This window comes from Peromyscus eremicus, chromosome 2 (genome assembly GCF_949786415.1).
Source record: "Peromyscus eremicus chromosome 2, PerEre_H2_v1, whole genome shotgun sequence".
In the NCBI taxonomy this organism is placed as follows: Eukaryota; Metazoa; Chordata; class Mammalia; order Rodentia; family Cricetidae; genus Peromyscus; species Peromyscus eremicus.
Genome location: NC_081417.1, coordinates 156,020,267 through 156,160,230, shown reverse-complemented (window position 1 = coordinate 156,160,230; position 139,964 = coordinate 156,020,267). Strand labels below are relative to the sequence as shown.

The 139,964-nt window shown below is 49.5% G+C and overlaps 4 protein-coding genes and 1 long non-coding RNA gene across 12 annotated transcripts; 3 read left to right on the top strand and 2 right to left on the bottom strand.

Moving 5' to 3' along the window:
• Positions 1-28,590: 28,590 nt before the first annotated feature.
• Kiaa2013 (KIAA2013 ortholog) lies at positions 28,591-34,917 on the bottom strand. Of its 2 annotated transcripts, XM_059255357.1 has the most exons (4): positions 33,716-34,917; positions 30,488-31,341; positions 29,825-29,951; positions 28,591-29,306 (listed from the first exon to the last, which is right to left on the bottom strand). In XM_059255357.1, exons 1-4 carry the CDS (start codon positions 34,746-34,748, stop codon positions 29,101-29,103), a joined length of 2,220 nt encoding a protein of 739 aa, XP_059111340.1. In that variant the 5' UTR covers positions 34,749-34,917; the 3' UTR covers positions 28,591-29,100. The 2 variants fall into 2 exon arrangements, with proteins under 2 accessions (XP_059111340.1, XP_059111341.1); XM_059255358.1 differs by lacking the exon at positions 29,825-29,951 and having other exon boundaries at positions 29,181-29,306.
• Positions 34,918-39,865: 4,948 nt separating this feature from the next.
• Positions 39,866-69,824, top strand: Plod1 (procollagen-lysine,2-oxoglutarate 5-dioxygenase 1). The gene is made up of 19 exons (XM_059255356.1): positions 39,866-40,011; positions 45,837-45,928; positions 46,936-47,069; positions 47,499-47,662; positions 49,126-49,238; positions 50,334-50,397; positions 51,663-51,760; positions 52,713-52,814; positions 53,361-53,492; positions 56,725-56,846; positions 58,913-59,017; positions 59,292-59,417; positions 60,154-60,295; positions 61,548-61,661; positions 62,454-62,519; positions 63,079-63,183; positions 64,353-64,499; positions 66,415-66,540; positions 68,992-69,824. Exons 1-19 carry the CDS (start codon positions 39,936-39,938, stop codon positions 69,145-69,147), a joined length of 2,184 nt encoding a protein of 727 aa, XP_059111339.1. The 5' UTR covers positions 39,866-39,935; the 3' UTR covers positions 69,148-69,824.
• Positions 44,739-75,319, bottom strand: LOC131904283 (uncharacterized). Of its 2 annotated transcripts, none has more exons than XR_009377719.1 (3): positions 74,942-75,319; positions 47,703-47,895; positions 44,739-45,070 (listed from the first exon to the last, which is right to left on the bottom strand). It is a non-coding gene; the product is annotated as an uncharacterized LOC131904283 (long non-coding RNA). The 2 variants fall into 2 exon arrangements; XR_009377720.1 differs by lacking the exon at positions 74,942-75,319 and adding an exon at positions 61,200-61,322.
• Positions 74,922-125,507, top strand: Mfn2 (mitofusin 2). Of its 6 annotated transcripts, none has more exons than XM_059255355.1 (19): positions 74,922-75,157; positions 76,289-76,428; positions 81,465-81,643; positions 96,868-97,003; positions 100,878-101,040; positions 102,330-102,454; positions 104,148-104,256; positions 104,359-104,466; positions 105,323-105,476; positions 106,174-106,241; positions 106,362-106,483; positions 108,635-108,761; positions 109,099-109,203; positions 109,607-109,709; positions 110,280-110,500; positions 111,609-111,764; positions 112,706-112,902; positions 114,312-114,446; positions 125,398-125,507. In XM_059255355.1, the coding sequence occupies exons 3-19, from the start codon at positions 81,469-81,471 to the stop codon at positions 125,399-125,401; spliced, it is 2,208 nt and encodes a 735-aa protein (XP_059111338.1). In that variant the 5' UTR covers positions 74,922-75,157; positions 76,289-76,428; positions 81,465-81,468; the 3' UTR covers positions 125,402-125,507. The 6 variants fall into 6 exon arrangements, with proteins under 6 accessions (XP_059111338.1, XP_059111332.1, XP_059111333.1 ...); XM_059255349.1 differs by lacking the exon at positions 125,398-125,507 and adding an exon at positions 115,897-117,767 and having other exon boundaries at positions 74,923-75,157; XM_059255350.1 differs by lacking the exons at positions 74,922-75,157; positions 125,398-125,507 and adding exons at positions 75,166-75,364; positions 115,897-117,767.
• Positions 125,482-131,110, top strand: Miip (migration and invasion inhibitory protein). Its single transcript, XM_059255921.1, has 9 exons — positions 125,482-125,598; positions 125,792-126,136; positions 126,517-126,601; positions 128,493-128,601; positions 128,686-128,738; positions 129,531-129,660; positions 129,762-129,858; positions 130,604-130,738; positions 131,012-131,110. The coding sequence occupies exons 1-9, from the start codon at positions 125,485-125,487 to the stop codon at positions 131,108-131,110; spliced, it is 1,167 nt and encodes a 388-aa protein (XP_059111904.1). The 5' UTR covers positions 125,482-125,484.
• Positions 131,111-139,964: the final 8,854 nt, after the last annotated feature.

Genomic DNA, 139,964 nt, shown 5'->3' with positions numbered 1-139,964 from the left:
CTGTGTCCCCCTCTTCTGGTGGCCAGCTTGAGCTCTTTAATGGTGGTGGTAAGTGAGGATTCTGGTTCAGTTTCTTTTTTTTCTGAGACAGGGTTTCTCTGTATAACAGAGCCCTGGCTGTCCTGGAACTCGCTGTGTAAACCAGGCTGGCCTCGAATTCACAGAAATCCACCTGCCTCTGCCTCCCAAGTGCTGGAATTACAGGTGCATGCCACCATGCCCGGCTCCCAGGTTGAGTTTCTAAAATCGCCATGGTGGCTTACAACTGCTCGTAACTCCTGGTATGGTCTGGGTCTGGAACCAACATGGAGTCTGCAGTGTTGGGGACCCGATATAACCATCTATAATTCCAGTTCCAGGGCATCTGATGCCCTCTCTGACCTCTGAGGTCACTGGGTAAACATGTGCACACACATACCTGCAAGCAAAACACTGACACACACCTAAAAACAAACAAACAAAACTCAGTGGGAAGGCCGGGAGCAGCTCCCTGGCAGTGTGATTGTGTAGCTGGTGAGACCCTGGGTTTGACACTCGGCTGGGGCTATAGTTCAGTTGGTAGAGTGCCTGCCCAGCATGTAAACATCTTGGGTTCCATCCCCAGGACTTTACGTACGCTAAGCAAGCACTCTGCCGACTGAGCCGCATCCTTGAGCCACACTGTCCACTTTTGAGCTTCCATGTCCCCACTTGTTACAGCTGCCTTGCCTACCCCTGAGACGGCTCTCTCACTGCCCCCAAGACAGAGTAGCTGAGCTGGCCCTCCACACGGAGAAGATGAGAGGGCTTCAGAGAATGGGAGTGGAGCCAGAAGGAGCCAAAGCAGTCACATGATCCCACTAGGACTTATCTCAGGGTGTCCATTTGGCTTGTCGCACACCCTCAGCTGCTATCTCTGTGCAGGGTCCTTGGACATACCAGCCCGGAGCTAAGGGATGACTCACATGTGACTGTCTTCAGCTCTTGCTCCTGGTCTGAAGAGTCTCAGTGTGGCACTGAGTCAGGCTATGAGGAGCCCACAACCCCTTCCCACTGGAGAGCTCAGAGGGCACTTGCAGGCTCTAAAAAGAACCTGGTTCAGGAAGTGACTGGTTGGCCTCCAGGTCCTTCCAATTCAAAACTCTAGCAGCTTGTCTCCCTACAGGGACAGGGAAATCAGACATGGTCACTCAGACATGAGCACCCCACAGAATGTCTCTGTAGTAAGTATACTTATACTAGAAAGTCTCTCATGTATTCATTCAATAAACACATATCAACACGCTCTGTTGTTGGGGCTATGGACACAGCAGTGAACAAAAGAGATGAAATCCCTGTCTTTTTTTTTAAAGGTTTTTATTTATTTTTATGTGCATTGGTATTTTGCCCAGATGTTAGTGTAAAGGTGCCAGATTCACTGGAATTGGAGCTGCAGATAACCATGAGCTGCCATGTGGGTGCTAGGAATTGAACCTGGGTCCTCTGGAAGAGCAGCCAATGCTCTTAACTGCTGAGCCCCAAATCCCTGTTTTAAGGGTGGCTTACATTTCAGGATCAAGGAGACAGGGATTAGCCAAATGCTGAAATTGGTTCATGTATTAGAAATAATGCCTCGAAGGAAAAAGACGAAGTTGCTGGGGATCATGGTGATGTGAACAGGAAGACCAGGCCACAGCTGACTAGGGCGGTGGGGACCCGACACTTGGTGGAAAGGAGGAAAGAGTGTTGTAGGCAAAGGGAGCAGCCAGTGCAAAGGCTCTGCCCTGTGCCAGAAACCCAAAGCCAAGGGTGAGCTGCCTGTCACCGCCAGCTCCGGAGAACGCTTCCATGCCTCTTCCGGGGTCTGGTGGCTCCAGGTGGTCCTTGGCTTGTAGACACCTCATCCCCATCTCTCTGTGTCCCAAAACTCTCTTTGTTTCTTTCATAAGCATACTTGTCATCGAGCTAGGTATGGAGGCACATGCCTACAGTCTCAGCGCTCAGGAGGCTGAGGCAGGGAGATTGCCGCAGGTCTGAGGCAGCTAGGGCCACCAAGCAAGTTCAAGGTCCGCCTGGTCTACTCAGTAAGACTGTCTCAACTCCCTTTCCCCTTTAAGTGCTGGTGCTGCAGCTTAGTTGGTACTGTACTTGCTGAGTGCCTGAGGCTCTGGATTTGGTCCCCAGTGAGCAAACTGGGATGGTAGCAAGCACCTGTTATCCCAGTACTTGGGATGCAGAGACAGGGCAATCAGGAGTTCAGTCCTGTCTCGGCGGGGAGGAAAAAAACACTCTCCATTAGATTTAGGGTCTACCTTATATCCAGGGGACCTTACTTTGTGATGTTTTGTTTCATTGTACATGCAAGAACATTTCTTTCAAATACAGTCCCATGTTCAAGTTCTATCGGTTAAGACACGACTGTATCTCTGGAGGCTACCCCTCAATGTGAGTGTGAGCCCATGACGGCAAGCCAACCGTGGGTGTTGAGGGTGGGGGAAGAAAAGCAGAGAGGTGGTACGGGAGAAAAGGAGAGTGCCAGCCACGCTGGGAGAGGCCACATTCATGAATCGCTTGGCCTGGGGGCACATGTGAGGACAGAGATGGTAAGTGGCTTACACATGAGGGATATTAATAGAGTCCTTGGAGGGAGGACACACTGTGCTGGAGAGGGATGCCATGGGAATGGGGCTGGGTGTACCGGAAGGAACCCTGTGACAGCCCCATCATGGGAAGGGGAGGTGCTGGCAGGGCTCCGCGGGCCTTTGAGCTGGCTCTTCTCCCACAACCTTACCCCCCTGTGAAGGTAGAACTCATGGCTCAGACCCAGACTTCTAGTCTCTCTTTCCAAGCTGGCTGAATCTTCCTGGGCAGTTGATACCTGGACCAGCCCTCTCCCCATCTGAAGAGTCATGTGGGACAATGTCTTAAGAGGCTGGGAAAGCAAGGGGTGACACAAGACCAGAAGGGCTGATGAGATGGCTGAGTGGGTAAAGGAGCTGGCCGCCAAGCCTAATAACCAGAGTTTCATTCCCCAGGACTCACATGGAGGAAGGAGAGAACTGACTGCCACCCTTGTCCTCTGAGTTCCACATGTGACATGTACACACTCAAGATAAATGAATGTAATTAGAAGAAAAGAAAGGGGTGCCATACTAAGAAAAGTGATGACTCCCATTCATGTCCACCCAGAATCTCAGAATATCTCTTTGCTCAGAAATTGGATCTCTGCCATTAGTCAAGGTGAAGTCCCACTGATGTGAGTGACCACCACCCGGCCACCACCACCTAGCCCCTGACTGTTGTTCTTTCTTGGTTTTCCTTCTAACTGCTGTGCTATACCCACAGAGCCTGGAGATCCCTGGGACTGGAGTTACACAGTTGTATCTGCCCCTGGGGGCTGCTGGGAATCGAACTCAGGTCCTCTGGAAGAGCAGCCAGTGCTCTTAACTATTTACACATTTTTTTTTTTTATAAAAGGAAAAATAAAAGGCAAAAGCAAATGAACAAAAAAGCAAAGGGGGTTTTAAAACTCACTCAGAAAAAGAGTTCTTTACAGCCGAGGGAGGTGAACATCGGCCCCACATTGTGTAGCCTGATTGACCGTCTTCCTCTCCACTTCCTTCTCATCCTTTCCTGCTGCAGACCCACACCAAGATCTTTTGAAAAGCTCTAGAAACAAGCTAATGCCCCTGATAGCTGGTGGGCACTCACATCCTATGAGTGTGGAAGGGCCAGTGCCTAGAAATTGTTCTTAATTTTTATTATATTGGGACAGAGTAAAACATGTCCTTCCCCAAGACCTCTAACAGGTGGCTTGGCACTCTGGTCAAGTATCTATCTTCAGTGGTGCTGGGACATGTCAAGGAGATGGTCCTGACCTGGTAGGCTCTGCTAGTGTGTGTTTGGGGCAGGGGAGCTTTGATAATATTTCCTATCCAGGCATTCAGTGAAGCCTGGACACATGGTTTGAATGAGAATTACCCCTATAGGCTCTTATATTTGAACGCTTGACCCAAAGTGGATGGAATTGTTTAGGAAGGATTAGGAGGCATGGACCTGTTGGAGGAGGGATATCACTGAGAGTGGGCTTTGAGGTTTCAAAAGCCCACACCAGCCCCCGTTAGTTTTCTTTCTGCCTCATGGTTGTTGTCTCAACATGGAAGCTCTCAGCTACTGCTCCAGCACCTTGCCTGCCTGCCTGCTGCCGTGCTTTCTACCACGATGGTCATAGACTAACTCTCTGAAACTGTAAACAAGCCCTCAACAAACACTTTCTTTTATAAGTTGCCTTGGTCATGGTGTCTCTTCACAGCAATAGAGCAGTGACTAGGAGGTTAGTACCAGGAGTGGGGTATTGCTGTTTTTTGAAGAAATGTGGAACTTTGGGACTCTGGACTAGGAAAACCATTGATTGCTTTAAGTGAGGATTAGTGGGCCATCTTAGTAGGAGCTTGAAAGACAGTGGTGCTGAGAACAATGTATGCCATGGGGGCCCAGCTTAAGATGTTTCAGAGGGGAACAGCATTAGCATCTGGGTTAGAGGTCATTCTTGTGACATTTTGGAAAAGAATTTGGCTGGTTTTTGTCCTTGTCTCAAGAATCTGCCTAGAGCTAAATTGCAGTTTGGGACGAATTTCATTGACAGAGGAGATTTCAAAAACATCTCAGCGTTGACTGTCTCGTGGCTGTTAGTCATCATTCTTATGCTGGTCTACAATGAAAAAAGAGCAAGTAGAGAAAAAAGAAATATAAAATGTACAATTTGAGGAGAAAAAAGCACCAGGAAATTTAGTGTTGGAGACAAGTCTTATGCTCAAAGAGATGAGAAATCTGAAGGAAGGCCTGATGTGAAATGAAGTAAGGGAGTGGAACACAAGATCTCAAGTTTCCAACCTGGAAAAAGGAAGTGCTTGAGGAAGCTTTTGCTCCTAAATCACAAGAAAACTTATTCAACAAAGGAAAAGTGTCAACAAATCAAAGTTTAAGCAAATATAAGTCAAGGCAGGGGTCAGGTTCCACCCCAACAGGCAAAGGCCTTGGCTGCATTATCCCTGTGGTTTTGATTTTAGAGTCACAAAGATACAAGAGGAAAAGTGTTTCAGTTAAAGAAAGGTGCTGAGGCCAGGTGTGTGTGTGGCAGGGGAGTCCTTGCATCAGGGTCCCCAAAAGACTATTGCATGAAGCTGTGAAGGTGAAGCCTGGATTGTGTTGGCCACCTCAGGATGTTGGAGGTACCAGAAATGTGGTTTACCTGCCATGGAGAGCTACAGACAGTGGAGCCAGTCCAAGAGAGAGAAGTGTGTTGCAGCCAGCAAAGTTAGAAAGGAAGAGCCAACTAAGCCTTTGGACATTAGACATAGAACTGGAAGTTTGGAGTTTGTCCTGTTGGATTTTCATCTTGCTTTAAATCTAGTATTTATTTCCTCACTATTCCCTTTCTTCCCTTTTGGAGTGGTGATGTATATTTTGTGCCACTGTATGTTAGAAGTATGTGATTTGCTTTTTGATTTTACAGGGGATCGCAATAAAGAGATTGCCTTGAGTCAGGCATGATGGCTCATGTCTTTAATTCCAGTACTCAGGAGGAAAAGGTAGGTGGATCTCTGTTGAGTTCAAGACCAGCCTGGTCTATGCAGTGAGTTCCAAGAAAGATTGTGTAGAGAGACCCCCATCTCAGAAAAAAAAGGGGGGGTGGTGTGAGATTGTTTTGAGTCTCAGAAGAGACTTTTGACTGGCTTTTAAACAGTCTTGAAAGATCATGGGGACTTTTAAAGTTGGACCAAATACATTTTGCATTATGATACAGTTACAAGCCTGTGGGAGTCAGGGAGTGGAATATGGTGGTTTGAATGAGAAAGGCCCCCAAAGGCCCAAATGTTTGAATGCTTGCTTTGAAGTTAGTGGAACTATTCAGGGAGGATTAGGAGGTGTGGCCCTGTTGGAGGAGGGACGTCACTGAGAGTGGGCTTGGAGGTTTCAAAAGCCCACACCATTCCCAGCTAGCTCTCTCTTTCTCTCTGCCTTATGGTTTTTGTCTCAACATGTAAACTCTCAGCTACTGCTCTGGCACCATGTCTGCCTGCCTGCTGCCATGCTCCCCACCACGAAGGTCATGGACAAACCCCCTGAAACTATAAGCAAGTCCCCAATAATTTCTTTCTTTCATAAGTTGCCTTGTGTCATGGTGTCTCTTTCCAGCAATAGAAAAGTAACTAAGACACACGTGGCTCTGACTGATCTTTCACCTCTCTGTCCAGACACCCAGCCTCTGGTTTTAGTGGAGAAAAGGTCAATTCCTCTCCCTGGAGAGACACTAAGGCAGATGTATACCTTGGCCTCTGCTCACATAAACAGTGTGTCATTGGTGTCTTGAAGGCTGGAGGCCATCTGTCCAGACGTGGAAGATTAAAATCAGAAAAGGACTTTGAGCATGCTGTCTCCCCTCAAGCCTGGCAGGGACTCAGAAGGGTCTTACTCACCTTCCTAAGCCCTGTTGGGTAGACTCATTAAAGACAGCCACGGAGGCACCAAAATGCATCAGTGTCACCCAACAAAAAACCCACAGGCTTGCCCAAGTTTGAATTCTCCACTTCTCTTCTGTTTGTTTGGATCATATGGCTTCTGGCTCATCTGTAGTGTGTTGTATGAGTCTGAAACTGCGCCCGCCTGAATGCCACCTCGTCTGAATGCTGTCTATCCCTAACAAAGGGCTTTGCTCTCTATTTTTATTGAACAGCACCGAAAGTGTCACTTGGGGGAAGGAATGGGGATGCTTTATAGAAATCTTTGACAGTATTAGGAGGGCTGAAACTTACTGACTCCAACTGACTCAGATGACAAACAGTTCTGCAAACACACCATCTCCCTGCTGCTTTCAGCGTTCGGGGTGGATATTTTTTGTACAGGGCTGCTCTCAACTTGTTTGATGTCTTCAGGGAATTATTGGCATAACACACGCATACACACACACACACACACACACACACACACACACACACACACGCCTTACTCTGGGTCAGGGCATAGAAGAGTGCACAACTCAAGGTTAAAGCTATGCATTGGCTTAGGTTGTAAGAGCTGATTGACCGGGCTAACCAAGGCAAGTAAGGTTGGTCGCTACATTGTGTTAAAGGCAGGTTGAACAAACAGGCTAAATACACAACACCGTATGCAGGGGCCTCCAGGTATGTTACTAACTTGGCTGTGAGGTCCATCTCCTAGCCTGTAAGAGAGGTCTTCATGATGATGGATAGCCATGTTGAGACAGGATAGGGACAGGGAAGATTGAAGAACCACGAGAAGGAAAAGGAGCCCTTCTCACTGGGTAACTGGGAGCAAAAAACATATTCCTATGACCCCAGCACTCAGGATGCTGAGACAAGAAAGTAGCTGCAAGTTCAAGGCCAGCCTAGACTACATAACAGGTTCAAGGCCAACCAGGCTATAGAGTGAGGTACTGTGTCTAAATAAAGAGATAAACACACAAAATAAATAAAAAATTGTGATGCTTCTAACCACTACATTTTGGGCACAGCTACAAGACACTAATTATTCCAGACAGAGGGTAGACAAGACAAGACAGAGATGGAGAGGGCAGTGAGGAGTGTGTGTGTGTGTGTGTGTGTGCGCGCGCGCGCGCGAGAGAGAGAGAGAGAGAGAGAGAGAGAGAGAGAGAGAGAGAGAGAGTTTTATTCCTTCACCTATCTAGACACACCTCTTTTCTCTGCTCCCCAGCTGCTAGCAAGCATTCCTCACTGGTTTTTTATTTGTTTGCTTGCTTATGAGAAGGGGTCTCATGTAGCCCAGGCTGGCCTTGAACTCCCTATGTAGTCCAGGATAACCTCCTGATTCCACCTCCTGAGTGCTGGGATCAGTGAAGTGCGCTACTATGTCTGGGTTTAAATTCTGCAGCTTTGTGAAACTGTGAATGTATTATAAAATCTTTGAAAGGCCGGGCGGTGGTGGCGCACGCCTTTAATCCCAGCACTCGGGAGGCAGAGCCAGGCGGATTTCTGTGAGTTCGAGGCCAGCCTGGTCTCCAAAGCGAGTTCCAGGAAAGGCGCAAAGCTACACAGAGAGACCCTGTCTCGAAAAACCAAAAAAAAAAAAAAAAAAAAAAAAAAAAATCTTTGAAAGGAAAAAGAAAAGAAAAATCAGTCCCTCCGCTCAGGATCACAGCCTCTGTCCCACTCCTACTTCGTGAACACCAGCTCCTCTCCTCCAGTGTCCCTGGGGTATGCCCCTCCTGCTTGGGCCTGGCTCAGCTTGCCTCCCTGGTGGCTGGGAGCTGGTGGTGTGGAGAAGTTGCCTTCCCGGAGCTCCTGGCTGTCAGCACCTGTGGTAGCCACAGCATGGCTGTGAACTCTGTCACCCTGGCAGCTGATAAAGCCCCACAGTCTGCAGGTCTGGAGCCTGGGCCTCCCACCCTGATAAGTCTCGGTTGTCAGCAAGTGTCAGTTAATGTCCAAGCCGCTGTGTTCCTGCAGCCTCTGCTGCCACCCACTCTGGACTCCACGCTGCCTGTTTATGGCCACCGCTAGACACCTTGAGGTGACCCCAGGGAGCCAGGATGTAGCAACAGAAGCAGGAAGGAGAGGAGGAGGGTTTCTTCAGCCCTTCAGCAAGGGGTGCAGGATGGTGGGGAGCCAGGCATCCAGAGCCCCTGCCTCCTCTCATTTCCTCTGTTCTCAGCAGGCGCTTTGCTGACTGTTGGGGGAGACTCAGCAGCCTCAGGGCAGCATGTCCACACACCATTCCTATCACTACCAAGGAGGGGGTGCTACCTACATCTAGTAGGTAGAGGCCAAGAAAATTACTCAACACCTACTATGTACAGAGCAATCTTTCACTATAAAATAACTACCCAGCCCCAACTCTCCACTACGCTCAAATAGAAAACCCCCTGAGCTGGATCACTCTCGAGGGGGGTGAGGGGGGCTGGCATGGACCGGGGACAGGCCCTTTCCCCACCTTTAGTAGCAAATGCAGGGACTGCCTAACCCTGCAGCTTCAAGGCCATGATTATTATAGGAAGGATGCCAATCACAGATGTTCCTATTTAGCATTCTGGGAGGAGAGGAGGGGTCCTCACCAACTCCATCTTAAAGGAAAGGAAAGGAAAGGAAAGGAAAGTGTTTCTCAAGCTGTTGCCTGGCTCCCCCAATCCCTATTACAGGCTGAACCATGTCCCTGAGAAAAAAGCTTGTTCCAGTCCCGTAGGATTTGCCCTCATTTGGAGGCAGGGTGGGTTTTGTTTGTTTGTTTGTTTTTGTTTTTGTTTTTGTTTTTGGAGACAGGGTTTCTCTGTGTAGTTTTGGTGCCTGTCCTGGATCTCACTCTGTAGACCAGGCTGGCCTCGAACTCACAGAGACCCGCCTGGCTTTGCCTCTTGAGTGCTGGAATTAAAGGCCTGTGCTGCGCCACCGCCGCCACCCAGCTTTAGAGAGGTCTTTAGAGAGTCAAGGTAAAGTGAAGTCATTAGAGGTGACCCTAATCCAATGTAACTGGCATTCTATAAGAGGGACATTTGGGCTCTGGGTATTGGGACAGACACCTGTAGTCAAAAACCACTCCTCAGCCTTCCAGGGGTCAGAAAAGGCCAGCCAGCCCCTGTGGGACTTCAGTGTGCCAAGAACTGTGCCAAGCAATTTGCAGTTTTCGTCTTATTTAACTTTCATTTAAAAAAAAAAAGCAAAAAACAAAAAACCATGACTTCAGGGCTAGGGAGATGGCTCAGTGGGAAAAGGGCTTCCTGCACGAGGACCTGAGTTTGAATCCCCAGAATGACTATAAAAAGCCAGGCATGGTGGTATGTGCCTATAACCCCAGTGCTGGGGAAGCTGGGACAGGTGGATCCCCAGCCTTTAAACCCAGCACTCGGGAGGCAGAGGCAGGCAGATCTCTGTGAGTTCGAGGCCAGCCTGGTCTATAGAGCAGAGTTCCAGGACAGCCAGGGCTACACAGAGAACCCCTGTCTGGAAAAAAAACAAAACAAAACAAAAAAAAAAAACCAACCAACAAACAAACCAAATAACCCACAAACCAAATCAAACCCCAAAGAACAAGACTGTTCTGACTGCTTAGCAGTTACAAGCACATACTGGTTTTTTTTGGTTTGGTTTTTTGAGATAGGGTTTCTTTCTGTAGTCCTGGATGTCCTGGAACTCACTCTGTAGACAGAGGTTGGCCTGAAACTCACAGAGATCCACCTGCCTCTGTCTCCTAAGTGCTGGGATTAAAGGCATGTACTACTGTAGTAGGACAGGCACGTAGGGTTGAGGAAATTGGCTCAGACCAGTTGCTAAGGCATGTACATAACGTACTCCTTATGAGCCAACCTAGAGTCTGCCTGAGGGCCTAGAAACAGGTGCTGTCAGAGTTTCTGGTCACTGTCAGAGTTCCTGATTGATGTCAGAGTTCTCGATCACGCCCAGACAAAGAGGGACCACCACACAATGCCACCAGATTGCGACACAGACTGGGTGCTGGGAGGAGGGTATATAAGGCCTTCCCTGTTAGTAAATAAACAAGTTTGTTGTTTGCCTTCAAGTGACTCCCAGTGTCTGCGCTGATGACGCCGTACCTTCTCACCCCCTCCCCAGAGGGAGCCATTAGGGTCCAGCAACATGCTACCACTGCCAGGCTTACATACTGTTTTTGAAGAGGACCCCAGTTTGGTTCCCAGCACCCAGGTCAGGTGACTCACAACCACCTGTAACTCCAGCTCCAGGGGATCTGTTGACCCCCCTTCTGGACCCCAAGAGCACCTGCATTCACACATGAGCAGAACTGCCTCCCCCACCCCACCCCCGACATCTAATTAAAAAAAAAAATTAAACAATAATGGACACTTATAAAAGACAAAAATAAAATAATTTAAAGCGGACGTTTGGACATGAGGAAATCCAAGTAGACAAGGGGCAGCCTGTGGCAGTGACAGCACAGGTATCAGAGCCACTGAAATGGTCCTCCCTGATGTCACTGGACAAACAGACTTCAGCCAGGCCCTGGGACTTCATCACAACACTGCTACCAACAACACAACTGGACAGCTAGCTACCAGGCTGGTCCAAGGCACAACCAGATTGGCCTGATTCAGAGTCTCAGGCTCCCCAGGCATCTCTCATACCTCTGGGCAGGAGTCCCCAAATTTGGCAGGTCCCTTCAGGCAAGGCTGTGGCTTCCTGCTAAGGTGGTTGTGCATTCGTGAGGCCTTCCTCTGTACCCACACAAATGTGTTCAATCACAAGCCAGGCCAGGGAAGCAAGCACCTGTTGAGGCTGGGGCAGGGGGCAACTCATGTGGCCCTGCAGCAGAAGCTGGCAAGCACATGGTCAGGCATAGGATTCATATTTTAAGTCCAGATTCAGATCCTGTTTCTAACAGTCACCAGCTGTGTGATTTGGGGTAAATCACTCGGGGATTTCTTGTCTCAAGCATCCCAATTAGTAAAATGGGAACAAAAGCTATGAGTTTTTTAGGCTTTATTTTGAGACAAGATTTTATGTAGTCTAGGCAGGCCTCAAACTTGATATGTAGCTGAGGATGACCTTGAACTTCTGACCCTACTGTCCCAACACCTTCCAAGTATTGGGGTTACAGGTGTATACCATCACATCCAGTTTTACATTGAGTTGCTGAGGATGGAACCCACAACTTTGGGCATGACAGATGAGGTACACTCCTAGATCAAAGTCTTGGTTAAATGAGATGAAACTTGTGAACGTCTCAGATCAATTCCTGACATACTGCAGTTCTGTGTGCGTTGCTATGTTGATGCCTTTACTGGTCACTGGAAGACTGAGGGGGTTGGTTATCGATAGCCATCTGTGACCACTGGATTTCATCTGTGCCCCCCCCCACCCCCACACACACCATGTTGCTTCTCAGGACCACAGCTGGAGCCCAGAAGTCTTTAGATATTGAGTCAGGGTGCTGCTGCCCACCCACAACACTCCTCTTCATATAGTTCTGGAGGAAGTCACATGGACAGGTCACAGGCAGAGAGAGTGAAGTGTTGTCAGCAGCTGTGGCCCGTTCCTGGAATTCTTCAGCCCACCGCCCACGTGGGACCCAGAGGGGCCTGCAAGTACTTGGACCAAAGCCAGAGTTGCGGCCACAGGCAGGCAGGAAGGAAAGAACAGGCAAACTGCCCAGTGCAGGTGACAGGTACGAGTCCACACAGGCACCACCGCTCTCCCATGCCCAGGCAGGCACCACGCATCAAGCTTGGCGCTTTCCTCTACCCACTGCAGACCCCAGTGGGTAGTGGGTGTGAGAAGTGGGAAGTGGGATAGTCAGAAGTGAGTGTGTTTCCCAGCCCTGCTAGGGAAAAAGTGTCCCTGGGGACGAGGGTCCCTGGGAGATGCTAGGGAAGGGCTCATTCCTGCTCCCAGGGCTGAGCTCAGCAAAAACCTACTGACACTCACCTGAGTTCTGTACCCTTCTGAAAGAAGGGGACCTAAAAGGTCCCTGCCCTCCAGGAGTCTCTACGTCTCTAAAGACCACCAGGTGCCTCAAGTCCGTGACGCCTGCACTCAGGAGTGTGAGGAGCGGTGGTTGGCCAGCTGGAGATACAGAGCGAGTTCAAGCATGGCTTGCAGACCCTGTCTCCCCACCCCCACCCCCACACAGAAAAGACTAATAGTTTTTGTTGGTGGTGTTTTGTTACTATATTGATGATGAAGGTTGGCTCTCACAGTTAACCACCCAAACCCAGAAACCAGTGGTAAGAAAATAAAAAACAGTAAAGTAAAAAGCCCTGAGGCATGTAGCAAAGAAAACCTGAAGTTATGTCTAGATGGGTGACAGCCAGCCACAGGGAACTGGCTTCTCTTTATTGTTATTAAAAAAAGGAACTTGAACTTTAAAAAAATAAACTTATTTTTGTTTTATGTGCATGAAGTGTTTTGCCTGCATGTATGGACGTCTATACCATATGTATTCAGCGGCCATAGAGGCAGCAGGGGATATCAGATCCCTGGAACTGGATGAAACTAGAGCTACAGATAGTTACCAACTGCCTTCTGGGTACCGGGAACCGAACCCACGTCCTCAGCAAGAGCAGCCTCTCCTGGCCTTGAGGAGGAGGTAATACAGTTGGGTGAGACAACTTAGGAGGGCAGAGGGAGAGCTCTGGGGACGCCTGGTCACAGGTGGGCTGGTAATCAGAACTGCCGATGGTTCTGGACCTGGGGCGGCTAAGAGCTGCTTCAGGCAGCTGTTGGTGTCTCCCCCTGGAAAGTGGCTTCATCACGGTCCCTGAGGTGGCAGAGTGCCCCGGGCCTGAATGGAGAGGAGATGAACAAAGGACCCTTGTGTGACAGAGGTGAAAACCAAGGCCAGTCAGGCTGGGGATCCCAGGCCCCTCTTGGTCATCTCTCAGGCCAAAACACCAGGTTCCAACATGGCTGCCTCTTCCAAGCACGCGTCCCTCCTGCTCCTGTACCCAGAATGGAGCAGAAAGCGCAAAGGACAGTCAAAAAAGGAAAAGCACAGCCCAGAAGGTCAGTCCTGCTCCGGCAGCTCTGCCCCCTCGCCTTTGCTGGCTTGGTGCACAGGGGAAGTGGTTGGAAACAGCCCCGGGACTGGCCACAGGAGAGGTCCCCCGTGACTACCACGTGACCACAGGGCTGTGGATGGTCCCATTGGTCCGGCAGGCTGACCTCATTGCCCAGGATCGCCAGAGCGCTTCCTGGGGTCACATTCCGCACTGAAGAGCCCCCTTCTCAGACCTTGGTTGGCGCCAATGTCTTTTTAGGAACCAAGACTCTAATTTTAGTGTTCCGGCCTTTGACACCTTCTCGAAATAGCTCCCTGGTTTCACTCCTAAACCTGCCCCTTCCTCGGAGGAGATGAACCCCCTGCATCCCCGTGATCCGAGCTGGTGCGCAGTCCCCAGGCCTTGTATGGGTTTTGGTGTAGCAGGCTCTGTCCCTGCTGTGTTTACCTAGCTGGATGAAGAGGGCCTGTCTTTGGCCAAGGGCAGCAACCGGCACCATCAGAAGATCTGCTTCGGCCATCTTGGCCCAGCCTCAGTGAGTGCTCCCTTCCTCCTCCCCTCCCTCCTCCTCCTCCCAGCCAATCTGCCACGGTCAGGCAAGACACAAATCCAGGTCCCCAGACCCTGGACATCAGCGCTGCCTAAACAAACCCGTATCTACCTATAGGAGTTGGGGTGGCGGGACCACTTGAGCTAAGAGAAAGGCACCGCCCCCCCTTTTTTTCCTGTGCTTTTTTCTATCACTCACACGGTGACTTACTGGCCTGAGCCCTTGCTTGAGTGTCAATTGCTTCCTGTACATGATTTAGTTCTCACAACCACCTAGATTTGTCCCCAAGGGCACACAGCACCCAGGGATGAAGCAGGAATCTGAATTCAGGAAATACGGCTGTCAGCCATTTTGGGGAACTGATTTTTTTTTTTTAATCCTTGCAATTTTCGTCCAACTGTCTTTGTCTCAGCCCCCTGACCCACCCACACACACATACAAAGCACCTGACAGCCCAGAAGGGTGGCCTGAGGTCACAGCCCAGACACTCCACTGCACAGTTCTAAGTTCTAGTGGTATTCCCAGAAGAAGGCTGTGGCTTAGCTAGGAAGAGGTGGGTCTGAGAGACTGTCATGTGCCAGACCAGCCACATCCAGGCAAAGGAGGTGCTTCCAGGAGATGGCTGGTGGGGTGCTTCCCAGCCAGCAGCCCCATTCCCTAGGTATTCAACATCAAGAACCCCCACCTCCCCACCCCTCTTTGGTAGTTCTGGGGATAGAAACAGACACCTTGAGCAGGCCAGGCAAATGCTCCACCACTGAGCTACATATATAGCCCAGGAGAAGCTCCCTAAAGGGTGTCCAGCTAATGGAGTGATTGGTGGTAAGGACACATGGTTCAGCAGCTCCCAGGAGCAAGCCCATTAGGACCCAAGTTCTTCTGGGCAATGGATACATCACAAAGAAGAAAAGCTGGACTGGATCTTCCAGGTTCTTTCTCCTGCAATCAGAGCCCAAACCCCACTTAGAAGAGCTCCCAAGACACAATGAGCAGTGGAGCACCCTCCCAGTGCCCCTCCAGTAGGGCTCCTGCCCTGCCACCCAGGAGACAGGGTCCTGATAGGCAGGGTAGGGAAAAACAGCGTGGAAAGGGGTGAGAGGAAAGGGCTAGGAAGGGTCAGTATCCTGTCCCTGCTAGCTAGCTTTACTCAGCTAGAGAAGAGAATGACCCGGGGCTTTGGGAAGCCTCGTCAAACCACGGGCCTAGTGGCATTTGCTTCCCAGGACAGACCATGCAGCTTATTGTGAGAGTGGATAACGGCTCTTCTGCAAGAAGTCAGGGCCTAGCAGCTCCCCAAGTGCTCCAGTCTCCTGAGCTGGCTCTCAGCGCCAGGAGGGTTGGAGCAAGCAAGCAAACAGAAGCACAGAAAGAACAGAACAGGATGGCCCGGGAACCATGGCTGGCGGCAGAGCACACTCCTAACTCTGTGGGATTGCAGCTCAAACATACCTACAGGGCTCCTGCAGTGAGTAATGCCAGCCAGTGACACATAGCGCCTGGCAGTCAGCTGGGGGTATGGCAGGCACAGCAGGACAATGGGGACCTGACATGAGTAGCTCAGAGTGCTGGAGGAGTGTCTCTTAGGGGAATGGTCCCATTTTGCCAGATACAGAAGTAGAACAAAGACATTATGGAACACTTAAGACAGTTTTATGGAAAAATCTGATTTTGAAATGTTACTAAAAAGGTTGCGGTCTGGGCGTGGTTCCATGGGAGAGCACTTACCTAGCACACACAAGGCCCTAGATTCCATCTCCATCACTAGAAAGATGGAAACAACAATAAGAATTTCAATGTTGAGTTTTCCAAACAAATCGTGTCTACACCCATGGCGAGAGATGGGAAGCAGCCTAAATGAAAGTTAGGCTTTTCTTGTTTAAAAAGTACATTGTCAGCTCTGCAGTGGTGGCGCACACCTTTAATCCCAGCACTCGGGAGGCAGAGGCAGGTGGATCTCTGTGGAGTTCGAGGCCAGCCTGGTCTACAGAGTGAGTTCAAGACAGCAGGGTTACACAGAGAAACCCTGTCTCCAAAAAAAACAAAACAAACAAACAAAAGTACATTATCTTAGGCTTGGGATTTGGTTGGTAGAGTGCTTGCCTGGCACTCATGAAGCCCTTGAAGTCCCAACACCACATAAACCAGGTATGGTGGTGCACACCTGTAATCCATGACTTGGTAAGTGGAAACAGGAGAATCAGAAGTTCAAGGTTATTCTCAGCTACACAGTGAGTTTGAGACCAGCCTGGTATGCAGGAGACCTCTCCCTCCCAAAAAAGAAAGCATATTTTCTTATCTGTCACCATGACCTTGTGAACCCATCTGGGCAGGTCAGCTGCACCCACCTAATAAGCTGGGGAAACTGAGGCCCAGCTAAGTGAGGCCCTTTGAAAGTGTCAGGCAGCATCAGCAGAGCTCAGATCTAAGCTAGGGTGTCTTTTATTCCAAAGGGGATGCTCTCTCCAGTCTACCACCAAAGCCAGGGACTGAGGAGAGGAGCCGGTTGGCCCACAGCACCAAACCTGCTTTTCCCAGGAGTGCTGAGCTACTGCATTATCCTTCCTCCCTCTCCCAGCATCCTCAGAAAAGCTCAGAGTGGAGATCAAGTGGAGATCAGCACTGAGGTGCTGACGAGGCACATGACAGACATCTCTGGTGCTTTACAGATGCCCCCACCCTTCAGGGCCACTGTGGAATGCAGAAAGGAATGGCCAGCAGGTGTCAATGATGGGTAGATTCCAGTGTCCAGGCTGAGACTGCCCCTCCGAGACCACACCCCATTCACAAGCTTCCTGTGGCCCCTTGTCCCATCTATGAGTTTCCTAACCCCCCAAACCATAATCTCACCACTGGAGCTTGCCTGCCCTTGGAGTCCTGACACATGGGACCTCCCCCAAAGGAAGGGGAGTTCAGAGGCCTCCCATTGGATCCCTCCCTTCCTGCACAGTAAGCTGGCTTGCTGCAGACCCTATCTATGAGCCAAATGGACCTCTTTTTTTTGTTGTTGTTGTTTTTTTTTTGTTTTTTGTTTTTTGTTTTTTTCGAGACAAGGTTTCTCTGTGTAGCTTTGCGCCTTTCCTGGAACTCACTTGGTAGCACAGGCTGGCCTCGAACTCACAGACATCCGCCTGGCTCTGCCTCCCGAGTGCTGGGATTAAAGGCGTGCGCCACCACCGCCCGGCCAAATGGACCTCTTAATGTAGGTCCCAAAAGAAACTCAGTGAACTAAAGACAGCCTTTGCCCACTTTGCCATGGCCTGGGGCGGGATCTCACGCCTGTATAGCCAGGAAACTGTGGAACATCTGTTTAGTTTTATTCGGCCAGGAACAGCCCGGGTCACCCAGGTAAGGAAAAGGCCTTCAGCGCCACCTGCTGGAGATACAGTAGCAACATTTTATAGGGGATGTTCCAAGGATGTCTTATGAGACTGAGGAGAGATGCGAGTAGGGATATGGTGGAGGCATACACAAAATTAGATCACGTGACTTGTTTTGAATATGTTGGGAAATTTATCGGGCTTAGACTCTGCAGGGGGGTGTGGGAGGCAGCTGCTACAATCATCTGTACCCATAGAATTTTTTTGTTTGTTTGTTTTGTTTTTCAAGACAGGGTTTCTCTGTGTAATTTTTTTGCCTGTCCTGGATCTTGCTCTGTAGACCAGGTCGGCCTCGAACTCATAGAGATCCACCTAGCTCTGCCTCCTGAGTGCTGGTACTAAAGGCATGTTCCACTGCTGCCCGGCACCCATAAAAATTTTTAATTATAAAAAGTATTAGGGGCTGAGGATCTAGCTCAGGTGGTAGTGTTTGCCCAGCATGCTGGAGGCCCTGGGTCCTAGTTCCATTTCCTGTTGCTGTGATAATTGGGGGAGAAGGGCTTATCCTAGCTGACAATTCCAGTTTGCAGTCCACTGTTACAGGGAAGTCAAGGAAGGAAAACCAAGAGCAGAGAGAAATGGAGGCATGCATGCTTAGTGCTCAGCTCCCTTTCTCTCTGCGTATAAAATCCAGTGCCTCACACCAGGGAAGGGTGCTGCCTACTTTCAAGCTCCGTTCTACCACATCGGTTAAGGTGGTCAAGAGTGTCCCCTTCAGCTGGGCGGTGGTGGCACACACTTTTAATTCCAGCACTTGGAGGCAGAGGTAGGCAGATCTCTTTGAGTTCGAGGCCAGCCTGGTCTACAGAACAAGTTCCAGCACAGCCAGGGCTACACAAAGAAACCCTATCTTGGGGGGATAAAAAGACTGTCCCTTACAGACATGCCACAACCAACCTGATCTAGACAGTTCCTCAGCGAGACTCTTTTCCCAAATGGTTGGAGGTTGTGTCAAGTTAGCTAGTTTAGTTGACTAAACTAAACTAACAAACATACCCTAGGACTGGAGACCACCAAGTACAGCCCCCTCACTTTATATGACAGAAGGCCCTCTACTTCCTACAGAAGACTGGGGTTTGATTCCCTGCACCCATATTATGGCTCACAACCATCCATAACCCAGTTCCAGGGTCTGAAACCCTTTTCTGGACTCTGCAGGCACCAGACATGCACATGGTACATAGATATACACGCAGGCAAAACACTCATACACATAAAATACAAATAAATCATTAAGAAAGAAAACTACACTTTGCTTTTCCTCCAAGCCCCCCCCCCCTTCCAGCTCCTGTCTCTGTGGTTTAAGTGTGTGGCCTCACCCACACCACAGCAGTAGATGTTCTCTGGCTTCCTCTGGAATATGTGGGATCCAAGACTCTCTGGAAGCCATTTTCTTCTGTTGTAGAGCGACTTGTAAAGTGAAAGTATATCTCTGAGATGGAGAGAGACACATGCACTCCCACTGACAGCATTTGGGACCCTGGATCCTCTGGATCCAGCCACGCCTGGTGTTGCACAGCATTTTTCAGGGCAGAGGCTAAATTACCCACATTGATCTGGGGTCCTCTTACTAGAACTGTGGTGTCTATAAAAGGCATCACCCCTTCCTGCCCACAGCTCGGGGTTGGAATGTGTCTTACATTAATGTGGGCATTTCATTAATGCTTGCTTCTTTTTCTCAATGTCAAAGGCAGCTCCTACACCTCTCCACCTTCAGCCCATTCCATGGTGGTAGTTTCTAGCCTTCCCTCCAGGGCTTCCCTGATCACCTATCCTGATTTGCTGACCAAACACTGGATGCCCTGGAAGGGATAGAGTCTGGGCTTGGACTGGTCACCTGCAGCATACCAGGGTGTCCTTTGGACACCAGAGTGCCTATTCTCAAGGAGCTGGAATGTTTCTCTAGTCCCTTCACCACTGAAGAAGGGGGAGTCCGTGCTACCCAGTCCTGAGAGTGTAGATCCCTCAGGGGTCAGAATGGAGGGTTGTATTTCTGGAATCAACAAATGAGCCTTATCAGGCAGTTAGTGATCCCCATCCTACATAGAAACAGAAATCAGGATAATCCAGGGCCACAGAGAACCCCAGAGCCTTTGAGATGCTTCTCTCTGGGAGCTACACTGGCTGGTGTGTAGCCAGTGACCCCATCTCAACAGTTCCCCATTTGGGCTTATGAGCCTGACATGGTTCATGTACATGTCTGAGGCTAAGCATATGGCTCACTGGTAGAACGTGTCTAGCAAGTTCCAGATGAGGACAGTTTGGAGGATGCCTTGGGTGGGAGATCAGGTTCTGTCCGAGGTGCTGAAGACCATTGTTCATGACATGCTCAGCTCCAAGATCTGGGATACCCACGCCTTAGGGGAAGCTTCCTCTTGGCAGGATTTGTTTCAGTGGCTCAGTGAGCACAGCATCTCCACCTTGGTACTTGCATGTTCAAATACTGCCTTCTGCCCATAAAATTGTCTCTAGTGCATTCTGGGTGCTTCTTTGAGTACACATCGGAGGAAGTTTTTGTTTTGTTTTGTTTGTTTTGTTTTGTTTTGCTAGACTTCAAATTCACAGATCTTCCTGCTACTAGCTCCCAAGTACTGGATTAAAGGCACATGCCACCATACTCAGCCTACAGGATGGCACATTTGGTCACCATGTGTCTCCATGTCTTGTGCCCAGCCTCTGACTCTCGCTGCATTATTTTTAAAGAGATTGGTCTCTCCCCACCCTCAGCCACATTTCAGAATTCCTGACTTTTTCTCTCCAATGTTCCTGGAAAATTGTTCCTTCCCTCCCTCCCACCCTTTTCCTTCCAATCACAAACTGGCTACTAAGGCTGTGAAGAGTCACTGCAATGGTCCACATCTGGCAGAAACTCAGGAGGAAAAAGAGCTAACCAACAGCCATGGAAAAGAGAACTGGAAGAGATGCCCTGGGATCGAGGCATCTCCTTTCTCTCCAGTAACTACAAGACCACTGTCCCCAAGTTCCCAGGAGTGTCACACTCTCCATCTGCTCCTCCACCATCGCCAATGGCCCAGGGGGTGTCATGCTCTCCATCGGTCCTCTACCTTCTCCTCTAAGCTCTCAGCCCTCTGATGTGAGTTCTCCATGTCTCCTTTCCTCCCTCTTTCTCTCCATTGTCAGTGTGAATATTCTCTTTCTTCTATAAAAATAACTGTTCAGGTGGGTGTGATGGCTCATGCCTGAATGTACTTGAGAGGTTGAGGCAGGAGGATCACTATAACTTTGAGGATAGCCTGGATTTCAATGTAAAACTTTGTCTCAAATAAATAAATAAAACAAAAACGGTTGAGCCAGGAGTTGTAGCTGGAAGTTTTCCTGTGTCCCACCCTGTCCTGCAGCCACTCATACCCAAGTAAACACACGGAGGCTTATATCAATTACGAATTGCATGGCCATGGCCTATGGCTCAATTTTCTTGCTAGCTAGCTCTTATAACTAAACTCAGTCCATTTCTATTCATCTCTATGTTGCCACATGTTCTGTGGCTTTACCTGTGTGCCATTACATGCTGCTTTCTGGATGGCAGGATGGCATCTCCTCCGCCTCTGCCTTTCTTCTTCCTCTATCTCTCTTGGATTTTCCTGCCTGGCTCCACCCTGCTCTGCCATAGGGCAATGCAGCTTTATTTATTTATTTTTAAAGATTTGTTTACTTATTATGTATACAGTGTTCTGTTTGCATGTATCCCTGTAGGCCAGAAGAAGGAGCCAGATTTCATTACAGATGGTTGTGAGCCACCGTGTGGGTGCTGGGAATTGAACTCAGGACCTCTGGAAGAACAGCCAATGTTCTTAACCTCTGAGCCATCTCTCCAGCCCACAGCTTTATTTATAATGTTGTATTGACTGGACATGCAGGACCCATGGAAAAATGACCACTGAATTTGCTAAAACAAGGCGAAATGGTCCTTTAGGTTCCTGTTTCACAGAGGAGACTGCCAGATATTCTGCAGGACACAGAGAGAAGTGACTGAGATACTCCAGGCCTATAGGCTGAAGATGGATGCCCCAACATTACAGAGGAACTTTGGATGACTGTCCAGGCAGGCAGCTGTCTCTGTCATTTCCAGAATTTTGGAAGTTGCTTACAATGCATTTCCTGTTTACTTAGGTAATATTATATCCTTCTGGGGTCTTTGATGTAATTGAAGACTAGATAGTTATAATTTTCCTTGGTTATGATAAAAGATAAATTAGATATGAAACCTTAGACTCACAAATATAGGATAGAAAGAATATTTTCTTTAAATTCACCAAATACAAATAGACTAGATGTTGTAACTGTAATTCTTGCTTGATAACTGTTTTGTTATATGTAATTTTACTATGTTAAAGTTAAAACCTTCCTTTTTGATTAGACAGAAAAGGGGAAGTGCTGTGGGATGTCTTTCTGTACACTGTGAATATGTGTTGCTCTGATTGGTTGATAAATAAAGCCATTTGGCCTATGGCAAGGCAGCTTAGAGGCAGGCAGGAAATACAAGCAGATAGACAGGAAAGGACAAAGGAGAGACAGGGGAGACACCATCCCGCCATCCAGCAAGCAAGGCACACAGGTAAAGCCATGGAACACGTGGCAACATATAGATGACTAGAAATGGGCTGAGTTCAGTTATAAGAGCTAGCTAGCAAGAAACTTGAGCCATAGGCCATGGCCATAATTAATATAAGCCTCTGTATGTTTATTTGTGTCTGAGTGGCTACAGGACCAGGCAGGACACAGGAAAACTTCCAGCTACAAGGTGTGGTGGCTAATGCTTATAATCCCAGCACTCAGGAGGTGAAGCAGGAGCACTGCCTGAAGTTTGAGACCAGCATAGGCTATAAGAGACTGTCTCAAAACCAAACCCCCAAACCCTTAACATCCCAACAGTAACAAGGACCAGTAAGGTGGTGCTTATCACTGAGCCCAGTGACCTGAGTTTGATCCCCAGGGACACATGGTAGAACCAAGCCCTGCCACTTGGCCTCCACGTGTATATTATGGCATCTGTGGGCCGACATACACACATACAACAAATAGACACAATTTTAAAGAATTCCATTTCAGAGTTGTCCAAGAGAAAGTAGAAGTCCCAAGCTCTTGGGGAATAATTCTTTGGGGCTGGAGAAATAGCTTAGTGGTTGAGCCCTTTCAGAGGGTTGGAATTTGGTTCCCAGTACCCATGTCAGGTGGCTTTCAGCTGCCTGAAACTTCAGATCCAGGGCATCCAATACCCTCTTCTGGTCTCCATGCTCACCTACACACACACACACACACACACACACACACACACACCACATAAAAATAAAGTATTTTTTTAAAACTCAAGAGAAAAACGGACAACAGCAAAAAGAAAAAAAAAGGAATGAGCTTCTTATAGATATCATTGGCTATTTATAAGATCACAGAGTTTAGTCCTGTGATCACAGAACTGCATGGAGAGCTGGAAAGGTGTGTTTTCTTCAGGGAAGCCATAAGCCCCACTGTCAACAGGAAATCCTGTCAGGGAGAAGTTCAATACTGGGGAAGGAGTCAGCCTTGTCTGGTTGTATAGTTACTTTTCTATTGGGATAAAAATCTGTCATGGCAGCTAGACCTGGTGGCTGAGGCAGTAGCTGGGGAAGAGACATTGGACAACAGAAAAAACTCCCGAGCTAAACCAACCGGTTTACTTCAAAGATGTGTTGACCTTGGAATGGAAACCAGGATACACCTCACATTGGGCACTATTTGCAGGCAGAAGTTTCTGTTCTGCCAACAACTCCCAAATACCCAGCAGCCATTTCCCAAATTACCACACAGCTTATATTAATTATATTAATTATAACTGCTCAGCCGTTATCTCAGGCTTATTACTGACTAGCTCTTACAGTTAAATTAACCCATAATTCTTATCTATGTTTAGCCACATGGCTTGGTAGCTTTTCTCAGTACAACATTCCCATCTTGCTTCCTCTGCATCTGGCTGGTGACTCCTGACTCCGCCCTTCCTCTTCCCAGCATCCTTAGTCTGCTTGCCCCGCCTATACTTCCTGCTTGGCTACTGGCCAATCAGCATTTCATTAAACCATTCAAGTGAGGAATCTTTACAGTGTACAAGAGCATTATCCCACAGCACATGGCAGCTAGACCTGGTGGCTGAAGCTGGGGGCTCACATCTCAAACTGCAAGCAGGAAGCAAAGATTGAATGGGGAGCAGAGTAAGGTCTTAAATTCTCGAAGACCACCCCCAGTGACATACTTCCTCCTAAACTTAACCAAACAATGTCACCAACCAGAGACCCAGTATTCAAACATCTGAGCCTATGGGGAACATTCTCATTCAAACCACCGCAGAAGGAGAGAGAGAAAAATCAAACAAAAGAAAAAACATTACCATTTACAGGGCTGGGGGTGCAGCTCAGTAGGCAGAGTGCTTGCCGAACATGCAAGAAGCCCTGGGGACTTCTTCAGCCCCTTTGGACTGAACCCTGAGTTGGCTGTAACTGCGTGATAACTCCAGTGCCAGGGGACCCAATGCCCTCCTCTGGCTTCTGCAGGTACCTGCATGCATGTGGTGCTCAAACATACACTCAGCTCCACGCAATATACATAAAATAAAAATAATAAAGTAATTGTTTACTTCAAGGTCACCTTTTGCTACATAGTGAGTTTGTAGCCAATCTAGGAGACGTGGGATCCTGTCTCAAAAAATAAAATAAAATAAAGAACAGGAGGGCTGGAGAGGTGGCTCAGAGGTTAAGAGCACTGGCTGTTCTTCCAGAGGTTCCGAGTTCAATCCCCAGCAACTACATGGTGGTTCACAACCATCTATAGTGAGATCTGGTGCCTCTTCTGGCATGTAGACAGAACACTGTATGTATAATAAATAAATCTTAAAAAAATAAATAAATAAAGAACAGGAGGAAATGTTAAATTTCAGTTTGAAGTTAATAAATGAAACAAAAGATGGTTTTCAGACCTGAGTTCACAGAACTCCTGAATTCTGTCCTTGGGCTTTGGGTAAAGGAATGCTAGCCCTCATGGTATGTAAGACGATCACCCCAAGTGGGAGATACTCACAGAGCACACACATTCCTCCACAGTCATTTTTTTAGCAGCACTGCCAGCCATTCTGTGAAGTAGGGAGATGCTATTAGGCCCATTTTCCAGGTGGAGATGTACAGCGTGAAAACTTAACTCACCTGTGTTAGGCCACAGGCATGAGGTCACCTAATGACAGAGCTGAAATGGGACCCAGGCCCCACTCTCCCAGCTTACTACCCTCCTACACACATTTGTTGGTGGGAGTTTCTGTCCTGCCAATAGCTCCCAAATAAACACACCAAAGCTTATATTAATTACAAATATTCAGCCAATAGCTCAGGCTTATTACTAACTAGCTCTTACAACTTAAGTGAACACATTTCTATTACTCTATGTATTGCCACGTGGCTCATGGCTTTTCCTGTCCTCCAGCATGTCTTGCTCTCTGTGTCTCCTGGTGACTCCACTAACTCCTCCCCTGACTGCCCTTCTTCCTCCCAGCATTCTTAGTTTAGCTGTCTTGCCTGTGCTTCCTGCCTGGCTATAGGCCAGTCAGTTCTTTACTAACCAATGAGAGTAATATATATTCACAGTGCAGAAGGATTATTTCCCTGGGAATGCAGCCTGGTGCCCTCAGGTTTCATTCTGAGAAGCCACAGCCTCCTCTCCCAGCTGCTTGCCAGTCCTGTTTGCTATCCTGTTACCCCAGTGGTCAAGTTGATTCCTGCAGTTCCTGGGGGCGTCCGAGAGTCAGGGTTTATAGTGTTTCTCGGAAGAGCAAGACAATCATTAACATGAGCCTGCTAGGGAGCACCTGCCTCCCAGCCCAGGCTCTCTTAGCCACCTCTCTGTGACCTTTGGCAAGTCACTCTCTTTTTCCTTTGGTCTCGGTCTTTTGCAGGTGGGATTAGGGGTGGGGGCTGTCCTCCTTTGGTTTTGGAAGACACTGAAGACTGGCTAAAAGTATGATGGTGATCAAGACAGAGGTGATTAGCATCTCTCCTATCACAGCCCTGGACTAGGACCAGAGCCAACTCTCACCCTCTGAGGTGGATGGTGATGTAGGCAAACCCCAGCTTCTGTCTGTCAACTCCAGCATAGCAGGCTATTTCTGTTCCCTTGTACCTAAACCATCCCTGGATCTGTTGGTGTACTCACACCATTTCTACCCTGGATGGACACGTTCAGGTGCCAACTCAAGGTCTTATCCTCCTCTGGTGAGCTACCCTGGCCCTCTAAGGAGGTTAGAGACCTACATAGTGGGAGGAGGGAACCAAGGGTACTGCAAGCTGTTCTGACTTCCACACATGTGCTGTGGGATGCATACTAACACATACACACAAATAAATGGAGGGGGGAGAGACTGTGCACCCCGGAAAGAGAAGAGACAACACTTGAAATGTCACCCCCAAGTAGTGTTACCCTCACAGGGCTTCCAAGTTACATCTGAAGACAAGAGTTCCCAAAACAGGTACTGTGGGGTTACTCACACCTGTGCCACAGTAACGTCAAGGATCAAAGGTGGCTGCAGGGTGAGGGATGGGGTACAAGAAGCCATGCAGTGGGCCAAACATTTTAGTTTTCCAGCTGTTGGGAAGAACTGGGTTGTGTGAAGGAGCCAGCAAGGCCGAAACAGAAACAGAAAGCAAACAGTCAGAGGTCACATCATGGGAATGGCAGAGGCCAGAGCCCGCCTTAGACACCTGGGTATGGGCTGTGCATTTTATAATTAATGCTGAGGAAGACTCCTGAGAAACTCAAGCATAGTGGCTCATGTTTACAATCAGCACTTAGGAGGCTGAGGCAGGTTAGCCTGAGCTACATAGAAAGACCATCTCAAGAAACAAAACTCAGGGCTGGAGAGATGGCTCAGTGGTTAAGAGCAGTGACTATTCCCAGCACCCACATGGCAGCTCACAACTGTCTATAATTCCAGTTCCAGGGGACCCGACATTCACGGAAAAACACAAAATGCACATAAAATAAAAATAGAATTTAAAGAAAAGAAGAAAGGAAAAACCAAACTCACAGGCTGGAGACATGGCTCAGCAGTTGCAAGCATACACTGCTTTTGAGAAGACCCAGGTTTGATTCCCAGCACCTACATAAGCTGAGTAACAATTGCAGGAACTCAGCTCCAGGGACTCGGATGCCTCTAGTCTCTGAGGGCACCTGTACTTACAGGCACATATCCACACAGGTACATACACATAATTAAAAATAATGAAAAAATATTTAAAGTCACAAGCCACGCTAGGCATAGTGGCACATGCCTACTGTCTTAGCAGCTGGGAGGTAGAAGCAGGATTATGAGTCCAAAGCCATCCCTAGCTACATACCAAATCCAAGGCCAGGCTGGGTTACATGAAACCTGTCTCAAAAACAAAAGACAAACAACAAACAAACAAAAAGGCCAAGGAGAGGGCTCAGTGGGTAAAGTACTGGCCATGCAAGTGTGAGGTCTTGAGTTCAAATCCCCCACACCAATGTAACAAGCTGGGTGTTTCCTATGAAGCCACAGGTAACCCCAGCTCTGAGGGTGGCAGAGACAGGGGCTTGCCGGCTTCTAGCCTCCCTGAGATGCAAGCCCCAGGTTTGGGAAGAAAGACTGCCTGAGAGGAACAGGCAAAGAGTGGAGAGGGTATCCAACGCCCTCTTCTGGCCTTTGTATGCACCTGCACATATTAAGTACATTGAGCCCTCCCCGCATCTGTCTGTCTGAGCGGTTTTTGTTGTTTGAAACAGGGTCTTTCTTTGTAGTCCTGGCTGTCCTTGAACTCGCTATATACACCAGACTGCAACTGAGTTTAAAGACCATCCTGCTGTGTAGCCCATGCTGGTCATGAACTACTGTCCATATTGAGTGCCAGATTACAGATGTACACTACTATACCTGGTTTGCATCTGAGATCTTAACCCCCTAGCAACCTCCCTCCCACATGAAGCCACGCTGATATAAAATACCTAACACAGGTAGTGGAGGGCTTTGGGTGTGGGGACACTGAGACAGTGTCTTGCTCTGTAGCCCTGGCTGACTTGGTACCTCCTGGTACTTGTTCTGTAGCAGAGGCTGGCTTCAAACTTGCTTCAATCCTCCTGCCTCTGCATCCTCAGTGCTGCAGGTACAGGCGTATGTCACCATACCTGGTGTAAGCTTGTAAATGAGAGCTGTAATTCACAGGGCCTCGTTTAATTTGAAGCCAATTTAACATTTTTATTGTGTATTATGTGTGTACGATGGTTCACATGGGCCACAGTACATATGTGGGGATTAGAGGATAACTTTTGAGAGTTGGTTCTCTCTGTCCATTGTGGGATTGAACTCATCATGAGGTTTGCAGGGCTGGCCTCAAACTATGTAGTCAGGAATGACCTTGAACTCCTGGGTTTCCTGCCACTGCTTTCTTTTTTTTGGAGCTGAGGATCGAATCCAGCGCCTTGTGCTTGCTAGGCAAGTGCTCTACCACTGAGCTAAATCCCCAACCCCTCTGCCACTGCTTTCTAAAGGATTCCAGGCCTGCAAACGGCTCCTAGCTACCAGCAGCCTCCAGTTTGATACAACTGCAGGGTTTTTCACACTGTAAATGACACCCTTACGGTGCAGTTCCTACTCTCTGGAAGAGGCAACCTGGCCTGTATCTGTGTCTCCGCACCTCCCAGCGCTGTGGACTGAAGCAATGAAAACCAGGGCTGCCCACAACACAGCCCTATTCCCTTGTTTACTCTTGAACAGCTGTTGTGGTGAACACACAGATCCTTGGCAAACAGGCCAGGCTTTCTGGTGAGTCACAAACACAGGGAGCCCAGGGAACCCACTAAACCCCAAGGATGACAGCCCCCAGCAGAGGGCTGCTATCCCTCATTCAGTCCCTTTCTCATCCCTGGAACTCTCTCTCTCTCTACAATGAGCAGAAGGCCTATCACTGTCTGCCACTCTCTTCGCTCCAGCTAGAAAAGCCCAGGGTTGGAGGGTCCAGACCCTTAGGATGGGTAAGGGAGGAGGAGCCTGCAGCACAGCAGGGAAGATGCTCTGGCCTTGCAGCAGCAGCAGCCACATGAGAAAACAGCTTGTTGAGGTGGCGTGTACCACTGAAGACCACCACCCTAAAAATTTAGTAATGGGGGAGGGTGTGATGAATGTGTCCAAGGGTTCAACCACACACAAATCACTCATGGAAGTTTGAAAGATATTTATTTAAAAAAGAACAAAAAAGCTTTGGTATTTCAAAAGCCCACAACCATCCATCACTAGAAAGTTAAACACCTTTCCCAGGGACCCAAAGTACAAAAGGACAGATCCCACTGGCTCAAGGTGAGAAGGAGGCAATGTGCAAACCGGCTGTAGGCCAGGGGAACCACACCTGCCCAGGCAGGGTGGCCGCCTGGGGCTCAGGCCCAGCCTCCAGACTGGGGGCCCCGGGTGCCAAGGAGGTGGCAGGGATCGGTTGTTGCCACCAACAGTCCTGATCTAAGGTGGATGAAAAGCCACCCAGCAAAACTTCAACAAAAATAAATTAGAAATCCATTCAAGAAAGAACACATTAAATTAGGAGAAGAACACAATTTTTCCTCAACAAGTCTTTTAAAGAGGATCTCTTTCCTGGGATAGAAGTCGGGGGGAAGTGGAAGGAGTGCGCTCAACTTCAAGTATTCTCCCTACGGGTTTGATTTATTGACTGGGAAACTTACACGAGTCCTCGGCCCTCTTTCCCTCCAGTGCAAACTCTTGTACCCACAAGCGCTTCTGAGTCACTGTCCCCCACAAGGCACAAAGGGTTGGTGCTTCCAAAGGCTCCCTGTTCATGCAGCAGCAGGATGCTCAGTGCTGGGTGTCTTGTGCAAACGGTGGCTGAGAGCGGGACTCGAGGTTCACTCAGACACTGGGATCTTCCTGCTCAATGAAACAAGAGGTCACTATTTAGCACCAACCCACAGCCCAGCTACAGAAACATCTGGGGAAAAGCCAGGTATGGTGGTGCACACCCGTGATCCCAGCACTTGGGAAGTAGAGGCAGGAGGAAAGTGCGAGCCAGCTTCTACTACATAGCAAGTTCAAGGCCAGCCTTGGCTACACGAGGCCATCTCAAAACAGACAAATACACACATTGGCAGGGGAGCAGACCACAGGGACAATGTCTCAGATCCAGCCAAATAGACAGCTCCCGGCCCATGGCCAGGCTAGAATTACTATGTAGTAGCCCATGAACCTCCTTGGGTTGATGTGGCATGTTGGCTGGGGCTCTCTTTGGCATGGCAGTGAGGGGCATGGGCAGTTCCTCAGGGAGGCAGTTTTTCTTCCCAACTGAATGGTGAACATTTAAGAACATACATGTCAAGCAAGAGTAAGGGTAGGGGGCCAGTGGCCAGTAGGGGAAAGAGCCTACTGGCTCCAGAGGCTGCAGAACTCACCTTTTCTATCAGAGCTGGCCAAAAGCTGGCTACTGGGAAGGCCTTCTCCACACCGCTTTTCCACCCAAGTCTCCACTGGTTCCCTCATCATGAGGAACTCAGACCTGCCTCCATCTGCTGCCTGCTCCTGAGGGCCAAGCATTGCTTTCCTGCAAGCCTGGCCTTAAACCACAAACCAGATGCCACAGTTTCTTGGTGGCGGGGACTGGCCCATCGCCTGCATGGGCTCAGGGCTTCCTAAATGCCGGGACACAGATCCACTACCTGGTCTACCTTTCTGTGGCAGTATTGGGGAGAGGAGAGGCAGGAAGGGCCTGGCTGGCCTGCTGCCGTGGGCTGACTAAATAATTGCATCAGCCGACCCACACTGAGAGCCTGACCACTGAGGGCATGTTTTTGTTTGTTTGTTTTGTTTTGCTATGTAGTTCAAGTTGGTCTCAAACTCACAACCTTCCTGCTTTAGCATCTTCAATGCTGGGATAACAGGAGTACACTACCATAACTAGCTTGCCGTCAAAATGGACTCCTCTCTTGGACACGAGAGCTGTGGGCACTGGCTTGAAGGAGATCCCATTACTGCCTAGGCTGTCCCCTGGCCAGGCTGCCCTTTTTGGACACAACAGAGAATGGCAGGAGCTTGGGGCTTTAGTAGAGGTAGCCTACCTTGCTCCTGAAGAGGGGCTTGGCTCCAGGCCCACAGTATTCATTATAGATGAGTTTAAAGAGGAAGAGGTGGAAGAGGGTGATGAGGGAGGTCACACTGAACCAGAAGAGGAAGGGCAGACCGGGATCCTGCTGGGCCATGTGCTCATCGTGGGCCAGGATGGCCTTGAGGTGCAGCGTGTGCCGTAGATCCTGCAAGTGTGTGAGGTCGGTGGAGATGTACAGCAGTGGTGTGATGGGCTGTGTCACCATGACAGAGAAGGTGTGGCCCCCAGGCTCTGAGGTCAGTTCCACAGGGTCCTGGAGGCAGCCTGCCTCACAGGCATAGATCTTGACAGGCTGGCCTCGGGACTCTACGGACACGTGCAGGTAGGGTTTGCCCTCTGCATCCACCAGCACAGCCAGGTTGATGTGGTCGTTCTTGTAGCGTATTCCATGCAGCGCATAGCTGTTGTGGAGCACCTCAGGGTCGGCCTGGAACTGCAGGTGGTTTTCTGTGAACTGTAGCCCGCCGAAGCTGAGCACCATGCCTTGCAAGATACCTGGAGCGCCAACCTTCACCAGCCCCTTGCAGCCTCGCTTCTGGAGGGTCAGCTTCCACAGGTCAGCCAGCTGCAGGATCTGCTGCACCGAGGAGAGCTGGCCTGGCCACAGGTTCTCGGCATGCATGGTGGCATGGCCACTGAAACAGTGGTCTTCATAGTTGAGTGTTGCTTCCATTTGGTCTCGCTCCCTGTGGCTCAGAGAAGGGCTGAGCAGCGGGGCTGGAGAGCAGGAGAGCATGTAGTACAGCGTCAGGTTTACGGTCAGGCCAGACGGCGTGTGGGCATCTGTAATCTTCTTCATCTCCACACCTGTAACACCACAAAGGCTGCACATTAGGGAAAGGCCTGGCTGGAGGCAAAGGAAATGGAAGACCAGGACGAAAAAAGGTGGAGCTTTGGGTCCAGTAATAAAGGACAGCCATTTGGTGCCCTGGGTATGGTAGAGCCATCCTGACTTCCTGAGATGAAAATCTTCACTTATCTTGGTGGGATTTAGAATTATCACAGAAACAAACCTCTGGGCATGTCTATGGAAGAGTTTCTACATTAGATTGAGGTGGGAAGATCCACCTTAAATGTTGGGGGTCCTACACCACGGGCTGGGGTCCAGGACTGAGTACAAGGAAACAGCGAGCTGAGTCCCAGCATCCAGCTCTCCCACTACGATGGGCTGTGCCTCTGAAGTACAAGCCAAAATAAACCTTCTTCAGTCAGTTGCTTTTGTCACAGCGATGCAAAGAGTTAAGTAATAGGACATCTAACATGACCAGCTAGGGTCTGTGGGACCTCCTGCCAGAGCCGAGCACAACACACAAGGCTCAGGTCTTATCACCCAACCAGGTGTCATTTGTGTCCTAGCCAATACTGGCTGGGTCTTCTATCACTCTCTCCAATAACTATAGCTTAAAAAATTATTGTAAGTATGTATGTATGTAAGTGTGTACGTATGTATGTAAGTGTGTCTGTGCATAATTTATGCACCGAGCCCTGGGAGGCCAGAAGACGACCTTGATGCCTTAAAACTGGAGTTACTGCCCATTGTGAGCTGCCACGTGGATGCTAGCAGCAGGTCCTCTGAAAGAGCAGCCAGTGCTTGTACCACTGAGCCTTTCTCCAGTCCCTCCTATAGCTATTTTAATATGTGATCTTATTCAAATTTGGAGACGGGGTCTATGTAGCACAGGCTGGCCTTGAACTCACATTGTCCTTCTGCCTCACTCCTGAGCGCTGAGGTTATAGATGGAAGTACCTTAATCTGGTTTAGTGCTGTAGCTTTAAATGACATAGCCTCTAGAGTCACAGGGCTAACCACCCCCTCAGCGTCTGCACCTGGATATCTGACAGGCATAACTGACCTCTGTGAACTTTCACCCCCAACCAAGGCTCCCCCTAGTTATTTCCAAGCAACCGTTCACACCCCCAAATCAGGGAGCTGTCCACAGGTCTCACTTCCCACAGCCAAACCATGGCCCAACAGTCCTACCTCCCAAAATATCAAAGTGCACCACTCCTATCTCCATGTCACAACCCGGTGTCCCCTCCTTCCTTCCCCTGGGCTCCCCAGGAACCGCTTACCTGTGTCCATGCCCCCTCAGTCTATACGCTGAGGACTCCCACCTTCCCGTCTCAATAAAACTCCTTGTTCTTCCTCAAGGCTTCAAGCTCACACACCACCCTGTTCCTGCTCATCACCAGGCTTAACCTGCTCCTGTTTAGGGCAGTCTCCAGGCTGAATGCCCACTTCCCTGTCACATGACTCAGGCCTAAGTGGTGCTACATCCAGGGAGCAGACAGCAGCCCTCCCAGCCCTCCCACTCACCAGCACTCCACTGCTCACTTTTCTCCACAGCACTTTCCATTCTAAGAGCTGTCTCACTTAAAATGTTCATGCTCCTGTCTTCCTCCCCACCAGACTAAGGCAAACACTGCTTGAACAAGAACTCCTTTTGCTCACTTGTCCAACAGCCTCCGGCAAAAGCACTTGATGAATAGATACCTGTTGAATGAACTAAACTCCCTCTGCACAACCATACAGGTGCCGATAACTGTAACCCTGGAAACCGAAACTCAGTACTACGATTGCATTTTCTGTAACAGTTGACAGGAAAGGTTTTCACTTGCAAAGAACAAATAAAGAGTATTAAAACAACAACAAAGTAAAGTTTTCATTTAGCATGCACATTCCAACCTACTGGAAGAAGCCTCCAGTAGTCTGGTAAAAACAGCTGCAGCCACAACGGCAATCTCAAACATTAAAAGCTGAGGCCAGGACAGGTAGGTTGTGGTGGGCAAAGCAAAGTGTAGGGAGTGAGGGGTGGGGTGGGGTGTGGGGTATCCTCCCTGAAGGTTTATTCTTTACGAACTGACCCCCTCCCACACAAAACAAAACCCTCCATCTGCTCAGGTCAGGCCTCAAGGCCAAGAACAAAGAATAAAACTGAACCTTTACACCCAGATTTTCATTAAAACCCCATAAAACTTACTGTTAAGGCTCAGAAAGCTAAGACCATAGAGCCTAGATCATACAGATTCAAAGGTTAGGAAGAGATTCAACCCTTTACACAAGCCCCAGTTTTAACCCTCGGTGTGACCACTGCAGAACATGGAGAACATTTCTAAAGTGGACTGTATGCACACTGGTGCAGAGTGGAGACTGTGTACCAAGCCCCCATCAAGGCCTCACCTGGGCTGAACAGCTGGGCCCAGAGGTGCTGGTGATCCTGAAGCAGCTCCGAGGCGGGCATCTCCAACAGCTCCAGCATTTCCTTCCTTGCCAAGTCCTGCAGCGCCTTGAGCTCCTTGGCTCCTTTGCTTTTGAGCACCTGGGGGTGGATGGGACCAGAGACATGCACCACCCACAGCACCGTCTCATCCAGCTGTGTCTTGGGAGCCACCTGGAGCCGGTTCACTAACTTCTTAGAGGCCACCACTACCAGGTGCACCAGCCCCGATGGAAGGGGTGTGGACCGGCCCGAGTACAGGAGAAACTGATGATCTCCGACCTTCTCCAGAGTGCTGGTGAAGGACTTGGGGATTGGGCCCGCGGTGGGCCCCACAGTCTGCAACGCGGCCACACGCTCCGTGGGATTGTTGAGCTGGATGCGCTGCAGATAGACATGGGGTCGGCCTCGGTGCGCTAGAAAGTCCTCCTGCAGTAGCACGCAGTCACGGCCCGACCCCGCGGAGAGCCCGGAGGCCGAAGCAGGCCCGGCGACACCAGAGGCAGGGCCCGAGCCCGGGGTCCCCAGCTGCAGGCAGCGCACTCGGCGCAGCAGGCCCTCCCGCAGCAGCAGCACCGCCTCTCCAGCCTCAGCCAGCACATTCAGCGGGCGCAGCTGCACGAAGGGCACGAAGTCCAGCGCCACCGCAGGCTCCCGCTCCCCGGGCGTCACCCACAGCCGGTTGTAGGCGGCGTCCAGAGCCAGAAAGCCGTTGGCCACCAGGGCTGGCACCCCGGGGCCCAGGGGCACCGCCTCGCCGCGATCACGCAGGCCGCGCCACGCACGGGTGGCCGCCTCCAGGCAGGCGGACGGCTCGGCGGCGCCCGGCTCGCTGTGGGCCCAGGACGGCAAGCGCAGGCCGCCCGCCGCCCGCCGCGCTCCGGAGCTCCCGAACCAGAGGAGCAGCAGCAGGAGGCCGAGCAGGCAGAGGAGGCGGCGGGCCCAGCTGCTCGACAGCAGCCCTGGCAGCCCCTTCAGGCGCTGCTGCAGCCACATCGGGCCCGCCGCCCAGCCCGCCCGCCCGGCCGCCGCCACTCACTCCCTGGCCCGCGTCGCCGCGATCACCTCGACGCCAGCCGCAGCCGTCCCGGCAGCTACCGCCACCGCTTCCTCCTTCTTCTCGGTTGCCTCCCAGCCGTCAAACGCCGCCAGCCGTAAAGCGTCGCCGAGTCCTTTGCGACAGACAGAAAAGCGGCCGGGGGCGGGATTTGGAGGAGAGGTGGAGTCTCTCTGGGGGCGTGGCCGGGACGCGGGGCGGGGCGGGGCGGGGCGGGGCGGGGCGGGGCGGGGCGGGGCGGGGCGGGGCGGGGCGGGGCGGGGGAGAGGGAAGGTATTAGGAGAGCAGAGGGGTGGGCCGGAGTCCCAATCTCCCGTTTAAAAAAAAAAAAAAGAAAGAAAGAAAAGAAAATCACAGAGCAAGCCAAATCCAACATGTGTTGCGCCTCGTTTACTGCTTGATGGTTTCAACAGCCCTAAAATTAAAACGTACTGTTTCTGTAAAACTATTCCTGAGTAAAGACAAGACAGCAAGCCCCAGTGATCCTCATGTCTCTACCCTCCAGTGCTGGAATTTCAGTACACACCACTAAGCCTAGCAGTACACACCACTAAGCCTAGCTTTTCAGTGAGTACGGGTAAATGGAAGGAAGGAGGAAGGAAGGAAAGAAGGAAGGAAGGAAGGAAGGAAGGAAGGAAGGAAGGAAGGGGAAAAGAAGTGGAGGGAGGAGGGAAGGCAGGGGAGGAAGAAAAGAGTACTTAGTGAAAAATGATTTCCTAGGAAATACTTTGTTGACGTGCCCAAATCTGCCTGACTGCGTGTACACCAGAGTGGGACATCATAAATCCAGCCCAGGACTGTCTGTTTCCTGAGCGCATCAAGTCGTTTTCTTGATGTGAATACTGAGCTTTAACTCATTAAATAACATGAGACATTAAGATTTCATACTTTGACAAGGCCTGCAGCATCCATCTAGGGGGAAAAAAATCAGCTGGGGCACTCCAGCACACAATAGGCGATTGTTTCCACTTTGGATTGGGGCAGACAATGGGCAACTGTTCCCACTTTGGATACTGGGCAATCCAGAGCCAGACAGACAGTTGCAAATTTGCAGTCGACAATTAAATGGTCGTTTGAGGTGGCTTGTAGTGGACCGTAAGCGGACGGAAAACTGTTTGCTGAAGTTGTGAGCCAGTGTCCCATTGGAAGAGTGCTCATCCTGTTTTGATTGTATTTTACTATTTTTGTTTGTTTATCTTTGAGACAGGATCTCTCTTGTGTTGTCCAGGCTGGACTTCAAACAACTCCTGGGCCCAAGGGATCATCCTCTTTTCTTATCATCCCTAGTCGCTAGGATTAAAATCGTGCAAGATGGCCACCAAGCGTGATAACCTGAGTTCTGTATCCAGGACCTACATGACGGAAGGAGAGAACTAACTCCTACAAGTTGTCCTTTGACCTCCAAATGCACAGGGTGGTATGTCCAAGTCAGAAGATGGTGTGGGATCCCTGGAGTTGGAGCTACAGGCACTTGTGAGCTGCTTGATGTGGGGTGCAGGCCTCTTAACCCCCAAGCAGTCCCACTAGCCCCTCTTTTTAATTTTCAAAAATGTATAATTATTGTGTGTGCATGTGAGCATGATTTATGTGTGTTTGGATATTTGTACTACACAAGGTCTGAGGACAATTCTGGGAGGCCAGTTCCTTCCTTGCCCTTTAGATGAGTTCCAGGGGTTGCATTTAGGTTGCCAGGCTTTTGCAGCAAGCCCCCTTACCTACTGAGCCATCTTACCTGCCCTCCATCCTATTCTTTAAACTGAACCCAGAGCTTGTTGATTCTGCTAGAACGACTGACTGGCCAGCAAGCCCCAGAGATCCTCCTGTCCCTACCCCCGGGTGCTGGAATTTCAGTGCACACCACTGAGCCTAGCTTTTTTAAATGAGTACTGGAGACCAAACTCAGGTCCTCCACTGAGCCACCACCCCAGCTCCTGTGAGTATTTTTGCTACAAATACTGGTGTAATGGAAGTATATCTTGACCTACTTCTGTGCATGTTTCTTGGGAAGCAGTTCAAGACAGATTTCTAGATCAAAGCCTTATTTATTACGTGTGCTCCTAACTCCTTGTCATCCTCAAATACCCCAAGGCATGGGTATGGGAGTGCTCAGAGGCAGGAGTCGGCACATAGCCACACAGCAAGTAACCCCATGGGCCTCAGTTTCTCTACCTATAAAATGGGTATCATACAATAAAGTAGGCTTGCTCTGAGACTTAAATTGGACAAGTGCTTGAAGTTTAACACACTGTATGGCTCGAATGAAGTGTTCACTATTTAGCTTAGCGCCAAAGAGTCATCTTCCCTCCTGAGGCCCCAGCCCTGGGGCAACCAATGTACTTGTTTCTAGAACATTTTTCCAGTCTATTTGCTTTGCAGATAAATATATGCATTTTATTTTCCTAGCCAGAAACTGTAGTGTAAGATGTATATTTGCTTATTATTTGTTTTATTTAAAGAAAAAGCTGAGAGAATTCTAGTATTCTATTGAGGCTAATGCCAGTGGGAAATGACAGCCCATCAGACAACTCAGTGTGGTCATCCCACTGAAGCTGTGGCTCCTTCACAGGCCGACAAAGGAAATGGGATACATACATACACACACACACACACACACACACACACACACCTTTCCCCATCCTGCAGTTGTCCAACACCTTCCTAATAAAGTGGAGTCCTGTGCCTTTAACAGTCCATAGCACGCGTAGCACGTACTAGAAATACCAGAAGCAACATCTGGACAGCAGCCACCACCTCTGCTTAAAGAGACAGGCCATCCTAGATGGTGCTTGGACCAGGTTCAAGTTCAAGCACTTTGGTGAAACAAACAGGAAACAGACACCAAAAGAGTAAAGCAAAGCTTTGCCAGCGTGAATTTTTCCTCCTGAAGAGGCAAGCAGTCTCTAAAACCGATCCCTCTTAATTTAGACTCTGGAGAGTGCCTGGGAATGTCCAGGGCATTATCACTATTGAGAGTCTCCCTAGACTCTGGGAACTATCTGATGCTTCCTTACTGTGGTCCCACATCAATTGTGTAATGCCAAGCTGATGCTTCTTCTCTGAACCTCAGTTTCTCACTTTGCAAACGGAAGCAAACTGCCTGACTAGAAAGTCAATTATGAGCATGGAATGAGATCATTAAAAATGAGCCAACTGAGCTGGGTGGTGGTGGTGCACGCCTTAATCCCAGCACTCAGGAGGCAGAGGCAGGCAGATCTCTGTGAGTTTGGGGCCAGCCTGGTCTACAGAGTGGGTTCCAGGACAGCCAGGGCTACACAGAGAAACCCTGTCTTGAAAAACTAAAACACCCCCCTCAAAAGAGCCAGGCTGGCTGACTCTCCCTCCCTTCATCCTTGCATTTCCTCTTCTAAGGGTCTGGAATCTCAGTCTGCAGCCTTCTGAGCCCAAAACGGCGGGGGGTGGGGGGTGGGGGGTGGGTGGGGGTGGGGGTGGGGGTGCTTGGCACCAAGTCCTGACCCCAGCTGCAGCAGCTCCCAACCCTGGGTCCCAGCTAAGGAAGCAAATGTTCTAGGTTCTGTTCCAGGCCTCTTCCTCTGGCTTGTCTTGTGACCTTGAACTTGCTGCTGGGTAGTCCTGGGCCTCAATTCTACTGTGTGAGTAAGTAAACCTCTGTACAATAAACTTCTGCAGTTTTCCAGGCTGTTCCCATTTTCCCCAAAGGGCACATGGTCCTCAATTGTACAAATATTGTACATCTTTCTCAAGAAAGAAAGAAGGGAAAGGAAAAAAGAGACAAGAAAAGAACCATCCAGAAATAATATGACATAGAAACACTGTGTAAATTATGTACATTTTTATACCACAACCTGGAAATGATCTTTGCAAACATTTGACTGTAATTTTATTTATTTTTGGTGGGGGGGGGGCTGTTTTGAGATAGGGTCTCATGCAGTCCATGCTGGCCTCAACTAGCTGTATGGCTGAGCATGTCTTGAACTCCTGATCCTGCTTCCACCTCCTGAGTGCTGGGATTCCAGCTTGGCTGAGATGCCTGGAGTTTCCCTTTCCTTCACTCTCTTTTTCCCTGACAGAGTGGCTGTGCAGCTGAGGCTGGCTTTGGACAACGGATCTCCTATCTCCACCTCCTGGGTGCTGGGATTTAGGCACATCTCACCCTACCCGACCCAGCATTGTTTTTACCTGGCCACAAGGCTGAAAATCTGTTTTTAATGAGTGAGTCTTACTGAAGAGACAGCCTTTCCCACTTAGCATTCTGTAGATACATGTTTCCTGGCTGACACAGTAGCGCCCATGAAAGACCACTTCTCTTGAACTCTCTGACTCCTTTAAGCTCCTTTCCCCACAATCCTGCCCTAGAGTCCAATCCAGGGTCCCTGTTTGAGCTCTGTTCCACAGCTGGGCAGGATTTCCGTCCAGATGTGGATGTGCACAGCTGACATCTGGACCAGGAGCCTTTGCTCCGGAAACCTTTGGTCCGTTTTTACATTGGGTGTCTGTGAAAATGCCTTGAAAATTTTCACTCCATCCACCCATCCATCCACCCACCCACACATCCATACCACAATTAACCTCTGCAGCAAGAATTTCTTTGACTCTTTTCAGACTTCCCTCCCAGGGGCAGAAAAGACGAATTAAGGGATTTCCTTTTGGGAGCCTGGGCTAGACTTCCTATAGATCCAGCATCCTCAGAGATGTCAACACCCGCGTCCACCCTAGGCTCAAACCCTTACCTCTGGAGTTTGGGGAAGACATAAAGAAAATGAAATCTCTAAGAGGCAACTCTGAGGTGCCCTACAGATCCCACCATCTCTGTGCAGATCCCAGTGAATGTTAAGCCCCACTCTTCTAGACATCAAGGCCTCGCCCTCCTAGCCCACTTTTTCCTCTGGATAGCGTTGCAACCCTTGGAGAGAGAGAGGGGAAGAGCATGGGCCGGCTGGCCACAGGACCCAGGGACCATAATGACCTGCCCTAGGTCTGGAGGACCTGCGCGCCTAAGCAAGAAAACCCTTCCCCGGGGCGGGCGGAGGAGTGCGCGGCACCGCCCCCGGGGCGGGCCCAGTGCGTGGCAGCGCCCGCCCGCCGGGTCGCGAAGTTTCCAGTTCAGCTCGAGTCTCAGTGCCCGCGGATCGTACCCAGACCTGGCTATGCGGCCCCTGCTGCTCCTGGCCCCGGTGGCCTGGCTTCTTCTGGCCCAGGCGAAGGACGACGCCAAACTGGAGGGTGAGGGCGCGGTGGGGGAGCGGTGACCGGCTTCCTTGCCGAGGACCGGGGTGTCCAGGCGAACTGGGCTGGGAGGGCGGGGGAGCTGGGTTGCGGTCATCTGTCCACTTGCCCGCGAGTGACTCCGACAGATCACTTCCTCTCATGGGGCCACGATTCCCACGTTTGTGCAGCGGGCAGGAGAGGAGATAGCCAAAGCCCCCCACCCCCTCCACCACCATTCAACGCTCAGAGGAGCTCGTGATAATTCCCATAATAAGTAGCAAGGCTCCTGTTGATCTTACACGAGCTGCTGCAGCCCGGCCTCACCAGTTAAGAACGTTTGCTACTTTGGGAGTGTTTGCTTATATCATCCCCATTTTCCAGCTTCACAAACTGAGGCTCCAGAGTTGATTGTTTTCCCCCACAGCTTGTGGGCATTGGAAATGGCTTCGTCCCCATCTCTGGGTGTGTCTTGTTCCAGAGCCCAGCTCCGAGCTCTTGTTATCTTTAGGGTGAGGGAGGGGCTTTGGAGTGAAGGAGGTAAGCGAGGCATGCAGCTCAGAGTGGTTGGTCCCAGGTCGGCCGGACTCCTGGCCAAGTGCTCATTCTGCTTCTCCAAGGGCTACTGGGTTTCTAACTGTGTCCCACTATCCTGAGTGAGTGCTCCTGTCCTCCCAACCCTTGCTGGACTGTACCACCCCAGCACTGTTCTCTGAGTCCCTGAGACAACCCCCACCTAGGTCAGACTGTGAACCACCCCAGACAGGCAAAGCCAAACTGACCACATTCTCCAGAGCATCCTGTTCCCCTCTGCCCATCCTGCTGGAGGACCTGGGAGCTGGCCTGGACATGGTGGATGATAGGATAGTTAAAGGAATCTGGATGGGTTGGAGAAGCTGCCCAGTTGGTAAGAGCACATACCTGACATGCATGCAGCCCAGGATTTGATCCCCAGCACTGCAGAGACTGAGCATGGTTATGCATGCCTATAACCCCAGTACTCAGGGAGGTTGAGGCAGGATTGTCAGACCTTCAAGGTCATCCTCAGCAACATAAAGAGTTGAAGTCAGTCTAGGTTACTGGAGACCCTGACCAAAAAAAAAAAAGAATGAAAAGGAAGGAACCTGGCTTTGAAACTCATGTGCGGGGAACCATGGACTTTTGCATGCCTGACGATTCTGTGCTAAATTATACATACACAGGGTCACACACCTCCCACTAGTAACTTTGATGATGCACAGTCTTTGAGAATATTGGTGTTCATGACCTCAATGCCGGGTGGCGATACCTCATTCCTAGAGATCACGAGAGATGCCTCAGATGAGGCCAGTCCCCGAATCCCCTTAAAGCCAAGGCACTGGGCATTTTCTCTCTGTCTTAGATTAACTAGTTTTCCTGGAGGGTCTAATCCAGGAGGGCAGGAAGCTAGATGAGAGAATATCTGATAGGGAAGTCTGACCACAGGGCTCAGCTGGTAATGTGTGCAAAGGGCCTGGGTCCACTCCCTGGCAGGAGCCTGGAGTTCTGTAGTTGGCCACCCCCCTCCATCCGCTCCATCTCACCTTCTCCTGCTGATGATGCATGCCCTTCTACTCCAGACCATCCCAGTTAGAGCCTCAGGTGCTCTCTAGGAAGTCAGAGACAGGCCCCTGCTGATGACAGGGCTTCAGGTGTCCTGACCCAGCAGTGCCAGGGGAAGGGCTGTGCCTGAGGGTGCACAGCTCCCTCTCTTGGCAGGGTACCCCTCTGTGTCAAGAATTGAGGCATCACCTGACGGACACTGAGCTCAGCTCTTCAGATTTCAGATACTTCACTAGAGTCTCTGAAAGAGGGCTCGTTTATCCATGATTTCTGTAGTGCAGATGAAGAAACTGAGGCACAGGGAGGCTAAATTACTGGCTGAGCCATCTGTCCCTGCCACCCTGCTCTGCCTTCTCTCTTTCTTCTCCGAAGACCTGGGTCACAGTTTGTCCATCTGGGGAAATGATTGCTGGACTTTGGGCAGCAGGTTGGGGAGGGCTAAGCTTACAGGGTGCCAGGCCCATGTGGCCCTGGTGGCTGTTGAGCATACAAAACAGGCATCAGGGAAGTGGGGGTGGTATCCTGGTGTAACCTAAGCCTCCTGTTGACACGATGTGGGTGGCCCAGAGCTCTTGTACGCCTGAGAGCGAACTGGAGAGGATACCTGCACTGGAGGAGCCTGAGAAGCCCTAGGAATTCTGGAGTATGTATTTAGTCTGATGCTCTACCCTGCTGGGTACTGTGGCAGGTTAAAAGTGTGGACGTGGGGCCGGGTGGTGGTGGCACGTGCTTTTAATCCCAGCACTCAGGAGGCAGAGCCAGAAGGATCTCTGTGAGTTCATGCCAAGAGGATGTGGCTGGGCATGGTGGCGCACACCTTCAATCCCAGCACTCCGGAAGCAGAGGCTGGTGGATCTCTGTGAGTTCATGCCAGCCTGGTCTATATAGTGAATTCCTAGACAGCCAAGTCTATGTAGAGAGACCCTGTCTCAAAACAACAACAAAAACAATGTGGCTGTGATCTATTCATGGTGGTACAGTGCTGTAATCAATCACAGCCCTTGGGAGGCTGAGGCTGGAAGATTGTGAGTTTGAGGACAGGCTAGGCCACTTAGTAAGACCCTGTATTCAAAACAAAAAACATCCAGGCATGATGGGAAATGCTTTTAATCCTGGCACTTTGGAGCCAGAGGCAGGCAGATCTCTATGAGTTCAAGGCTAGCCTAGTCTATACAGTAAGTTCCGGACCATCCAGGGCTACATAGTGAGACCATGTCTCAAACAAAACAAAACAAAAATGCTAGCCAGTTCACTTGTTTCACTTCCAGGTCTGTGACCTTAGGCACATCCTTATCTTCTCTGTGCCTCAGTTTCCACTTCTGTAAAAAGAAGGTAAAAGTAGTACTGCCCTTAGAGGGTGCGTTTGTTTCTTTGTTTTTGATAGAATCTCATTTAGGCCCTGCTGGTCTTGAACTGGGATATAGTGACGAGTGACCCTGAACTCGGGATCCCCCTGCCTCCATCTCCTTCATGCTGGAATTACAAGTGTGTGCTACCATGCCTAGCTCCTCATGGAGTGAGGAATTCAGTGATGAACATAGCTCGCTTCTTGCAGCATGTGGCGTCTTAGAAGGACTCAATTGAAGGCCACTCTTACTAAAATTCAGCTTCTCCTGTTGCTCCTTAAACAGCAGAGTGTATTATCCCTTGGTGTGAGAGAGGGAGGCCTAGGGAAGAGCTGTAGCCCTAGGGAAAAGGGTCAGTTTTGTATGGGTACATCAACTACTGGTCCGACCAAGTGGGCAGATCAGGAGTGAAATGAAGGAGGGCTTCCTGGAGGAGGTAGGCAGGGGAAGGAGTGAGTGTTGAGGACAGGTCAGTGGAATGGAGAGGAGGCAGGAGTCTGGGTTCCTGGGGGGCATGAGGAAGGTCTGGGAAGCCAGGGGCCTCTGCTTCAGCCCCATCAGCCAGTTTCCTGAGGCAGATGAAGAAATGGGCATTTTCTTCTTTCTCTCTCTCTTTCCTTCTTTCTCTTCTGCATTTACTCACATCTGTTGAGGTCAGAAGACAGCTGGCAGGAGTCCAAGTCAGTTCTCTCCTTCCACCATGTGGCTTCTAGGGATCAAAATCAGGTCTTTAGATAGGCGCCAAGCACCTTTACCTGCTGAGCCATCTTGCTGTCTTAAGGTTAGCCATTCTTGCTTAGGGGTGTTTGAAAGCAGGGCCTTGACAATGGAAGACTTGTTGCCTAGTCCCTCTTCTGCTCTCGTCTCTGGCCTCCTCCCTTGGAGAACCCAGAAAATCAATCAATCAATCAATCTTTCTCTCTCTCTCTCTCTCTCTCTCTCTCTCTCTCTCTCTCTCTCTCTCTCGCTCTCTCTCGCTCTCTCGCTCTCTCGCTCTCTCTCGCTCTCTCTCGCTCTCTCTCGCACATGCACTTGTACACATGCTAGCCTTTGACACTCTTTTGCCCCCCTTTTGGCAAGAGGGCCTCAAAGAGCTAGTGACTGGTTCTTCTCACCTGCAGGGAGACTTAACCATTCAGGCCAGAGCTGGAGGCAGCCCTTCCCCTCATGTAAACATGAGCTTTCTTCTCTGGGCCCCCAAATGGGTCAAGTGGGGAGGTTACTCCTCCATAGCTGTTTATGGCATTGTCTGCTCCTCCCCAGGCCCACCCTGCTGGGTCCTGCCAATCCCTGCTTGCCCCCCTGGCATTGACCCCTTGCTACAGGGACAGCCTCCTGCCTATGCAGCCTCAGCCAGCTTGGAAGAGCTGGGCCCTTTTGTTCTCCCAGCTCTTCCTCCTTACATCCAGTGGTAGGCGAAGGCCTTACCTGCCTGCCGCTGGCCTGGCTGCGTTTGGGGGTTTGTTTTGTTTTGTTTTCTGTGTGCGTGTGTGCAGTGTGTGTGTGTGTGTGTGTGTGTGTGTGTGTGTGTGTGTGTGTTTTCTGTTCACCTAGGTAAATGGGAGTCCTGGGTGCAAAGGAGCCATAACAACCACTGAGTAGTATTAAGATCAAGCCACGTGAGTCTATCAAATGGGTAACAGAATTTATTAACATATAACACTCACAATTACAGAAGGGAGTAGACAGTAGAAGTCGTCCTCTGATCTGACCAGGAGCAAATCTACTTCTCAGCCAGGAGCCCGGGTGGGGGGGTGGGGGTGGGGGAACCGGACCTGTGTCCCTTCTCCAGCTTCTTATCTGAGGTCATGTGCAACTGCAGCAAGCACCGCCTCCTTTGGGCCGTACAGCCCAGGGTCATGGGCGAAGCAAATACCACTACAGAGTAGTGGGCCTGCCCCCCACCCTCCAAGGACAGGAGTCGGAGTGGGATTCACAGGACTTGATAGTAGGGAAGGGAGAGGTGCCGTTATGACTGGCCCTGGGATTCACAGAGTTTGCAAGGATCTAGCCAGGCAGGCCAGCTCCCAACCCCCAACTCCTCAGGCACCACAGCCTCACAGTGGGGTCGAGAGGGCCTTCTGGGGCCTCCCACAGATGATGTCTTGGGGGCTGCTTCTAGCACGTTCTGTTGCAGGGGTGAAGTCACACTGCAGAGCGGGGAGAGGTCCCTTGTTAAGAGGGTATTGACAAAGCCAGGCTCATGGAGTGTGGTTGAGTGTGGTAGCCCGTGCCTGCAACCTCAGCATTTGGGAGTGGAGGCGGGAAGATCAATAGAGAAATTCACGGGCAGCTTTGTTACCATTTAGCTGGATATGGGGCTGGGTTACATGAGACCCCTTTTCAAAATGAGAGGAAGGGAGAGGGAGGAAAGAGTACCAGCTGCTCAGACCACAGACATGGACTGGTGAGGGGATTTCAAGTCAGTTTCCATCCCAGGCGGCCTGAACTGGAAGCATGGCATTGGGAGAGTCAGCCTCGTAGGCTTGGGGGAGACCAGAGTGGATGAGTATGTCCACCCTCAATGTATGCGTAGAGAGCAACTTGTGAACTCTGCATTTGCTATTTCCGCTCTAATGCCCAGCGCTGGCCAGAGAGATCCTCCCATGGTCAGCACTCAGGGCATCTTCCCCGCCACCCCCATGATGCTTGCACCCTCTAAAGCCAGAGACTTGGTTTCATAAGGCAGGGTGCAGACGCCCTCCCCTGGGTGCTGCCTGTCCTGTTTGTCAGTTTCCATATACAGGGAGCCCAGGGAATAGGGAAACAAGGGTTATGCCCCAGCTCTCTCCTTAACCCACTGGGTGGCCCTTGGCACAGCCTGAGCCCTTGTTTGTAGAGGTGTGATGAAGAAGGCCGCTCTTCAAGACTCTCCTCTGTCCCCATTCAGCCCCTCATGTCCTTCTCTGTCTGCAGACAACCTTCTGGTCCTCACTGTGGCTACAAAAGAGACCGAGGGCTTCCGCCGCTTCAAGCGTTCAGCCCAGTTCTTCAACTACAAGGTTCAGGTGAGGGCTTCGTGGGTAAGGCAGAGACAGTGTGTGTGTGTGTGTGTGTGTGTGTGTGTGTGTGTGTGTGTGTGTGTGTGTGATGGTGGGGGATCCAGGGGCTAGGGCTTCCCACAGTTAGGGCTCTTGGGCAGACTCAGGTGCCAAGAAGGGCAGGAATTAGGATGAAGGTCAGAGTGTGAACGGAGTCTAGGAGGCGAGAGGGAGATGTGGAGTAGCATGGATGGTAGCATGCAGAGGCCTCTCTTGGAAGGCTAGTGTGGATGGCAGGACCCGGGAACCATCATTCCCACAATCCCCTGGGGCATCTTGGAATGGATGTGGTCTGAAGACCTCTGGAATGTGTACACTGTCACAAAGAAACATGCTTGTCTACCAGGCATGGGCTTCATGTCCTCTGTGGGCAGTTCATGGGGCCCAGCCTTGCAGGGAGTCAGCCCTCCTCTCGGAGGACCATTCTGTGTTCTTCTCTGTCAGGCACAGTGTTGGGCACTGGGAAAACAGATGTACTCACACCGGCCTCATCGTGGCCTACACAGAGCTAGGTACGAAGCCAGGAATAAAGTGTATCATCACGAAATCATGGACCCGTGATAAAGCAGGGTATTACTTCAGACATAGCTGGATCCAGGGTCCCAAGCAGCAAAGAGCTTTATTTTTCTGTCTCCAGAGGCAGGCTCTCTCCATTGTGATAAGGTGACTCTAGGCCTAGACTTTTGCACCCGAACTTTTCAACCTTAGCCAATCATAACAGCCTTGCCTTAATTTTTAACACAACAGTCCCAGGGGAGACTCTGATAGGCCGTGTTTGGGTGTCATGCTCAAAGCTCTAGCTATGGGAGGGGCAGAGGAGTGGGGGGTAGTGATTGGTTGTCCCTGGTCACATGACCACCACTGGCATCACCTGGAATTGTTTCCCTACACTGGATGAAAGGAAGCAAAGGTGTCCACTCCCCAAACTGGTGGAAGAATATTTCTCTACCAAAGCTGGGGGCCTCTCTCTGCAGGCACTGGGCTTGGGGGAGGACTGGAGCGCGGACCGCAGACCGTCAGCAGGTGGAGGGCAGAAGGTTCGGCTGCTGAAGAAGGCGCTGGAAAAGCATGCAGACAGGGAGGACCTGGTTATTCTCTTCACTGACAGGTGGGTGTGCTGGGAATTCCTGCTTGCGTCCCTGGAGTGCAGGGTGGTATTGGGGTCAGGGGGTCCAAAATAAGACCTGGACATCACGTGTAAGGGGGGCTCCCTCTAGCTAAGCTTATCTAAGAGACCCCAGGATAAGTCTCTTTGATGTAGGCCAGTACTCCTCTTGGTGAAAAGATGGGAGGTGTGAGCTGCCAAAGATGACAGATGAGCCGTGTTCGAATATGACAAGGACATGGATTATGGGGACTGTGTCCTGCCCAGCTGGGCATGGAAAGGTGGCAGACTGAGGGAGGTAGGGCTTGTAGATCTATCTCCCGGATGGTGGCTGGTGTAGGATGTGAGGGGCTCCTGATCCCTCACCTGATCCCTGTGTCCTTCTGTGGGTGCCTTCTCTGGACCTGCTTCAACTTCTCGCTTTGGCCACAGTTACGATGTGGTGTTTGCCTCGGGGCCTCGGGAACTCTTGAAGAAGTTCCAGCAGGCCAAGAGCCAGGTGGTCTTCTCAGCTGAGGAGCTCATCTACCCCGACCGGAGACTGGAGGCCAAGTATCCAACAGTCTCTGACGGCAAGAGGTTCCTGGGCTCTGGAGGTAAGAGGCCATGTGCAGGGTGTGGGGTCTGGTATCTGACCTCACTGCGGGTCATGGGTTCCAAATGCATACAGTCTCAAAGAGAGCCTCTGAGGGATGTCTTCCTCACTTTGTTGAAGGGCCGTCCAGCTGTGCTGGAGAAACGAGTCACCCCTGACTCCTTCACCTTCCACATCACTTCTGCTTCCCAAAGATGTATAGAGTCCCGTAGCTCAGCCAGGGCTGCATGAGACCTTGTATCCAAAAAAAAAAAAAAAAAAAAAAAAAAAGGCAGGACTAATGAAATTGCTCAGTGGGCATAGCTTCCATCAAACCTGACAATCTGTGTTTGATCCTTAGAACCCATATGATGGAAGGAGAGAAACAACTCCTGAAAGTTGTCCTCTGACCTACACACACACACACACACACACACACATACACATACACGCACACATGTGCACACTCACACAACTCTAACATATACACATACACTACACATACTCTCACACACTCACAACTCACTCACACACACATACTCTCTCACACACAACACACATGAATAAAAATGTGTAAAAAAAATTAAACACAAAATGTGGCTGAGGCTGTAGCTCAGTTGGTAGAACGCTTGTCTAGCATGCACACAGCCCTGGGTCCCACGGCCAGCACTGTGTAGGGGATATGGTGCCACTTGCAATCCCAGAATTGGAGAGATGGCGGCAGGCGGATCATTAGGTCATCCGTGGTTAGCTAATGAGGGCAAAGCTGTCCAGAGTTGTGAGAGACGCTTTCTCAAAAACAGTTTAAAAGCCCCTGTATCTATTCAGACCCACACCCACCACCCTCTGTGCCTCCTCGTTTCCTGATGCTGAGCCCGGCCCTCCGTCACTGTCTGGAACTGTTCTGGCACTCCAGCCCTCAGCCCTTTCTAGTCCTTTCGGAGAGTAGAACCCACAGGCCCCACCCACTAGTCTCACTGACCCAGAGAGCTAACACAGTTGCCATGGTTGGCGGCTGGGGGCGGGGAGGGGGGCTGTCTCGGGGGTGTGTGTGTGTGTGACTAGCCCAGGGGTCACGTGCCCTGTTTCTTCCCTCCTTGCTTGTGCAACCCTCACTTTATCCAGCAGCTCCTCTGGGCTCTCCCTGCTTGTCAGGGCTCGGACCCTGGAGTGCTGTGTGACATTTTTCCAGCCTCCCCTCTTCTCCGATCCAAGCTGCTCAGATGACTCTATAAAAGGGATCCAAGCCGGGGTCCTTGTGGATCTGCTCTCTCGGGGCCTAGCACTAAGTGGGTTCAGTTCAGTGGGTTCCATCATCTTGGGAATGTTCATCCAGTGACATTAGCTAGCTTGTACCACACCTCCCCTCAGTCAGAAGTGAAGAGGTAAGGTTTATGAGTGAAGTGGGGGAGGTGGCGGGGAATGGAGGGAGCTAGCCCAGAGGCTGGAAGCTAAGTGTGTCTCTGTCTCTTCTACCACTCTCAGGCTTCATTGGTTATGCCCCCAACCTCAGCAAACTGGTGGCCGAGTGGGAGGGCCAGGACAGTGACAGTGACCAGCTCTTTTACACCAAGATCTTCTTGGACCCGGAGAAGAGGGTAAGAGGTGGTAGGTGGGCTGGGGAGAGGGGTCTGTGGAATCCTGACCCTGGATCTCACTGGCCAGGCTGCACTGGGGACAGTCCTGGGGTCTGAGCCACTGGGTTGGTGTGTCCGTCTATTCGGGCTGTTGTGACAAACTGCCTTAGACTTGGGGGCTTTAAAATAAGACGGTCATTGCTTACTGTTCTGGAGTAATGGGTGCAGTGTGGTTGGGTTAAAGCAAAGCCAAGGGCCTGTGTTGTGGCTCAGTGGGTAGAGGTGCTTGCTGCCAAGCGTGATGACAGTTCAGTCTCCTGGACCCGCACGGTAGAAGGAGGGAACAGACGTCTACAAATTGTCCTCTGACCTCCATACGTGACTGTGGCACACACATTCACACAAACATAAGCGCATACAAGATAAATAAACGTATGCCGCTGGAGAGATGCTTAGGGGGTAAAAGCACCTGCTGCTACCACAGAGGACCAGGTTGTGTTCCCAGAACCCACAGGATGGCTCACAATTTCTGTAATTCTAGTTCCAGGGGATCTGTTGCCCTCCTTTGGTCTCTGTGGGTACATGCACATGGCACACTTACATACATGCAGGTAGAACACTCATAGACATAAAAACTAACGAACAACGCTACACCTGATGGTGTGTCGTAACTCCAGCATGTGGGACACTGGAGGATCATGGATTTGAGGCCAGCCTGGGTTACATAGCTCAGAACCAGCCTGCACATTCTAAGATTTTGTCTCAGAAACCAAAAGTTCATGGATTAAGGAGTGAAAAACCATACTGTTAGCATTTCTCACAGGAGTAGTGTGAAGCTCAGATTCATACATGTTCATAGGAACCCGGGACTGGAGCCTGACATATAGTAACATCACACCTCAGCATGTGCTGTCATGTGGCTGTCATCCATATGGCTGGACCAGCTGTTTCCTTAGCTTCCTTCCAGTCTTGAGATTTCCTGCTTCTCTGAATAGAGCCAGGATATGGCAGGCTGAGCCAGTGTGGGGACAGGCTCCCCATGCTGGGTGTGCTGGGGACCTGGTCTCGGCTGGCTGGGGCCTGTCCCTGCTACAGCCCAGGCCCTCCTTCCTGCAGGAGCAAATCAACATCAGCCTGGACCACCGCTGCCGAATCTTCCAGAACCTGGATGGAGCCCTGGGTGAGCCATAGCACCGGGAGGGGGTGGGGCCAGAGGGAAGAGGAGCTGAGGTCTGAGAGGGGAGGAGGGGTGGGGCCTGAGGAGGAAGAGGGGCTAAGGTGGGAAGCATGAGGAATGAGTTGGAAGGAGTTGAGGATTCCTGTCAGGGTTAGACCGAAGAAGGAAAACCAAGTGGCTCCTCCTTGGTCATTGTGCTGGGCTGATGTCAGCCTCCCGCCCGGATCCCAGAGACCCTCCAGATGTTGTGGGGGCAAAGTTGTGTCTCTCAGAAAGTGGGAGAAGCACAGATGTTCCGCTTAGGGGGAGGCAGTGATAACCAGGGCAGGCACCTGGCCCCAACCGCACCATGCATGCCACGCCAGTACAAGTGACCCCTTCTCCTCGGGCCCAAGGCTGGTGATGACTGCTTTGCCACGGGTCTTCCTGACCGACCAAGTGTCGTACACACCCCTCTCGGTGGCACCTTGTGTCTGAAGCTGGGATGTTCTAGTCTTTGCTGCCCCTCCCCCACCCCACTCTGGCTCCAGTGAGTCACCACACGAAGGAGAGGGGTCACTGTGGCCTCTGTGCTCCTGCCATGCTGCTGTGCCAGATGCTTACTAGCCACACATTTACCCCATGAAGAAGGGACGGCTCAGTGGGTAAAGGCGCTTGCTGCCAAGCCTGAAGACCGGAGTTTGAGCCCCAGAACCCGCATGGTTGAAAGAGAGAACCGACTTTGGCAAGTTGTTCTCTGACCTCCACATATATACCCCAGACACTAAACAAATCAATGTCACTTTTATTTTATTCATTTTTATTTTGAGACAGGGTTTCTCTGTATAGCCCTTGTTGTCTTAGAACTCATTCTGTAGGCCAAACAGGCCTTGAACTCAGAGATCTGTCTGCCTGCTAGGATTAAAGACGTGAGCCACCATGCCTGGCTCAATGTAATTTTCAAAATGGTTAGGAAATCTTCCAGGAGATGGGAGTTTGGTTCCCAGTACCCATGTTAGGCAGCTCACAACCGTCTGTAACTCCAGCTCCAGGGGATCTGATGCCTCTGGCCTCCGTGGGCACCTGCACTCATGTGCGCACACACACACACACACACACACACACACACACACACACACAAGAATACATCTTTAAAAACAAAAAGAAGGAATTTAAGATGGGGAAACTGAGGCTTAGAGGGGTGAAATGAATTTCGCGGAGCCACAGCCCGTGAGGCCCCAGCCTTGGCCCCTCTGCCGCTAGATGGGTCTGTGTTTTCTGGTCCCCAGATGAAGTCGTACTCAAGTTTGAAATGGGCCATGTGAGAGCGCGGAACCTGGCCTATGACACCCTTCCAGTGGTCATCCATGGCAATGGGCCCACCAAGGTAAGGGGGGGCCCAAGTGTGGGAGGAAGCTAGAGTCCCACTTCTGCTTCTGTGGTGACTGCATTCTGGAGTTAGTGCCACTGCTTGGGGTCCTCTGACACAAGCTTGGCCTGGTGCCTGTTTCTCCACTGTAGTGGGCAGTGGTACCCTGTCCATCCCTGCTGGATCACAGGACCCATTAGAGGCCACTGTCCCCATCTAGGCTTTGAGGAAGGTTCCAGAACTATCTTGCTGTTGTGATATGGCATTTATTCACTGAATGAACGTGTATTGGATACCTGCACCAGGGACCAATCCATCATAAATAAAGTGGCTGTCTGTACTCATGGTGTGGGAGGGGCTGGGGCAGATGGTGGCTGGGGACAGCAAACCTAAGTGGTCCTGAAGGACTGGTTTTTGGCTCATAGAAAATTTGTCAGTCACCAGCCTTAGAATCCTGTGGGCAGGAGAAGAAAGAGACCCTAGGGGGAAATGCCGATCTGTGCTGGAGGCGTAACTCAGCTGGCAGAGTGCTTGCCCAAGCATGCCCGAGGACCTGGGTTTGATCACCAGGGACCACATAAACCAGGCATGGTAGTGCATACCTGTAATCTCTGAACTCGGGAGGTAGAAGCAGGAGGATCAGGAATTTAAAGTCATTCTTGGCTACATGGTGAGTTCAAGGCCAGCCTGGACTACTTGAGACTCTTCCCCCCCCCAAAAAAAAAAACCCAGAAGCAAAAGAAAAATGCAGATCTTGGTTCCACCCAGCTCTGCTGCCTAGAATCCTGTGAGGCCCAGTCCCTAGGAATCTGGGTTTTTATAAGGCCCCAACTCCAGGGGTGCTTGCTCTTCTGGGTGAGGGAGCATTCCCCCCAAGACCGTGAAAGATGGCAGGCAGGAGGGAGATGGAATTTGCTAGTTTGGGGGTGTGGCTGGCTTGGCCTTTTCAACTGCATTTGACTCCCAACAGCTGCAGCTGAACTACCTGGGCAACTACATTCCTCGATTCTGGACCTTCGAGACCGGCTGCACTGTGTGTGATGAGGGCCTCCGCAGCCTCAGGGGCATTGGGGTAAGGCCAGGCCTGAGCTGAGGGAGACGGTTGAGGACAGTGCCGTGAGATGGGGCAAAGGGGAAGTGATTCCAAATAGAATGGTGCACTGGTGAGAGGTAAAGAGGCTATTTCTCTGTCTGGGGGAACCACCCAAGTGCCTCTTCCGGGAAGCTCCTCCGGACTGCACAGGCTCCAGCTTCCTTCCTGATGTCCGAGTCCGTTTCTTCTCCCTAGCCCCTTACTCTCCCCTAGCCTCTTCCTATGCTGTGAGCCCTTGTCAGCCTTTATGGCCCAGCTTGAACACCACACCAGCCAGGATCTGGTGTCATGCTATCCACTGGCCCTTGTTAGAGCCTGGGAACTGGTTGTACCTTTCTCAGACAGGCCTCGCCATGTGTCCTGCCAGCCCCACACCTGCATGGCCTGCTTTGATGCTCCGCGACCTGGGCATCTGGCTGCCCACGGCCGTGTGCCTCCACCTGAGGTTTCCTTGGGCTGTGGTAGGGGCTCAGTGGCAGGCAGTGACTAGGCCCTGCATGACTCCTTCTATCCTTCCCTCTGCAGGATGAAGCTCTGCCCACCGTCCTGGTCGGTGTGTTCATTGAGCAGCCCACGCCATTCCTATCCCTGTTTTTCTTGCGGCTGCTGCGCCTACGATACCCCCGGAAACAGATGCGTCTCTTCATTCACAACCATGTGAGTAGAAGCTGCCATGTGGGGCTTGACTCAAGAGCTCAGCCTTAGAGATCCTAAGACCTCTGAGGATCCCATTGAATCTGGGCCAAATGGAAGTGGATAGTGGGCTGTGTCCCCAAATCACTAGGCTGACCAGGTCAGGCGGACTGTGCTTGAATCCCAGCATTGTGACTTTTCTTGGTGGTGTGACCTGGGACACCAACCTTAAGCTCTCTGCTCCTGTTTTCTCACTTATTAAATCAAGATTGGAATTGAGGTAATTGTGGGGGACCCATCCCCACCTTTTCCCTCAGGGTGCTCTTGAGGAGTGAGGGATAAGAGATTTAGATAGAAATATAGAGGGGAGAGACAGATAGAAACACAGGATATCCTCGGGAGGTCCTGGATCCTCATCCACCGGCCCCTTCTGTCTCTTCTAAAGGGCTTTTTAAAGGAATGCCAAGAGTTAGCGCAAAAGACCTCCCCCAGCACAGCCACGCACAGACCCTTCCAAACACCTGGTAACCACGCACATGGTCAGTCCATCCCCTTATGCAGCCCTGCTGGGTAATGCAAGCTCAGATCTCAGTAGGAAACCTCTGTGGGATCCCACAGGTAATCAAACTAAATTGCTGCAGGGGTTAAACAAGTTGACATTGACCTGTGAAGTTCATAGAAGAGTATGGGGGTGGGGAGGATCTGTCTAGCTACTGAGGAGGCCTAGGTGTGAGGGTTGTAAGTTCAATGCCAGCCTAGGCTACATAGTGAGCCTGCCCCTCTCCCATAAAAAAAAACATTTTATAGAGAACTATGGATGTAGCTTAGCTGTAGTATACCTGCCTAGTGTGTGTGGGGACCTTGGGTTCTAAATATTTTAATTTTTAGAATTATGTGTATGTATGTGTGCATGGGCACGTGAGTGCAGGTACCCGTGGAGGCCAGATGAGGGTGTTGGATTCCCTGAAGCTGGAGTGGCAGGTTGTTGTGAGCTGTCTGACATGGGAGCTGGGAACCAAGCTCAGGTCCTCTGGAGGAGCAGCAAGCACCCACTGTTTATCTGTTCGTTCAGTTTTTTTGAGGTGGGGGTTCTCTGTGTAGGCACGGCTGTCATGGAACTTACTATGTAGACCAGGCTAGCCTCAAACTCAGAGATTTGCCTGCTTCTGTCTTCCCAGTGCCAGAGTTTAAGGTGTGAACCACCATGCCTGTCTAGCTCAGCAAGCACCCTTAGTGGCTGAACAATCAGTCTCTTCAATCCCAAATCCTTAGGTTTTATCTATAACAGTAAGGAACGAAAGGGCTGCCCCATTTACAGGCAGCACACAGTGGGTAGGTACCCTTGCACCTTAGTTACCTATCTGTTGCTGTGACAACACACCATGATCAAGGCAACTTATAAAAATAATAGTAAATTGGTTCTAGAAGGTTAGCATGCACGATGGTGGAACATAGGCGTGGTGCCAGGAACTGCTGAGAACTCACATCTAGAATGAATCACAAGCAGCAGGCAGAGAGAGAGCACTAGGGATGGCAGGAGTCTTTTGAAACCTCAAAGCCCACCCCCAGCGACACCTCTGCCGACAAAGCCACACCTCCTAATCCTTCTCAAACAGTTCCACCATCTAGGGACCAAGTGCTCAAACGTATGAGCCTGTGGGGGCCATTCTCTTTCAAACCTCCACACCTTGACTGCTGCCATTTTTGTTTCCTGTCTCCTTAATGCTTGTGGCCTTGAGCTGCTCAAAGTCAAGTTGGTTTCCATTGCTTTAGCACCTTCAGGGAAAATGGGTCCAAGTCCTGAGCCCTGAGCTCTGTGGGGAGCAGGCTTGGTGGTTCAGTACTCTGCTGGCTAGGTGAAGCCTGGGTTCCTCTGCTCTGCTGTGTCTTTGACTGGCCAGATCTTTCCCAGACTATGGGGCCCTTTGTCTTCTCTGAGTCCTGCTCAGCTGTCTTGTCTGTGTCTCCCCTGTATACCTTCCAGCTGCAACAAGATGTCCTGTCCCAGGGACCCACAGTCTCCCACTCAGCTCGGCTCCCTGCCTGGCTTCCTCACACTCACCTCTGATGTACAGCAGGCACCACAGACGGAAAGGCAATGGGACCTGCCCTCACATGCTCCCCTGCATGAACTTCTGCTTTGTATAGAAAGAGAACAGTCACAGACATGAGGACCTACTATGTGCTGGCTCTGACTCACTGCCTGCTCCCAGTGACCTGAGGGAGGAGATATCTTTCCCCAAAGTAGAGACGGGTGAAGGGCCCTGTCCAGGGTCATGAGCTCTTTGTAGCAGGGCAGGTGTTGGTCTACCTCGTGGACCTAACCTGTGATCCTTAGGCCACGTGCATCCCAGGATAGCATTTGTAGATGATGCTGACGTGGTACCACAATGTCAGTAGGTTGGACATCCCTGCTGAGGTTTGGAAATAAAAAGCCTGTTCACTCCATGTCCTGGGAGGCGGGGGCAGGTGGAGACTGTCCATGTATGCATCTAGATCCCCTGGTACATTGGTTGACACCATACCCCAAAGATCATCAGAGCTTCTGGATGTGGGGTTCTTGGGAGGAGGAGCTGTCCTGACAACAGAGCTGTGAAGAGGCCTATGGGGCCTGGCCGGGGAAGATGGGTGTGAAAGGATCACCAGAGAAGGACACCTGACAGATTGAGGGGAACAGAACCGGCTCAGGACACCCCGAGAGCAAGTTCTCGGCGTGAAGGAGATTTCTTTCCCCGGAAGGACAGAGGGCAGGGATAAGGGACAAAGACAGGAGACAGAGGATGAGGGAGAAGGGGAAGGGAACAAGGAATGGGGTATTTGTCTCGGAGGGGACAAAGGACTGCCTCTGGATAGAGAGGAGACAGACGTGGCTCATAGGCAAATGGCGGTTTATAAAGGTACAAGGGGAAACCTGTGTTAGGATGAGATGTTTCATTTTAATCGGGCATGTTAATTAGGTGAGCCAAGGGGGCTTCTGATGGCTGGACTTCAGTACTTTGATAGCTGGACCTTGGTAGTCAGCCTCAGGAGGAGGAAATGGCCAAATAAGAGACTAGCATTAGGAATGTAATCTAATGGGAATGGGGGAGGGGGCGAGGCCTGCCAGAGCCGTGTTTGCGGTGCTCTGGCTGGCTAGGGTCCCTTCAGAGATGCAGGTGGCGCGAGTGTGCCAGAGACAGAGCATCCCCTGGCAAGTGACGGCGGTGCTGTTTCCTGGAACCTCACCCTCATCTGCACCTTGCCGTCCCACCTCCAGGAACAACACCACAAGCCTGAGGTAGAGCAGTTCTTGGCAGAGCACGGCAGTGAGTACCAGTCCGTGAAGCTAGTGGGTCCTGAGGTGCGCATGGCCAACGCGGACGCCAGGAACATGGGCGCGTGAGTCAGGCTTGGGGGTTCTCTTCGTGGATGGTGGTGGGCAGATGGGCCGTGGCATTGGGAGCAGCTCTGTGGTCTCCAGCATATTCCTGTCCCTGTCTGGGTTTCAGGGCTCCCCTGTGAAATGAGGAAGTAGTCTCTGTCAGGACAACTTGGGGACACCCAGATAGTATCATGTGGATTTAGGAAGCAAATTAGGGAAAGGGGAGAGACTGGAGGGCTAGAAGTAGACCAAGGCTGACAGAGACAACCTCTGATTAAAAATACCATGACTCTAGCATTCGGGAAGCAGAGGCAGGTGGAGCTCTTGAGTTCAAGGCCAGCCTGGTCTACAGAACAGTTGCAGGGCTACACAGAGAGAAACCCTGACTCAAAAAACAAACAAACAAACAAACTAAAAATACGATGTCTCCCTAAAGGGGCTTACCTCCCGAGGCCAACCACCTGACTGTGGGAGGATAGAACCGACTCACAGAGTTGTCCTCTGACACCCTGCATGCTGTGGTGTGCTCATACACTAATAATAATAATAATAATAATAATAATAATAATAATAATAATAAATAAACCAGAACAAAATCAAAGACACAAGAAGCCACTGACGCAGGGCTGGGGATGCTGGTAGAGTGATTGCCTAGCATGCATGGTGAAACTCTTGTGTTTGATCCTCAGTACCACATAAACTGGCCCTGGTAGTAAACACCTGAAATTAGGCAGGAGGGTCAGGAGTTCAAGGTCATCCTCAGGTACATAGCTAACTTAAGGCCAGCTTGGGCTACATGCCGTTTCAAAAAAATTAAATTCCTCTGTCTCGCCAGGTGGTGGTGGTACAGGCCTTTAATCCCAGCACTGGCAAGGCAGAGGCAGGTAGATCTCTGAATTTTGGGCTACAGAGCGAGTTCCAGGACAGGCTCCAAAGCTACACAGAGAAAAAAAAAAAAAAAAGAAATCCTCTGTCTTAGTCTGGGGCTGGCAAACGTCCCTGAGAGGGCTGGATAGTTACCGGCTCTGCCAGTCTGCAAGGCGGGCTCTGTCGCCCTTGCCGAGCTCTCCGCCCTTGTCCCATGAAGATGGCCACTGGTGTATAATGAATGAGTGGGATTGGGTTCCAGAAAGATTTTATTTCGGGATACTGAAATTTGACTTCCTCGAAGGAAAGCATAATTTGCTTTTGATCCCCACCGCGCACACACACTTTCCTAGTCATTTAAGAACAGAGAACCATTCTTAGCTTCGGGGCAGAACAAAGCTGGCAGTGGGGAGCTTCAGGGCAGGGACTGTCATTTTCTGAACCCTGGACTAGTTGAACAAAAGGGACATTTTTAGGAGGTTTTGGCATTTTGATGCAGGGTTTCATACAGCTCAGTCTGGCCTCAAACTCCCCGTGTATCCAAAGCTGGCCTTAAAGTTAAGATTCTTCTGTCCCTAGTGCTGTGATTACAGGTGTGCACCATCGTACCCAGCAGCATACTTCAAAAAAATTATTATTATTATTAATTATATTATTTAGGAGAAAAGTTCAAGACAGGGTTTCTCTGTGTAACAGTCCTGGCTGTCCTGGAACTCACTCTGTAGAGCAGGCTGGCCTCGAACTCAGTTAACCTGCCTCTGTCTCCCGAGTGCTGGGACTGAAGGTGTGCACCACCATCACCCAGCCTGGTCTTATTATTTTTTTAATGTGGGGTACTAGAAATAAACCCAGGGCCTCATACATGCCAGGCAAGTGCTCTGCCCCGATGGATACCCCAGCTTCCGCTGGTGCTAGCTGCCCAGTTGCTCTCAAGACATGCAGCACGGAGCCCCATCCGGTGGGCTGTGCTTCCCCCAGATCAAACCTTTGCCATTGCCGAGTCCTTGACCTGAGAGCTAAGAAGCCTGGGGTCTGGGTATTGGGGTTGGAGGAGGACCTTTGAGGTCCCAGCCTGCACCTGAGTTCACAGGAGTTCTAAGGCCCTTTGCCAAACTGTAATGACAGATATGGTGTCTCTGGGGAAGTTCTGGGACCAGCCTGAGATGCGGTGATGACCTCCTTCTTCCTCTGCCCTTCACCCTTTTTCCTGTCACAGAGACCTGTGCCGCCAGGACCAGACTTGCACCTACTACTTCAGCGTGGATGCTGATGTGGCTCTGACGGAGCCAGACAGCCTACGGCTCCTGATTGAGCAAAACAAGTGAGAGTGTGGGTGGTCCCCAGCAAAGCCTGGTCAAATAGAAGCCCCTTGACTTTCTCCCCCTCTTCTTGGGCCTCCCAGCCTGAAAACTCCAAGGGCTGACAGACCGGCACCTTCCTGAGTCTGTCCCTAGCGTAGGAGGGGTGAGGTTTCTGATGAGCCAGGCCTGTCCTGCCCCAATGACAAGGGTAGAGATCCCAGTGTGCAAATCACAGGTTGCTCGGCCCCTCCCCTTCCCCATCCTCAGTATTGTCCACCCCTACCCCCTACTCAGGAATGTCATCGCCCCACTCATGACCCGCCATGGGAGGCTTTGGTCCAACTTCTGGGGAGCACTGAGTGCAGATGGGTACTACGCCCGCTCCGAGGACTACGTGGACATTGTGCAGGGTCGGCGTGTGTGAGTACCCATCACCTTCATCGCTTCTCCTGGGTTTGTGGTACCTCCCTCCCTGCATTCCTGTTCTGGTTGCCCTCAAGCAAAGAGGACTAGAGTCAGACATGCAGAAGAAATCCTAAAAGTTGTCTTGGGCTCCCAGGCCCAGGGTGGGAGAGGAGATTAGCACTGTCGAATTTAGGATTTAACTCAGCAGTAGAATGTTTGCAAGGCCCTGGGTCTGGGCCCAGCACTGAAACAAGATAAAAGACGGATTTGTAAAGACAGCTTAGATCTGGCAAGATGACTCGGTGAGTAAGGGCACCTGTCGCCAAGCTTGACAACTGGAGTTTGATCCCTGAGACACACATGATAGAAGGAGAGAAACAGCTCCGAGAAAGTTGTTCTCTGATCTCCACACATGTCCTATGGCGTGTTCTCTCTCTCTCTCTCTCTCTCTCTCTCTCTCTCTCTCTCTCTCTCTCTCTCACATGCATGTATACAAAATAAAATAAAAACATAAAAAAAATGCAGATTAGCACCCTCAGATGAATGCCCCCCTCAAACACCGGCTATGACCTCAAGTTCAATAGACTTGAACTCCTGATTCTCCTGCCTCCCTCTCCCAAGTTCTGGGATTATAGATGTGTGCCACCACACCCAGCTTGTTCATATTTTTGATACAACCTTTTCTTTCTGGCTCCAGGCTGTGAGTCCTCCTGCTAGACTGTGACCCTCTTATTTCCTCTCTCTCCTGCAGCGGCGTCTGGAACGTGCCTTACATCTCAAACATCTACCTGATTAAGGGCAGTGCCCTGCGGGCTGAGCTGCGGCACGTAGACCTGTTCCACTACAGCAAGCTGGATGCCGACATGAGTTTCTGTGCCAATGTCCGGCAGCAGGTCAGTGTGGCTTTTGGGAGGTCCTTGTGCCAGGAGTGTGGTCCTCCAGCCTTGACCAGCACACTGGGCTATCTTGTCACGTAGGCCCAGGAGCTCTGAGGGGCCAACATGGACTTCTGGGCACTGGGTGTGAGGCTGGTCCTCAGGTCTGCAGGGACCTGGTGTTGCACTGTCTGTGTATTTTTTGTGTGTTTTGTTGATGTATCAAGATAGAACCTTTAGCCTACAATAGACACGAACTCCTGATCCTCCTACCTCAGTCTCCCAAATTCTGGGAATAGAGATGTGTACCACCACATCCAACTTATTTATAAATTTGATATAGCCTAAAGGTGCCTCAGTGTATCCTGAGAAGTATGTCTGTCCAAGAGACCTTCACATCATCTTCATCTTTTTGATGTGTGTAATTTTTTTTTGTTTTGTTTTGTTTTGTTTTCTTTCTTTCTTTTTTTTTCAAGACAGGGCTGTCCTGGAACTCGATCTGTAGACCAGGCTGGCCTCGAACTCAGAGATCTGCCTGCCTCTGCCTCCCTAGTGCTAGGATTAAAGGTGTGGGCCACCACTGCCTGGCTTTGTATATTGTTTTGAAACAGGATCATACTGGCTTTGAACTCATGATCCTCCTGCTTCTGCTCCCTGAGTGCTAGGATAGGAGAAGCATGTGCCGTGACACCTGGTTCCACTGTATATTTGTTTGTGATTTTTTTTTTCTAGTGTTGGGATCAAACTGAGTGTCTCACTCGGTAATGTGAATTTTTCCTCTCTCTCCCTCTCTCTCTCTCTCTCTCTCTCTCTCTCTCTCTCTCTCTCTCTGTGTCATGGAGTCAATTTTCTCTCTCCACCTTTACATGGGTCCCACGGATTGCACTCGGGGTGTCAAGCTTTATCCACTGAGCCTTCTCACCTGCCCTGATGAATTTGTTTCAATCAACAGTATGGTTCGGTTTTTCCCTGTGACCAACATGTCAGGATCGTAGCCCTTGGGAGTGCTCTTGCCCTACAGGCTTGAGGCTCTGGGTTCAATCCCCAGTGCTGCAAACAAGAAATGGGGGAGAGAGTCCTTTTCTCTTATATTCAGTCCTCCGGGAAGCCTTCCCTGATTGCATCCCCAGGGGTGTGCCGGGTGCTGGGACACACACTGTTCTCATATGTCTTTAATCTTGTCAGCTTGAATCTGGTGGTGGAACCCTGCACTGCTCCTCCCCGGGGTCTGCAGGGTGAGGAGGCTTGTCTAACCATCTACTCTCCGCAGGAGGTGTTCATGTTCCTGACCAACCGACACACCTTTGGCCATCTGCTGTCCCTGGATAACTACCAGACCACCCACCTCCATAATGATCTCTGGGAGGTGTTCAGCAACCCTGAGGTGAGACCTGGGTGGGTGGACCTGGACTGGGAGTCACAGAGACTCCAGTTCAGTGGTCTTGTGGCCAGAGACGCCTGCGTGACCTGTTCTCCACATGTCCAAGTTCACCTCCAGAGCGCTCTTCTCTGCTAGTACAGAGGGAGCCTTAGACACATCGCCCTCTAGTGGTGCAGGGAGCTCTGACTTATTTGAGCCTTTTTAACCTTTGGGCCACACTTACTTAGATTCTAAAATTGTTCTTGCGTGGCTTGGCTTACCTCTGAGGATGTCTCAGTGATCAAGTGTCACAAGCAGCAGTTGTGACAGTATATGACAGTATACCTAAATGATGGGGTATGTGGCTGACGTGGGCATTTGTACATGCCTATACACAGCCACATCCAGACCCACAAATGTACATGAAGGTGCAGATGTGAGATCCTGTATATCCAGATAACACTCTCACACCCAGCAGGCACATATGATAACCTGTTGGCTTCTTATTTTTGTTGTTTTTTTCAAGACAGGGTTCCTCTGTGTAGTTTTGGTGCCTGTCCTGGATCTCACTGTATAGACCAGGCTGGCCTTGAACTCACAGAGATCCTCCTGGCTCTGCCTCTTGAGTGCTGTGATTAAAGGCATGCGCCACCACCGCCCGGCCTGCCAGCCTCTCTTGAGTTCATACCTACTCATGTTTTGAGGGACCTGAAGGCTGGAGGCTCCCTGGGAGCATCCCAGGCTATTAAGCTTAAGGTGACCACAGCTGACTCAGGCCAGGCCTGGGAACCCCATTCCATGTTGCATTCTCTACAGGACTGGAAAGAGAAGTACATCCATGAGAATTACACCAAGGCTCTGGCGGGAAAGCTGGTGGAGACGGTAAGGGGTTCATATCCCACTGTTGCTGCCCTGGGATCCATGGGAGTGGAGCTTGAATGTGAGGGAAGATGGAAGAGGAACCATTCAGTCTGTCTGCTCTGGCAGTGCTTGGGGTGGATTGGCCTCTCCCTCAGCAGCCCTTTCCAGCTGAGGTCTGTAGACACTTTTGACAAGAAGGATGGAACTGCTGGGCATGGTGGTGTAGGCCTGTAATATCAGAATTCAGGAGATGGAGGCAGAAGGATGGGGAATTCAAGGAAGAGTTCGAGGGACCATCCCCACATGCTGCCTCCGAGCCAAGAACGAGGGGTGGGGGCTCTGTCCTGTCACTCACATCTGCAGTCCCTGCCCTAGGTGTACACTCTCCCGTGGCTGATGGGAGCTGTGGCTGTAACCTTGGCTGGAAAGTCCATCCGAGCTCTGTCCCTCTTCCGCCCCTCACTCAGTCTAACCAGCATCCACTGAGCCCTCCCTTCTCGGGGACACTCAGTGAGTTCCCCTGAGGCTTGGTGAGGGGCTGGGGGAGACTCACCAGGATCTCCGTCTTCCCTCTTCCCAGCCTTGTCCGGATGTCTACTGGTTCCCCATCTTCACGGAGACGGCCTGTGATGAGCTGGTGGAGGAGATGGAGCACTATGGCCAGTGGTCTCTGGGTGATAACAAGGTAGTGCCATAGACGCCTGGGAGGCGGGGGAGACTGCCTTCATCCCGGATGCCCTGCTAGGCTCTTCTGGTCACCTAGCCAGCCTGCCCAGGACTCTTTACTTTCGGGTGCAAGCAGGCAAGAACACAAGATTTAGAAACTGGGAGTGTTGGTCCCCAAGCAGACATTGCCAGTTGTGTGGCTTTGAGCTGCCTTACAGCGAGGCTCAGAGTTTTCCCTTCCGGCTTGGTGTTTGAATGCTTCAGCTCCCTGCCCCAGGCAAGCATGTGAAATGGGGAGACGTGGACCAATGGGAGACAAAGGGCATTGGGTACCAGGTCCAAGTTCTTTAGACATCTGATGCAAGTGGCATGGCGAACATTTGTTCTCAGAAGGAGGAGTCCCTTGCCTACACACAACTTGGGAACCTTCGGCATTGCCTTTAAAGATGCACAAGTTCCTAGATCTGTGTGCCCCCAGTCGGCTGATCTCTGACCCTGCTGTGCTCCTGGTTACCTGCCTAACCTAGGTATTTCGGTGTCTGGGCAGACAGGGACAGTCCATGGACCCTGAGCCTCAGTGAATAGTGGCCCTTCCCTCCCCACTCCCCCGTTTCTATGCCATTTCTAAGAGGCTTCAAACACTGTGTAACTCAGTGGCAGAGCACCTGCTTAGTGTTGCAAGATTCTGGGTTCGGTTCTCAGCACCAAGACAACCCCCAAAGTACCCGTTCATTGTCTCCTAGTTCCTGAGGGCCAGAATCCAGGCATGCCTTACCCGGGTCCTCTGCTGGGGCCTCACAAAGCTGCAGAATCGGGGTCTGCTGGAGTTGTTCTTTATCTATGGATTGAAGTCTCATTATCAGCTCATGATGTTGTTGGAGCAAGTCAGTTCCCTAAAGCTGGAGAACTTGGGACAGCTAGGTTCTCCAAGGCCAGCAGGCACCATGACCTGTCTACCCAAGATTCTCCTTTAAAAGGTTCTCGGGATAGATCTGACTACCCAGGATAACCTTTCTGTTGATTAACCCCTGGGACTAGGACTTCAGTGACACCTGCAACCCCTTTCCTCTTTGTCATATAATGTCCCGTCCTGTGCCAAGGTCAAGGGGAAGGAATGAGTCAGAGGCTGGGTATCTAGGCATGGGAGTCCGGTGTCATCTTGGATTCTCTCTCCGTGGTTGCTTCCAGGACAACCGTATCCAGGGCGGCTATGAAAACGTCCCCACTATTGACATCCACATGAACCAGATCACCTTTGAGCGGGAGTGGCACAAGTTCCTGGTGGAGTACATCGCCCCCATGACAGAGAAGCTCTACCCTGGCTACTACACCAGGGTGGGTCTGCCTGGACGCAGCGGGATGGGGGATGGTGGGCACAGTTCCAGCTTTAGGGAGACGCTAGACATTTTGGTCCCCACACTAGAGTAATATCTCCACACTGTCAGGTGAGGTACGGAGGGGAATGGTGCGTGTGTGTGTGTGTGTGTGTGTGTGTGTGTGTGTATGTGTGTGTGTGTGTGTACACTAAGCCTCTGGGTGGGGCATTGAGAGGCACTTATGGGTCCAGTATGCTGCCCTAGGCTCTGACTGTGCCTCTTGTGAATCATTCCTATGTTAGTTATTTATTGGGACTGGGGATCAAGTTAGATCCCCAGCTCTTTATTTTTGTTGCTTTTTTTTTTTTTTTTTTTTTTAATTTTTCAAGACAGGGTTTCTCTGTGTAGCCTGGAACTCACACTGTAGCTCAGGATGGCCTCTAACTCAAAGAGATCCACCTGCCTCTGCCTCCCGAGTGCTGGGATTAAAGGTGTGTGCCGGGACACCACCTCCTGGCTTCAGAAATCGGTCTTTTGAGACAGGGTCTCTCTATGTAGAGCAGGCTGGCCTTGAAACTTGAGATGCTCCTCCTTGCAGAGCTGGGACTACAGGTGTGAACCACCAGGCCTAAATCCTGGTTCTCCTTTTTCCTTTTTGTTTTGAGACAAGGTCCCACTGACTTGCTCAAGCTGACCTAGAACTCACTTTGTAGTGCAGGCAGGCCTAGGACTTTGGACCCTCTTGCCTCAGCTTCACGAGTAACTTGGACTCTGAATGTGCACCTCCTGGTTCAGCATTCTGTGCCTTTATCTTTGTTTGTGAATTTATTCTTTTTAAAATGTATTTTTAAGTATATGTAGCTGTGTATACTTGCGTATGGGTGCTTGAGGGATCAAGAGAGGTGCTGGATCCTCTGGAACTGGAGTTACAGATAGCTGTGAGCCACCATGTGGCACTGGGAACCAAATCTAGGTCCTCTGCAAGAGCATGAAGCGCTCTTGACCACTGAGCCGTCTCTCCAGCCCTGTGCTCTGTGTATTTAAACCTCGTCTTCCTTCTCCCACTAGTCCACCAGGGAAACCGTTCAGCTGGCCGCAAGCCCTTTCCATTCCCTACTGTCTCTCTGTGTATTTAAACCTCGTCTTCCTTCTCCCACTAGTCCACCAGGGAAACCGTTCAGCTGGCCGCAAGCCCTTTCCATTCCCTACTGTCTCTCTGGTGGCGTCATTGACAAGTCTGTCCTCATGCATGCCAAGCAAGCGCTCCACCAGTGAGCTCTACCTCCTCGCCCCCCTTTTCCTGGCCTTTTGAGGCAGGGTCTTTCTGTATAGCCTAGGTTTGGCTAGAACTTGCTATGTAGACCCAGGCTGGCCTTGAATTTGAAGCAGTTCCCTTGCCTCACAGGCATGCCTGACTTTTTAACTTCATGTGTGTGAGTGTTTCGCCTGCATGGGTGTCTGTGGACCACAGTGTACAGTGCTTGAGGAGGACAGAAGAGGTTGTCAGGTTCCCTGGCACTGGACTGGCGTTACTGATGGTTGTGAGTCACCATGTGGGTGCTGGGAATCTAACCTGGGTCCTCTGGAAGAGCACACCTTCTCTAGTGTAGCTGGGCTCATTCCCAGGGAAGCATTAGTCTATATAATGGCCAGAAAGGGCAAACAGAGTTGGAGTCATTGCTATCTCAATCTGACTCCTTTCCTTCCTCTCCCTTCCCATCTCCCTCCCTCCCTCCCTCCCTCTTTTCCTTACATTCTTCCTGGGACTCTTCCGTGCCAGCTGCTGCCCCAGGCACTGGTATTAAGTAGCCCCACGCTCTGAGAGTGAACAGCACAGCAGAGTAGATGGGAGCTCACTGTACGCTCTGCCTCTCCTTGGCCCTCCCAGCCTCTCTTGACAGATGTCGGCTTTCCTGTCCCCTGCCCTGTCACAGGCCCAGTTTGATCTCGCCTTTGTTGTGCGCTATAAGCCTGACGAGCAGCCTTCATTAATGCCTCACCACGATGCCTCCACCTTCACCGTCAACATCGCCCTCAACAGGGTCGGGGAAGATTATGAGGTGAGCACAGGGCCTCGGGGCTCCGAGGCTGGCGGAGGGAGGAGCCAGGCTCCGGTGAGCAAAGGGCCCAGGGGCTTGGAGGAAAATGGTGCCAGGTGTGTGGGGAGAGCTTCCTGGGAAAGTGTGATCAAGGCACAGTTCGGCAGCGTAAGCATCTTCACAGGAGCTGGAGCACAAACTCCAGGAGGTCTGGGCAGTGGTTCTGCACCCTGACTTCTTCCTCAGTAGCCCTGTGCCCTCTAACAGGTTTCTTGGCTTCTCTGTTTCCTTCTGTTTTCATATGAGTTGTGAGAACAAGTGAGGGGACCCAGGTCATGGCTTATAAGAAACCCCAGTACATACTCAATGAGTGACAGGTACTGGTGAAGGAGTCTGGGGTTCTCCTTATGAGAAGGAAGAAGGCTTTTTGGGGGGGAGTGTGGGGACTGTTAGCCTTGGCGTAGGGCACAAACTTGTGGCTGCAAGAAAGAGCTATGGAAACCAAGAAGACATCGAGGTCAAGAAAAGCCATTCTGAGGGCCTCAGCGAGGCCTCTGCGTAGGGCCAGTTAGTGAGCTAGCTTGGCCTCCATCCATTCCTTATGCAGTTAAAAAAAAAAATTGACTTGAGAGAGAGCCTTACACTGTAGCTTTGGCTGGACTCGAACTCACAGAGATCTGCCTGACTCTCCCTCCTCAGTGCTGGGATTAAGGGCGTGCACCATCAAGCCCAGCTACAACTATTTTTTTTTTTTTTTTTTTTTTTTTAGTTCTTTTGGACTTACTTGGCCCTGGTCTAGGCACTGTGAAGGACACCCATAAAAACAACTGTGTTGGGACTGGAGATGTGTGTGGCTCTGTGGGTAGCGTGATGGATTGCCTGTCGTGTACAAACCTCTGGGTTCATTCCCAAACTCCATAAAACCAGGCATGCTGGTGCACACCTGAACTTAGGAATGAGAGGCAAGAAGATCAGAATTCAAGGCTGTCCTCAGCTACCTAGCAAGTTTGAGGCCAGCCTGGACTACATGAGAACTCCATCTTCCAAACCAAAACCAAAACAGCTATTGTTACAGGGAGCTCACCAGAGATGGCCAGTCAGACACAGTTTGTAGTTAATTGGGAGTCTTTATTCCAGCTGGTTCTGATTACACAAGTGTTCAGGGACTTGAGTGGTACCCCAAGTGTCCAGAACATGGTTGTGTTTTGTTTTGTTTTGTTGTGAGACAGGGTTTCCCTGTGTAGCCCTGGCTGTCCTGGAACTCGCTCTGTAGACCAGGCTGGCCTTGAACCTGTCTCTGCCCAGCATGAGAACTTGGGGTTTTTTAAAGGCAGAAGCCACATCCTGCCAGCTCACGTGGCAGCTGTGACAGGGAGCTTCACAACGTAAGCAGTTTGAGAGTTGGGTAATTTTCCATGGGATTCTCCATCAAGGAGATCGCATTCTAGTTATACCTGGAATGGCCTCAGCAAGAATATAAGCTGGAGGAGCCTCTGCACTGTTTTGCTCTGTCAAACTGTGATTTTCAAGAACTTAACAGTGGGAAGTTATGTGTGGTGTAGCGGCACTTGGGAGGCAGTGGCAGGAGCCTGGTCTATACAGCCTGGTCTATACAGCCTGGTCTGTCTATACAGCCTGGTCTATACAGTGAGCTTCAGGACGGCCAGGGCTATGCAGATACCCATCTTTTACAAAGCCAAACGAAACAAGTTAACAGTGAAGCAGGATAGCCCTGAGCCATGAGTTCTCAACCTGCAGCAGTTTTGACCCCTGGGGAACATTAGCGATGCTTGAAGACATTCCGAAGTGTCAGACCGTGGTTGTTTCTGACATCTAGTATGACTAGAGGCCAGGATTACCCAGGATAGTCCCTGGCAACCAGGTGTCTGTACTTCTAGGAATGAGTAATTTGGTCATGAGCTAAAGGAACCCTGGGATTCTTGCTTCCTAGGCAAGTGCTTTCCTGCTGAGCCATACCCCCAAGCAGTACTAAGCTATATGTATGAATGTATGTATGTATGTGTTTGCTTTTCAGACAAGGTCTCATATATCTCTGGTTGGCCTCAAACTTGCTATGAAGCTGAGGCTGGCACTGAACTCCTAATTCTTCTGCCTCCACCTTTTGAGTGCTGGGATTACAGGCCCTGCCACACCCGGCTAAACTAAACTCTGTATATACTCTTATTTATTTCTGTCAGGTGTCTCTAGATGCAGAACCTGAGGCTTGGGGGAATCATAAACTTGGTAAAGGGTGAAGGATGAAGGTGACCTTTGCTCGGGGCTGCCTGACTCCAAGGTCAGCCTCTGCTTCTCTTAGTGCCGTTCTCAGGCAGCTGATGACTGTCACTCCACAAGGCATCCCCAGACCTCAGTGCCAGTAGGCTCCTTGGCTGTGATAGAACAGAGGACAGGGAGCTATGGAGAAAGGGGTGTGAATGGGGAAAGAACTCACTGATGTTTCCTCTCTCCCAGGGCGGAGGCTGCCGATTTCTACGCTACAACTGCTCCGTGAGAGCCCCAAGGAAGGGCTGGGCCCTCCTGCACCCTGGGCGGCTCACACACTACCACGAAGGGCTTCCCACCACCAAGGGCACCCGCTATATTGCTGTGTCCTTCGTCGATCCCTAACTGGCCAGTGCCTGCTTCTGTTAGATTTTTCTCTTCATTGACAACTACTGCCCAGCAGCCCCCGGGACCTCTGGGTCCCAAGGAACCCAGTCCAACCTCCGATTCCTGAATTCCTGTTGCTCTTGAAGCTGCCAGTTGGAAAGATCAGGCGTAGACCAGAGATGGAGCGCCCCTCCAAGACTGGGGCTTCCTATGGTGCTCCCACCAGTCCCAGGAGACGGTGGTAATGTTCATCTGCCTGGAGTTCCCGGCCCTCCTCCTTCCTCTGACTTTCTCTGGGGTCAGACTTCTGCTGGAGCTGCCTGGGAGACTGTAGAGTCAGAAGCTATGCCCAGAATACCTGTGGAAGATCTAGCCCCTAGGATTCTGTTTCAGGTTTTAGTGCCACCAAGATCTGGGCATACCTACCCCCAGCTCCAGCCCTGGACTTAGGACTGTTGAAGCCCTCCCTCCCCAGTCTGTGTCGCCGGAACAAACAGTTGTCTCTATTGATATTGTGACTCAGAAATCCTCCCAGAGGGGCAGGAAAGACATCTGTGCCACAGCTTGGTTCTCTCCTGACCCTGCTTGGGGGTGGGGCATGACATGTCCACACTGTACTGGGTCACCCTGTCCCAATGCCTCGGGAGACAGGGGCAGAGATGAGAGTTCTATTAAACGTTGTTCAAACCACTGTATGACGAAGCATGGGGTGGGCCAGTATGCACGTGACTGGCAGACATCCGCAGGGAGGGTTGTAAGAGCCTCTGGCTGGTAGGTCAGGCTGTTAGCAGACTCTAGGACTCCCATTTCCCAAACCCAGTGCCGTGTGGCCTCCAGGGTGCATTAATGTATTCTGAAAGTCTCTAGTAGGAACTGGATACTGGTTGGGCCATACTCTTTCAGTTGCCCAGACCTGCATTAGCTGTCATTGCCTCTATAGCCTTTGGTAACCCTTCTGAAGCAGCTGCGACTATGACATCAAGAACAGAACTTTGGGTGGCCCCCACCATCCCCTGGGCACAATGGTTTGGTTTTAGGGCATTTGCTAATAAGATCTAACACCTAGCCAGGTGATGGTGGTGCACGCCTTTAATCCCAGCATGAGAGGCAGAGGCAGGTGGATCTCTGTGAGTTTGAGGCCAGCCTGGTCTCCAGAGTGAGTTCCAGGACAGCCAGGACTGTTACAAAGAGAAACCCTGTCTTGAAAAAAAACCAAACCAAACTAAACAAAAAAAAAACAAAAAAACAAAACAAAACAAAAAAATCTAACATCTATGTAGCCCAGGCAGGACTCTAATTCAGGATCCTCCTGTTTGAACCCCAAGATCTGGGATTACAGGCATGCTACCACCACTCCCTGCTAAGAACTACCATCTGTCCATCTCTTACAGTAAGCTGGTGCAAGTCAGGCCCTCCTGGGTGAGGGCTATTTCTTCTTCACGGGTGGAGAAAGAGTCGTTGGCTCAGGGACATAGCAAGTGAGTGGTAGGAACAGGCCTTTGAGAATGGTCTCAGAGATTGAAGCAATCAAAACCTTGCCTGAGGGATTGGCATCAGTATTTGCAAGGCAGAAAAAGAACCACATGTGCTTCCTTCTGGACTCTGAGAAACGTCAAACGCCACAATGACCATAAGAACAAAGCTGTGTAGAGCAGTAGGGAATGGCTAGCTAATATAAGCTGTTGCTTTAATTTATATGATTTTTGCCTCCTGGGAGACTTTAGCCATGTCTGAGACAATTTGGTTGTTACAACTGGGGAAGGGGGGGTGCTACTGGCTTCTAGTAGACAGAGACTAGGGGTGCACCGGGCAGCCCCTAACCACTATGGACAAAAAAGATTTATCCTAAAATGTCAGTAGTTCTGGAGAAGGCTTGTCAGCAGATGCCACTGAAGCTGGGCATTCGTGTGAGGGTGAGGGAGGGACACAGTGTGGGGTCCCGGTGAGCCAAGTCCCCTGAGGCCTGGAGGATGCAGGTGGCTGGAGGAGGTGGGGGTGGGTTATTGTGGTTTGAGATGGCGTCTCTATGTAGCCCAGGCTATCCTCCTACCTTTGCCTCCCAAATGCTAAGGTTACAGGCTTGACTTTTTGTCTCTTTTCTGTTGCTATACTGTAACAGAGTACTAACTGGTCTGGGTAATTTGTAAACATGCAGGGATATCCAAACTTTTGACATGACGCTGTCATCTACAAATGTGTTGAGCTGAATTCATAGCTATCTTGGGACACATGTAACCCCTAGGCCACAGGTTGGCTGTAACTGGATTAGAAGTTTATATCTTTGGGTATGGTGGTGCACATGTATAATCCCAGCACTGGGAGGCAGAGGTGGAAGGATGGGAAGTTTCAGGCTAGCCTGGGCTACATAGAGACCACCCCATCTTAAAAAAAAAAAAACAATAACCAACTAAATCAAAGCATAGAAGTCTATGAGTTCTGCACCTCTGGGAGCTGTACCATGGCGGCGAACATCACATGGGCAGGCAGAGGGGACATGCTACCTCAGATTTCTCTTCCACTAAGGCCATCATGAGGGCCCACCCTCATGATCTCATCTAATTCTGATTACTCCCCAGAAGCCCTCTCTTCAAATGCCATTAATGGGACCTTCTCAGAATTAGGTTTGCAACAAGTGAACATGGGTGGTGTCTTAGGTTTCTGTTGCTGTGATAAAACACCTTTACCAAAAACAACTTGGAGAGGAAAGGGTTTGTTTCAGGTTATAATTTTCAAGTCACACTTGGTCACTGAGGGATGTCAGGGCAGGAACCTGGAGGCAAGGATTAAGGCAGAGGCTGTGGAGGAGTGCTGCTTCCTGGCCCTGCAGACCAATCTTAGGGAGGTGCTTTCTCAACTGAGATTTCCTCTGCTCAGGTGATTCTAGCTTGTGTCAAGTTAACAAACAAAAATCTGACCAGCACAGAGAGCACATTCAAACTATAAGGAAGCTAAAAGGGGTTGGAACTCCACTTGGAAACAAGCAGTCATTTGTGAATTGTGTGTATTGGAGCTGTGAGTCGGCTCATCCTCTAGTCACTCGGACAAGCCCAACGGCTTGACTTTGATTCCCAGAACCTACCATGTCAAGGGAAGAGGAAAGAACTAACTCCACACATGTACCGCCTACATACATGGAGCTCTCACGCGTGCACACGCACCTACACACACACACACACACACACACACACACACACACACACACACACACACACCTCACCTACACAATAAACATTTAAAAAGAAAAGATTCTTTAGTTTTGTTCAAAGACTCCCCGTGTGATCACAGGCTGGCCTCTCACTTGTGATCTTCCCACCCCAGCATCTTGAGTGCTGGGATAATAGACATGTGTTCAATCTTAGATGGTCTTTTAATAAGAAACCCAGAGCCAGATATCAGGGTGAAAGCTGAAAGATCAGAGAAGCAGAACAGCCAGCCACTAGTTCTTAACCTCTATGAAATCCTCAGCCTAAAGAGAATGAGTTCCTGTTTCCTCATGCCTTATATACCTTTCTCTGCCCAGACATCACTTCCTGGGATTAAAGGCATGTGCCACCACTGCCTGTCTCTGTTTCCAGTGTGGCCTTGAACTCACAGAGATCCAGATGGATCTCTGCCTTCCAACTGATAGGATTAAGGGTGTGTGCCACCACTGCCTGACCTCTATGTCTAATCTAGTGGCTGGCTCTGTCCTCTGATCCTCAGGCAAGTGTATCAGGGTACACAATATATCACCACAGACATGAATCACCATGACCTGTCTAGGGTTGTTTTTAACTAATAGTGATTATTTTTCTAGTTACAAATGTAATTCACATCCACCATGGTAAAGTCAATCAGAATAGGAAAGAATGACATAAGGAAGGCCTCCTGCAGGTGGACCCCAGCTCTCCCTGGACCCGTTGCTAGTGGCAGTCAGCAGTACTGGAGGAACTTAGTCATTGAGGGGTTAAAGGAAGGCCTCATGGTTTGGAGTTCTGGTTCAGAGAAGCCCAGATGAAGGGTAAAATTAGAAGCGTGGGAACGGGCTAATAAATTCCTTCTGCTGTCTAGGATGGGATTAGGGCCTAGGCCAAAGCTTGCAGGGAGGTTACAGGACAGGAGGAATGGACAGGAGATATTTTAGGTGAGGTCTTCTTGGCCTCTGTCTTGGGTTAAGATTCTGCTAAAGGGAAAGGAAACGGAGTCCACAATTCTGTGCTCAAGAGAATTCCCTAGGGAGGCTGGGGACGATGGAGGAGGAGACACTCCACTCGAGTGCGCACCAGATGCTAAGGCAAGGGCTGGGTTTGACTGGTCCAGAGTCAGACATTACAAACAGGAGCTGCCCTGGGAGCAGTGACTACAGAGCAGCTTCCCCTGACTCACCTCCCTGGAGACTCACAACTGGAGTGCTGACTTACCTCTAAAGCTGTTTGAGGCATGACTCTACCCTGGCTGTAGGGCAGAGCCAGTCAGTAGAAAACATAACATGAGAACTAGGTGTGGTGGTGATTGACTACAATCTTAGCCCTAGGGAAGTGGGGCAGGAAGTTCAAGGCTGGTTTGGACCACCTAGTGGCAGCCCTGCCTCAAAAAAAGAAAAACAAAAAAGCAATGTAGTACGCACCACAAACGCAGGCCACTTGGGTAATTTAAAATATTCAACGAGCCATATTATATGCTTATAAGGATTTTGTTTGTTATTTTTAGTTAATGTGTATGAGTTCCTGCCTGCACGTATGAAAGTGCACCACACATGTGCCTGGTGCCCATGGAGGAGAGAAGAGGAAGTCGGATCCCCTGAATTGTAGTTACAGATGGTTGTGAGCTGACATGGGGGTGTCTGGTCCTCTGTAAAAGCCATCTCTCTAGGCTCCAGCCGAATTTCCTTATTGTGTGTGAGTGGATGCACCAAGCCATGGTGCTTATGTGGAGGTCAGAGGACAACTTTTCAGGAGTGGATTTTTTTCCTTCCACCACGTGGGTTCCTGGTGATGGAACTGGAGTTGGCAGGCTTGGTAGCAGCCATCTTTACCCACTGAGCCATTTTAGGACCTCCACTATTAGCTATACTTTTAGAAGTAAAAAGAGATGTGAATTTAATTAAGATAATGTATTTCATTTACTCCAGTTTATCCAAAGCCTTAACAACATGCTATCAGTATAAAAATATTAATGAGGTAGTTTGCATTTTTTCATATTTAGCATTGGGCATCTCTCAATTTGCAGTAGCTGCATTTCAGGGCCTCGGTAGCCACAAGTGGCTGGTTGGTGATGTTACAGAACCCAGGCTTGGAGCCCTCCCACTTTGGGGTCGTCGGCTGTATTCTAGTTCCTGGCACAAAATTAGGGGTCAGTGAGTGACATGTGAGGTCGGATAATCATGCCCTGAGTGTCCTGGAACTACTGTGAAAATTTAAAAAATTGTATGTTAGATACCCAGCTCAGTGACTGGCACCTAGTAGGTGTCTGATGCATTGTGGCTGCTGTTTTGACTGCCTCAGAGGCAACTGAAAGACAATTACTTCACTCTAACGGTCTGTTCCCTTTGAAGACGCTTCTCTCAGATTATGAAATGCAAGTCTGGGTTTCAAACTTGGCAAGTGTTACAGGGTCAAGTTCTGGAGCAACAAATGAAAACGCACGCAGACCTCTAATCCGCACCCTTGTCGTTGTCCCGCCTCTCTCCCCACCCCCAGCCCCCATGCTTGACAGCTCGAGGCTCCGCCCTACCCCGCCCTGCCTGGCGCCGATCTAAACTACAACTCCCATGATGCATTGGGAACCCCCACCCAAAAGATCACGTCATCTGCATAGGACGCGGGACGGTTACCAGGCACGCGGAGACTTCCTTTAGAGCGCGGAGCCTCTGGACGCTGTCGCATAGGAGTGGTAGGGTTGAAGTAACTGAGCTCCTAAGCCATCAGCTCATCTGGGTTGCGGCGGGGCGAGTGACGAGCGCAGCCCCCTCCCCTCCCTCTTCTCTCGGTGTGGCGCCAGCTAGTGACGTCGTGGGTGTGATGGCCGCCTCGAGGCCGGGACGGTGAAGGTGAGAGGGCGAGCGCGCCGGGGTGGTGGAACCGGCAGGCCCCCGCCGGGAGAGTCCTGAGCCGTCCAGCTTGGGACGCTGGGACGCTGGGGCCCCTGGGGCTCGGGCTCAGGCTCGGGTCACACGGACGTTCCCCTGCTCCGGCCTCGCCGCCGTGCCCTCCTCGACTCTGAGCAGGGGGCGGGCCGCAGGACCCAGGGCTGGGAGGTGGGCTCCTCGAAGCTCCCGCACCCTGGTCTTCCCAGCCCTGTGGTCACATTCCTGACCCCTGACCCTTTCCCAGTTTTCATCCAATACTTTTCTGTTTTCTTTTTGCCAGCATGTTTTCAGGACCCAGTTCACTGCCTACCCCATTTATGGCGGAGGTCCTTTTACCTGTATGACTTCTCATTGCACCGTTAAGACCCTCGAGGGTTGGAGTTATCATGATCCGTCACTGACCCTAGCACCTAGCACATTGAAGGCCTCAGAAAGTACTGAAAAAGATAGCTGTTTGGATGCAGAAAGGCAAAAGTGCCATCCTTCATCTCTTGTAATACTCCCCACCCTGTTTGTTTACTTTGTCAATCATCTCTCCCTCCTTTCAGAATTGTCCCTTTTTGTCTCTTATGTTGGAAAACACAAGTGAGCTTTGGAGTCACAGCTAGTGTATCTTGGTTTTAGCTTGGCCACATGACTGCATACATCTAAGTATCCTAAGCCCAAGTTTATTCCATAGACCTGAGAATGGAAGGGGTTCCTTTTCAGCAGCTGGGATACTGGCTTCCAGTCAGGTCTCCTCCTCTTTCTTTCCACACCCCTGCTAGTTGACCGTTTCCCTGTCCTCACGGCCAGGCCTTGTCCTGGTTCAGCTCCCTTCTCTCTCCGCTGGATGTGCCTTTTCGGGAACCTCATTGACACTTGCGCTAGCACGTGGCTAAGAATGTGTTTGTGCATGCCTGTGTTTGTGTCCCTTGTCATCGTTTTCCCCTCCCCCTCCACACTTCCTCACCTGCTCCTGAAGTACCTCAGTGAGTAACTTCCCTCAGGGATGAGTTAGTTTGGCTTTAACACCTAATTAGACATGCTTTGCACATGTTTAGGTTCTTCTTCCTAGTTGCCTATTGACTGCTCCCTTTTGCTTTCCAAAAGTTGGGACAGGTGGAGTCAACACCGTGAGTAGCCAACCTGGACCTGAGTCAGCACAGAAGAGACCTCAAGTTCTTTTCATCTTTTTGACTCCAACCATGTCCACGATGCCCACCCTGTGAAGGTCTCTTACCAGCTAAAAAGTAAGTGGAAGCTGTGGTTTGGGGCACCATGGATCTGCATTGAGAGCAAAAGAGTGTGTTCTGGGGGCTCCTCGGGTGGCAAGTCTCTTGGATGGGATCCTGGAACACAGAGCTGGTGGCTTCCAACTTCTGTTGGAAAAAGCTGTTTCTCCTTTCTGCTTCCATGGGATTTCACTAATTGACAGTTCAAAACATGGCCAGGATCTATCTCCTAAGGTCTCTTTCCCTTGTTGTTCCTCCCTGTGCTGGCTCTTCTCCGCCTCTGCTTGGCAGAGGTTGGCTCCTGATCATGGCTCTAAGAGTCTGCTCTGTCTGTTACCCTGTAGACTCTTTGTTTCAATTTCTCAGCTTCTCCTCTGTTGCAGTTGTACCAGCAGACCATCTCTGGACCCATTTTCTTTTCTCTGCTAGGAGGTGCTGTACATAAAACTGGGTAAGGAGGTGATGTGGATTCAGGGCCACACCTGGATCCAAATACCTTGCACTGAATTTCGTGCTGCTGTGCAAACACCTAATGCACCTCCACTAATAGCCTGGGTCGAGGCAAAGCTTCTGATGGCCTTCAAGTGCTAATACTGGTTTCTGTTCCTAACTGGGTTTGTTTCTGATCTTAAGTTAATATGCTGTTATTGTGCTCTTGCAGCTTCTAGGGGTGGGAGAAGACTGTCAGATGAATGAACCTTTCCCTAAAGTGTGATCTAAGGAATTTTAAAGCCTGTTAGAAGTTTCTTCTCACCTTACCCCTCCTTTCTTTTGAGAAAAGCAGGATCACATGAACAGGCTGGCCGTGATTAACTGAGGACCTTAAGCTCTCTTTTCTTGTTCTTTTGTCCAGATTTATTTATTTTGCGTGCATGTGGGTCCCAGTGCCCATGTGGAGGTCAGAGGACAACTTGTGGGGATTTGTTCCCTGCACCACGTGGGTTGAGGATTGGATTAGGTTGTTAGGTGTGGCAGCAAGAACTTTTATCGAAGGCTGAACCACCTCTCCTTCCCAGCCTCAATCTGTGATTCTCATGCCTCCACCTCCCAAGTGCTAGGAATGCACTGTGCACCACCAGGCTGTTAAGAGGTGTCTTCCTGCTGGCCGGTGGTGGCGCACGCCTTTAATCCCAGCACTCAGGAGGCAGAGGCAGGCGGATCTCTGAGTTCAAGACCAGCCTGGTCTACAGAGAGAGTTCTAGGACAGCCAGGGCTACACAGAGAAACCCTGTCTTGAAAAACAAAAAACTAGGGCTGGAGAGATAGCTCAGGGGTTAAGAGCACAGGCTGCTCTTCCAGAGGTCCTGAGTTCGATTCCCAGCACCCACATGGTGGCTTACAACCATCTATAACTGTAGTCTCAAGAGATCCAATGCCCCCTTTCTAGTGTGCAGATATACATGCAGACAAAGCATCTCTATACATAGAATATATAAATAAATAAATCTTGAAAAAAAAAGCCATTAAAAAAAAAGTATCATCATTGAATAAATTGCTCAGTGCCAATCAGTTGCAGTGACACTGTGTTTAAGTCTGCCTTCCTTCCCAGGTCTCTGCCACATTCATGTGCACAGAAATGATTTGGCTGTACTAGTGTTTTACCCATTGATGTCCATGTGGAACTTTTTTTGCATGGACCATTGGGTACTAGAGTTCTGGAGATCAGTCTTTGGGAAATACTGCTGTTAGTGCTCCAAAATCCGAAGCACTTTGAGGATGTCACAGAAACTCAGGGTGTGCCATTTAGCATAGCTAAGTTCGTATAACTGATGTTGAACCAGACCTCTGGCCCAGTTGTTCGTAGGGGAGAGGCCCCACATGCCTGCAGTGAGCCCTGTGGTAAGGTGAGGCCTATCAGGGCTTTCCAGAAGAGGGACAGGAACTCAATATCGTCCCACTACCTCACTGACAGGAAAAGCCCCAGATAGCAGGGGTTCTTTGGGGGCTTTTGTGTATATATTTACAAATTTAGTCCTTTTTTGCACATGGATATGTGCAGTTTGCTCTTTGGATTAGATTTCAGAATGTGAAAAATTTGTTCATCTCTCTTGACTGGCTGAGCTTCAAATACTTAGCTAGAAACTGCTTTTCAGGAAAAAGTGGATTTGGGTATTTAGGGGTGGAAGGTTTTAGGCTGTTTCCCTCAGTGGTATTCACTGACACAGCCTGTACCGCTCACAGTTGTGGATGAGGAAGGTGGGATGGGGACCATGCCATGCTGTCAAAGCCTGGCTTTCTAGAGGCTCAGTACCTAGGTAGAGAAAGTGATTTTAAAAGCAGTTCAAAGGAAAAATCTGGTAAGGTTATGTCCCGTGCATGTGGGTGACTTTGAGCTATGTCTAGGAGGAAAGTAAGAGTATGCAAAATGAATGGAAAAGGACAATGGTTTCTAGATAGAAAGCAAGGTCAAATGCAGACACTGTGCCTGGGAATTAGCAGAGCCAGAGAAATTCAAGCTTGGAGCCAGCTGTGGTAGGTTTCTGCAGGGCTAGCACGCATAGCTGCAGGTGTGAGATCAGGGCAGCTCCTGACCAGCTGAACACCCAGCACGCCCTTAACCTCCAGCCACTTGGCTTTACTAATGTGCATGCCCTTGAGTCTTGCATTTACTGAACACTAACAGCTCTTGGTTTATGTGGTTTGGGCTTGAAGACAATGGCCTGCGCCTTGGAAGCACCCACTTCTAAAAGCCCAGCGGCTATCAAGGAACGTTCTTCCTACAATCAAGTCACTTGTGGGCTGGGCACTGCTTATCTTTTCCAGCTGACCTGTTTACTCCATTTCCATGGCAGCGGGTGGGGGAGTACAGGATGTGTTGGTAGGGTTACTCACCAACAGCATCCTAGGCTGGATTGCTGGGTGGCCATGGGGAGAGTCTTGTGATCTGGCTGTAGTTTATTACTGTTGGAGACCATGAGGTGTGTATGTACCTTTGAGCCCTGACTGTGCTGAGCCTGCTGCCCGTGTCATTATCTGTAGTCATCTTACAATTCACACCATATCTTATTGTTGAATATGAGAAACCAGGGTTCCAACGTGAAATGACTGGTGTGCATTTATGCAGGAAGAACCCAGGACTCTGCTGTTGATTTCAAAATCTCTGTCTTGTGCAACCTTACCCCATCCTACACTCTTTTTTCCTCCCCTTTCCCTTTCTTGTTCTCATGTTCCCGCCCACCCCATGACTTCAAGGCACTCTTCCTTTGCTTTGTTGCGTTGTTTGATTTCTAGTGCCCATTCTCCGAGCTCTGTTGTCTTTCCTAGTTGAGAAAGCCTGTCTGTCTCAGAAGCTGGGTGTGGTGGTGCACTCCCATAATTGTAGCACTTGAGAGATAGAGCAGGAGAATGAGAAGTTCACGACCTCCATGAGAACCTGTCTCACCACCACCACCACCATCACAATGACTATCACTACCACCAACACCAGGACCACCACCACAACCCCCACCACCATCACCACCACCACCATCACCACCACCACAACCCCCACCACCACTACCACCATCACCACCACCACCACCACCATCACAATGACTACCACTACCACCACCACCAGGACCACCACCACAACCCCCACCACCACTACCACCATCACCACCACCACCACCATCACCACCACCATCACCACCACCACCACCATCACCACCACCACACACCCTGAAGAAAGAAGGGGGAAGGTGGAAACGGCAGTGTGCTCCCTTCCTTCCCCTGGGCCCTATAGAATCTGTCACATGCAAACAGGTTTGTTGATTTGAGCTACACGGGTTCGTCCCCATCTCTGGACCTGTCTTTTTGCCCACCTTGAAGATGGCCTTTCTCAAAGACCCGGTTGTAGCACTCAGGCTTCTTGTGCCTTTTTCTGGCTGTTCTTCCTGCTAAGGACCTTGTGTTGCAGCTGTTGACACCATTGTTGGGTTATCTTGTGTGCACACTCATGAACAAAGGCTGTTGGGGTGGAGGCTTGATGGCAGGCACCATGGGTAGGGTGACCATGCACAGAGTGACAGGACGAGACCCACACAGCTGCACACAGCTGCACGTTTCCCTCATCCTGGGAGGGCCTTTTCCTTCCATGTCCCAGGATCTGCGGGCTTTGCTGGTGAAATAGCTCTCTCCATGGTTGGAACTCTAAGTAGGACCTTCCAGGGCTCCACTTGGGAGCCAACAACACCTGGGAGACACTGGTGTATGTTTTGACATTTGACCAAGGATCTCTAGGACTCTGGAGTTAAGTGTCGTGGCTTCTGTGGAGATGTGTGAAACTGAAAAAAAGACGAACAAGATAGACTAGCGGAGAGCAAAGTGCCCAGGGTTTTACCTTTCATTTCCAAGTAGGCTTCTGTCATATGCTCTCATAGGAGTAACTGGCAGTCTGTCGTTGTCATTCATTTGTTTATTTGAAACAGGGTCTCTGTAGCCCAGACTGACCTTAAACTCACTGTGCAGTCATAGCCGGCCTTGAACTCCTGATCTTGGCTCCAGCTCCCAAGTTTTAGAAGTAGATCTCTGTCACTTGAAGATCACTTGTCCTTGTCTCTACTCTGTAAGTAAGCACACTAACAAGCCCCATTAGGAATGAGGACTACTGTGTTCCTGGACCGTAAAGTAGCTCTGGAAGGGTGTGGGTAACCCTGACCTTGAATGTACTTTGCTTTCACTGTCTGATGCTCTTTTAGGGTGATGGTGTTGAGGAGATAGGTCCAGTTTCTACCACTTTTCCACCTGAGGATTCCTGTGTGTGTGATTGTGTCATCCCAAGATTCCTCCCCTCTCTGAGTCAGTGTTGAACAGGCAAGGCAGAGGTTGCCAGCACCAAGCCTGAGCTTGGGGCTCTGCAACCAGGCATTTGTGAACCCACACAGTGTGACACGAAGATGGGCCCAAGTGAACCGAGAACGCCCTTCCTGCTAAAGATGTTGGGACCTTGCTTCCCTTGAGAGAGTCCGGAGCACCCCATGTTCTTGGTGGTCCCGGCTCTCTTCCCACCTCTGTACCCCAGCAGCCTGGCCAAACACGAGTGTGCCTGTGTTCATACAGTCTTGGTTCTCTCGCAGCGAGATGTCCCTGCTCTTCTCTCGATGCAACTCCATCGTCACCGTCAAGAAGGATAAGCGACACATGGCTGAGGTGAATGCTTCCCCACTCAAGCACTTCGTCACTGCCAAGAAAAAGATCAATGGCATTTTTGAGCAGCTGGGGGCCTACATCCAAGAGAGTGCCAGCTTCCTTGAAGGTGAGTTGGGCCCCTTCTCAGCCAAGCCCTGTGAGAAAAACGAGTAGCCAGATACGGGGGTCCCAAGTGGGCCTGCTTTAGGGAAACTCAGGCCCAGGTGTCTCATTGCCTTCATTCACCTGTGCTCTGCTTGGAGCCCTGTGGATCCTGAGTACCAGGAGCCAGGAAGATCAGGTGTGAACTGCTTAGTTAGGATTCCACAGAAACGTGTGAAGGAGATTGGTTTTGTTTTTTTGTTTTTTTCAAGACAGGGTTTCTATGTAGCCCTGGCTGTTTTGGAACTTGATCTGTAGACCAGGCTGGCCTCAAACTCAGAGATCCACCTGCCTCTGCCTCCCGAGAGCTGGGGTTAAAGGCATGTGCCACCATGCCCTCTCAGGGGTAGGTGAATCTTATCCCCATCAAAAAGGCAAGCAGGCAGGAGGAGTGGTGTGATGATTGCTCTGTTGGTGAAGCCTGGCTTACACAAAGCCTATGTTCCATCCCCATCACATGCAGAGGTGTGTGGTGCATGCCTATAATCCCAGCCCTGGAGTTGCAGTGGGAGGAACAAGAGTTGAAAGTCTTGGCTGCTGATGAGTTTGAGATCATCTTGAGCTTTGTGAAACCTTGTCTCCTAGAACTAATCTAACAGAAAACTAAAAGGCAAGTAGACTAAAGTTTGAGAGTTAGTGATGCCTTAGTATCAGAGTGACTAGCTTTACCCAGGTGTCTCTCATGCCACAACCCATGTGTTTGATTTGGCCTAGTTCTGGCTGCAGTAGCACCAAACCCTGTTTGTTGGGTGTTGATTATTCTGGACAGGGTGCTCTGGCTGGTATTTTTAGATTGGCAATAGAAGTGCACGCAGGAAACTCGTGTCACTGTGGATTTTCTCCAGTTACTAATTTGAGCACAGCCTCTGTCGGTGGAGGACTACTTCCCAGCACCCCTCTCTGTCTGCGGGCAGTTCCAGCCACTAGCTATCAGGCTCCCTTAAAGGGTGTCTGGAGCTTGTCTGTGGAGACTCAGGTGCTGAGTCTTCTCTGTCTCTGGTTTCCTTTGTATGTGAGACTAAGAATCTTCAGGTTTACCTGCAGAACCTGGCAGACCCAGTGGTGCAAGGGTCCACCCCTAGCCCAGGTGGACCATCTCTCCGGCCTGCTCATTGTCTCACATGGGCAAGCCGGTACATGAGGCCCCTTTAAAGAAGAGGATCATGTCCAGATTGCTAACCTACCTGTGCCCTGCCCTGGGCATGGGCTTAAGGAAGGAATAATGTCCCCTGGGTAATTGAATGTTTGATTGAGGCTGAAATGAGTGCAGATCACGACCTGCTTATTTAGCAGTAGCTCTGCTCTGTGTTGCCTGAGCTGGGCCTAGGTATGCAGAGATGGTGAGCAGGCTGCTGCCTTCCCAGAGCCCGACTGACCTCTATGCTCTGAGTCATTCACTCACATGATATTGTGGACAGGCAGGTGTTTTGGGAAGGTGTCCTGTCACAGTTCTTTGATGTGTCTTTTTGTGAAAAATATGAGGCCCTTGTTTATTGACCACATGGAAGGAAAGAGGCTGAGTGTTGGAGCTGTGTTTGAGATTGCTCCGGTCAGGGGAGAGGAGGCTTCCTACCCAGGCAAATAATGAGAGCTAGTCAGCCTGCAGGCGCTTGTTGTTCGGTGGAGCCATGTGTCTGAGAGCCAGCTTCCTCCTGTGAGGCATTGCAAAGGTCATGCCCATGTGCCCATATAAGGGAGGAATGTTGATGCATCTGGGGCGGGGTGACTGCTGGATGGGGGCATGTTGGCTGGGTCACTTCCTTTCATGGCACTAGTTAGAGGGAAAACTCACTAGGTAGTCTCTGACATGCCACTTGTCATACTCCAGATGCTTTGGGAGTGTTGTTGGGACGGGGACTGCCAGCCTGGTAATTTGCAAGTTTGCTGCAGGCCCAAACACCCATCTGCCTGTCAGATAGCTGAAGCACTTAGTGGTGGAAGGGTGAGGCTGGATCTTGCTCAGTCCATCTTCTGTAGTGATTCCCCCCCCCCCCCCCTCATCTGCCTGTCAAGGGCACTGGAGAAAAGCAACACAGTCCTCTAAGCATCCATCCACTCAGCCAGTGATGTGGCACCTGCTGGTCCAACCATCGCATGGTAACATGGTAGATAATGCAGACAGGTGTGCTGACCAGTTACATTGGGGAGAAGTACAGCATGCTGTGAATGTACAGACAGGGATCTATCTGCTCAGGCGGCAGTGTGCCAGCCAGGGAAGGCTTCCTGGGCCTGTGCTGGCCATGCTAGACCTGAGACCAAGTGGAAATGAGCCACATTACTTCACAGCAGTGTGTCTGGTCTTTAGAGCATCAAGTGAATTGGGGTGGGTGTGGGAGCCCGTTCTCGGGTTCCTCGTGGCTTTACCCAGCAGGTCCTCATAGAGGATGATTAGACCACGGGCCTGAGTGCAGGTGTCTGGGATGGTCTGCACTTGGCTGTGCTGGGGGAGGAGGTCTTTTGCTCCACCCCTTGGCGTCTCTATAAAAACCCTGGCGCAGAGACAGTCGGGGCCCGTTGGAATAGGTTCCAGGCCCTCTCGAGGCTATCCTTTATTTTCTATCTGTTTCTCTCCGCGATATTCTCCGCAATAAATCCTTCTATCTAATATTTCCTGCTGCTCGCACTCAAGAAAACTCTGGGGAACTGTGGGGGTGGTTGGGTAAACGCCCCACAGAATGGCGCCTGAACAGGGACCAAAGAAAAAAGAAAAAAAGGGACTAAAAGAAAAAAAAAGGGGACTAAAGAAAAAGGGGGGTCTAAAAAAAAAGGGGGGAACTAAAGACAAATGAACAGGGACTAAAGACAAAGTAATAGGGACTAAAGATAAAGGAAAATAATAGTTTTATTACAGAGTTTTTGGCGAAAGTGCTGAGTTCAGCCCTGCCAGTGGATGAGGCATGCCGGTGTTATGGAAAATATATATTTTTTATATATATTTTTGAGAGGCAGGGGTTTTATCCTCGAGAGAAAAGGAAAGCGGACTGGAAGGATGTCCGATGCTGCAGCGAAATTCTCTTCTGTCAAAATTTTCTATCTTCTATCCCTTTCTCAATTTCTATCTGTGAAAAATAAGGCATAGGGTAGTAGAATAGTGTAGGAAAAACTTAGAAGTGTAAGATTGTGTAGGAAAAAATAAGTAAAACAACTAGACAGAAACTCTACAATTTTCTAACTTTGGGGGCTAAGAACGCAAACTGGGGGAAAAAATCTTTCTTTGGGCTTTATGGGTAGTAAAAAAGCTCTTCTTTGAGCTTATGGGGAAGAAAAAGTTTTCCTATGGAAGCTTTTGTCCTGGGGACAACTGAAATGCTAAGTCTGAGCGGCAGGAGAAAGTGATTTCTCCCTGAGGCAAAAAATGGGGGTGTAAAAAGCCAAAAAGTTTAAAGTTGGGAAGTTTTGGGAAAAGTTGGTCTTTCTCTCGGAAAAAAAAAAAATCTTTCTCTTAAACTAAAAGCTTTTCTTGGAAAACTTGGGAAAATCTCTCTAAAAACCTCCATCTTTCTCAAAAGCTCTTAAACTTAAAAACTAAAGCCTCTAACCTCTCAGAAGTACAAGATTAGAATCACCTGGAGATTAGAGAATTATCTGCGAGTCGCTTTAAGAAAAAATAAAGACCTCTTGATCAAAATGGGGCAGGAAAATAGTAAGCAGACCTTTGAAGAGTCACTTGTAGAAAGACTAAAAAACAAAGGCATTAAAGTGGAACTACAACAAGTACAGAGGTTCTTAAAGTTTGTAGAGGAATTGTGTCCCTGGTTTCCTGAATATGGGAAGCTGAATGAGAATTCCTGGGAGAGAGTTGGAGTTGAAATAAAAAAATGCTATGAAAAACACGGGCCAGAAAATATTCCCGTGGAAGCCCTTGGCCTGTGGGCATTAATCCGGGATAATTTAGATCCTAACCCTGAAAAGCAGGAGGGATCATTCCCTAAGGCAGATGAGGTGGAGACACAACCCTCTGCTCCACCAGCAGAACCTGAAAACCCTTGTACAGCACCGCTTAAACAGGGTCCGGTTTCTCTTGGCCATGACACTAAGTTTAAGGAACAAAAATCTTGGAATAAGACAAGGGAGGAACTGAAAAACTTGAAAAGCCTAGTAACTTCTCTTACTCAAAAAATAGAAACTCTCCAAGTCTCTCCTCTTCCCTCTGTAGGGGTGGAACTAGACTCACCTGGGGAGGCGTCTTTTAGAATGGAAAAGCCACCTGTAATTGCCATAGCACAGAAATCCTCTGAGGCAATGCGAACCCTCTCTGTTAAAGCTACATCTCCTCTTCAAGCTAGCCTCCGGGAAGCTGCTAGTAAGGGGGAAGAAATTCAAGGCTTTCAGATGTTCCCGGTCCTGGAAGAGCAGGACCGCCAGGGTAATATCATAAGAGTGCATGTTCCCATTCCTTTCAAACAGCTTAAGGAGTTAAAAACAGCATGTAGTCAATATGGCCCAACTGCTCCTTTCACAACAGCATTGTTAGAAAGCCTGGCTTTAGAAGTTTTGCCCCCGGGTGATTGGAAACAAATGGCCCGAGCATGTCTATCTGGAGGTGACTATCTGCTGTGGAAAAGTGAGTTCGTGGAACAGTGTCAGGCCACAGCTGAAATAAATCGGGCACAACAGATTCCTATCACCTTTGATATGCTCGCTGGGGAAGGCCCATATCGAGAGACAGGTCAACAGTTAAACTTTGATATAGCGGTGTATGCTCAGGTTCAGGCCGCTGCCAAAAGGGCTTGGAATACGCTTCCATCATCAGGAAGACAAACTGAGGATCTGTCCAAGATAAGGCAAGGGCCTGATGAGTTATTTCAAGATTTTGTTTCCAGATTAATGCAAACGGCTAGCAGATTAATTAGCGATTCAGAAGCTGGACTTTTACTTGTAAAACAACTTGCATATGAAAACGCCAATGCAGCATGTCAGGCCGCGATACGCCCTTTTAGAAAAAAGGGAAACATTTCTGATTATATCCGACTTTGTTCTGATATAGGACCATCATACAATCAAGGGATAGTCATGGCCGCAGCATTACAAGGAAAAACGGTTAGGGATGTTCTGTACCAGCAAAGACACCCTAATTCCAGACAAGGGAAAGATACTGGACCTCCTGGAAGTTGTTTTGGGTGTGGACAGATGGGACATTATATTAGAAGTTGCCCTGGCAAGAGAAGGGGCTTCGGATCAAATAGAGACCCTGGGTTATGCCCAAGATGTAGGAGAGGGAAACACCGGGCTAGCGAATGCACATCAAGGGCAAACACCCAGAAGAGTCCGTTCCAGGGAAACGGACGGAGGGGCCCGCCCCAGGCCCCGACAAAATAGATCTTTGGGGTAATTCAGCAGTCGATCCTCCGGCAAAGAAATATATTCAAGACCTCTATAGGGCAACACCAGGTAGTGCTGGATTAGACCTCAGTTCTTCCATCTATACAGTTTTGACCCCTGAAATGGGAATGCAAGCCCTCCCTACAGGTGTTTATGGACCTTTGCCACAGGGCTCTGTGGGGTTATTGTTGGGCAGAAGTAGTACTACCATGCAAGGAATTCTAGTTGCCCCTGGAGTGATTGATGCTGACTATATGGGAGAAATAAAGGTGATGACACATTCACCCACAAGAATTTCAGTAATAAAGATCGGTCAGAGACTTGCACAGTTAATCTTACTTCCTCAAATACAAACAAAAAATCCAATTAAAAGAGATAAGAGAGGAGAAGCTGGATTCGGTTCGTCAGATGCCTATTGGCTACAAGCCATAGGACCACAACGCCCAGAACTTACATTAGTCATAAATGGGAAAAATTTTTTGGGTCTTTTAGATACAGGCGCAGATTTATCTGTTATATCTGCTAGTCAATGGCCTGCTATGTGGCCCAAAATGGAGACTATTACACAGCTGCAAGGGATTGGTCAAACTCAGAGTCCTGAGCAGAGCAGCAATGAGCTCTCCTGGAGAGATGAGGAAGGTCATGAAGGGACTTTTCGGCCATACATTGTCCCTCACTTGCCGGTAAATTTGTGGGGTCGAGATGTTATGAGCCGTATGGGAATATATTTATATAGTCCCGATACAACTATCTATGAACAAGAAGTTCCTGACCAAAAGGTAATGGAAATGTCATCTTTAACTCCTAAAGATAAGGACGTTATGGAGCATTTTTAGGAAGGGTCATTGAGCAGCCTGTACTCCATGCAGATCCTATAACCTGGAAATCCGATCAGCCTGTGTGGATAGATCAATGGCCCCTAACAGAAGAAAAAATACAGGCTGTCCAGCAGTTAGTACAGGAACAGCTGGATAGTGGTCATATTGAACCATCTAATTCTCCCTGGAATTCTCCTATTTTCCTCATCAAAAAGAAGTCAGGGAAATGGAGATTATTACAGGATTTGAGAAAGATTAATGAAACCATACAACCTATGGGAGCTTTGCAGCCTGGATTGCCTATCCCTACTGCTATACCAGAAAATACGTATAAAATTATTTTGGATTTGAAGGATTGTTTTTATACCATTCCTTTAGCTCCCCAAGACTGTCAAAGATTTGCATTTAGTGTTCCCTCAGTCAACTTTAAAGAACCAATGAAAAGATTCCACTGGAAAGTTTTGCCCCAAGGAATGGTCAATAGCCCAACATTATGTCAGAAATTCGTAGCTCAAGCTATCCAAAGAGTTAGAGAGCAAGTTCAACAGGCTTATATTATTCATTACATGGATGATATTTTGCTTGCGCATAAAGATGAAGAAATTTTGCTTGACACTTTCGGACGGCTTCAGCACTGTCTTACCTATGCAGGGTTAATTATCGCTCCAGAGAAAGTGCAAAGACACTCGCCTTTTTATTATTTAGGACATGTCTTATACCCTAAGGTGATAAAGCCTCAAAAATTGGAAATAAGAAAGGATGAGTTAAAAACTTTAAATGATTTTCAAAAATTATTGGGGGAGATTCAATGGTTGCGCCCTTATTTAAAAGTATTTACTGGTGATTTGAAACCTTTAAGTGATATTTTAAAAGGAGATAATAACCCTAATTCACCCAGAGAGTTAACTGAAAAAGGTAGACAAGTTCTTCTGCAAGTTGAAAAGGCTATTCAAAACCAGCAAGTACATTACATTAATTACGCTCTACCTTGGTATGTACATATTTTGCCCACTAGACATACTCCTACAGCAGTATTATGGCAAAACAAGCCTCTCTTATGGCTACATCTTCCTGTTTCACCAGCCAAAGCATTAAATCCATACTATGAATCTGTAGCTTGCTTGGTACAAAAAAGCAGAATTGAGTCTAGACGTTATTTTGGTAAAGAACCTATGGTAATTAATGTTCCTTTTACAAAGCAGCAAGTTGATTGGCTTTTTCAAAACAGTGATTCTTGGGCAATTGCCTTTTCCCAGTTTTCAGGTCAAATTGATAATCAATTCCCAGCTGATCCATTATTACAATTCGCTCAAATGCACTCCTTTGTATTTCCTAAAATTGTTATGAAAGACCCTGTAGAAGATGCTGTGTTAGTTTTCACTGATGGATCTTCTAATGGAAAGGCTGCTTATGTTATTAATGGAAAAAGTTATGTAGTACAAACAACCCCAGCCTCTGCACAGATAGTGGAATTACGGGCAGTGAACATGGTTTTTCAGGTTCTTGAAGACAGATCATTGAACTTATACACAGACAGTCAATATATTTATAGAGCTCTACAAGTCATAGAAACTGTTCCCTATATTGACGCTAATAACAACCAAGTCCAAATGTTGTTTCAACAAATTCAAGACGCTATTCACAAAAGAAAGCTGCCATGCTTTGTGGGCCATATTAGAGCTCACTCCAATCTTCCTGGTCCTTTAGCTGAGGGTAATGCAATGGCTGATAAGTTAACAAAGATAGTAGCATTATCCCAAGTGGAAATGGCTCAACAGTCACATGCTCTTCATCATCAAAATAGCAAAAGCTTAAGAAAGCAATTCAATCTTACCAAAGAAGCAGCTCGTCAAATAGTTAAACGATGTGGGGTATGTCCAAAATATTTTCCTGTCCCTCACTTAGGGGTAAACCCTCGAGGTCTTCTTCCCAATCATCTATGGCAAATGGATGTTACGCATATTGCAGAATTTGGCAAATTAAGATATGTTCATGTGACCATTGATACTTATTCAGGATTTTTAATGGCTAGTGCACAACCTGGGGAAGCTACAAAACATGTAATTATGCACTGCTTGAAGTGTTTTTCATATATGGGTTTACCAAAAATTATTAAAACTGATAATGGTTCTGGATATAGTAGTAAGGCATTTCAACAATTTTGTACCCAATGGGAAATCGTACATAAAACAGGTATTCCTTATAATCCTCAGGGACAAGGTATTGTGGAAAGGGCTCATAGCAGTCTTAAAATACAACTTCAAAAAATAAATATAAAAAAGGAAGAAATTTACCCTCTATCGCCACATAATGCATTAAATCATGCTCTTTTTGTTCTGAACTTTTTGAATATGGATGTCTATGAACAGTCTGCTGCAGATAGATTTTGGCACAGTGGCACCCAAGCGACTTTTGCTCAAGTGAAATGGAAAGATCCCTGCTCGGGATTATGGAAGGGTCCCGATCCTGTGTTAATATGGGGTCGAGGACATGTTTGTGTTTTTTCACAAGAGGAGAATGAAGCTCGGTGGTTACCGGAGCGTCTGGTAAGGAGCGTGGAACTAAGGAAGGGTCAGCTCCAATGACGTTTCTATAAAGAAACCAGAAGGAAAGTGGCTCTATTAGTGTTTCTGAGGTTTTGTCACTGGTTAATGCAAACAGTGAGGAAACAAAGTTCGGAGCTGTGCTGCTTTTGGCTTTACTAGCTCCTTTGGAAAAATACTTTATATCACCTAATAGCTGTGCGGTATTTGGCAAAGACCATACAGCAGCTAAATACGGTAATTTCACCTTCAGTCAAGCTTTAAAAATCCTGCAATTCAGGAGGCAGGGACAAGTTCCTAAAAAACCTCTAAGCTCTGTCTCTTCAAGCCAGTAAAAGACAGTGGGTCAGAGTACCCTGAGGGAAACGCTTGGGAGAGTGTGGGTAAAGAGCTACAGAGAGCCCAAAAGGGCCAGAAACTTTACCTGAGAAAAGCAAAAAAAGCCAAGCTTTTCAGTTACAACCGAGCTGAGGCATCAAGGGTTTTGTTTCTGAGTTGAGCATTTCAGAATGAAAAGGTCTCCTAATCGTCCTAATGCAAAGATCCCCTGAAGCATGCAAACTGTTAGCATTGTATCCTTGCTTCTGACCAAAAACCCAGAGGCGACTGGCCAGCGTCTCTGAGTTGGGGTGAATTTTGGGGATACTAGGGTTCCTGCAGTGATAAACTTCCTGGAGCACAGAGCTGAGGCAGGAAGGTGCAGGACCCAGGGGAAGATTGCTAATGAACAACCAAAACTAAAACCAGTGGGAACAGCACAGTTGTCCACTTTCCTACAAGTCCCGGGTTGGTAGGTCCATAGCTGCAAAAAGAAATCTGAGAAAAGCTTTCCTATCAGAATAAGGACCTTTCTGGGAAAACACTGTAAAGCTGAACTGTGTCTGAAGCAGTTGTGCTGCTGAGTCAGAACGCTGTCTGGGGAAAGAGCCCAGCCAGGGCAGAATAGAACTATCCAGGAGTAAAGCTTTCTTTTCTGTCAGAAAGCACCTCTTAGAGAAAAGCTTTGTTTCAACTGACTCCCATGAGATGAGGGAGTGTAGCCCTGAGGGGTGATTGCCTCTGGAATAAGCTCTGTCCTTGAGCACCCAGACAAGCAAATGCAACCCACTGGGGGACTGGGCCAGGTGAAGGTCTGATAAGGCAAAACACCTGTCCTAATGGGAGTTTAGAAATGGCAAAAACCTCCCTTGTTAGATTTTCAGTCTGTACGCAAACCACACAGACCCCGAAAACAGAAACGGACAAAAAGCCCCTACCTTCAGGAGCAGGGAAAGCCGCCACTATAGTGTCGGAAACTGTTTCTGGGGTAGAGGGGATAAACTGAGACCAAACTGGGAACTGTCTGGGAAAAACACTCCGAAGAAACAGAAGGGACATAATCCTCCCCAGAAAAATATATGACCTAAAAAAGCTGCTAGAATTTGAGGCGGATTGGGGAGAAAAAAAAGCCCCTACTTCCAAGGGCAGCTAGCAGAGGTACAGAGCCGCAGATATTTGAAGCTCTGCATCTGGGGAAGGAAGGAACAAGCAAAATGAGATAAATCAGTGGGAGAAAATCTCTCCGAAAGAGCTATGGAAAAGCTGTAGTGCATGATCTTGTTTTTCACTGACTGGCTAAGACAAACACAAGCCCCGAGGAAAGTTGCTATCAGAAATTGCCCACCTCAATGCGCGCTAACGAGGCAGGTGCAGTTCTGATTTGGGGGCCAGTGTCAATTAAAGGAGAGACACCTGTTAAAGCCAGCTGAGGAGAGACCAGAAACCTCCCAATGTCCCATAATTAAAAATGTAAAATGCCTGTTCAAATCTCCCGTTGCAAAAGCAAAAAACTTTGTTCAAACCTCCCGGGCAAGAATTTGTAAGCAAGTCTGGTAAAAAAGAACTTAAAAGTTGACTCTCAGACCCAAAAAGAACTATGGGAAATGACTGATATAAGGGAAATGATATAAAGGACTGATTTAAGGGACTGATACTATTATGGACTGATATAAGGGAAATGCATTCTGGGAAAGGTAGTTTTTCGCTAAAGATGGCGACATTGCCCTGAAACACTTTTGTCAGCTCGAAAATACGTTCATGGTAAACTTAAAATACAGCTTTTAAAAGAATAAGGAGGAAAATTGTCTAAGTGTCAGTTCCAATGAAAAATTGAAAGGATACGGAACTAGGTGCTTCGCAGTTTGGGGCTCGGTTGGTAAAATGCCTTATTTACCCTAATAGCTGTGCAAAGTTTTTACGGTAGCTGGATGACAGAAAGCTACCTATAAGAGCAAACAAGCCACTTTAAAATCCTTAAAACAAGGGAAAGCAGTTTATACACTGAACGTTGTCTTAGAATTGAAGCACTTAGGGAAACTATTATGAATTTGGATGAAGGGACAGCCTCTAGTTAAAAACTGTTTACCGCTAACAGTGCATCTCTGCCGGTCCAGAACGGCTGAGAGAACTGGCAACTTTGGAGTGTGGCATCATCCTGGGAAGGTTATAGTCCCCTAGCAACAACTATCACAATTCTATAACAACACTCACTAAATCCCAGTGCTTTATAACAAAGCTGACTATACACTCTAAACTTTAGAAATGATGTATGTACTTCCTGTCTAGTTAAGAAAATCTTTCTAATAGTGATAATAATTAAGAGTAAGAAGTAGAAAAACATGAAAATAAGATATGTGAGTTTGTAAAAATTCTCTTGTTAGATCTGTGTTAAGAAATCTTTAGGTGTTTGCTAAGTTAAATATATGCTAATGGTAGCCCTATAAAAGTTTGTAAAATAGATCTATAGAGTTCCTTTAAGACATGTAGTAATAAGCTTGTAATAAGTAAAGATGCTAGTTGTAAATGTAAGTTTAAATAAGAACATAAGAAATACATAAGAAGTAGTAAGAAATATATTTGCTAAAGTAGTTCTATAGTATAAATAAGTAGATGTTAATGTTATATGTGAATTTGTAAGAAAGTGTAAATGTTAAACATGAATCTATTCCTAATGTATATGGTGAAAGAACCCGAGACATAGAAGGTTAGTGTCCCAGCAGACTGCAAAGTAGGCAGTCTGAATGGTTTCAAAAGCTCCAGAAGCCGCTAAGAAGCTAAGAATGGTGGACGCGAGAACCAGCACAACAAGGCATCTGCAGCTGAGATCCGTGGAAAATCGATGCAACACAGAAAAACCTGAGCTAACATCAAAAACGGTGCGGTTTAGAATACTACTGTACCTAAAAAGGTCTCTGGCTTGAGAATAAGTTCAGAGACGCTTGTTTGAACTAAAATTTTTAACAGCAAAAAGTTTTGGTTGAAAAATGTCTCTTCATATTTGGAAGTGAAAGCCTGATACCAGAATTTATTTCTTGTTTGAACTTTTTGAACTTAAAATGAGATAAAACTACAGAAAGATTTTGGTTATGGATTTCTTCATATTTGGAAGGCTAGTACCAGAATTTATCATTTGAATTTTGGGACTTAAGAAATAAAATGAATAGAGATTTCATTGCAATGGGACAATTGAGTTTACTTATAGTAATGACCTAGGAACTGTTTTCTGGAATTGGGTTAAAAATGGAACTGTTTAAATGAAGAAATTTATTTCTACCTAGAATCAAGATGCAGTTTTGTGTATGCATATATGCTTTATTAACTGGTGATTCATGAATTGTTTTGTGGAACTGTTTATGTAAAATGGAATTACTTATGCAACTGGTTTGTGTTACAAACGGAACTGTTTAAACAGAAGTTTGGGTTTTCTATTATAAAGAAAAGGGGGAGAGTTAATATTCCTTAGTCTAATTTCAAAAGTTGTTTGAGTGGATTAATGTCATGTTGTTGTTAGTAAGAAATGCAAATGGGGTATATTAAGAGACTACTTTTAAAGTGTAAAGAGTTTTATTAAGAAACTGCTTTTGGATGTTTTGCTAAGTTTTCAAAGTGTTAATGGTTAGATTGAGAAGATTGCTTTTCAATATGGGTTTGTAGGAATTATATATGTTTGGGTTCCTCTAACTAGGTTTGAGATTTTGTTTAAAAAATTATAAAGAAAAGGAGGAGTTATGAGATTGAATTATGTTTGCAGAAACTTATTGATATTAATGCACCCTGGTTTTGTGGAGTTAAGGAAATATTTAAGTTTGATGTGAATACATCGAAGTTTTTCCTATGTTCTGTTAGCAAGAAAATTCAAATGATTGAGTTAAAGTTGTAAGGCGGAGAAAATTGTTAACTATATTTAGCACCATATATGCTAATTCAAATGGTTCTGTTAAGAGTTTGCTTTGTGTTATAAGATTGAGAGAATTGTGACTATGTATAGCAATATTTATGTTAACCTGTTAATGGTAATGATGAAGCTAAGGGATTCTTTAAGTTTGTAGTTGCCTTAAGAGTTTTTGGCTTAGAAAGGGCTTGAGGCAGCTAAGACTGCTGTAGTCACCTTGGACCTAATTCAAAAGAGAAATGCCATCTTTATCATCCTCTACTCCCATATTGGGAGGTATAACAGCTATGGAGATTGCTGTAAGCCATTATTAGTTATTTTTTATATATTAAGAAAGGGGGACCTGTGGGAGCCCGTTCTCGGGTTCCTCGTGGCTTTACCCAGCAGGTCCTCATAGAGGATGATTAGACCACGGGCCTGAGTGCAGGTGTCTGGGATGGTCTGCACTTGGCTGTGCTGGGGGAGGAGGTCTTTTGCTCCACCCCTTGGCGTCTCTATAAAAACCCTGGCGCAGAGACAGTCGGGGCCCGTTGGAATAGGTTCCAGGCCCTCTCGAGGCTATCCTTTATTTTCTGTTTCTCTCCGCGATATTCTCCGCAATAAATCCTTCTATCTAATATTTCCTGCTGCTCGCACTCAAGAAAACTCTGGGGAACTGTGGGGGTGGTTGGGTAAACGCCCCACAGGTGGGTAGTTGCAAGCAAGGCCTAGAGGGAGAGGAGGCTGGTGAGTTTGGGGAGAGGGTGTGGTAGAGTTAAAAGTGGGGGCTGGCAATGGTGGCTCACACCTTTAATCCCAGCACTCAGGAGGCAGAGGCAGGCAGATCTCTGTGAGTTCGAGGCCAGCCTGGGCTAGAAAGTGGATGCCAGGACTATTACATAGAGAAACCGTGTCTTGAAAAACTAAAAAAAAAAAAAATGTGGGGGCTGTCGCAGGAAGCTATGTGGCCATCCAGGCCCAGGTCAGGTCACGAAGGACCGCTCAATGTGACATGGAGTGGAGAAGGCCTATACTCTAGAACCATGCTGCTGGTTCAAATTGTGTATTGTGTACATAACAAAGATGAAATGAGACTGTGTTTGAAAACTGGCAGGATGGCTCAGTGGGTAAAGACACTTGCCTCCTCCATGCCTGACCATCTGAAATCAATCCCTGGGACCTACGTGGTAGAAGAGAACTGGTTCCTTCAGTTGGCCTCTGACTCCACATGCACATTGTGGCACATGCATGCCGCACACACTGAAAAAATAAATACAAATTAATTTTTAAAAAAGTGACTATAGCCAGACGGTGGCGGTGCACACTTTTAATCCCAGCACTCGGGAGGCAGAGGCAGGAGGATCTCTGAGTTCGAGGCCAGCCTGGTCTACAGAGCGAGATCCAGGACAGGCACCAAAACTACACAGAGAAACCCTGTCTCGGAAAACAAAAAAACAAACAAAATGACTATAGCAGTGCCTGGCATTCGAGAACTTTGTAAGCATTTGTCAATACATAATGGGAGCGATGGGGCTGGAGAGATGGCTCAGCAGTTAAGAGCATCCATCGGCTGTTCTTGCACTGGACTCAAGTTCTGTTCCCAGCACCGAGTGGTGGTTCACAACTATCTGTAACTGGTTCTAGGGAATCTGATGCTCTGTCTGTCCTCCAGGGCATCAGGCACAGGTATAGTGCACATGGATACATGAAGGCAAAACTCTGATAAACATGAAAATAAATAAAATCTGAAAAGAAAGAAAATGAGAGCTGTCAAGATGGCTCAGCAGGTAAAGGCACTTGCTGAGCGAGCCTAGTGACCTGAATCAGACCCTCGGTCCCAGGTGGAGGTGGGAGGAGAGGACTGACTCCAGAAAGTTGTCCTCTGACCTCACATGTACATAAACCCCCTCCATTATGTGCTCGTACACACGCACACACGCACACGCACATGCACTTTTCTTTTTTAAAGAAAAAACACTGAAGTAAAGAGTCGGTGTTCAGGTGCTCACCCAGTACTTTGCATTTGAATTCATTTCATTTTTAGACACTTTGGGCAGTAGATACTGCTGTTCTTATGAAAGAAGATGCAGCATGGGGGAATCCTGTCACTCTTGCTTCCCAGTCTGTTTATAGCTGCCACACAGTAGGACCACAGTAGGGAGTCTGGGACTTGAACCTGGTGGCAGAGCAGGGAGTCAGCAGAGGTGCTCTTGTGTTGGAGAAGGAGGCCTCCGAACGAACGAAGGAATGAACGAGGGAGGTCGTCACTCCGGAGTTCCTCTAACCACACACCGACGCACTGTTGTCCTCCCCCCAGACACCCACAGGAATGCAGAACTGGACCCAGTCACTACAGAAGAGCAGGTCCTGGACGTCAAAGGGTACCTGTCCAAAGTCAGGGGAATCAGCGAGGTACTGGCCAGGCGGCACATGAAGGTGGCTTTTTTTGGCCGGTGAGTACTTCAAAGCCCTCCTGCTTCTCTTTTCCTAGCCAGGGTGTGGGGCTGGATACAGGTGAGGAGGGAGGTCCTCACCACTGGGAGCAGTGGCGTGCTCCTTTTGACTGATTTTTTTAAAAAGGGAACACTGCTTTTTTTTAATTACATTTTTATTTATTTATTGGGGGATGTGCACAAAATTGCATGTGTGAAGAAGGTCAAGATAGCTTATGGGAGTCAATTCTCTCCTTCTGTCTTTGTCCTGGGGATCAAACTCAAGCTGTCTGGATTGGCAGTACGCATCTTTACCCACTGAGCCATCTCAGCAGCCCTTTTTAATGTTTAAATGTGATACTTAACATACAAATCTTACGCTGGACTGTGGTGGCACACGCCTCGGGAGGCAGAACCAGGCAGATCTCTGTGAGTTCCAGGCCAGCCTGGTCTACAGAGCGAGATCCAAGACAGGCACCAAAACTACACAGAGAAACCTTGTCTTGAAAAAAACTATTAAAAAAAAAATCTTTATGGATGGAAATGGAGCCAGGACTTCACACATGCTGAGCTCTGTGTCTGTCACCGAGCTGTGCCCCGTCTCCTGGATGAGCCATTAGAAGGTATGTGTCCCTGGTGAGATGTTGATAATGCTGTGCAGCTAGTCCCCAGAGGTTTTCATCTTGTGGAACAGAAGTTGTTCCTAATAAATGATGACTTCCTGGTCCCCACTCGCCCCAGCCCTTGGCAACCATTATTCTGGTCTCAGACCTGCTGCTGTGGTCATCCTGCCTCAGCCTCCCAGTGCTGGGATTGGATTACTCTTGTAGATACCACATACATGGAACCAGACAGAATTTTTCAGAGGTTGTTTGTTTGTTTGTTTGTTTGTTTGTTTGTTTGAGACAGCGTCTGTCCATGTAGCCCTGCTATGTAAACTAGGCTGGTCTCAAACTCACAGAAATACTCCTGCCTTTGCCTCCTGAGTGCTAGAATTAAAGGCATTTGCCACATCCACCACCGTGTGCAACAGTGTTTCTCATTCAGTTACTGGCTTGTCTCAGCATAGTATCCTCACAGTTGTCTATGTTGTAGGACGTATCAGAACTTGCTGTGTGTGTGTGTGTGTGTGTGTGTGTGGTCTGGTGGTTGTGTGTCTTCCTCAATCATTCTCTACTTTAGTGAGGCAGGTTTTCACGTTTTAAAACTGAGCAATTTGGAGCTGAGCAATTCTAAGCTTGTTTAGGTAGCCAGGTTGCCCCAGGGATTAGAGAGCTGGGATTGCAGGTGGCTGCCACACCTCCCTGGCTCTTCTATGGGTTCCAGAGATCTCCCCAGCCCAGCTCCTTCCCGTGGAAGGTTGAGTATTCCTTTACAAGTGCATATGACTTTTTATTTGTTCATCTCCATGAACATTTGCATTGTTCTTTGGCTTTTTGACTCTAACAGTTAATGTCACTATGTGCACAAGTGTGTAGATGTCCTTCCTGGTCCCTGCTTCTGGTTCTTGGGGTTTGTATGCAGAAGTGGGATTGCTGAAGAACACTGCCATTCTGTTGGGAAGCTTGTAGCGCTCACGGCTGGTTTCTTCGCAGCTGCACTGTTGTGTGGTTCCCAGCAGTGCACGTGGTTCTATCCACACATCCTTTCAACAGTTGTCTGTGGTGAGAAGTAACAGCCTACTGTGGGGTTCTTTGTTTTTGTTTATTTTTGTTTTCATTTGGTTTTTGGAGATGGGGGCCTCACTGTGATGCTCAAACTGCTCTTCGACTCCTGGGCTCAAGTGGTCCTGCCACAGCCTCAGTGCTGGAACCCCCATGTTGGGCTCCCAGTGTGGTTTGATTTCCATTTCCTAATGTTAGTTAGTGATGTCGGGCTGCTTTTCGTGTGTCGATTGGCCTTTTATATATCTAGGAGAAATGGCTATTCTTTCATTAGGTTATTCTTTTGGTTACTGTTTCATTGTAGAAGCTGGTAAATATATTGGTGAGTTTTCTTTAAAGGTTCATTTATTTTTTATTATGCTTATGGGTGTGTGCACTTGAGTACAGGTCTCAGTGCAGGCCAGTGGCATTAGATCCCACTGGAGCTGGAGTGACAGGCACTTGTGAGTTGCCCAACATGGGTGTTGAGAACTGACCCTGGCTCCTCCGCAAGAGCAGTGCACACTCTTAACCACTGAGCCGGTGGTTCGTAACCTGTGGGTTGTGACCCCCTTAGGTTACTCTTTCACAGAGGTCGCCTAAAACCATCAGAAAACACAGATATTTATATTACAGTTAATAACAGTAGCAAAATTACAGTTATGAAGTAGCAACAAAAATAATTTTATGGTTGGGGATCCCCACAACATGAAGAACTGTATTAAAGAGTTGCAGCATGCTGGGTGGTGGTGGTGCACGCCTTTAATCCCAGCAAAGGCAGGTGGATCTCTGTGAGTTCAAGGCCAGCCTGGACTACAGAGTGAGTTCCAGGACAGGCTCCAAAGCTACACAGAGAAACCCTGTCTCGAAAAACCAAAACAAAAAAACAAAAAACAAACAAACAAAAAAAAAGAGTCACAGCATTAGGAAGGTTGAGAACCACTGCACTGAGCCACCGCTCCAGCCCTCTTAATACATTCTATATATTTGTAAATCTCAGCCATTCTGTAGGTTCCTTTTCACTCTGTCAGTCAGTCATAGCCTTTGATGTCCAGTCCTTTATTTGATGTAGTCTAATCAACTACTTGGACTTTTTCCCTGTCTGTGTGGTGTCGTATCTAAGCGGTAACTGCTGTGTGGTGAAGTTCCCCCCTTTGTTTTAAGAGTTTCAAGTGTAATAAGGAGAATCAGGCACTAAAAACAATTAACACCCAAGGTTGGGGTGTGTCTCAGTTGGTAAGTGCTTGCCTGGTATGCATGAAGCCCTGGGGCTCAGCATGATGGCACTCACACCTATGGCAGCATTCTGGAGGTGGCAGCGGGTGTGTGTGTGTGTGTGTGTGTGTGTGTGTGTGTGTGTGTGTGTGTGTAGTTCAAGGTCATCCTCCATATTGGGTTTGAAGCCAGCCTGTATTAAAAACAAAATTAAAATTCTACATAGGTTAACGGTTCCTAGATAAAGTGTTGCTTGGCACACAGTGGTAGTGTAGAGTGGGCACTGTGTCTCGAGTCCTGTCCCTGATGACTCGTGGTCTCAAGTGTGCCCTCAGCTTCTCTGGCCTGTTGTTTCTTCGTCCTTTCCTGGAAGGTGCGGCCTGGCCCTCACCTGGGTGCTAGTGTCTGCCCGTGTCACTGGGCACATGGAAATCAGTGGCTCTGAAGCTGTGTGCCTCTGGGGCTGCCATGCAGAATGAGTGAGTGTTCAGCACTAAAGCCTGGAGTGGGCAAGTAGAGCTGTGTGCAGGAAGTGGGATGTAGAAAGGGGTGTGCTAAATAGAACACTAACGGAATCTTCCTTTTGCCTGGTTGGCACTGGTGGGCCTGAGAAGTAGGGCTTCATGTATGAGGAGAAGCATGATGGGAAAATAGACACATAGCAGGCCCAGTGTTGGGAAGCAGGGACATGGGATCATTTGGACAGGAAGACAACCCTGGGGACAGGGCCCATGGTTTAGGGAAGTTCACGATTTACTTTGAAGACAGGCAGTTTCCATCAATGCTTAATGAATGGTGCTGGACTGTGAGACAGGTCACATGTACCAGCCCCCTGCTGCACCATCTGCCTGAGAGTTGGGCCGAAGTGATTAGCACATAATAGCTTCAGGCTGAGTGATGTTTGCCTGACCATTTTAATAAACGGAGTCCTCCTTCCAGTGCTGCCTGGGTGAGAGATGACATGGCAGGGAGTAAGACTCCGGAGCCTAGGCTGGGCACTACAGTGTGACAGCCCAGACTGTGTTGTTTTCTCCCAGGACGAGCAATGGGAAGAGCACCGTGATCAACGCCATGCTCTGGGACAAAGTTCTGCCGTCTGGAATTGGCCACACCACCAATTGCTTCCTGCGGGTGGAGGGCACAGATGGCCATGAGGCCTTCCTCCTCACTGAGGGCTCGGAAGAGAAGAAGAGCGTCAAGGTGGGTGCTGGCCGGCCAGCTCTCTGCCTTGGGTGCCAGTGGGTGCAGTCTGGACTTGGAACTGCTAACACATCAGTGTCACAGGACTCACCCAACCTCCATGCTCATGAACTTTGTGGAGGATTATAGAGTGTTTGGGGGGTCAGAAAAGTGGGGCACCAAGAACAAGGCCCAGCTTGTTGAGGGTGAGAGGCCGAGCTGGCTGGCCTGTGCAGGGAGCAGGGAGGAGAGCACATATGTTTTTCCTGGGCTTGCCAGCAGGGAGCGGCTCCTGAGTGTGCCCTGGCATTCTCTTGTACAGCCAGCAGCTGCCGCTCTGGTTTCCTGGGGCAGTTCTGCTCTCCTTGGAGCCAGGTGTGCATTTTGATTCCTAGAGAATTAATCGTTGCAGAATCAACTGAGCTTCAGGGTGATGTTTGAGAAAGAGGCTCCAAGTGGGGAGTGGGGTGAAAGAAAGGGGTGCTGGAGGGATGGCTCCTCTGCTAAGATTGCTTGCTGCTCTTTCAGAGGACACGAGTTCAGTTCCCAGCACTGTCAGGTGCCTCACATCCTTCTGTAACTCCAGCTCCAGCCTTTGTGGACACCTGTATACACACATGCACATAGATAAAAATTAATCAATCTTTTTCTTAACTTATTAAACTTTTCTTTCATTTATTTAAACTAAATGTACAAGAATATAGCATTCAAAACATGGGCTGAAGAGATGGCACAGTGGTTTAGAGCATTGGCTGTTCTTCCAGAGGACATGAGTCCAATTCCCAGCATCCACCTGGAGGCTCATAACTATCTGTAACTCCAGTTCCTGGGGATCCAATGCCAGCTTCTGGCCTAAAGAGGCACCAGACAGACACAGAGGTGGTACATGTATATATATATATGTAGGCAAAATACTCAGACATAAAAAATTAATGAATCTTTTAAAACATTTTCTTACTTTATGTGTATAAGTGTCTGCCTGCTTGTATGTCTATGTACCACATAGGTGCCTGGTGCACACAGAGTCTATCCAGGAGGGTATCAGATCCCTTGAAACTGGAATTACAGTTGTGAGCTGCCGTGTAGGTACTGGGAAATGAACCCAGGTTCTCTGGAAGAACAGCCAGTGCTCTTAACCTCAGAGCCATCTCTCCAGCCCTTGAATCTTTTTTTTTTTTTTTTTTTTAAAGGAAAAGGGGTAGCCAGTTGGTCAGCCATCCCAGGCTGCTGTGTTGTAGCGGGTGGCACAGGAGATCTCCCAGCTGATGATACTTGTTGACCTGATATTTATTTCCTGTCTCCACCATCAGACAGTGAACCAGCTGGCCCATGCTCTCCACCAGGACGAGCAGCTGCATGCAGGCAGCCTGGTGAGTGTGATGTGGCCCAACTCCAAGTGCCCACTTCTGAAGGACGACCTCGTGCTGATGGACAGGTGAGAGGGGAGGGGCTCGAGAAGCCTGGTCTGAGGGTACCAGCTCTCCATTTCTGGGTGATTCAGGTCAAAGGTCCCTGTGTCATCTCTCTGCTCTGTTTAAGTACTGGTGCCTTTCAAACAGCTCAACCAAATCCTTCTGCCTCTGGGATTTCTTCCAGAGGCTGGTTGGTTATCATGCCCATTAGCATCAGTGCCCTGCAGATGTCCCAGGAGTGGGCTGTTTGAGAGATAGGGGCACTGAGAAATGGGGGAGGCTCTAGAGGCCAGTCACTGTTTGGGTTCTGCCAGTCCAAGCTAGTTCGGGGCCTCAGAGGCACTTGTCCTATAAGACAGTCCTTGGAAGCACGTTTAGGCTCCTTGCTCCCTCAGTTCTTTCCTTCTGGACACCAAAACACAACAGTGTGTAGACTAGCCTGGGACAGCTTAGGACCTGTTTAATCGTTCTGTCTGCCTTTGTCTGAACCGCCCTTGGCAGAGTGGGCCTTTAGCAATCCCCAGGACATTTGCTCTGGGAAGGCTGGTGGCTCCAGAATTGAGAGAGAGAGGGGGGGGGGGGGAGGGAGAGAGGGAGAGAGAGAGAAAGAGAGTGTTTTCCTGTCTTGCCCACAGTCAGGACAAATCTTTGTCACCCGCCAGTCCCACAGCCTCTCAGACCCAACCAAGTAAACACAGAGACTTATATTGCTTACAAACTGTACGGCCGTGGCAGGCTTCTTGCTAACTGTTCTTATAGCTTAAATTAACTCATTTCTATAAATCTGTACCTTGCCACGTGGCTCGTGGCTTACCAGCATCTTCACATGCTGTTTCTCATCATGGCAGATGGCAGTGTCTCTCTGACTCAGCCTTCCACTTCCCAGCTTTATTCTCCTCCTTGTCCCGCCTACACTTCCTGCCTAGCCAATGGCCAATCAGTGATTTATTTATTGACCAATCAGCAACACACTTGACATACAGACCATCCCACAGCAGAGAGAGAGAGAGAGAGAGAGAGAGAGAGAGAGAGAGAGAGAGAGAGAGAGAGAGAGAGAGAGAGAGAGAGAGAGTGAGTGTGTGTGTGTGTGTGTGTGTGTGTGTGTGTGGTCATTTTGTTCCTCTTGAAGGAATGCTTTGCCCTGCCTTTTGGACACGTTCCACCTACACGAAGCAATACAATATTATGGCCTTGACCTGGACCCAAATATAAACTTGAAAGTTCAGCATGGTGGTGCATGCCTTTAATTACATCTCTAGAGAGATGGAGGCAGGAGGATCAGGAGTTCAAGGTCAGTCTCTGCTATATGAGACCTTACCTCAACTGAAAAAAAGAAGAAATTCAAAACTTGACTTCAGTTGTCTCTCTCTAACCGAAAACTACAAGTTAGGTTTTTATAAAAGTGATAGGTGCAGCCGGGCGGTGGTGGCACGTGCTTTTAATCCCAACACTCTACAGAACGAGTTCCAGGAGAACCAGGGCTACACAGAGAATCCCTGTCTCCAAAAACAAAACAAAAGTGATAGGTGCTCAAAACAAACTCCGAATTGCTCTGTGATCTGGAAGGACAGGGAAAGGGAAGGAAAGATCCCCAGTGAGGGCAGGCTCAGCTCTCTCCTTCCCCTTCTTTGCCTGGCCACCTTCCAAGTCCCAGGGCTGTTCACACTGGGCCCATGCCCTGTGCCTGACCATACTGATTATACCTGTCACCACCAGCCCTGGGATCGATGTCACCACTGAGCTGGACAGCTGGATTGATAAATTTTGCCTGGATGCCGATGTCTTTGTGCTGGTGGCCAACTCAGAGTCCACACTGATGCAGACGGTAACTCTTCCTCCGCCTTGTCCCTGGGCCTGCTGGGCAGGGCAGCTAGTGGGGTCTCGATTGGCAGGACCCCTCCTCCACCAAGGTCCTGCCCTTGTTTAGGAGAAGCAGTTCTTCCACAAAGTGAGCGAGCGTCTCTCCCGGCCCAACATCTTCATCCTGAACAACCGCTGGGACGCGTCTGCCTCGGAGCCTGAGTACATGGAGGAGGTGGGTGTCTGTCTGGTAGTTTGAAGACTGCCATGAGCCATGAACACTAACCACTCAGATCTGCTCTATGTCCCTAAGCAGCCTCAGATCTAGTGGATTTCCTGAGTTAAAGTCACTGCCAAAGATTACCCATGTAGGAGGTGGCATTAGTCACTCCCTTCCCCTCCCGATCACTTCCTTTCTTTTCCTTGATTTCTCTTAGGTCAGAAGCGCATCCCCACCATGTTTATTTTTCTCCTTGGTTTTCTTTTCCCTTGGGCCAGTAACTCTTTGGTTCACAAAAGCTCAATACAATCAGAAACAGACTTTAGGAAGACACTTGGGAAAGAAGCTCAAAGAGAATGAAGGATAGGTGTTTCTTAGGACAGCTCCCGACTCTGATTTGTGTGAAATAAAAGGGATTTGAGTCCGGATGCTGCTGAGGCTCGGCAGTGGAGCTTTGGTTGTGATCCCGTGTCCACACCTGAGGGAGTGGGATCTGCTCACAATGCCTGACACACGGCGGCACTCTGTGGAGGCTCTTAACCCTTTTAAGTTCTACCTGGGAGCTGAGACTCTAGGGTGCCTACTTGTCTTATAAACCAAGGTCCTGGGAGACTTGGCTTGTCAGTGTAGTAGAGCCAGGTTTAGGCTCCTTTCCTTCTGGGAAAGAACAGTTCTAGGCAGACTTTCACCGGAGGCAGTCTGGGGCCTGTTCTGTGCCTCAAGAGCCCCAGAGAGGAACTAGGGAGGCTGGCGGTTCTAGAGCAGAGGTGGTGGGTGACCTTTCGTTGTGGACACGCTTTCTCCCTCTTGCTGGTTGAGCCGTGTGGCTCGGTTTCCCCAGCCCTGCTCATGCACCCCGTCTGTGGCCCAGGTGCGGCGGCAGCACATGGAACGCTGCACCAGCTTTCTGGTGGACGAGCTGGGCGTGGTGGATCGAGCTCAGGCCGGGGACAGGATCTTCTTCGTGTCTGCCAAGGAAGTGCTCAGTGCCAGGGTCCAGAAAGCCCAGGGCATGCCAGAAGGAGGTAACCACGAGAGTTGACAGCCTCCTTTCTATGGGTTTTTGAAACGTTGAGTCTGGGTCTGTTGGTGGAATTGGTCTGGCAGTGAGGTAGTGAGCAGAGCCTGGAGGGTGGGCCTTGCTCCTTAGAATCGTCTAGGAGATACCTCTGGGCGTGACTTTGAGGGCATTTCCAGAGAGGAATCCTAAGGAGGGATGACTCACCTTGAGTGTGAGCTGCAGCATCCCGTGGGCTGAGAGGAGACAGCTTGGACCATCAGCATTCCTTCTGTTTCTTTGCCCGGTGAGGTCTGGGCAGGCGGTCTCAAGTTCCTGCTGCCCTTCCTTCCCTGCCGTGACTTACTGTACCCCTCAGACTGGGGCCAGAGGGAGCCTGCTTTCCTCTCTTAAGTTGTTCCTTGTCAGGTGGTTATGGTCACAGGGTTAGAAAAGTAACCTAGAGGGGCTGGAGAGATGGCTCAATGGTTTAGAGCACTGGCTGCTCTTCCAGAGGACCCAGGTTCAATTCCCAGAACCCACATGGCAGCTCACAACTGACTGTAACTCTAGTTCCAGGAGATCTGACACCTTCATACCAATGCATGTAAAATAAAGTTAAATAAAAATAAAGAAAAGAAAAAAAGAAAAGTAACCTAGAGGGGGGATTTCCCCGGTTCCCTCTCTGTACTGCTGTTTCCTCACTAACACTGCCATTCTCCTAGGGGGCGCCCTTGCAGAAGGATTTCAAGTGAGGATGTTTGAGTTTCAGAATTTTGAGAGGCGATTTGAGGTAAGTCTTTGATTCTGGTATGTGGTGACTCTCTCTAGCCCTGTCTCTGGCTGTGAAAGCCACAGCCTGGCCCTTAGAGGTGTCGGCCCCCACCTCCCTCGGTACCTCTGTCTGTTCCAGGAGTGCATTTCCCAGTCTGCAGTGAAGACCAAATTTGAGCAGCACACAGTCCGGGCCAAGCAGATCGCAGAGGCTGTTCGTCTCATCATGGACTCCCTGCACATTGCGGCTCAGGAGCAGCGGTGAGAGCCAAGGCCAAGTAGAGGGGGTGCTGGGATTGCGGGGCTAAGATACATCTATGATCAGATCGCAATGTTGGGCTGAGTCCATGGGCTCACCCCCAGGGCATACAAGAGCTACGTAGACAACCTAGCCTGGAGGGCTGCTTGGTGTCTGACATCCCACTTGGCCTGGACAATGAGAGAGGGCTCTTTGTCGGGGCTCTTGGCTGTGGTATTTGTTTGTTTTTAATTTTCAGTGGTACAGGGTTCAGAACTGAGGCCTGGCACCAGCCAGAAAAAGCACTTGACTACTGATTTGTTTGTGGGGTTTTGTTGTTGTTGTTTGTTTGTTTGCTTGCTTGCTTGCTTGCTTTAACAGATTCTTGCTGTGTAGTCCAGGTTAGTCTTGAACTTCAGGTCCCCACTCCAACATACCACATCCAGCCTGAACCTACCTGTTTGTTGTTGTTGTTGAGACAGGGTTTAACTATGTATCTTTAGCTAGTCCTGAACTCTCTTATATAGACCAGCTGGCTTTGAACTCAGATCTGCCCATCTCTGCCTCTGAATGCAGGGACTAAAGGTGTGTGCCACTTTTCAAAACATGGTGGGGTTACAGGAGATGTGCTCAGTTGGCAGTGTTTACCAAGCATGCAGGAACTCCTAGCTCAAGCCCCAGCACACAGGCGTGCACACATGCACATACACTGGGTATGGTCATGACAACCTATAATCCCAGCGCTCAAGAGGTGGAGGCAGGAGGATCAGAAGTTAGTATCATTCTTGGGTATATAGTAAAGTTTGAGGCCAGCTTAGGATACATGAAATCCTGTCTCAAAAAAAAAAAAAAAAAAAAAAAAAAGAAAAGAAAAGAAAAAAAAAGAAAAGAAAAAAAAAAGTTTGAGAATTTAAAATATAGAAAAGCAGCCGGGCGGTGGTGGCACACGCCTTTAATCCCAGCACTCGGGAGGCAGAGCCAGGCAGATCTCTGAGTTTGAGGCCAGCCTGGGCTACCAAGTGAGTTCCAGGAAAGGCACAAAGCTACACAGAAAAACCCTGTCTCAAAAAACCAAAAAAATAAAATAAAATATAGAAAAGCACAGGAAATCATGTACAAATATTCTACTTCTGCTGGAGAAGACAGTGTTGGCCAAGTTAAAACAGAACAGAAAAGAAGTTAAGTAACCTTGATTCTGTGGTCCCACCTGCTCCTAGGGGGTGATGGTGAGTTTGTGTGGTCCTACTACCCAACATTGAAAGTGCTTCGAGGAGAGCGTGGAGACTGCAGGCCGCTGGGCACGTGCCACACGTGTTCAGGCATGGCGTCACTGGGTTGACACTGCTCCTGCTCTTTTTGCCTCTCCGCCTGGTTTCCCCTTGTTCTTGTTGGGACACTTGACATGGGTGCTGGGAACTGACCACGTGCCTGACCCACTGTCACTTGGCCTGTCTTGGGGGCACTCCAGAGCATCTGCCGTAGCTCTCACCACATCGTGAGACACAGCCACTTCCTCCAGGTGTCTGCTAGTTTCTCTCTTTAATTTCATTTCCCAATTACTGGACAAGTGGAACATTCTTATGTTATTGTTATCGTGGGTTTTGTTTGTTTTTTTTTTTTATAATTTTTACCCTGAGCTGGGAGGTGGTGGTACATGCCTTTAATCCCAGCACTTGAGAGGCAGAGGCAGGCAGATCTCTGTGAGTTTGAGGCCAGCCTGGTCTACAGAGTCAGTTCCAGGACAGCTGGGGCTACACAAAGAAACCCTGTCTCAAAAAAAAAAAAAAAAAAGTCTTTTTTCACACTGTTATAGATTGTGTGTCTATGGCACCACTCACATGTAGAGGTCCGAGGACAACTTTGTGGAATCAGATCTCTCCTTCCACCTCTATGTGGGCTCTGGGGACTGGATTCAAGTCGTCAGGCCTGCACAGCAAGCGTTTGACCTGCTGAGCCATCTTGCTGGCTTGTCAACCCTCCCCTCCTTAGCCACCTCTCTGCTGTCACCGCCCCTCCCCTGAAGGAAGCCTGAGGGATGAGGGGCTGTCTTCTGCCCCCCTCAGACGCCCTGTCCAGGCAGGAGAGCTGCGGCCTAGGGGAGCTTCCCAGCTTCCTTGGCTCCTGTGCTTAGTCCTGTGGGGACGTGGGTTTCTGAGCAGTGCTTTTTCTTTCAGGGTTTACTGTCTGGAGATGCGGGAAGAGCGGCAAGACCGGCTGAGATTTATTGACAAGCAGCTGGAGCTCCTGGCTCAAGACTATAAGCTGAGAATTAAGCAGATTACAGAGGAAGTGGAAAGGCAGGTGAGAAGTGGAGAGAAAGTTCTGTGGGGAGGTTTGGACTCCCGGTCAAAGTCAGGTTCAGTGGCAGCCAGTGCTGAGAGCAAGGCATCTCACCCCAGGGGCTGCTTCAGCTTTCTGGGAAGCTTTCGGTGGCCCTGCTGCAAGAACACAGAGTTCCCCTTTCGTCTCCTTCCAGGGCCATTTTGATTGCCCATTGTCTTCCACCTCTGCATCTTTACATCAAGAGGAGCTGAGGAGGCTGCTTGGTGTGGGGACAGGTGTGCGGTTCACTGCAGCCTCTCCTGCCGAAGCAAAGCCCAGTCCTCTTGATGCTAACAGTGCCCTCCTTTGGCTGCAGGTGTCCACAGCCATGGCCGAAGAGATCAGACGCCTCTCTGTGCTGGTTGATGAGTACCAGATGGACTTCCACCCATCCCCAGTCGTCCTCAAGGTTTATAAGAATGTGAGTGAAGCAGCATGTGTTCTTGGCAGGGACTGTTGGCAGAATCACCTTGTAGACAGCAGCACAGCCTTAGCTGGTCTGTCTGAGGGTCCCTGAGTGGAAGTGACAGAGACATGAGGCCTCCTTGGTCAGCTGGTGGTCTGGTTGAACCCCCAGAGACTTCTGATAGTGGTGCCTCTCTTTTCTTTTTTTTTTTCTTTTTTTTTTTTTTTTTTTTTGGTTTTTCGAGACAGGGTTTCTCTGTGTAGCTTTGCGCCTTTCCTGGGACTCACTTGGTAGCCCAGGCTGGCCTCGAACTCACAGAGATCCGCCTGGCTCTGCCTCCCGAGTGCTGGGATTAAAGGCGTGCGCCACCACCGCCCGGCCGGTGCCTCTTTTCTTATCCTCTCTTTTCTGGAGGCAGGAACTGCATCGCCATATAGAGGAAGGCCTGGGCCGGAACATGTCTGACCGCTGCTCCACTGCCATCTCCAGTTCCCTGCAGACTATGCAGCAGGACATGATAGGTTTGTACCCCAGGGACCTTGGGATCTGTGGGGCTGCCATATCCAAGATGAGGCTAATCTAAAGTAAGACAGGGCTGGAGCTCAGAGTGTTAAAGAGTGTGTACAGCTCTGGCAGAGGACCTGAGTTGGGTTCCCAGAACCCATGTCAGGAGGATCACAACTGCCTGAACTTCAGATCTATCCAGGAGATCCTATGCCCCTGACCTTCATGTGCACCTGAACTCATGAGCACATAGCCACACACATACATGCACATACACATAATCAAAATAATGAGTCAACTAGGATGACCTTTCCTTATCTGTTATCTTTGGTAGTGATTTAAATCACTACCTTCAGGTTCTGGTGTCCTGAATTCCTTCTGTATGAACTTGGGTTGCCATACGGGACAGTATACAAGCTGAGACTTTGGCACGACTCCTGTCAGGTTCGGGGAGGTGACCATCTGGGTGTGGTTTCTGCACAGAGCTGGTATTCCTAGCAGCTGGTGTGACTCTGTGCCTGAGGCTGGGCCCTGGTGTGACACAGGCCTGAGCCGATGCACTCTCTCCCTGCTTGTGCCCCTGACAGATGGCTTGAAGCCCCTGCTTCCTGTGTCTGTGCGGAGTCAGATAGACATGCTGGTCCCTCGCCAGTGCTTCTCCCTCAGCTATGACCTGAACTGTGACAAGCTGTGCGCTGACTTTCAGGAGGACATTGAGTTCCACTTCTCCCTTGGATGGACCATGCTGGTGAACAGGTTCCTGGGCCCCAAGAACAGCCGCCGGGCCTTGATGGGCTACAGTGATCAGGCAAGAGGCTCCTTTCCCCAGGGCATCATGGGAGATCACCCTGCCACCAGATACGTGAATCAGCCTCCTAGTGGGGCGTGCCATTTGGTCACTGGTCAGCATTGTTGCCGTTGTCAGCTTGGCCTTGTCCTGATTACAAATGCAGAAGGATTTTCTAGTGCTTGTCTAAGTGTGCGCTCTTCAAAACAGACCGCTTGGAGGCTGGAGTCGTAGCTCAGCAGGAAAAAGTTGCCTTGTATACAGGAGCCTTTGGATTTGATCCTTAACACTACGTGGGGGTGGAGGGAGTGGGGGCTTGATTTCAAATTCTTATCTACAAAAGAGACGGCTCAGCAGTTTATAGGGCTTGTTCTTGGAGAGGACACAGGTTCTCTTCCCAGCACCTACATGATGGTGTATAACCATCTTTAACTCTAGTTCCAAGGCATCCAGTGCTCTTTTGACCTCCACATACACCAGGCACACATGTGATGCACAAACATACATGTAATCAGAACAATCATAACTATAAAATTAAATAAATCTTATGATAAATACATATCACCACATTAAATTTTGGAATAAAAAGTGCATTAGGGACTGAGGAGGAGATGGTTCAGTGGACGCAAGCACTTACTCTTCTTCAAAGTTGGCTTGTCAGCCTGGCTGACACAGGAAGCTTCCAGTCATTGAGAGACCAGTCTTAAGGTAGAAAGTGGTAGAGGAGGACATCCGACGTTCTGCTCTGGTTTCTGCATGTGAATGTGCGAGTGCGCGTGCACCGCACACACACACACACACACACACACACACACACTCACACACACGCACATACTCACACTCACTCACACACACTCACATAAATGCTTATATGACTGCTCTTAGTGCAGGTCCTGTGCTGGCACAAGCCCAGTGACCAGGGCTTACACATCCTGTGGCTTGCCACAGAGCTCAGCTTGGGCTAGCGGGTCTCTTAGGAAGCAGATAGCCCACGTGGTACATACAAAGCTTTTTCCCTCTTCTGCCTCTTGCTCAGTCCTTGTCCTACCTCATCTAGTCTGAGAGTCATTGAGGGTGTGCCTGAATGACAGACTTGGAACGTTCTTCTCCCCTTTGTCACCTCTCACAGGTCCAGCGTCCTATCCCTCTGACACCTGCCAACCCCAGTATGCCCCCCTTGCCGCAGGGCTCCCTCACGCAGGAGGAGCTTATGGTCTCCATGGTTACCGGCCTGGCCTCTCTGACGTCCAGGACCTCCATGGGCATTCTCGTGGTCGGAGGAGTGGTCAGTGGCACCTGCTTGGGGAGGGAGGGGGGATCTGGGGACTCAGTGAGTGTTTTCTACCCTGGGGAGCTGTGTGGCTGGAGCCCTTTCACATACAGCTGTTCCACTGAGACATCACACAGCTGACAGGATGTTCCCATTTCCTGGATATGGCTCGCAAAAACCCCCCACTAGTTTGAACCCTTCCCGTCTGACACTGAGGCCTCTTCCTCCATAGCAAGTAGAGAATGGGGAACAACCAAAGTTAGGAAGGAGACCCACCTGGCCCTTGAACGCCCCTCTCTGCCTTCTTTTTCGACTCAAGACACTTTGCAGCCACAGTCCCTCACCTCTGAGATCTGGTGGTATTGGCAAGCTCTTATGCCCTTATAGACTGTGGAGAGGCAGACCCCACAGGCAGGGTGACTGTCACAAACACTGTTAGGAATTGCTTCTCCAACATGTAGTACAAGGTGGATCACGAGGCTCCTCCCCCCAGACAGAGTTGCATCCTCTGGCTCTTTCCATAGATAGTGGCCTAGAAGAGGGTCATGAACTGCAGCTCTGACCCTTGACAGCCCCTTTTATAGCATCTTATAGCATCTTGTTTACCTAGCCATACAACCTGTGGATTAAATTTACACCACATACCTCCTTTGTGAATGAAGAGCCCAAGTTCATCCAGCCAGGATGATGTTAAGAAGCCTGTTTCTCAGGTTTGGGACTAAAGCTCAGCAGTACAGAGCTTGCCTAACACCTGCCAGGCCCTGAATTCCATCCCCAGCACTTCAAAACAAAACCAAACCAACTTCTCACCTAGATCAGGATAGTGGTCCGAACATTAAGTTATCTCATGTGGCCAGCACCTAGTTTCCCTCACTCCAGCTGCAGAGAGACCCTGCCCTCCTAGCCTCAGCAGGGTCACGGAGACCTTGCTCCACATTGACCATGCGTCTCTACAGGTGTGGAAGGCAGTGGGCTGGAGACTCATCGCCCTCTCCTTTGGACTGTATGGCCTCCTGTACGTCTACGAGCGGCTGACCTGGACCACCAGAGCTAAGGAGAGGGCCTTCAAGCGCCAGTTTGTGGAATATGCCAGTGAGAAGTTGCAGCTCATTATCAGTTATACTGGCTCTAACTGCAGCCACCAAGTCCAGCAGTGAGTAGCCTGGGGACCTGAGGAAGGACACCCCAATAGGTGGGCTCTTCCCACCTCCCTTTGAACCTGACCCGAGAGCCTGTGGGTCTCCGCAGCATGGGCCCCAGGACTTTGTGTAGTGCCAGTTTTGCTTCCAGGGATGACGGGGTCTAGGGCTGAGGTCGGGTAGGCCTCCAGTGCCCCAAGAGGGGAAGGAAGGGGAAAATGAGGGAACCGGGACATGCTTCATAGATTTTAAAGGTTGGTTTGGCACTGGAAATGTAGCTCAGTTGGCAGAGTGCTTGCCTAGCATGCATGAAGCCCTGGGCTTGATCCCCAATATGATGTAGACCAGGCATGATGTCTTACACCTATAATCCCAGCACTCAGGAGGTGGAGGCAGGAGGATCATCCTTGGCTATGTGGGGAGTTTGGGGCTATCTTGGGCTACATAAGACCCTGTTTCTAAATAAATATTAAAGGTTGCCCTTGAAGGGCGTGAGCTGTGAGATACTAAATCAAAGCCTGGTTACAGTGCCTCAGTAGGTCAGGGGTCCCTATGGTTGCTCCATCTTGGAACATTGAGGAAGCAGTTTTACTGCCCTGCACCGCCTAATCTCAAACTCAGAACAGCTTAAGCCTCCTGAGTCTTGGGATTGCAGACATGAGCCACATGCTTAGTTTGGTTGGTTGTCCTAACTGTGCTATGGCAGACCCTGTTTACACTAGCTTTCCCTTTACTCTTGTAGCTGTGAGCAGGAGATTTTATTGGTGTGTGCTTTCTTGAGTGAGAGCACTGCTCTAGGGCTAGGGATATAGCTCTGTGGGTAGAGAGCTTGCCGTGCATTTAATCCCTAGCATCCCCCCCCCACACACACACACATTCTCTCTCTCTCTCTCTCTCTCTCTCTCTCTCTCTCTCTCTCTCTCTCTCTCTCTCTCTCTGTTTCTCTCTCTCTCTCTCTCTCTCTCTCTCTCTCTCTCTCTCTCTCCCTCTCTCCCTCTCTCCCTCTCTCTCTCTCTCTCTCTCTCTCTCTCTCTCTCTCTCACACACACACACACACACACACACACACACACACACACACACACACACACTTGAGAGGATATTGAGACTTGGACTCAGAGATGAGACCCTTTCCTTACCACTTAGCTGATGAGCATCAGAGTCAGAATCTGGCCTCTTGTGTCCAGGTTAGGTTCACAACTGGACTGATGAGTCTCCTGTGGTGATGCCCAGTGTCTTTGATGTGGGCATTAGAAGCTGTTCATGATTTTAGCAGAGGTGGGAAGGATACCAAAATCAGGCCTTCAGGCAAGAGCAGATGTGGATAGACTCAGCTGGTGCTCTGTTCTGGGTAGACTTGGCCAGCAGTAGAATCCTGCCTAAACCACCATCTGCCCAGTTGATCCCATCTCTGTCCCCTCAGGGAACTGTCTGGGACATTTGCTCATCTGTGCCAGCAAGTTGACATCACCCGAGATAATCTGGAGCAGGAAATTGCTGCCATGAACAAGAAAGTTGAGGCTCTGGAATCACTTCAGAGCAAAGCCAAATTGCTCAGGTGAGTGGCCTAGTAGCCAAGCTGGGGGAGTTGGGGCTTGTCTGCCATCTGGTGTCTCCAGTATAGGCACCGGGCGCTCTCTGGGGATTCAGCTCTCTATCTTGTGAGATGTTGCCAGGCTCTAGTGCGGGATGGTACCAGTGCTGGAGGCTTACACACAGTGTCACTGTCCTCGGGGCGTGTGCAGATGCGGCAGAGTGACCCAGGAAACAAGCCAGACGGTGCTGTGATGGTCAGCTCGTGGCCTGCCCTCCTCTGACTGCAGGGTCTCAGCGCTTGGCACAGGCTGTCCCCCCAGCTTGTCACCCCCGGAGGAGTGGGTCCTCAGTTCTCCTTTTTTTGTTTTGTTTGAGACAGAATCTTTTGTGTAGCCTAGGCTGGCCTGGAACTTGCCATGTGAATGAGGCAGGTCTCAAATTCACCAAGATCACCTCCCTAGTGCTGGGATTAAAGGTGTGTGCCACCATGACCACCTCAGCTCTGTTTTCTAATAGGAAAATTGGTGGCTATAGAAGCTGAGTCCCTTGTCTGGAGCTCCACAGGAAATAGCCAGATTGAACTTGGGGTGCAGGTGGGCTGCACTTTGCTTCTCCTTGCCCTGTGTGAGATCTGCACCCATGTCAGTCATATTCAGTTCGTCTCTGAGCCCAGGAGCAGGAGTGCCTAGCACCAGGTCTCTCCACAGGAACAGGATTGGTGGTCTCATAGAATTGTGAAGTTTGCTGGGGGGAGGATCAGTTGGGGGAGCCAGGTTCTCGGTGCTGGCCCTGCATCCCCTCAGCTTTCTTGTGCCCTGTGGCTCTCATCTGTGAGATGAGGCTATAATTTCATGACAGCCACAGATGAAGGTAGAAGTACTCGAAGTCCTCGGCCTGCTCAGGCCGTGATGACATCAGCACATGGGGACCTGCATAGCCTACGCCCACCTCTGATGTCAGAGTTCCAAAGAGGACAGAGCTAGAGAAGAGGCACTCAGGGTTTCAGCTCGCTGCCCCTCCTGCCCACCACCGGGGACACACTGCTCACCTGCTGGGGCTCTCAGGACAGTGTCTGCTGCTGGTCGCCACAAAGACAGGCTGAGCCAGCACCCAGATCTTCACTTGTCAATCAAGAAAGGTGGCCTCCAGAGATTTGGGAATCTGGGTTGCAACAAAACCTGAAACTAGAAAAACCTGAAACCAGCCGTGGTGGTTCACTCCTATAACCAGAGTACATGGGAGGCTGAGGCAGGAGGATGGCTATGAGTTCCAGGCCAGCCTGGGCTACTGAGATTCTGTCTTAGCCTACATCTTTTTAAAAAAAGCCTGGCTCTGTCCTATCAGCTTGTGACCTCCTTTTCCTCATCTGCAAAGTGGGAAAATGTGCTATTGAAGGATTAAATAAAGGTTCAGACAGGCTAGTGTGACCTGTCACTGTCAGCCGTTTGTACAGAGCAGTCTTGTCTTTACAGGAATAAAGCTGGCTGGTTGGACAGTGAACTCAACATGTTCACACACCAGTACCTGCAGCCCAGCAGATAGTGGGCAGCTGGGGCAGGCCTGCACTGAGAAGAGGCAGGGCCGCGCCTCCCCTCAGCTCCAGTCCTTGGCCACTGCAGAGAGAAGGAAAGCACCCACCGTCCTGTACTGTTTGGAGTCCTTCAGCACCAGTTACTCCTACCCTGCAGGAAGACCCTGGCTCCTACCCTAAAGGAGACTGACAAGGATTGACGGCTCGGCACCAAGGAGTCATGCATGTCCGTGTCTGCTCATCATGTTCACTTGGTTGAAATTCACTGTGCATTTGATAAGGTCTTCCTAAGGGTAGCACCCTGCAGAATGACTGAGGGGAACCCTCACAGGCATCAGGCAGACACTCCCACCTTCTCCAGCCCGAGCACACCTACCGAGAAAGACAATGTTGGGATGACTGGACTCCCCGGAAGATTTCAGGGTAGTTCTGGAAGGGCCAGGTTTGTCCTAGGACTTGTAGCTTGTGTTTGGCCCTCAGCTTTAGCGCTTTTCCCCACTTGCAGAGTCTTTCGGTTGTGCTTGGCGGCCAGGCTCAACACACCCTGGGCTTTAGACTCAGGCAGCTCGTATGGGAAGCTGGGGACCTCTGCCAGCCAGAGCCGAGGGAGAGCTCAGGAGAAGGCATGTGGATTAGGGTATCAGATGTGGTAGTGCTGTTGGTCTCGGACATCATGGTGAGATGGGACTTGCCTCCCTTCTTGCCATTGTGGCCCTTGATCTTATTTCAGCTCTTGGCCTGTTAGTCCTGGTTTATTAGTGAGAGCTAGTTGGTCCAGGTGGTTAAAGGATGTAGCAGGAGGGATGGTGGAGGATGGGAGCTGCCTGGGATGTCTGGAGGAGGTAGGTACAGAAGAGAGCCCTCCGTCTGAGGGGCACACAAGCCTGTGAGCTCACCTCCCTAACTGCAGCTCCTCCCACCCTGCTGCAAGCTCCCTGCGGCCACCGTCCTCTAGACTGAACCCTGTGCCAGTGATTGCAGCTGGCCGCACAACAGCATGAGAAGCCTGGCAGCCATTTTCCCACTGCCCTGACCCTCAAACCTCCTCTTCTGCTCCTGAAACCTGCTGCTGCTTGCTTAGTCTCCTGTCGACTCTGAACTTCCACTGCTGAATGTTGAAATTGTTACTGGTCACAGTGGGGAAGAGTCCAGTCACCGAGGTTGGCTGTCTTAGAAAAGCAGTTTCGGGGTGATGAAGCCTTTGTAGACCAGATAGAGAGTGTCTTAGAGACAAACCATGGGGCTCCAGCCCCTCCCAGAACCCGTAGCCAGGAGCTCCCGTGGGGACAAGGTCCTGCTGGTTGAGTGCCCGTGGCCATGTCCTTCCTCTCCTGCCCATGTCTGTGCTCACTTGCCCCTCAGTCTACCCTGTCTGCTGGGACGGTGATGGTGTTGGTCAAGGTCAGCCTGTAATGGGAAGAAGTTGTGAGTGTATTGCCAGCCTGGACAGATGGGATCACCTCACAGTGGGTTAGGACAAATCAGTGTCACATCCCAACGAATGTTGTATTCTCTTTGGGGAAAAAAATAGAATAAACTCTCTTTCAGTATAGCCCCTGAGTAATGAATGAAATTTGGAGCTTGTATAAGTAAAAATTCCATTTGTACCGCCAGGGAGAGCCTGTACCTGAGACGTTTAGCGGAGCACTTTCGTTTCTTGCTGCTAAGTGTTGTGTGATCTTGGCTGGGGCACGAAAGGCTCCTGACACAGTGAGTTTGCTTCTGGTATATTTAAGGTGATGCAGCTGTCTGAGTTACCTGTATCTCTGCTGTTGTATTGGAAACTAAAATAAAGCCCCAGTTGTGACCCTGTGTGAGCTCTCTGCCTGGCAGTGGCCCTGCAAAATCTGTGGGCTGGTCTGAGAAGAAAAGACACAGCCAGGCTCTGAGGGCCGGGAGATCCAGAGTGACTCTGGTACAGAGTTCTCTCTAATTCCACACACTCAGTTTTCATGTAAACCATCAGTGACTCAGCGGGCCACCCTACTTGGCCTTCTGAGAACTTAGCTATGACCTTTCTGGTTTGAAGGGCCCTTTAGAGGGGAAAAGGCCATTGGTGGCTACTTCTTGTCTCCCCACCCACTTATCTGTCTCAGAAACTCTTGAGCTCAGCTGATGGTAACTACATCGTTCCAGATTCCCAGGCCACAAACTTGAGGGGTCATGAAGTCGACCGTCACACATGCTGTACCTGATCTGTCATTTTCTGTATGAATCTCTGAGACCCTGACCTCTTCTCCATCAAAGCTACTCCGGGCTGATACAGATGATTGCCTCCTACTATTCCCTCTCCCACTCTTACCTTTATGGCCTTTCACTTGGAGTTAACCTGTGCCACACTCCAAGCATCCAGAGCCCCTCCGGGATGGAGGCCCAAGTTCTTCTCTGCTTCTTCAGATCAAGCCCTTCCTCCCTGCCCCCTCTGCTTGTGTACAAGTGCCACCGCCGTCACCCTGAACTGACAGCTTACCCTGGGCAGCACACAGGATATGCATGTGTTCCAGAATAGTCATCTCAGGAGGTGCTGTGTTTGGCTCCCCTGCTAGAACGGGCTCTGTAAGGGCTGCTCCAGTGTTTCAGGAGAGCAGTGCTATTCACACATTAGCAGTCCAGGACTTTGGGGGAGCTCAGATGCTCCTGGAAGCCTGTAGGCGGACACAGTTCTAGGACATTCAAATGTGTGTTAAGAATTCAGCTTGTTCAGCCCCTTTGTGGAAACTGAAGTTCAGAGAAATAAGACGTGCTGATGATGGTCTAGTATCTTGGGCTGATTAGGGAGGGGAAGAAAGGGAGGGTGAAGCCTCTTTTTGAGCCAACACTTATTTTCCTCAAGCCTGTCAGCTTTCAAATGTGCTCTTTACTCTCCCCTCTACTAGAAATGCACCACGATCCAGTACACGTATATGTGAAACAAAGTTTACCAAGTGCACACATGCAGGGGTGGGGGTGGCTTCTGTCATTAGCAAGCTGCTGCTGCTGCTGACCCAATGGGTGGTGGCTCACAGGGAAAGGTGTTCTAGACCTTGCCTCATACCACACACTGAGTTAATTATTCTCAGAGAAGGCCAGACTCATCCCTGCTTCATCTGCCCACTGGAAAGTGAGGGGAACCAAGGGCATGCAGGTTTTAACCTCCAGTGACAGGGTGCCAGGGAGACTAACCCCTCTCCCAGACAGCAAGTTTCAGGCTAGCAACCCTGTACAGAGACGGTCTTAAAAGAAAAAAAAAAAAAAAAAGCAGGGCGTGGTGGCACACATCTTTAATCCCAGCACTCGGGAGGCAGAGACCAGCCTGGTTTACAGAGCAAGTTCCAGGAGAGCCAGGGCTACACAGAGAAACCTTATGTGGGGGGGTGTGGGGGGGTGGGGGGGTGGGAGTCCCTGCCATTGTCTTGCCCAGCATGCAGGAGGCTCTAGGTTTGATTCCCAGTATTCCTGCCCTTATGGAGCTTGTCTGGATAAAAGCCAAGATCACTTAGGTAAAAGACAAGAGGTCAGAAGATAGGTGTGTGAGGAAAGTGTGCAAGGGTAAAAGGATGCTGTGGTTGGAGGAGACCTAACTGAGGTAACACTTGAATACAGTCTGGGGAGTGAAGTCCTGGGAGGTCTGGGTAGTCTGTTCAAGTGGCAGATATAGTATGTGCAAAGGCCCTGAGGTGAGAGTGTGCTCATTGTCTTCAAAGAACAGAAGGAATGTGGCCAAAGTAGTGTGTGAGAGAGAAAGCAGATAGGACCGGGGCAGAATGGGGTGTTTTGTTTTCCTGAGGCAAGTGCGCCTGAGGAGAGAGGGCTCATAAGAGCTAACCACATCTTAGTAGGGGCCAGCGGAGCCAGGATGGAAGCAAAGAGACCAGCCAGGCCATGACAATAACACTCCAGGGGGGCCATGAAGGTGCCCTGGCCTGGGCTGCCTGCAACAGGAGCGGCAAAAAGGGTCAGATTCTGTACACCTTTTGAAACACCACAATGTGTACACGCATTTTTTAAAATTTACTTTTAAAGCTGGTGTGTGTGTGTGGGGGGGGTTGCTATGTAGTTTCTGGGATCCAAAAAACCAGTTGTCATGACTGCAGCAAAGGCTGTCAACACTGAGCCCTCTCTCTACCCTTATTATGTAGCCTTGTTAGCCTGGAGCTCACGAGGTTGAACTCACAGAGATCCACCTGCCTCTGCCTTCTGAGTGCTGGGATTAAGGGTGTGCATTGCCATGCTCAATTTGTGCATGCTGGGGATCAAACCCAGGGCTCTGTGCACTCTAGACCAGCACTCTGCCATCTGAGCTACGTCCCCAGCACACACACCTCTCTTTGAAACTTTGTGCATGCCCACGCATTGATGTGCCATCTCATGCACATGGAGGCCACAGGACAACTTGGGAGTCTGTGCTTACCTCACCACCCCCCATCTTGTTGAGGCAGGGTGTCTCTTGTTTGCTTCCAAACATGCTCCAGACTGGCCAGGGAGCTTACAGGCCATTCTGTCTCCACCTACCTCCCCTCAATCTTAGCATAAGGGTGCTAGGGTTTCCAAGGTGTGCCACATCTGGCTTTTATATGTCTTCTATTGATTGGCCCCAGAGTCCTCATTTTTCACAGCTAAAGAGATTTACCTGCTGAGCCATCTCCTGGGCCCCACCATATTTTTGAGACAAGGTCTCTCTGTGTAGCCCTAGCTGTCCTCAACCTTAAAATTCTGCCTCAGCCACCCTAGTGCTAGGACTATCAGCTCGTGCTGCAGTCCGACAAGTCCATTTTTAAGAGTATATTCAATCAGCTGGGCATGGTGGTGCACGCTTTTAATCTCAGAGCTTGGGAAGCAGAGGCAGGTGGATCTCTGAGTTATAGGCCAGCCTGGGCTACAGAGCAAGTTCCAGGACAGCCAGGGCTACACAGGGAAATTCTGTCTTGAAAAAAAAAAATTCAGTATGTTAAAAACTTGTGCAGCAACCAAACACAACCCAAATTTGAATTTCCGTCTATGATGACACCCCCACCCCATCCCACCCCACCCCATCCCACCCCAGACTTGGACATTGGATCCACTGATCTGTCTCTATAGGTTCGTCCTTTCTGAACATTCCATGTAAGTGGAATTATACAATATGTGGCCTTGGTTTTCTGTGACACTAGTGAGTGCAGCTGATACACAATCAGATGGTTTGGCTTTTTTTGTGGTACCAGTGTGCAAGGCTGATAGGAATATTCATGTACAGGTCTTTGTATGGACATAAATTCTCCTTCCTGGTAGATACCACAGACTGGAATTTCTGGGTTACATACTATTAAGGACTACCAACCTTTTTCTGAAGTAGCTACAGCATTTTATATCCCTGCCAGCAGTGGATGAGTTCCAGTTTTTCCCATCCTCAGCAACAGTTGGTACAGTGAATCACTTTGTATGCCCTTTGATTTTTTTCTTTTTACGATAGGAGTGGAACCATGGGCTTTGCACATGGTAAGCATGCTTTCTACATCTGAGCTACAGCCTTGACCCAGTGGATAATTCAAGACATTATAAATATATACTTTTTGTTTTTGTAGACAGGGTTTCTCTGTATAGTCCTGGCTGTCCTGGAACTAGCTCTGTAGACCAGGCTGGCCTCGAACTCACAGAGAGCCACCTGCCTCTGCCTCCCAAGTGATAAGATTAAAGGCATGCACCACCACTGCCCAGCTGTGTGTGTGTGTGTGTGGCTGTGGCTGTGGCTGTGGCTGTGGCTGTGGCTTTAGTCTATATGTGTCTAGTGAGTGAATCTCAGGGCAAGAGAAAACTCTGGAAGAAGCCACAGGATGGGAGCTTGTGCTAGAGGTGCCTGTGGTAAACAAGGGTGCCGTATGGAAGGTCCAGCAGGCCTCAGTGGTAGTGTTATATTGAGCATTTGTATTAGGCAGGGTTCTCTAGAGGAACAGAACCAACAATGTGTGCATGTGTTATAAAAGGGGATTTATTAGCCTGGCTTACACAATGGAGCTGGAAGGTCCAAAGTGGCCATCTGTATGTTGGAGAGGCTGAGAATCAAGGAAGGAAGCTCAGCAGTCCAAACCAGTCCTGATAGCCTAGGAGCTCCTTGTAGAGTGGCTGGTATTAGATCCATGGTGAAAGGCCAACGAAGCTGGAGGATGATATCAGCAGAGTGTCGATCACAGTGACAAGTGGCAGCAGCGGTGACAGTTGAGGCACTCAGAACATTTTTTCCTAGTGCTATTTTTTTAAAGTTATTTATTTATTTTTTGGTTTTTCGAGACAGGGTTTTTCTGTGTAACAGTCCTGGCTGTCCCGGAGCTCATTGTGTAGACCATGCTGCTGGCCTTGAACTCTTGCCTGCCCCTTGCCTACTGGGTGCTGGGGTTGAAGGTGTGCATGAGCACACCCATGGCATCGTATTGATTGTAATGCTCTCGCAGGGCACTTCATTTCTGCTGCTCCCCCGCCCCACCCCGATACCTGGCACAGAGTAGGCGCTTGCAATATCAGTAAACTGTGCTTGTTGAATGAAGACAGTGGGAACAGAACAGGCCCCGTACACCAAATTCCAGGATGTGAGTTCAAGTGTCCTCCACGGCCTCTTCCTGGGGCAGGCTGGCCTTCTGACTGTGACAGGGAGAAAGGGGACCGGCTCACCGCTAGGAGTATTAAAAACACGGTGCCCTTCAAAACACTACGGTAACACTGCCATACAAACTGTGTATGCTGGAATACTCCTGTAATCCCAGTATTAGGGGAGGTAAAGGCTACAGGATTAGGAAGGAGTCAATCTAAGATCATCCTCATGACATAGCGGTTTTTTTTTTTGTTGTTTTTTTTTTTTAAGATTTATTTATTTATTATGTATACAGCATGTACGCCTGCACACCAGAAGAGGGCATCAGATCTCATTACAGATGGTTGTGAGCCACCATGTGGTTGCTGGGAATTGAACTCAGGACCTCTGGAAGAGCAGTCAGTGCTCTTAACCTCTGAGCCATCTCTCCAGCCCCGACATAGCGGTTTGAGGCCAGTCTGAGCTACATTACGTTTTGGCTTAAATCTTTTTTTTTTTTTTTTTTTAGATGGGGTTTCTCTGTGTAGCCCTGGCTGTCCTGGAACTCGTATTAAACTCACAGAGATCCCCCTGCCTCTGCCTCCTGAAAGCGGTGATTTAAGGAGTGCGCCACCATGCCCGGCTAATTTTGGTTTATATTTTACAGGTCCAGATTTTTGTTGTCTATATTGTAATTTTGCCAGCGACTTTTCTCTCTCCGTCCCCACTCTTAAATCTTTGCCTTCCAATGTCTCTGGCACAAACTAGGCACTTCACAAAGACTTGAAGTGTTAAAGAAAGCAGGCATAATAGGGGAGGCCTGTAAATCAACCCTCCCCCACTAACCGAGAGGAGCCCTTAGTCTGAAGCAAGGCTAGGCTTCATATGATTTTCTCTTTTAAAAAAAAAAAAAAAAAAAAGCTTGAAAGATGGAATGCATTGCCCTCGTCTCTTGTCCCGCCCATCCGCAGTCACTCAAGGCTTCACAATCATCCGGATTTTACGTAGCTGGGCCACACTGACCAATCGGAACCTGTAGTTCTGGTACTTTCCATTCAGTAAAATTCGAGTTGGTGGTAGACTTGACATTATCAGCAAATAAGCAACGAGGGGCCATTAGCCCCACCCCCAAATTGAAACTGCCGCTTCCGGATGCGAAATAACGTTTGTCTGGTGTCCGGCCTGGCCAATTGGCCAATCAGGACAGCTGGTGGAGATCCCGCCCCAGCATTATCCAATTAGGACAACTGTCGGAGGCCCCACCCAGAGGGGGCGGAGCCCCGGGCTGCTGGGGACCTGGGCTTCCGGGTGGAGAGCGTCCAAGTCCTTTTATCCAAAGCGGCCCCTGATCTTGGGACCAGAGAGGTGTGCCTACGTCCAGCTAGACCAGGTAGAGAAAGGGCTAGCGCCCAGGCCCGATGTGCACCCTGCATGGGTGCTCGTGAGTGAGAGTCTGCGGTCTGCTTCTCTGCTCGCCCCCTGCAGACTGCATGGAGACCCGAGTCCCCAGGGGCGTGTGGGGTGGCAGGGCTGGGACAGAGCAGGCAGGGGTTCTGACCCAACCCGGAGTTAAAGCTCTGGTGCTGGTGGAGGAGTCTGGAACTGCGGTTGTAAAGGAAGTGGGAAGCGCTTCCCGACACTGCAGACATCCCCTGCAGAAAGGTGTCCAAAGCTGGCAGGAGTAGGGGGAGGTTTCCCAGGAACCTACCAACCCTGTCAGGGCCAGGCTTTCCTAAGTGCAGACCCTTAGTCGGGAGTCATATGTCAACAAAGGTCTGTTTGCCCAGAGAACAGCCAACAGAGCAGAGCAGAGATTCCACACAAGTGTAGCTGGTCCACCCATGAGTGTATTGGGGTCACTCTGAGAACTTGTATGACCCAAAGGCAGGCAGCTGCGTCACTGACAAACCCACCTAGCATGGGTTCGGATTCACCCCTGTACAGCTTGCAGGGAGCTCCGATCCAAAGTTGTTTAAAGCAAACTTAAAACTGTCGCGACTTTCTGAGGAGACCCCCTCCTCCCACCAGGAGGGAGATGCTTGAATGTCAGGAGGAGTAGCCACTGCACAACAACCAGGAACCCACATTTTAGTTCAGACCCTTATTTTGACACTTAGTAGTTATGTGACCTTGGGGTACAGGTGCAAAAGGAAAAAAAAAGAAGGAAAGATTGGCGGGGGTGGGGTGGGGGAGGTAGCGTTGTGTCAGAGAACAGGCTTAATGCTGCAGGTCTGGGGTTCGATGCCAGCACCAGATATCACGTTGTTAATCTTTGAATTAGCACTCTGTACTAGTCTCTTTCTATATGATAATTTTAAAAACCATTTTTTATTTGTGTGTGGGTATGGGCAAGCACATGCCATGACACACGTATGGAGGTAAGAAGGCAATTTGTGGGAGTCAGCTCTCCCCTTCCACCATGTAGGCCCTGAAAATTGAACTCAGATCGTCAGGCTTGGCCACAAGCACCTTTACCCACTGAGCCATCTCACAGGCTCCAGGAATCACATAAGGAAGGCCCAATGGGAGTCTTAGTCTCTCAGCAGGCAAGCATTTCCTGTTGTCCATATTCATTCAAACAGCCCTGCACAGCCTTCTGAGGTGTGGTCTTTTGGGGAAAGAAACAGCACAATTGGCACATAAAGCAGATGGGAATTAAGAATGCTGGAGACTTTCCAGACATCCTGGCTGGCTTAGTAGTAATGGACATTTATCGAGTGCCAGACTAGGAGTTGAACATGCACTGCCCTGTGTTACCCTAGTGACAGCATGGTAGGTAATCAGGTTAGGACAAGAGGCACAGAGAGGTTAACTAACCAGGGTGAGACGGCACAGTAAAGGAGAACCCTGGTGATGGTTTTGATTCAGGCCTGGGTGACAGGTTCCCTCCCTCATGTTTTGTTATTGATCCTTTGACTTCAGGTAGAACCTAGCCTGAGCACCTCCTGTGAGTATCCTGCAGCCCAGAGCCAGTGACATTGCTGTGAAAAGCTGTAACCTTTGCCCAAGATGACAGAGACTAAAGACCCCGTTCGGCTTCGGCTGCTCAGCCTGGAGCTGATGAAGCAGCTGTGGGCTGGGCATGATGCCATGTGTCGGTCAGTGGCCAGAGTAGTGTCAAAGGTAGGTGGTCCCCTTGGTAATGCCAAGCTTCCAGGGTTAGCCTTAGGTTGCAAAACTGAGGCCTTGGGAGGAAGAGACTGGGCTGGGACACCCAGAGGCCACAGCAGAATGAAGACCTATGTGTCCAGAGCGAGCCAGAGTGGCTGGGCACTGGCCAGGCTGCTGCTTGGGTAACCTGACCTGTTTCTTGCAGTCACACCTGGACTATAGCAGCAGCAGCAACTTAGAAATGCCACTGTCCCAAGAGAGTTCTTCCACCGCCTCAGTGGCCCCAAGCTCACAGGACCCACCAGACAGTCATCGAGGAGACATATTTGACATGACCCAGTATGGCAAGGACAGCTGCAGAGTAGACTCTCTCCCACCTGCCACATGCCAACACCCGGAGCTCCAGGATGGACTGTGGCCTCCCTCAGTACCCTGGCTAGCCACTGAGGGCCTGAAGGGGCCAGTGCCTTTGGTAGGACCAAAAAGTCCGGGACCTCACAAGACACAGGTCCCCAAATCCATCCTGTCACAACCAAGCAAGCCATCTAAGGTAACTCAGGAGTGCCCGAAAGTCAGGGAGAGCTTTTTGAGCCTTAGTTCCCCTCTCTGACAAAGTGTTCCTGGACAAGCCTCCCTTGTAGGGGTGAGGCTTCCAAAAGGTCCAGTTATTGCTATCAGTTCTTAGCACTTTGGGAAGAAGGAGGCAAAGCCTATTGTACAGATGGAGGGACTGAGGCTTGGAGCCCAGGTTTGTTCAAAGCCACATCCAAAGTGGTGCCAGACTTACCTTCCGGTTTCTGAGCTCCCCAGCTGAGGTTAGCACCACCCTGGGGTCTAAGTCAAGACACAGTGCGTTGTTCTCCTGGAATGGGGCCTCCTCTGGGCCAGGCCTGCTGGTCTAGCCCATGCCCTCCTTGTCTACTTCCTCAGCCCAAAGTGACCTTCTCCCAAGAGTCTACAGTGCCTGAGAGTGACTGGCACTTCCGGCCATACCTGAGCTATGATTGGGTTGCAGGTGAGTGGCGGGGTTGGACACACATGATGCTGAATGAGTGAATGAATCAGGGCTGCTCCATATTTGAGCATTTATAGAGGTCAGGCCCCTGCTGATCCCTAGTGGGCACATCTCCACTCTGCTGCTCTTCTCCTGGTACCCGAGGGCTCCTGTCCTCCCGACAGCCTCATTACTGTGTATTGAGTGTTAAAACCGTGCAGCAGAAATTGTGCCATTTTAGCTTTTGGTTTTTCATTTTAGCTATTAATTTGTGTGTGTGTTTGCGTATATGTATGTCTGTGCATCATGTGCATGCCTGGTACCTGTGGAGTCCCGAAGCAGGCGTCAGAGCCTGGAATTGGAGTTATAGATGGTTGTGAGCCACTGTGTGGGAAGTGGGAACTGAATCTCTGCAAGAGCAACCAGTGTTCTTCTGTTTGTTTGTTTTGTTTTGTTTGTTTTCCAAGACAGGCTTTCTCTGTGTAGACCAGACTGTCCTAGAACTCTGAGATCCACCTGCCTCTGCCTCCCGAGTGCTGGGATTAAAGGCGTGCACCACCACTGCCTGACACAGCCAGTACCTTAAGTGTGTGTGTGTGTGTGTGTGTGTGTGTGTGTGTGTGTGTGTGTGTGTATGTGTATTGAGACAGGGTCTCTCTACATAGCTCTGGCTGTCCTGGAACTCCCTATATAGAACAGGCTGTCCTTGAACTCACAGAGATCCCTCAGTCTCTGCCTCCCAAGTGCTAAGATTAAAGGTGTATGCCACCACACCCCACTGAAAATTTTTTTAGACACACATAAATAAAAATAAAATGTAATTTAAAAATATCTAATCCCACATCCATAACGGGATTCTGGTTTCCACCTCCTCCTGTGTGCGTCCCCTCTTCCTCCTATCTCTGTGAACTTAAGAAGTCAGGCTATGACCTTGGGCCCAGCCTCGACTCTGCCTCCCTTTTACGTGTTTCATGTCCTGACCATGAGTACATTCTCTAGACCTTCCTTAGTGCATTTCTAGAATCCACGATCTCCCTTTAACTGACCCCCTTCCCCTCACCTCTCAGCCTCAAGGATGTGTCCTCTAAAAACATGGCCGACCTGATTTCGACGCTCCTGTCCCTGAATCCTCTCCGACTCCATCGCTCCACCCCCGCCCTCTATTGTCCTCTGGTCGCATTTCCTTCCTGAGTTCCTCACACATGCCAAGCACCTGCTTTCTTCACCTGCTGGGGTATCCTTTTGATTTATCCACCTGACTTCCCTGGTCTCTGCTCCGGTCACCTTCTCAGACCTCCCTCGGAACTTCTGCCCTGTGGCACTCAGCCACCTGGCTCTGGCCTCCAGCTTCCCGGCAGGTGTCACCATTCAGTATCACATCACAAAGTTCTTTGGTAACTAGTTAGTCTTTTGACCCTTTAGAATATAGCCTCCTCAGAGTGGGAACCTTGTCTAGCTTCCCACTCTTCCTCAGCTAGTAAGAATGTAAGCCAGGTGTGTGCCTATAATCTCTGCACTGGGAGGTGGAGGCAGAAGTGTTGAATTGGAGGCCAGCCTGGGCTACATGAGAACTTGGCCCCCCCACAAAAAAAAAGTAGGTAGGGCATGGAGGCATATGCCTTTAATCCCAGTACTCAAGAGGCAGAGGTAGTCCAGTCTCTATTAGTTCAAGGCCAGCCTGATCTATATATGGAGTTCCAGGCCAGCCAGGGCTACATAGTTACTGTCTCTAATAAAATGAGTGTGTGGCCCCTGTAAGGGCTCTGTGAGGGAGTTGTTGTGGATGACCGACTATATCAGGGCAGGCTGGTGCTCAGAGCTGGTTGTCACAGTGGGTGAAGAGTCCTAGAGGCAAGGTGGGGCCCTAGCCCATTTAGCCTTAACTTACCTAGTGGTGCTTTGCTCAACCCAGGGACCCTGGACAGTAGCTCTACGGTCACCAGCGAACACGAGGCCTTCTTCTCCATGCTTCAGAGGTTTCGAGAAACCAACAAAGAGGACTGTGTTTGCAACTCCCCTGAGTAAACAAGGGTTCATGAGGAGTGTCGAGGGTGGGTAGGGGACTCTGTCACTCATCCTGCTTATCACTCCCCTCCTACCCCCAGAGCTGTGTTCCCAGACCTGCAAGAGAGCAGTGGTATAGAAGAGGACCACGAGTGTGAGTGTACACTTCCACCAGGTCACTCTGACTGGCCACTCAGGGAGGGCAGCCTGCTGTCTGAACAGTGTGGGATCCATTATGGCCTGGGGCTTTGGCTAGCTTAGGTCCTGCCCTTTGTAACCATCTGCCCCGGCCAGTAGGGTGTCAATGGGGCGACCCACCTGCGGGAGAGAATGAAAGGGACGGGGAGACACTAAAGGAAGACAGCAAGACAGGGTTCTGATCAAGCTGCAAATTTTATTCTCAGCAAGGCTTATATAGCGTTGGAGGGGGAGGGGGCAGGAAGGAGGGAAGGGGTGCAGGACGTGCCGGACGTGCAGTTGAGGGGAGACATGCAAGTGAAGGAGGACGTGCAAGTCGTGAGGCTGCAGGATGTTGTGCTAGGTGGTAAGGTCACTGGTCAGGGCCCAGCGTTCTGTTGCTATGCTACCTGACCTACCTGACCGAGGAATGTTCTTTATCTTTGAGGGCATCTGGTTTAGGACCTGTGGCTTGTTCTCTGGCCTAGCTAGTACTTTTCCATGGTTCATGTTTGGTCCCTGACAACCATCTCTCTCCAGCAGCTTTCAGAGATAGATAGTGGGGTGTAGCTCTCAATGCCCCAGAGAAGACATTTCTCCCTGAACTTAGGTGTGGACTCAAGACTTTGGGAGGAGAGGGGCTGGAAAAAAAGTGGCACAGAGTGACTCCTCAATGGATGGTATGGCTTATGTGACTAGGAACAGCCAGAGCCCCCGGCAACAAATTTCCTGGCTTAGGAGGAACTGTGGTATCTCATGGGCCTCACAGGTGTGTACTGTTACCGTATCAACCGGCGCCTGTTTCCTGTGCCAGTGGACCCAGGTACCCCTTGCCGCCTGTGTGGGGTACCCCGAGACCAACAGGGCCCTGAGACTCTGATGGAGCCTGCACAAGTCAGGTGAGTGTCAAGAGCACTGGAATTCCTAGCAGGTCCCAGTGGACTAGGGTAGGGTACAGAATGTGGCCCCTGCTGATTTTGATGCTGTGCCTCTTACACAGGGTCAGCATCCCCCTATCCATCCTGGACCCCCCACACCGGTATCGAATTCACAGACGGAAAAGCTTTGATGCATCTGACACTCTGGCTCTGCCTCGGGTAAGCTGCCTGCCCAAAGAGGCTGGAGGCAGGCATATGTGGGCGGGATCCTGAGCTAGCCTTGAAGAGACCTTGCTCCAAGGCTCCTTGCTAGCAGGCCTCTGGTTTCACTGGGCTGGTGCGACACCCGTCCCCAACGTGGTGTCTAAGTTGGGTGTCTACATGGGCCCTATTCACTGAGTTCTTGGGTGCCACGTGCGTGGCTCTTAGAAGGGCTGTTTCCCACAGTCACTGCAGCCACTGTGGTACCCCGCCCCACACAGGCCACAGAGGCTGAGTAGAGCTGGTAGGAGTGATGGATTTGAACCCAGACCTTTATGATTCCATCGTGCATCCCATTTCCTAGTCAGAATGGAAGTCAAAGGATATCCTGCTCATACCTGGTGAAGGACAGAGTAGCTGCAACTGGGGGAAGAGAAGAGGGAAAAGACCCTTTGGCTCCCCTATAAAGTGGGTAGAAAGGGAACATCCTCAGTATTGGGGTCACAAGGATGGTTTAGTGAGGTCATGCAACTTAGGTGTTCGGGGCCAAGTCCATTGTGGAAAGGGCTCCATTAATATCCACATCATCTCATCCATCTTGGGGAGGGTTGGAGTGACCAGGTCAATAGGGACTGAGATTGGGGTGACCTAGGGTAACCCGTGGTTAGATACACCTGCTGCCCCAGGGAAGGGACCCTGGCTGCTCAGGGGGCTTTTCCGTAGTTGGGGATGGCAGGTGCCTTTTAACCTTTGCTCTTCACAGCACTGTCTGCTGGGCTGGGACATCCTCCCTCCAAAGCCTGAGAAAAGCTCTGTCCCCAAGAGTCTTGACCTGTGGTCCTCTGTTTCCTGTGGAGCGCAGCGCCGACGTCTGTCAGCCACCAGCTCATCCCGTGGGGTAGGGTCCAGGGTCTGTCCCAACCTGGGGTGGGAGGTGTCCGGGTGAGACAGATCCTGTCGAGATGGGAGCTCAGGCCCTGACAAGCTGTCCCTCCAACTTCGGCACTCCTTGCCACCTGCTCCAGTCTACTCAGGAAGGTGGCCCTCACTCCAAGGTGCAGGAGGAATTGAGGCTAATACTGGACCCCACCTATCCCCAAGTGACCCCCTAACATTTTTCCATTCATCTCTCCCCTAGTAGCTCCCCAACACCTCCCTCTTCACCTTCCAGGCCTTGCCAACACGGGTCCCACCACCCATCTGGTCAGAGCCTCAGGTTGCCCAGCCCCGCCCCCCCCCCCCCCCCCCCACTAGAAGCGCTGTGGACTGACCACTCAGAAGGGACGATATGGAAGCCCGCAAGATGAGGCTGGATCCTGACAAGATGGAAGTGGCTGTGCTGTGTGTCCTGGGCTGGGCAGATGCGAGGGTCCAGGCGTGGCCCTGGCCCTTCTGCCTCCTGGGGTAGGAACTCCAGGGTGGAGGGGGAGGAGATGAGTGGTATGTAAATAAAGCTTTTGTCCCCAGTAACTTGTCTTTCCTGCTGGTCCCCTTGATGTCCAGGTGTCCTGGCCTCAACTGGTTTCGCTTTGCCTAAGGGAGACACCAGCACCCATCACTTGGAGTGTGGCTTCTTTTTTGTGTATTTTTCGTGGTAGGGTCTTACATGGCTCAGGCTGGCCTGGAACTCACAATGTATCCAAGGATGACCTTGAACTTCTCTGATCCTCCTAAGTATTAGGAATACAGGCACATCCTCTGGGCCCTGCTCTGGCTTCTAGCTTTTTCTGTAACTTTCAGGTCTAGATAGATGGCTGTCTACCAGACAAATGGGGTTGGTTCTCCAAGGCAGGCTAGAGCCACGGTCAATGTTACAGTATCTCAGGCAGGGGGAGATGGCTCAATGGATAAGAATCCTTCCTATATAAGTTTGAGGACCTGAGTTCAAATCCCCAGGATCCATGTAAAAGCCAAATACTGAGTGTCTGTAATCCTATGGGGAGATGAGAGATGGAGCGAGGAATGCCTATGGCTCATGGGCCAGTTAGCCTGGTATACACATTGGGAAAACAACAAAGAAACCCCCTACTTCACGGTGGAAAGTATGAGTCAACACCCAATGTGGCCTTCTGACTTTTTTATGCACACCATGGCATGTGTGCACCTGCATTCACACACACACACACACACACACACACACACACACACTCACTGAAAAATATGTCTTATATTGAGTAAGCGATCATTCTCCTTGATATCATTGGAAGGGTTCTCTTGAGGTCCCTGGCATCTACATGCCCATTTCTGGGCTTGGTTCTAGAAACTAGGTGACCCACAACCCTAGGTAGGATAAGTTGGGAAGCTGACATTCAAGAAATCTGTTTCTGATGTCAGGAACAGATTTGGGATTTGGGAGTGGGGTCTTGTTTCTCCTATCCCTTGTATGCTTTAGGTATATTAATAATAATAATAATAATAATAATATTATTATTATTATTATTATTATTATTATTATTATTATTAAATTTCAGCTTTGCAAGGTGGAGAGATGGCTCAGAGATCAAGAGCACTGGCTGCTCTTCCAGAAGTCCTGAGTTCAATTCGCAGCAACCACATGGTGGCTCACAAACATTTATAGTGAAATCTAGTGCCCTCTTCTGGCACACAGGCATATGTGCAGGCAGAACACTATATACATAATAAATAAGTAAATTTCTAAAAAAATTTTTTTTCAGCTTTTTCAAAAAAAAATTTGAGAGATGGCTCCCAGCTAAGAGCACATAGTACTTGTATTTGAGTGGGAATATTCTCGGTATTCTCGGGCATGTGAAGGTTAACTCTAGTGTCCTTGGGGTTTGGATAGGCTTAGGAGGTGTGGCCTCGTTGGAGGAAGTATGTCACTGGAGGTGGGCTTGGGGAGTGTGTTCTGTCTGTCCTGTTTGTGGTTTTAGATGTGAGTCCTCAGCTCTCAGCTTCCAGCTCCAGCTGCCCTGCCGCCAGGCTATCCTCATCATTATGGACGCTAACCTGGAACCATGAGCCCCAAACAAACCCTTCCCTCTCTAAGTTGCCTTGGTCATGGTGTTTTACCATAGCCTTGGAACAGTAACGAAGACACTGCTCCATCAGAGGACTGGCATTGGAGCACTCCTATTGGGTGGCACACCGATGCCTGTGACTCCAGCTGCAGGGGATCCAACACCGTCTCTAGCCTCTGGAGACACTTTTGCACATATAAGGACATACACGAAATCTTTTTTATTTTTTTAAGTTCTACTTTCAGGCTGGAGAAATGGCTCAGCAGTTGGTACAGGCTGTTCTTCCAGAGGTCCCAGTTTCAATTCCCAGCACCCACATGGCATTTTATAACTTTGCGTAACTTCAGTTCTAGGAACTCCAATGGCCTCTTCTGGCCTTTGCAGGCACCAGGCATGCATGTGGTACACAGACATACATGTAGGCCAAACACCCATACGTATAAAAAAACCTTTTTTAAAAAAATGCCAGATTCATAGAACAAAAAAAAGCAAATGGGTACTTGAACCATTCAGAGGCACTTGCTCTGCGTGTGTGCGTGCATGCGTGCGTGCGTGCGTGCGTGCGTGCGTGCGTGCGTGTGCGTGTGCGTGTGCGTGTGCGTGTGCGTGTGCGTGTGTGTGTGTGTGTGTGTGTGTGTGTGTTGAGATCAAGGGCCCCATTGGCTTCAAAGCCATGGCAGTCCTCAGGCCTTAGCCTCTGGCTGCTGAGATGCAGGTGTCTACCACCTTGACCTTCTAAACATGTGTCTTTATGTTTTTTATTTAAAGTTTCTTAGCTTAGAGGGTTGTACTGTTGTGTGACTCATGTTCATGCAGCTGTGAAGATGCTTTTCTTTCATCCCCCTTGTGTCAGGGTGACTCAGGTCATGCTGCAGTAAGGAGTTAATGCCCCAAATTGGTTTAATGTGAGGGTTTATTTCACCTTTTTAAAAAATTTTCTATTTATTTATTTGTGTGTTTGTTTGTTTGTTTGTTTGTTTGTTTATATACAACATCATACCTTTTACTTAAGAAACAATTTTCCCTCTTTTGAGGCTGGAGAGATGGCTCAGTGGTGAAGAGTGCTTGCTGCTCTTCCAGAGGACCAGAGTTCAGTCCCAGAACCGACAAGTGACTCCACCATTCATAATTCTGGTTCTGGGGAACCCAGCGCCCTCTTCTGGCCTATTCGCACAGTGGACATACGTATGCGGAGGCAAAACACTCAAACCCATGAAATAAAGATAAGTGAATATTAAAATGTTTTTTTTCACATGTCTTCTCATTATTAATTTCCACAGTAGAAAACTTAATTAATGATGGCTTACATTTGTGAACAGATGATTGAGGACAGGTAAAATGCATCAGGTGATGGTCTGTTTGGAATCTGAAAGGACAGTTTGTCCCTTAAAGGATCTGTCTGTTATGGTGAGGGATTGCACATGCTCACGTGTGTGAGTGGAAGTCAGGAGACAACCCTGTGGCGTCAGGTCTCTTCTTCACGTCAGTCCTGGGGATCAAGCTCAGGTGGTCAGGCTTGCTTGAACCATCTTGTCAGCACAAGAATTCTTGCTCAACTTCCCTCACTCCATCCAGGAAACTCTGTCCCCTTTAAATTGGACCTCCTAGTGTCTGTCTCCTCTTGCTGCTGGCAGCCATCATTCTTTCTGTATCTTTGGATTTGACTAGTCTAGGAACTTCATATAACTGGACTCAACCAACAGCTCTTCTTTGTCGACTGGCTCATTTCACTGTAAATAATGTAAGTTTCATCCATGTTGTAATGTGTCAGGATTTCCTTAGTAATTTTATTTTTTGGAAGAAAGTAAGTTTAGTAAGTATACTGCCAGGAGTGGTAGGCTAGGTAATAGTAAGACTACAGTGACAGTGTGCTTTTCTTTTTTCCTTCAGAATTTTCATTTTTGAAGATTGAATAATATTCCATTATGTGTCCATTCCACACTTTAACCATCCATATTTTTGTATGAACCCAGCACTGACCTTGATTCCTCTTTATTTTTATGTGCATTGGTGTTCTGCCTGCATGTATGTCTGTGTGAGGAAATCAGATCCCTTGGAACTAGAGTTACAGACAGTTGTGAGCTGCCACGTGGGTGCTGGGAATTGAACCAGTGTCCTCAGAAAGAGCACCCGATGCTCTTAACCTCTGAGGCATCTCTCCAGCCTCCAGCATTGGCCTTGAAGTCCTGATCCTCCTTCCTCTCCCTCTCCAGTGCCAGGATACAGGTGTGTGCTTCACCAGATCTCTTCCGTTTTTACTCCTGTCCCTCCTGAGTGCATATGTAGCATGAAATACACGATTATTTGCTTCTTCTAAGACAAGTATCCTATGATGCTCTGATGTTCTGGGAATTCACATTTTGGTCCAGCCCCAGGTCCTCCTCAGCCTTGTTCTTGGCTTGCTCTGAGCATTTCAGCCCAAATGGAGAAAACAGAGCATGGCTTCAGAAACACTCCTCCCAGTACTGTGTGACCCTTGGTCCACTGTGTGACCTCTTGAGCTGGCTTTCATCACCTATAAAACTGTGGCAATGCCAATAAGAGGTAAAGGGGACAATTCAGCCACCCGGGGTGCTGCAGATTTTATCCCATGAAGTGTCTCGATGGTTTACCCTCATGGTCTCGTGGCTGGGATCTGAGCTGGGGTCTCCCTCCAGCATCAAGAATGAGGATCCGGCCATGTTGTACCAGCCCATGGAAAAGTTAAGATACGACCACGGTGTGGATGGCTTGTATGGGATTTCTGTGAAAGCACTGTAGGTTGTAAGTTGGACCATGGTAAGTAGGGGATGTTTGCACCGGGGAGACATTAAGAATCTCCTCAGTTTTTCCTGTCCTCTGCTCTAGCCTGTCCTAACACCAGGATCATGCCAAAAAGGATAAGGTGCTGAATTTACTCTTGTTCAGCCTTCGCAGGCTTTTTGCCTTTGCCTGTCTGGGAACACACAGGGGATGCATCTTCTTACCTGTTAGGTCTCAAACCTGGGGAAAATGGCTGAGGTGCCTATTTAACACATCAGAGCAGATCTGGCTGCCAGGTTCTCTCAGCATCCCTCAGTTCCTACCTGTTACAGGGTATGGCTGGCACACCTGCCCTCTACCCTGAACTCTCCAGCCCAGGGACTGGACTGCCCTTCCCCAGAGGCTCTTCCTTTTCTAAACCAGATTTTACCCACCCCTTTTGTACCTTTGGCCTCCTGACTGCTGTATGTGACCCCCCCCCCCAGCCTTCCCATCTGCACCCCACTCCATCTTCCCACATGGGTCAGCTCATCCTGGTCATGTGCACTCTGGACTCTCCCTGATGTCTCCATCTGGCTATGCTCTCCTTTTTATCTACAATAAACTTTCTCCTCCACCATACCGAGGAGCAGTCATGTCTTTTCTTTCCCTTTTTCTTTTTTCTTTCTTTCTTTCTTTCTTTCTTTCTTTCTTTCTTTCTTTCTTTCTTTCTTTCTTTCTTTTTTGTTGTTGTTATTGTTGTTGTTGTTTTGAGACAGGGTTTCTCTGTGTAGCCCTGGCTGTCCTGGAACTCATTCTGTAGACCAGGCTGGCCTCAAACTCACAAAGATCCGCCTAACTCTGCCTCCTGAGTGCTGGGATTAAAGGTGTGCACCACCACCACCCGTTGGTATTTCTTTCTTTTTTTATTCATTACTATTTTTGGACTCAGAGCTCTGTCCATAGAGAGGAAGAGGCTGTGGGTGACCAGGGCTTTCCCTGTGACCAGCACCTGAGCGCTGAGGTGGCTGTTAGCACGGCTGAGGTGCACAGGAAACCGAAAGGGGGAATCCAGACTGATGTGGCCAGTGAGAGTGGCCTGAGGCTGGGTCCACAGCAGCAGGAAGGTTCCTGCGGTGGTTTGGGTTGAAATGGAGCCAGCCTGGCTGGAACAGGTTATTCTTTGACTTTCAAACCATTGAAGCAAAGAGCCCGAGAAACTGGGATTGGCCCAGGAGCCTCACGCTGGGAGAAGGGAAAGTGTAATCACAGAGCTCTGGCTTGTCAGACCACCTTGCAAGAGAGTCTGAATTTGAAAGGATGAACCAGTTTAGCAACACTCAGGGCAGAGGCAGACAGACCACTAGGTTCGAGGCTAGCCTGGTCCACAGAGCTAGTTCCAGGATAGCCAGGGCTACACAGAGAAACCCTGTCTAGAACAACAAAATAAACCAAAACAGCAAAAGCAAAAACAAAAAGCATACAAGGAGAGGAAGAAGAAAAAGAAATGACGGGTCACTCCTGGGTGGGGTCACTCCTGGGCGGGGCCTCGCCTGGGCGGGGCTGTTCATGGGGGGGGCACCACACCTTGACCTTGACTGCTTAGCCCTGCACAGCTCTTGACTTCTACTATAACCTAAACCTCATGGCAGGACCCAGGTGGACTTGGGGGGAATCACTGGATTTCTTTGTTCTTCTTCCCAATGTGGCCACATTGAATACATTGCCTTCTCCTGCTTTTCACTATGCTTTAAAATTGACTAATGAGGAAAGGTTGCCGAATCTGACTTATTAGGGCTGCTAGGTCCAGACTTTGACCCCAGTAACTCCTGTCAAAATGTCGGTGAGCCAGCCAAGAATTGAACCTGAGATCTTCTGGTTGGCAGTCAGATAAAAACATTCCCATCATGGCACAGATCTGAGTCCTTCCTGACCACGGAGTATTCCAGGTCACTTCTGATCTGGTACTGACAGTGACAGGTTCTTCTTCCCAGACCCAAAATGTAGCGGTAATGCCCGCGCTACCACCACCTGTTCACCATGTCTGGGGCTGTGGATCAAAAAACAGAGACAAGAGACAGCTAGTCATTCGCCTCGGCAGAATGCCGAATGCCATTTATTGAAGGAGTGCGGAGGCCTTAAATACAGGCTTACAGCACAACGAGAGAACCCCGCAGGGCAGAAGTTTGCTGCAGATGTTCTACATTCTTGCATCTAAGCTGTTTATGCCCAATATGCAGGATACACAAACAAGGAACTTCCTTTAAGCATTCAGAAGGGTGGAAACTGGCAGGGAATAAACAAAGGGAGGACATCTGGTCAAGGTCAGCAAGCAAGGCAACAGCTACCCAAAACGGGGGACCAGGACCCTACAGGTCCCCCCTTTTTACTAAAAAATGAGCTTCTGACTTAGATTGCATGGGGATGTCAGCAGGTCACCTTACCTGTCATGGAGACACCTGCCCAGGTCACACAGGCATTCTGCCTTAGGTTGGTGAGTGCCCCTCAGGCATTACCCGTCTCTGAATACTCATTATCATAGAGGCTCAACCGTGTGTGAGCTGTAAAATTAACTGTTGCCAAAGATATCAAAGTGACACTGGGCTTGCAATCTGTGCGTTCGACACAGAAAAGACCAACAGAAGTCCTAACCCACCCATAGCCAGTAGGCTAAAGGCAATTGAGCCATCCCCTTCCTTAACGAGCCTTACTGCAAATTGGAGTCCTTGTAAGATGGTATCCCAAAAGCAAGTGGAACTTGAGTTTATAAATTTTATAACTTTTAAAGCCAATCGAAATGTATATAACTGCCGAAATAAATTTATCATGCCCAATAAAATGAAAGATTAATTAACTGTGGTAGCTACTTTTGCTGCCAGGGTCTCCACTGTGCTAGCTGTAGTAAGCAATTATGAAATGGTAATCCCGGAAACAGTAGCAGCGGTGGCCACCTCTGCTATAACAGCAACAACGGCAGCAGCAATGTCAAATTCTCTTCTGGAGCCTGTGAGCATCATCTGTGTCTAACTGTCATGGTCCACTGGCATGGACACAACTCCAGGAACACGAACCACCAAGGCCCATTTTTCTTGATCCCAGCACGACTTAAGCTGGCAGCTCTGCAAAAGAACAACTAAGAACCACAAAGAAACACACACACACACACACACAAAAAAAAAAAAAAAACAAAAAAAAAACCAAAAACAGATAGCACACAAGGAGCAGAACTAATGGTCTCATAATGGCTACATTCAGGCTCACAAATTTTAAGGTATCTTCAGAGGAGGCTAGATAAATTTCAGGAGGCCAATAAATGTTGCACAGAGCCACTCCTGAAAAGGTAGGTACCGGCTTGAAGAAGATTGTGAAAATGAAAAGGCTTAGCTGGCATGCTACTGTTAACAAATGGAGGTCAGTAACCTTCCTTAATCTCCAAGGTGTCTGGGTGACACATACTCAAACATACTTGAAAAAGCAGTTACCATACATTACTTTCTGGAGAATCCAACCACATGGCTACAGTTCCTAGGCTTATGTTAATGCTTGCCAAGGCTGGCCATATTGGGCTCTCAATCCCCATTGGCATCAGAAGGGGAGAGTTTTTCATGAAGGCCCAATAGGTCTCTGTCATGTTGGGATTCACCAGCAGCCACAGGGCATACACAGTGCTCAGGAACCCAAAGAGGAACCTCATTGTCCTGTGGAAAGACACAAACAGAACCCCGGGCCCACACCAACACCTGATTGGGTCCCCTCCAAGTGCCAGTAGAAAGATCCTTCCATCGCACCAGAGGATGATTTGCAACAGGAGCTTATCTGCAGTGCTTATCTGCATCGGATACTCCAGCAGCATCCACTGATAAAAAATTTAAAATATATAAAACAAGGAAAAGAATAGAATGTGGAGAGGAGAGATAAGCCCCTAGCTCCCCTCTTTTTACTTTAGCAAAATATGTTTTTAAGGTGCAATGGCAGTGTTCTACTATAGCTTATCCTTGAGGATTATAAGGAATGACAGTCTTATTAACAATAGAAAAACTTTTGCAAAATTTTGAAAATCCCATACTGCTGTAAGCGGGACCATTATCAATCTTCATGTATTTTGGCACTCCCATATAAGCAAAAGCATGAAGACAATGATTCTTTACATCCTTAACCTTTTTACCTGAATGGGCAGAGGCAAAATTAGAGAGGAATATGTATTAATAGACACATGGACATATTGTAATTTTTCAAATGAAGGCACGTGTGTGATGTCCATCTGTCATACATAATTAGGTAAAAGTCCTTGGAGATTAACTCCCAAATGAGGAACTGGTAAAAATTCAACACAAATAGGACATGATTTAACTATCTGGATGGCTTGTTCCCGGGTTATGCCGTATGATGACCGAGAGATCCAGCATTAAGATGATAACGTTGATG

Coding starts and splice junctions, on each gene's coding strand:
- Miip (XM_059255921.1), top strand. CDS start 125,485: ATGACAGAGACTAAAGACCCCGTTCGGCTTCGGCTGCTCAGCCTGGAG. Junction 129,661..129,761: donor ATGGAGCCTGCACAAGTCAG/GTGAGTGTCAAG, acceptor CCTCTTACACAG/GGTCAGCATCCCCCTATCCA. Junction 130,739..131,011: donor CCACCAGCTCATCCCGTGGG/GTAGGGTCCAGG, acceptor TTCACCTTCCAG/GCCTTGCCAACACGGGTCCC.
- Kiaa2013 (XM_059255357.1), bottom strand. CDS start 34,748: ATGTGGCTGCAGCAGCGCCTGAAGGGGCTGCCAGGGCTGCTGTCGAGC. Junction 31,342..33,715: donor GGCCCAGCTGTTCAGCCCAG/GTGAGGCCTTGA, acceptor GTGGTGTTACAG/GTGTGGAGATGAAGAAGATT. Junction 29,307..29,824: donor GGCCAGCTCTGATAGAAAAG/GTGAGTTCTGCA, acceptor TTCATTGAGCAG/GAAGATCCCAGTGTCTGAGT.
- Plod1 (XM_059255356.1), top strand. CDS start 39,936: ATGCGGCCCCTGCTGCTCCTGGCCCCGGTGGCCTGGCTTCTTCTGGCC. Junction 59,418..60,153: donor ATTGTGCAGGGTCGGCGTGT/GTGAGTACCCAT, acceptor TCTCTCCTGCAG/CGGCGTCTGGAACGTGCCTT. Junction 61,662..62,453: donor AGGTGTTCAGCAACCCTGAG/GTGAGACCTGGG, acceptor CATTCTCTACAG/GACTGGAAAGAGAAGTACAT.
- Mfn2 (XM_059255349.1), top strand. CDS start 81,469: ATGTCCCTGCTCTTCTCTCGATGCAACTCCATCGTCACCGTCAAGAAG. Junction 101,041..102,329: donor AAGAGAAGAAGAGCGTCAAG/GTGGGTGCTGGC, acceptor CTCCACCATCAG/ACAGTGAACCAGCTGGCCCA. Junction 108,762..109,098: donor CAGAGGAAGTGGAAAGGCAG/GTGAGAAGTGGA, acceptor CTTTGGCTGCAG/GTGTCCACAGCCATGGCCGA.